Source organism: Balaenoptera borealis, assembly GCF_965194805.1.
Source record: "Balaenoptera borealis genome assembly, chromosome: 12".
NCBI lineage: Eukaryota > Metazoa > Chordata > Mammalia > Artiodactyla > Balaenopteridae > Balaenoptera > Balaenoptera borealis.
Genome location: NC_138869.1, coordinates 40,543,342 through 40,648,364, shown reverse-complemented (window position 1 = coordinate 40,648,364; position 105,023 = coordinate 40,543,342). Strand labels below are relative to the sequence as shown.

General features: G+C 49.8%; 5 protein-coding genes and 2 long non-coding RNA genes across 17 annotated transcripts in view; 3 read left to right on the top strand and 4 right to left on the bottom strand.

The window, feature by feature from the left end:
- The first annotated feature begins 17,084 nt into the window (after nt 1-17,084).
- ALAS1 (5'-aminolevulinate synthase 1) lies at nt 17,085-31,289 on the top strand. Of its 2 annotated transcripts, none has more exons than XM_082348200.1 (11): nt 17,085-17,236; nt 18,206-18,424; nt 21,594-21,821; nt 22,599-22,748; nt 23,148-23,370; nt 24,782-24,966; nt 25,800-25,979; nt 26,312-26,476; nt 28,596-28,864; nt 29,584-29,746; nt 30,975-31,289. In XM_082348200.1, the coding sequence occupies exons 2-11, from the start codon at nt 18,226-18,228 to the stop codon at nt 31,133-31,135; spliced, it is 1,923 nt and encodes a 640-aa protein (XP_082204326.1). In that variant the 5' UTR covers nt 17,085-17,236; nt 18,206-18,225; the 3' UTR covers nt 31,136-31,289. The 2 variants fall into 2 exon arrangements, with proteins under 2 accessions (XP_082204326.1, XP_082204327.1); XM_082348201.1 differs by lacking the exon at nt 30,975-31,289 and adding an exon at nt 30,167-30,394.
- Nucleotides 31,290-36,743: 5,454 nt separating this feature from the next.
- On the bottom strand, nt 36,744-41,754 carry TLR9 (toll like receptor 9; the record flags this gene model as incomplete). Its single annotated transcript, XM_082345818.1, is given in 4 exon segments — nt 36,744-39,952; nt 40,876-40,890; nt 40,892-41,014; nt 41,722-41,754. Coding segments are annotated over 4 exon segments (3,219 nt in total). The 3' UTR covers nt 36,744-36,904.
- Nucleotides 41,755-44,448: 2,694 nt separating this feature from the next.
- On the bottom strand, nt 44,449-53,901 carry TWF2 (twinfilin actin binding protein 2). Of its 2 annotated transcripts, XM_082348229.1 has the most exons (9): nt 53,724-53,901; nt 49,931-50,008; nt 47,687-47,865; nt 47,179-47,274; nt 46,840-46,944; nt 46,566-46,691; nt 45,724-45,874; nt 45,486-45,607; nt 44,449-45,048 (listed from the first exon to the last, which is right to left on the bottom strand). In XM_082348229.1, exons 1-9 carry the CDS (start codon nt 53,746-53,748, stop codon nt 44,881-44,883), a joined length of 1,050 nt encoding a protein of 349 aa, XP_082204355.1. In that variant the 5' UTR covers nt 53,749-53,901; the 3' UTR covers nt 44,449-44,880. The 2 variants fall into 2 exon arrangements, with proteins under 2 accessions (XP_082204355.1, XP_082204354.1); XM_082348228.1 differs by lacking the exons at nt 46,566-46,691; nt 53,724-53,901 and having other exon boundaries at nt 49,931-50,119.
- A 96-nt stretch (nt 53,902-53,997) lies between these two features.
- Nucleotides 53,998-56,437, top strand: LOC309608394. Its single transcript, XR_014232865.1, has 2 exons — nt 53,998-54,146; nt 55,946-56,437. It is a non-coding gene; the product is annotated as an uncharacterized lncRNA (long non-coding RNA).
- Nucleotides 56,438-58,114: 1,677 nt separating this feature from the next.
- WDR82 (WD repeat domain 82) lies at nt 58,115-88,806 on the bottom strand. Of its 3 annotated transcripts, XM_082348246.1 has the most exons (9): nt 88,331-88,802; nt 84,130-84,227; nt 81,303-81,369; nt 75,163-75,262; nt 74,637-74,753; nt 74,237-74,392; nt 73,355-73,424; nt 72,661-72,803; nt 69,043-71,675 (listed from the first exon to the last, which is right to left on the bottom strand). In XM_082348246.1, the coding sequence occupies exons 1-9, from the start codon at nt 88,489-88,491 to the stop codon at nt 71,646-71,648; spliced, it is 942 nt and encodes a 313-aa protein (XP_082204372.1). In that variant the 5' UTR covers nt 88,492-88,802; the 3' UTR covers nt 69,043-71,645. The 3 variants fall into 3 exon arrangements, with proteins under 3 accessions (XP_082204374.1, XP_082204372.1, XP_082204373.1); XM_082348248.1 differs by lacking the exons at nt 69,043-71,675; nt 72,661-72,803 and adding an exon at nt 58,115-58,626 and having other exon boundaries at nt 88,331-88,806; XM_082348247.1 differs by lacking the exon at nt 74,637-74,753 and having other exon boundaries at nt 88,331-88,804.
- On the top strand, nt 59,062-66,830 carry PPM1M (protein phosphatase, Mg2+/Mn2+ dependent 1M). 5 transcript variants are annotated; one of them, XM_082348227.1, is made up of 10 exons: nt 59,062-62,313; nt 63,016-63,125; nt 63,279-63,533; nt 63,989-64,101; nt 64,469-64,553; nt 64,643-64,761; nt 64,926-64,989; nt 65,217-65,324; nt 65,437-65,585; nt 65,934-66,830. In XM_082348227.1, the coding sequence occupies exons 1-10, from the start codon at nt 61,914-61,916 to the stop codon at nt 66,076-66,078; spliced, it is 1,548 nt and encodes a 515-aa protein (XP_082204353.1). In that variant the 5' UTR covers nt 59,062-61,913; the 3' UTR covers nt 66,079-66,830. The 5 variants fall into 5 exon arrangements, with proteins under 5 accessions (XP_082204353.1, XP_082204350.1, XP_082204351.1 ...); XM_082348224.1 differs by having other exon boundaries at nt 61,984-62,313; nt 63,002-63,125; nt 66,386-66,830; XM_082348223.1 differs by having other exon boundaries at nt 61,987-62,313; nt 63,002-63,125.
- Nucleotides 88,807-94,101: 5,295 nt separating the features above from the next.
- Nucleotides 94,102-105,023, bottom strand: part of LOC309608392 — a 12,599-nt gene continuing 1,677 nt past the window's right edge. Inside the window, exon 3 of one of the 3 annotated variants that reach the window (XR_014232860.1) lies at nt 94,102-96,509. This is a non-coding gene — a long non-coding RNA (uncharacterized lncRNA). Of the gene's footprint in view, nt 96,510-96,554; nt 99,861-101,099; nt 101,692-105,023 lie in introns of those variants that run through there. The other 2 variants (XR_014232861.1, XR_014232862.1) reach the window with 2 other exon arrangements.

Here is a 105,023-nt window from a genome sequence, read left to right as displayed (position 1 = left end):
ACCCTGCTGATCACAGGGGGGTCCTGGGCACTCATCCCTGGCTTGGCACAGGAAAAAAACCAAACTTGTGTGACAATTCAATATCTGGAACCACCACTGGGCCTGGGGAACACCAGGAAATCCTTCCCAAGGTCCCCAGTGATGCTGGGACTCAGGGAGGGGCTTGCTATGGGGTCAGGAGCAGACAATTCTATTCCACAATCGTCTGTGGAATGCCAGCTGCATGCCCCACCCTGTTCTGGGGTCCCCAGGCATTATGGAGGGTCATGGGGGAGGCAGGTGATGAACCAGAGCCTCTGCTCCAAGGGAACCAGAGAGGGAAAGGGCCACCTATCAGGCTGAGCCCTCTGTGTGTCCTTCCAGGTGTTCCGGCTCAGCACTGATGGTGTCCCTCTGTTGGCAGGATTGGGGGGCTTCCAGGAGAAGGCGCGTGTGGGGATTTGAAGTACAAGCAGGACAGGGTTTTCTTCTGAGGATCCAAGTGCTTTCAGAGGGAGGGTCCTGTCAGTTCATTCTGGTCCCCTCTCGAGAGCATATGGAATGGATGAAGGTGTGTGACTATGTGTCTGTGTGTGCCCACGTGTGCCTCTGAGTGCTTGTACGTGATTGTGTGTCTGTTGCACATGTGCGCATGCCTATGGGAGATACTTGACGTGTGTACCTGTGCCTGTGTATCTTGGTTCGGGTTCCTCCGGAAGCTGAGAAAGGATTCAAGGTTAATTCATTTATTTGGGAGGTGACTCTAGAAAACACCAGTAGGGAGTGGGAGCGTGAGACAAAAGATGGAGAGCAGCCAGTGAAGGGCATTATTAAGCAAGTTACCACCTCAGGTGACCAGAGCCCAGGGTCGCTGGAGAGCCTGTGACCCAATACAGAACGTGCCTCAGGGTCATCTCACCTGAGGTGAGGGAATTGAGGGTTTATCCAGCCACACTCGACAGCCTGGCATTTCCAGCCAGTCCTACACCAGGCCTAGGGTCTTCTGGGGCAAAGAAAGCCCTCAGCACAGGGTCTCTGGTACTGGCAGTAAGAAGTCAGGCTTGTGTGCCCCAAAACGGTAAGTGGGAAGGAGCAGGGAGAGCGCCAACACCAGCTGCTACACCACATGTCTATGCTCCTGTGTATGAGCCGCTGCCCGGTTACATCACATGGATGCATGGACTCCAATGACCTTTCCTTGTGCAAACCCCCACTGGGCCAGGGGAAGGCTATCACAACATCAAATGAGCTATGTATGGCCTTGCTCTCCTTCCCTTTCCTGAACAGGCTGGCTCAGGATTTGTCAAACCATGCCAGGCCTCCGCCAAATTTGGCTGAGCAAACCTGGACCTGCTTTGGGCAGTGGCAGCTTCTGCCCTTGCGCCAGGGTGGAGGTGGCGGAGCGGGGAGTCAAATGGGCTGGGGGCAGGGAGATGGGGGAGACCTTCTCTACTGCAGAGAAGGCAACCGGGGCCTCCTCTGTCTGAACCTTGCTGCCCACAGGGGCCTGGACAGTGGACTCAAATGCCACTCGGGGGCAGTGGGGCCTGCTGGTAGCTTGTGGTGCCAGGGAGGCGGTGCAGTCAGCGCTCCCCTTTAGAGGGTCCATCCTGAACAGGGCTGGAGCGGGAGAGGTCTGGGGACAGAGGCCTGGCCGTGGAGACCTGGGAGCAGCAGGAAGAAGGGGTGTGGCCATGAGGAGATCATGACTGCACAGAGATGCACAGGAGGATCAGGGGTCCGGGATGTGGGGAACCAGAACTCCCACATGGACAGCTGAGAGCAGCACCAAGGACTGAGGCTACGTGGGGTCCGGGGGGACAGTGAGGGGCACCCCTGAAGTCTGCTGGGGAAGGGAAGACTGGAGCTTGGGGAAGCCAGGACATGGAGGAGTTTTAGGATCTACTGAAGAAGACCAGTGGTCCCCAGCTGGGAGGGAATGGGGTCTCCCCTGAGGCTGCAGGGGGTGGGGTGCTGTAGTGGGTCAGGGAATGGAGCCAAGGGGGGTCCGTAGGGGAGAGGCTGAGCCCACAGGCTTGGAGTTGTGCAGATCTGGCTTCCAATTCCATGTGCAACACTGACTTGTTTTGTACCTGTGGGGAAGAGCTTAACCTCTCTGAGCTTTATTTCCTCGTGTAAAATGGATATCCTAACAGAAACTAGGTGTATTAGTTTCCCAGGGCTGCTGTAACAAGACACCACAAACTGGGTGGCTAAAAACAGCAGAAATTTATCCTCTCCTACTTCTGGAGGCTAGAAGTCACAAACCAAGGTGTTGGTAGGGTCCTTCCAAAGCCTCTAGCGGAGGACCCTTCCTTGCTTCTGGTAGACCCACGGGTTCGGCTTGTGGAGCGTAGCTCCAATCTCTGTCTCCTTCTTCACATGGCCTTCCTCTCTATGTGCCTCTGGGTCCAAATTTCTGTCTTCTTGTAAAGACACAGTTATGGGATTAGGGCCCACCCTCATCCAGTATGGCCTCATTTTAACTTCATTACGTTTTTAACGACCCTATTTCCTAGTAAAGTCACATTCACAGGTACTGGGGAGTTAGGACTTCAACATATCTTTTGGGGGAACACAACCCTACAGCATAGGGTTGCAGTAGGATTAAACCACAGGCCTGGCACCTAGTTAGCTCTCAATAAATGGTAGGAACTTCCCTGGTGGCGCAGTGATTAAGAATCCTCCGGCCAATGCAGGGGACACGGGTTCAAGCCCTGGTCCAGGAAGATCTCACATGCTGCGGAGGAACTAAGCCCGTGCGCCACAATTACTGAGCCTGCGCTCTAGAGCCCGCGTGCCACAACTACAGAAGCCCACCTGCCTAGAGCCTGTGCTCCGCAGCAAGAGAAGCCACCACAATAAGAAGCCTGCACACCAACACGAAGAGTAGCCCCCGCTCACCACAACTAGAGAAAGCCCGCCCGCAGCAACGAAGACCCAACGCAGCCAAAAATAAATAAATAAATAAATTTTTAAAAATAAATAACTTGTAGCTGAAAAAAGAAAATTTCCAGTTATAAAGTGAATAATTCGTGGGGATGAAATGTACAGCATGGTGACTATAGGTAATGATACTGTATTGCGTATTTGAACATAGATAGGAGAGTGGATATTGAAAGTTCTCATCACAAGAAAAATAATTTTTTTGGAACTGTGTATGGTGATGGATGTTAACTGACTTATCATGGTGATCATTTTGCAATACGTACAAATATCGACTCATTACATTGTATACCTGAAACTAATATAATGTTTTGTCAATTAAAAAAAATAAAGGGCAGGCAGGGGTGGAGGTGCAGGAGCGCAGACTGCAGACTTTTCCTGCACCTGCACACGTGTGTGGGCAGATATGGGCACATGGGAAGCAGGACACTGCTCATGGAGTTGCACCCAGGAGGGCCGGGATGAGTGACCTAGAGACCTCAGCCTGCAGTCCACTGGCCAGGCAGAGCCATTCAGAGCAAGGCTCAGAGTCTGATGCCAGCTCCCTGGGCAGGAGGACCCTAAAGTCAAAGCCTTGCTTGTCAGGGACTTCCCTGGAGGTCCAGTGGTTAAGACTCCACGCTTCCACTGCAGGGGGCACGGGTTTGATCCCTGGTCAGGGAACTAAGACTCCACATGCCACGCAGCACGGCCAAAAAAAATAATAATAAATATTTAAGAATAATTAAATAAATAAATTTAAAAGCCTTGTTTGTCAGAAGATTCCTTGGGAGTCCTGAGCAAGGCCACCATTGACATCATGGGCAAATTCACGGACTATCCCAACACCCAAGGCCGCTTAAACCCACAGCCTTGACGTGACAGGGGAGGACCGTGGGTGTGCAGCCAGCACAGCCACTTTCGGAGGGAGGCAGAACACAGACTCAGACAGGCCCCAGGGACGCCAGTGCAGACTCTGGGCAGCCACCCCGCAGACCTCACAGAGGACTGGGTCAGAGGGGAGTCTGCCATTCCCCCACCCCCTCCCCATCACTCCTATGCACCCGGCAGCCAGACAGGCCTGGGCTAACCCTCCTTCTCCCAGCTGCCCACTAGGGCCACCTCTAGGCCAGGCCAGAGCCAATAGAGGGTGTGATGGGGAAAACAAGCCTGGCCCCTGTTCCTCAGAACCTTCTGGTTTCTGCCACAGGACACCCTCTCACCTCGCCTGGGTCACTGTGAGGTGCCAGTGAGCCAAGTTCATCCACGCTTCCATGACCTCTGGAGAGACGTGTCAGGACACCAAGTGCTCCAAGGAGAGGACACAGGTCAGCACTGATAAGGAGCATGAAGCCAGTGACAGAGCTTGGTTGCCCACAGGGCCACTCCCCACTACCCCAGCCTGGGTACTTCTCCCCTCCTCGCCACCCCCTCCCAGGGCACCAGACCTGCCATCGGACCAGAGAGTGCCACTTAGGGTCGTCCTGTGTGAGGGCTCCAGTTGCTCAGGCTGGCTGGCCGGGGAGGCCCGAGCTTCAGCCCTGCTGGCCCCTGGGCTGCTCCAGCTCTGTTCATCTAACAGCACCCAACCCCTCCCCCTGCCCCCCAGCGCCGTGCTCGGCGCTGGGAATGGAGCCGAGAACAAGACAGCATGGCCTTGGCCTCATGGAGTGGACTCGGAGGGCTGCAGAAGCTATAGTGGTCACGGCAGGCCTCTTGGAAGAGTAGGGGTACAAGCACGGGGTTGGAGGGGTGAGAAGGAAAGGATAGGGCAGGAGGGGTTGTCGCCACCAAGATCTGGGGAAGGAGCATTTCAGGGCAGAAGGGGCAGCAACACAAAGACCCGAGGTGGGGATTTGCTGGGTGGGTTTAAGGGACAGAGAAACAGACTTGGGGGGGGCAGTCACCTAGGTGGGTGGGCCTTGCAGACTCCCATGAGGACTTGGCTTCCACTGAGTGAGACGGCTTTGAGCAGAGGAGGAACCCCAGGCAATTTTTGCTTTGAAAAGATCCCTCTGGCTGCTCTAAGGTCTGCTGTTTTCCAGGTGTGGTCCCAGAAGCACCACCTGAGAAATTGTAGAAATGCAGATTCTCGGGTGCGCTGCTGAATCTGGAGCCCTGGGGTGGGCACAGAGTGAGTGGTCCAGGGATTGCTGGTGCTACCCAAGCAGCCTTGCCCCAGTGCTCCCAGCCCACCAGAGGCTCTGAGAAGAAAGCGTCAGTGGGAAATGGGACCCACACTATCACCCCCCCAACACTGCCCTGAACGCTCTGGCAGCACACGGCCCTGCCAAAACCCACAAACAAGAAACCGGTTCACCTTTGTTCAGCCCAGCTGAATTATATAATATGCTTTCCTGACTTACTTAACCACAGAACATTTTTTTCAGAGAACACCTGTTAAACAGCCTGAACGCAGACCAGAGCCACCTCAGGTGCACTTCGATGTATCTTCTCTGGTCTCCTGCCTGTGCCTAACATGCAACTGCCCTTTAGAAAGTGCACGAATGTCCCAAGGTGACCCTGACTGGACTCGGGTGATTTACAAACCACTAACGTTTCCCAAGCTCCCAAGGGGGACATACTGACCTCATAGCCCTGACCTCATCAGGGATGCAGGTGGGGGAAGGGACAGCAATGACACAACCCAGGGAGCTAGTGAGCACTCGTGGTGGGGGGGGGGCAGTAAGGGTGAGAGGTGAAGGACCATGCACAACCCTATGACCCTACACTGCCCAGCCCACGTGTGTGTGACACCGCGTATCACCATGGTGCATGGTGGCGGTCCTTGTATGTCTGCCGGCAACAAGTGTGACTTTTGCACCTACATGTGGCTGTTTGTTTTTTTTTAATTTATTTTATTTATTTATTTTTGGCTGTGTTGGCTCTTTGTTGTTGCGCACGGGCTTTCCCTAGTGGTGGTGAGCGGGGGCTACTCTTCCTTGTGGTGGGTGGGCTTCTCATTGTGGTGGCTTCTCTTGTTGCGGAGCACAGGCTCTAGGCACGTGGGCTTCAGTAGTTGTGTCACACAGGCTCAGTAGTTGTGGTGCACAGGCTTAGTTGCTCCACGGCATGTGGGATCTTCCCGGACCAGGGCTCAAACCTGTGTCCTCTGCATTAGCAGGCGGATTTTTAACCACTGCGCCACCAGGGAAGCCCCATGTGGCTGTTTTTAAGTGTGTTGCTGTCCCTATGACTAGAGTGGCTGGGCATGTGGCTGTGCACGAGGGGGTGTTAGTGACTCTGGCACCTGTGGGCCTGGGACCACATGTGAATTTGAGAGATATCCAGCGTGTGCACCTGTGAATGTGACCAGCAGGCTGCTCTGGCCCTCAGAACTCCCAAACCTGAACTGTCACTTCAGAGCTGCCAGCAATTTTCTGTCTACTAAGACATGGGCAGGCTGTGGAAAACTATTTTCTAAATGTAGTTACCCAGATATAAAGTGGGAGTGCTGCCACGCAGAGCCATGGTCATCTGATGTGCTGGCCACAGAGGCAACAGGAGAAGGACCAGGAGAGAGGCTTAGGGTCTGCGATGGGGAAGACTTGCCACCTGCCCTCCATCTGTCCCGCAGCCCTCACCCCAGCCCAGCCCCACGGGGCCTCAGTTGGGTCCTGACCACACATGCAGTCCACAGACCAGGACCAGGATCAAAGACGACCAGCTCCAGGGTGAACACAGAGGACGGCGTGGAGGAAGATGGCATGGACCCCGGGGAGGGCCCTGTGAGTCTGTGCATGGACGAGATGGGGTGCAGTGGTAGGGTGCTCGCAGATCTCGCCAGGGGCAGACTCATGCAAGTGCCCAAGCAACCGAGTGCCTGGTAACGACCTTGCTCAGATTCTCCTGCCCATCTCTGCACTATCTGCTGACCAGCCATCGGCTTCCCACTTACCACACTTACCTCTTTGCTGACACAACTTGCCCACAAGCTGCCCCCAGCTCTGGGGCCTGAGAAACCACCACACACATGCATTCACACACAGTCCAAGGAGAATCCTCGTCTATTTAACCACTCCATTCATTCATGCATGTGTGCATGCATTCATTCATTCACCAAATGCTCATGGAGCACCTCCTCTGAACCACCAGCTCTGCTGACCCCTCTAGCCCCTCAGGCCCCCCAAGTCAAAGCAATGAAGGCAAAGTCCCAACGGACCTCCATGTGGGTAGCTCAGAAAAGAGGAACCTAGGGGCTGGGTGGGACGGTGGCCGTTAGCTGGAGGGAAGCTCTGAGCTGGTGTCACAACCAGGTCTTTGTATCAAGCCGGATGGGCTCTGGAGGTTGGGTAAATGCCATAACTGCCCTCCCCTGACCCCAGGCTCCCCTGACTGGACCTGGCACTTCACTCTGCCTGAAGCCCAGGGTCTGTCTCACCTCGGATTGACTCCAAGGCTTCAGAGCTGTCCCCCAATCCCAGACCCCACAGAACAAGGTCCACCTCTCTGTTAGCTCTCGGGGGTCCCCTCAGTTGGGCGCAGACTGCCTTTGCTGCCCCTCATGCTCCTTCCCACCAGCTACACCAGCCTCTGTGACCTCAACGAGGGCTTGGAGGCCTTCCAGCTCCTCCCCACTCTCCCTCCTCAGGGTCCTCAAAGGCCTAGAGAGCCCGAGTCCATCTTCCAAGTACTGCCCACTTCCCCCAACTTCTCATCCATGCGTCCTCGTTTGCATTTTGCTCATAATGATAGCAATATAATGAGACATACCCAACACCTCCTTGGTGCCTGGCACGATGGGTGATATTTCCAACTGCCTATATCATGAAGTGTAGTGACCGGAGCTGGAAGCAACCAAGGTCATGGATCCCCAGCCCGACCTCCTCCTCCCCAACATCACCTGGTTGGCTCTTCTCATTCTTCAGGACTCATCTGGAATGTCCCATCCTCAGGAGTCCTCTCCAAGCCCCCAAATAAAGCAGTCCCTGTTCTGGCCACTCAAACCACCTGTGTGAGCTCTCACTCTCATGTGATCACGTGTTTGGATGGGCTTGTGTTTACATCTGTCTCCCCCACTAGACTGTCTACTCCATGACAGCAGGACTGCATCTGTCTTGTTCACAGCCGCCACCCTGGGACCTAGTTCAATGCCCGGTAAACAGTAGGTACACAATAAGTATTTGCTGAATGAGTAAACCTATTTATCTATTTCTTGAAAACTACCTCACTCCAGCAAGAATCTGAGGTTGTTTATAAGAATGCATACAATTCTATACGAGAGAAAAAACAAAGTTGGAATCAAAGATTTTGACCTTCTCTACAAACAATAAATGCAGGAGAGGGTGTGGAGAAAAGGGAACCCTCCTACACTGTTGGGGGAAATGTAAATTGGCACAGCTACTATGGAGAACAGTATGGAGTTTCCTTAAAAAACAAAAAATAGAGCTACCATTTGACCCAGCAATCCCACTCCTGGGCATATATCCGGAGAAAACCATAATTCGAAATGATACATGCACCCCAATGTTCACTGCAGCACTATTTACAATAGCCAAGACATGGAAGCAACCTAAATGTCCATCAACAGAGGAATGGATAAAGAAGATGCGGTACATATATACAATGGAATACTACTCAGCCATAAAAACGAATGAAATAATGCCATTTGCAGCAGCATGGACGGACCTAGAGATGATCATATGAAGTGAAGTAAGTCAGACAGAAAAGGGCAAATATCATATGATATCACTTATATGTGGAAACTAAAAAAATGATACAAATGAACTTATTTACAAAACAGAAACAGATGTATAGACTTAGAAAACAAATTTATGGTTACCAAAGGGAAAATGTGGGTTGGGAGGAGGGATAAATTAGGAGGTTGGGATTAACATATACACACTACTATATATTGGGTTGGCCAAAAAGTTTGTTTGGGTTTTTCGTAAGATGTTACAGAAAAATCCGTACGAACTTTTTGGCTAACCAGTATAAACTAGATAATCAACAGGGACCTACTGTAGAGCACAGGGAACTATATTCAATACTCTGTAATAACCTATACGGGAAAAGACTCTGAAAAAGAATATATATATGACTATGTATAACTCAATCACCTTGCTGTACACCTGAAACTAATACAACATTGTAAATCAACTATACTCCAATATAAAATTAAAAAATTAAAAAAACCAAAAAATGAAGATTCTGACCTTCGATTTCACCTTTGACCTAGTGATTTCATTTCTAAATATCCCATAGAGGTCCTCACCCCATATGAGGAGGCATGTTCAAGGATGTTTGTAGGCACAACCTCCTGAAAACCACCAAATAATCAGTAAGGGGCTAAGCACGTGAACCATGAGCAACAGTGCAGTGGAGTATTATGCAGCCGTGAAAAAGGATGGGCACTCCCTGTTCACTTACAGGGCCCTCTCCAAGCTATAGTATTAAGTACAAAGAGCGAAGAGGAATATATTTCATAAGTGCAGCATTGGACATGTAGTAGACAATCAACTGATAAATGTTGAATAAATGAGAGGGATCTTTCTGGAAGGATCCGTGAGAACTTAGGAGCAGTGGTAGTGTCTGGGGAAAGACCTGGACGAGGGGAATTTCTCTGTTTACCCTGTCATACTATTTGCATTGTTAGCATATACAAATATTATCTATTCAAATAAATAAGTTTTTGCTATTAAAAAACAATAAGAATTTAGAGTGCTCACATAAAAATCTGGATGTGAGGCTTTTCTCAAAAAATGGGAGGAAGGCCTGGCCAAAATGGAAGGCCTGGTCACACTGGGCTGTGTTCCTTGAGATGACAATGGCCGGAGCTGAGATGGGGCCTCCCCTCAGGCCAGGGGGTGCAGGGCATGAACTGCCTCACCCCATCTGGCCTCTGTGGGCCTCTGTGCTGCTGACCCCAGGTCTATGCTGCAAAGAGATTAGCTTGCAAGGTCTGCAGAGTACACAGTGGGGCTGAGAAGGCTTCCCTAAGGTGAAGGGAAGCCATCTCTCCTGGTTGATTTTACTCACAATGACTCTAAAAGCCACAGCACGGTCACCACAGTTTTAGGGCTGGTGAATGTTGACACGTCACAAGCCGGCCAGTCTTGCACAAGAATCAGTTAACAGTACCCGCCAGGCCGCAACAGTGCCTCTGGTCTCACCCCTGACCAGGGCTTGAGGGCTTTAATTAAACCCAAAGGGAACCCCTGGAGCGAGGGAGCCACCAGCAGCCCCTTGGGCAATGAGGTGGGTGACAGGGCAAGGACACATTGAGAGAGGCAGGAAGGCAGGCCTGGCTCGAATCTTGACTCCAGCTCTGAAACTTTGCACAAGTCACTTCTCCAAGCCTCCGTTCCCTCATCTGTAGCCAACAGCAAATACTAACTGCATACCGTTTCCAGGGGCTGGTCCCTCCCCCAAGCATGGAGGCAGGGTCTCAGGGAGTCCTCGTGTCAACCTTGTCCATAGAAAGTATCCCAGTCAGGAGCCTCCAAAGAGACAGAACCAATAAGATATATATTTAGCATATATGGAGAGAGAGAGATTTATTTCATTTTAAGGAACTGGCTCATATGATTGTGAAGGCTGGCAAATCTGAAATTTGTACGGCAGGCCAGGAGGCTGGAAACTCAGGCAGAATTTCTATATTACAGCTTGGAGCATAAGTCCTTCTCCAGGAAACCTCAGGTTTTGCTCTTAAGGCCTTCAGCTGACTGTATGAGGCCCACCCACATTATCAAGGATAACCTCCTTTACTTAAATTACAGATGTTAATCACATGTACAAAATACCTTCACAGCCACATCCAGACCAGTGTTTATTACTCAGCCATAAAAAGAAATGAAATGGAGGTATTTGTAATGAGGTGGATGGAGTTAGAGTCTGTCATACAGAGTGAAGTAAGTCAGAAAGAGAAAAACAAATACAGTATGCTAACACATATATACGGAATCTAAGGGAAAAAAAAAAGGTCATGAAGAACCTAGTGGCAAGATGGGAATAAAGACACAGACCTACTAGAGAATGGACTTGAGGATATGGGGAGGGGGAGGGGTGAGATGTGACAGGGTGAGAGAGTGGCATGGACATATATACACTACCAAATGTAAAATAGATAGCTAGTGGGAAGCAGCCGCACAGCACAGGGAGATCAGCTCGGGGCTTTGTGACCACCTAGAGGGGTGGGATAGGGAGGGTGGGAGGGAGGGAGATGCAAGAGGGAAGAGATATGGGAACATATGTATATGTATAACTGATTCACTTTGTTATAAAGCAGAAACTAACACACCATTGTAAAGCAATTATACTTCAATAAAGATGTTTCAACAAACAATAGGCAACATCGCCTAGCCAAGTTGATACATAACATTTAACCACCACAGAACGCATTATTTCCTTTTGCGCATGAGGAAATTGAAGCTCAAAGAGGCTGTGCCACACGCTTAAGGCTAAGGAGCACACAGAGGGATGGAGCTGGGAGGTGAACTCGAGCCCGAGTCGGCTCCACTCTGAGGACAGGGCTGCGGGTGGCTACTCCACACGGGGCGGGGCGTGTGAGGATCAGATAGGAAAATGCACAGAAGTGCCTGGGACCATGTCTATGGTAGGGACAGAAGTCAATAGGGCAGTGGGTGGTATTAGGGAATTACTGTTAGTACTGAGAAAGGACAGAACGGCGTGGGAACAGGGAAATGAGGCAGAGGAGTGTTGCTCCACCCCATGAGGGAGGGGTTCTAGAGTGCAGGGCAGAGAACCTACAGCCCCCGGGCCCCCCAAGGAGCGGGGGGGGGGGCAGAAGGTGGACTCCAGCAGGCTGTGCTCTCCCGCGCCAGGCAACGAAGCCCAGAGCCTCTGACCCACGTGCAGGGGACAGAGAGGGAGCACAGTGTCGCCAGCGTGTGGGGTCAGAAAGAAGTCTCACCTCCTGAGGCTGTGGCTGGTTGCCCGGAGGTTCCTGGAAGTGGGTGATTTCCCCTAAGGGTCCGGCTGGCTGGCTCCTTGGCTGGTCATTGCCATGTGCCCACCCTAACTGGACCAACACCCAGAGGTAGAGAAAAGCTTCCACTGAGACCTGAAACCCTTCGACACAGTCCCAGCCTCATTCCTCCCAGCTTCCTTAATCTCCCCGGGGTGGAGCGCTAGATCAGAGGCAGAAGGCCAGCAGGTCAGCCATGTTCTCCACCTGCTGGCTGTGTGACCTTGGGCAAGTTACTTAACCACTTTGAACTTCTGTCCAACGTATGTGGCTAATCATTGCACAGACCTAGAGGGCTGCTTCGCCGGAACCAGGCCAAACATCTGCATAGAGCTGTTGCCAAACATCTGAATAGAGCTGTTACTTGTTGCCGTACTTGTTCATCATAGTATCATCCTCCCCGGCCTTCTTTTTGCCCCTGTCCACCGAGCACCACTTCGCTGAGCCTCGCTCGCTCTCTCCCCCATCCTCCCTTCATTTTTCCAGCTTCCACCTCTTCTGGTCAGAATGTGTGCTGGGTAGGCTTTTAAATGCCTCCAGGGCCAGAGAGAAGTGAAGGCCCTTGCCTTGGTTGATAATCACAGTGTTGATAACAGTGGGATTCTGGCAATGGTTGGTTGGGACTCTGACCCCCGCCCTCCCCTCTGCCACATACCTCCTCCTTCTCCCTCTTGCCTCCAGCCTCCCTGGCCCCCTTAGTCCCCCCTCCACACCAGGCTCCTCTAGCTTCCCCTGAGGGCCCCTCAGCCTGGCTGCTCCATCAGAGGCGGTATCTCCTTGATACCAGGTCCCAGTTCCAAGGTGGGTCCCCCCTCCCCACCACTGTCCATCCCAGGCCCCTTGCCCACACTGGTCACAGCCTGTAATGGCTCCTTTCCTTGGGTGCCTGTCTAGCAGCCCAGGGCAGGGAGCGAGGCTCCTTCACACTGTGCATCCAGCACCAGCTGGAGGAGGCAGGCTTAGCCTGCTCCCTTCACCCCTCGTCGCCACTCCATCACCTCAGGGGGCCTGCTCTGGCCTGACCTGCAGGCAGGGGCTGGGGGTGAGGACAAGCACTGCGGAACCCACTTCTGGGCCAGCCTGATTCTTCCCCTCGCCCCCCAACCCTCCTCCAGAGGCTGAGGTCAAAAGAGCCCAGTGTGTGGGCTAGAAAGCAGGACACCTGGATCCCTTCGCAGCACAAACCTCACTTGCAGTGTGGCCTTGAGCAAGTCCTCTCCCCTCTCTGGGTCTTAGTCATCCCGGCTCTAAAATGGGTTAGGGCTACAGACACACACTCAGATGTCTGCAAGGCCAGACAGTTGTCACTGCTTGGACATCACATGTCCACAGGGTTGGGGACCCACTGAAGGGAGTGCTGGTGGAGAAGTGGAGAGAGCACGTCCTGCCTGGGCCAGCCCAGGGGCTCCAGGTCTGCTGAGTCCTCAAGAGAAGCTGGAAATCTGAGTTTCAATTTAACAATCTCCTGACTGCAAAATCTTGACAACTAATTCACATATTTAAAAGCACTGTGTGGGGACTTCCCTGGTGGCGCAATGGATAAGACTCCATGCTCCCAATGCAGGGGTCCCGGGTTCGATCCCTGGTCAGGGAACTAGATCCCACATGCATGCCGCAACTAAGAGTTCACATGCCACAACTAAGGAGCCTGCCTGCCGCAACTAAGACCTGGTGCAACCAAATAATTAATTAAAAAAAAAAAAAGCACCGTGTGGGTCAAACAGAACATGTCTGAGCCACAGTCTGTGGGTGGTAGACTAGAAGGCTAGGTTCCAGGACCCTCTGGGGCTCTCTGGAAGGATAGTGTTTGCTTTGGGGGCATTTCTTGCTCTCATTTGGCAAGAGGGTGGGGTGCTGTTCCTTGTGTACCACCCCAGACCTGCTTCCTGGAGCATTTGATGGCTTTGCTCCACTCTGGCCTCTTTCCTGACTAGTCAATCGGAGCCCTCCCCTTGACCTGCAGATGGCTTCACAAACACAGGCCCAGGCCTGCCCCAGGTAGGCCAGAGCCTGAGAGGGTTCCAAAGGCAGGGCCAGCATAAGGCAGGTGTTGGGGGCCTCAGAACCCTCTTGCCCTGCCCAATCCCCAAATTCCTATCATAACTCCCGGGCCCTATCACTGTAAACCCTGGAGCTCATGTTTCCAACCCTCCAGGGCAGACCTGAGCTGTTTCTAGAAAATCTAGCCACTCTGCAAAGCTGGCCCCTCACCCACCACTATTCAGACAGGGACTGACACCCCAAGGAGCACTGCTGGGCCAAGGCCAAGGCCACACTGACCATCAGCAGCACAGGCTGGAGGTTTTGTCTGTCTCTAAAACTGTCTCATGTCCAGTCGGGTCTCCTCGAGGTGAAGGCTGGCAAGATTTCTCAGCTGGCTGGCAGATGTGGAAAATGAGGCCCAGAGGAAGGCAGTAAGCTTGCTCAAGGTCCCTGGGCTGCATGATCCTTATAGAGGGGCACTGCTAAAAATAGTTCCTGGAACCCAGAGTGGAAAAGGATGAATCCTGGGGCTAGGGTCAACGTTTTTCTTTTGCCTTGGTCCCTGGGCAGGTGCTGTGTGCAGCAGCCCCTGACGGTGAAGATGACGCAGACGGGGTGGAGGGTGGGGAGGAAGGAGAAAGTCAGGGAGGCCAGATCCCAGCGTCATCCCCAGAACGGAGCCTGACCTTGCCTGAACTCCGGAGGCTTGGGCTCCCCTGCCCAGGGCCAGGGTGATGAGTTTATATTGCAGCTCTGAGGAGGGAGGCAAGACAGGATTGAGGGAGAGAAAAGAGAGGGAAGGAAAAATCACGGGGGAGGGAGAGGGGAGTAAGAATGCTAAACCCAGGAGAGGGACCACAACTTTGCCAGAATGGGGCCCACCCAGACTCATCACTGAGGCAGGAGGGGCACTCCCACTTCACAGATGCAAAATCTGAGGCTTAGGGCATGGGGTAATTTGCCCAAGATCCCAGAATCAGAAAGTAGCACAGTCAAGATTAGAATTCATGGCTTTAGCCTTTGCCCTTCAAGCAATGTCTCAAACTGGAAACCACTCAGGCAGCATTTCCCAAAATGTGGCCCCAGTATACCCTACCCCTGCATTACCAGGAGGGAGGCCTGGTTAAAATGCAGATTCCTAGGTCAGAATCAAAGGGGCATGGCCCAGGAATATGCATTTTGACCAGTGCCCTGCTGGTGGTTCTTTGAGACCTAACACTGGGAAGCTTTGTGGCTCTCTTTTGGCTTTTCTGGTCTGACTTCCTAGCCCTACATCCTAGCTGCACCCCTGGAGCCCAGCTATTCAAACTGAGTCACACTGCCCTCCAGGACAAAACTGGGCCTTTCCCATTCAATGCCTCGCCCATCAGTCTCCCAGTCCCATACAGACCCACCCTTCCAGCCAGTACCTCTCTTCTGGAAGCCTTCCTTGTGGTTGGGATTCCCCTCTCCTTCAGCTTGTGTTGAAGTAATATTGGGTTGGCCCAAAAGTTCATTTGGGTTTCCCATAACATCTTACGGAAAAACCCGAACAAACTTTTGGGCCAACCCAATAGCCTCCTCCTCCCTCTGGAATTATTTACAACATCCTATTTTACTTTCCGTGTGGATCTGCTTTGTTTCCCAACCTTTCCCTCTATTAAACAGGAAACTCCCAGAGGACTAGAAACTTACTGGTTTAAACAATAAACCTCTGAAATCCATGACTTCACTTGACCCTCTGCCAACCACAAGTGGCAAGGCTGGGAGAGATTTACAATGAGGAAATGGTGCCTTAGAGAGATTGTAGCCTACTTAAGACCAAGTAAGATTGAACCGGGGTTAGAACCCATGTCCAGCTCCGATGTCCAGTTCTTTCTGCTTCTGCTTTGCCTCTGATCACTCAAACAGCCCTGCGACGCGGGCAGAACAGGGATTATGATCCCATTGCTCAGATAAGGAAAAGTGAGGCCCAGAGATGGACAAAGCACTCAATACCATCTTTACCCTGTTTTGGCTGTACTTGGGTCTGACCTTTTCTCTTACCCTCTCTCCGGCTGTTGGGCACTGCCCAGGGGCCCTCAGCAGGATGGGTTAGAGCTGAACTTTGGATTCCCAGGCAAAGCCCTCATCCTGGACCCCTGGAATGGTCCCAGTGCCACTCCGGACCCAGGTGCCTCCTCTTCAGGTGGAGACTCGCCTCACCTGCCTTGCAGCTGGCTGGAGATTCAAAGAGAGGGAATTGGGAAATACCTGGACACACCTTGGTCACCATCACTCTAGACTTTGTCCCTCTTATTAATGCCCAGCTGAGGAGGAAGCAACCTGGGTGGCCCTTTCCTCAAGAGTGGAGGAGGGCAACTCTGAGCCTGGCACGGGCCCAGACCAACCAAGCCCAAGTTAAGCTGGGAAGGGTGTGGAGCAAGGAGGCCAGGCTGGCGTTCCTGAGAGGGGTTTGCCAAGCTGTACTCCACAGGTGTGGCCTGGGGGAGACTCAAAGGAAGTGAGGGCAACTCTGAACTTTGGGAGAGAGTACTGAGTCACCCAGCTGGTGCCCGGCCAGGGTGGCCAGCAGGGACTCTGGACAGCACACAATGGAAAATAAAAATAATAATTAATATATGTCAAACCCCAACTATGTGTCAGGCCCCATGCCTCCACCCTCACCCCCCACCCAGTGAGTAGTGTGTGGGTTCCATCCAGCCCTGTTCCTTGTGCTCCTTCTCTGCATCAGGTTAAGTCCCTTTATCTCGGACCAGAAAGTGCCACGGCTGGGTCTCCGTCTGCTTCTCCTCGTCCTCCTCACTACGGATCCCTCCCTCCAGCTCCGTGGGCATCACCCCCAGGACCACTCCATCCTTGGTCAATCCAGCCCCACCTCCTCCGGGAAGCCCTCCGCCATGCAAAAAGTCCCGGGTGGGTCAGATCCTGCTTAAGACCCTGGTCCGGAACCCCTCGTTTCCCCTCCCTCCTCTATATCCAAGGCACCCGTTTTTGCAGCCCTATAACCCCCTGGTTGCCCTAGAGGCGCTTCCCCTCCGACTCTGCCCTTTTATGCTCCACAAAGGATTCTAAAGCATAGGGTAGTTAGGGGAAGCGGCAAGGTGGTGCAGCATGAAGTCATCCGTCCCCAGTCTTGTTCTCCGTCCTCCCAGCAGGCAATCCCGGTAAGCCCAGGTCCCACCAGCACATACCGAGCCTAAGTAGGAGGGCCTTTACGCCCCGCCCCGCCCTTCCAACTTCTGGAGCGCGCCGCGGCACGCCTGCGCGGAGGACGCCCCCGCCCATGGCGCATGCGCAGCTGTCTATCTGTGTATATTAGGACGACGGGGTTCGCGGCCTGAGGATTCTCGCGGATAAGGGCAACGGTTTGTTTCTACCCTTGTTTGGGTACACGCCGCCACCGCCGCCGCCTCCTCCGCCTCCGCCGAGTCTCCCGCGCAGGTGAGGGACCGCGCTCTAGATGCGGCGCGGCCGGGGACAACCCCCGCGTGTCCTGCTTGCCTGCGCCCCGCTACTCCGGCCGTTGGGACCCCATCCCCCACCGCTCCAATCACCCGCCGCCTCGGGGTCAACTTTCATATGCCCGATCTTCTACCTGATCGGCCCCCTCCCGCCGTTCCCCCGTTTAACTGACCGCTTTCGAATTCCCTTCTTAGACACCTCCCGTTATTCTCGAGCTCTCGACGCCCCGGGTAACCACAGACCTCCCCTGCCCAGGACCACCACTTTCCGCCAGACCCACTGCCCTCATTTTTTAGCCCTTGTCTCTTCCCAGTTAGCTCCAGCGGCGCTTCCCCTCGTAACCCTGGCCTTCTTTATTCCCCCTCCTTTCTCAGTTATGCCCAGTTCACGGAGATGTAGGGGCATAACCTTGGGGAAATCCTGGCCTCAGGAACCCAGGGCCGGACTGGATGCCTTCTTGGGGTCTGGGAGTGTAGGGACCAGGAGAAGATCAGGATCCCTAAGAGTCTTCTCTGCCTTGATGGATGACAGTGGCTTCTTCCCTGGCCTCACTTCTTCACCTGGGTGGGTGCCAAGGTGTGTTATCTGCACTTCTGCACTGTGTATCTTCCTCAAGGAGCCTCTGACCTCCCAAACCTGTTCCTGACTTGTCCCTCCTGTCCCACCCCCTTGGTTATTGATCATCAGTATTTACCATATTTGGTAAAGTAGTTTTGCAGGTGCCTTTGTATGGAGCTGGGGAATGAAGGTGATCTGGGTAGAGTGTGGTCACCACTTCTTAGTTGAGTCCCTCATCAGTGCTGTCCTTAGACGTTTTTGAGTGAGACTTGTTAGTATCCCACAGTACCCTTGCTATAAACTTCAGGTGACACGTTAACCCAGTGACCTTGGAGTGGGTATTTGCGTGATTATTAACAAGTGTTGGTGTCACTCCTCATCTTTGTACAGGATCAGTGCACCTCCGGGACATGGAGACTGTTGTTCGCCGCTGCCCATTCTTATCCCGAGTGCCTCAGGCCTTTCTGCAGAAGGCAGGCAAATCTCTATTGTTCTATGCCCAAAACTGCCCTAAGATGATGGAAGTTGGGACCAAGCCAGCCCCTCGGGCCCTGTCCACTTCAGCAGTACTCTGCCAGCAGGTCAAAGAAACCCCTCCGGCCAACGAGAGTAAGTGTCCTTAGCAATGAAGTAGAGAGTGGTGATGTTTGCATTCATTACAAGACCCTGGAAGCAATTCTCATGCACAGTGCTGATGAGGGTCACGCTATCTGAGGAGGTTACTCGGTGCCAGGGTCAGTTCTCTGCATAGATTATCTCATGGAATTGTCATCCTAACCCCACAAAGTAGGCAGTTTTAGTTTTCACATCTTTAAAGGTGAAACAGTGGCCAGCATTCCACCTTGTGGATTGCATGTCAGTGTCTGTTGGAGTTTGTGAGTTGTCAGTGCCTCATTCATGTAAATGTAAAGTTGGAATCTTTATGTAAAGTTGGAACATAGAAGCTTGTAGCTTTTAAAGTTGTGATTTTTTTCTTCTTTTTTTTTTTTCCTTGCCTTTGCTATGTTGCCTGACCTGTGCCTTTTGCCCTCAATTCCTTTCTGTGCTATGCCTTCCCAAATTCCTGCTAGTTTCTTATGCAGTCACTTATCTTATACCTTATCTCTTTGTCTGGCTCCAGACCATATAGGCTATTCCAGGCTAACCCATCTTCAAAGTCAACTCTACCTGTGAGTTTTTCAGTTAGGTTAGGCTACACTGAGGTATCAAGCAACCCCCAAATCTCAGGGCTTAACACATAAAGATTTCTATCTTGTTCACGCAAGGTCCACTTTGGGTCATCAGGGCAATTCTGTTCTAAGCAGTGACCTGGGGTTCCACACTCTGGTGTCCTACAGCTTTAACTCTGAAATAGGTGGCTTTTGGGTCACTATTGCATAAGGGGAAAGTGAGAGGGTCTCAAACCAGCTCATCTTTTTAAAACTTTTCATAACAGTAAATTTCAATTATGAACAACAATATCAATCCAGGGCCAATTTTGCTTCACTTGTGTCCCCATTCACCCCGTCTGCGCCCACTGTATTAACTTGAAACTGATTCCAGAAATTTCCTCTGTAAATATCAGTATGCACCTTTAAAAGATATGAGTTCTTTCTTTTTTTTTACGGGCGGGGGCACACCACGTGGCATGCGGGATCCTAGTTCCCTAACCAGGGATCGAACCAATGGAAGCGCGGATTCTTAACCACTGGACCGTCAGGGAAGTCCCTATGAGTTCTTTCTAAAAGCACCCTCACAATACCATTATCACACCTAAAGAATGATGCAATTTCCTAATATCGTCAAATACTCAGCCCCACCAGCTCTTGGATATTTTAGTCAGGAAGCAACACACAACATCCATTGGCCAGAACTAGTCACATGGCTCCAACTAAATGCACGGATGCTGGGGTTTTTTCTCTTTTTTAAATTTTTTTTTTTTACTGTGGCAAAATGCATATAACATAAAACTTACCATCTCAACCATTTTTAAGTGTACAGTGGTATTAAGTACATTCATATTGTTCTGCAGCCATCACCACCGTCCAGTGTCCAGAACTCTTTTCATTGTCCCAAACTGAAACTCTGTGCCAACTAAATACTAACTCCCCATCCTCCTCCCCCAGATCCTAGCAAACATTATTCTACTTTCTCTCTTTGAATTTGACTACTCTAGAAACCTCACATAAGTGGAATCATACAAAATTTGTTAAAGTAGTGATTTTTTTGACACATGTATTTTTTTTTTTTTTTGGCACGGCTTGCAGGATCTTAGTTCCCCGACCAGGGATCAAACCCAAGCCCCCTGCAGTAGAAGTGCTGAGTCCTAACTACTGGACCACCGGGGAATTCCCTTAACACATGTATCTTTATTTTGTATATGAATTTTTAAATTTTGCTTTTAATAAAGAGATCAGAGATTTAGTTTTGGTCTGTCTTTGCCAGGAAAGAATGAAGCTTTTCAGATACCACTTAATTCTAGGGAATAATTGACCTTACAGGCTCTGTTAGGTGTGTTCTCTGGATGTGGACTTGTAAGAAAAGAATGTTGTTTTCTTTTACTAGAAAGGATTTAATCCTTTCTAGGATTTCTTTTCCTCTTTCCCATTGTTTAGGAGTTAGTTATGGTTTTTACCAGTCTGCCCCTAGCAGTAGGTTCCTCCTCTCTTCCTGGTGGAGGAAAATGTGACTTGTCCACCTCGTAGACTGCCATGCACCCATCACAAATGATATTCACAAACTATCTACTAGCTTATATAGATCTTTATAATGAAAAGGGCAGAATAAACAAGCATATACAGAATAAGTACAACTTTTTCTAAACCTACACATAAGGGGTAAAGAAAGATAATATGCCAAGTTGTCTGCAATGGTTACGTTTTGAATAGTAGAACTCTATTTTTCTAGACTTCCTACAATGAATATGTATTTACTGACTTTTATAGTGAGTGAAATGAACTTGAAAGCAGTTTTTTTTTTTAATTTTATTTTTTCACCACACGGCATGCGGGATCTTAGTTCCCACACCAGGTATTGAACCCGTGCCCCCTGCAGTGGAAGGATGGAGTTCTAACAATTGAACTGCTGGGGAATTCCCCAAAGCAATTTTTTTGCTTTCCTTTATAGATTTTAATACAAACTGTATTGAGACACTGCCCAAGTTGTAGGAGAGCCTAGCCTATGACTCACAGGAGGATTCCAGAATGATGAAGAAAGACTTCTCTGGAAGGAAGATGAATGCATTTGCTCAAGGGGAGAGGGAAGTCTAGAAGCTTAATTACCAGCCAACTGCATAAGTCATGAACTTCTCTGAGGCATTTAGAGAAAACTGGTAGTTTATCTGTTAAGCAACGGCAAGCTTTTTTTGTCAAGAATCTGTTTAGAAAATATTACCAGAGAAAAAAACTGTGACCACTTCCAGTTACCGTCAAGAGTGTGTCCTCGCAGGAAATATGCTGAGTGTACTTGGGGTAGATTTACTGGAAATAATTCAACTCAAGAATGCTGGGCTGTCTAGAACTAGAAAATACTACTCTGGGGATTTATAAGTGAGAAATACTATGGGCTTGAGAGGTAGGTGAACTGTGCCGGTTAACTCTTCACAGGAACGTTGTATCCAGTGAGGCAGATGAGAAAACAGTTGATTTAGCAGAACCTAATAAGAATAAACTTGTCTTTGGATCATGGGATAGAGTAAGTATAAGGTTTGTCTTTGAGGCAACAAGAGAAAGAAACAAGTGGGCTTTTGTGTACCGTGCAACCAGATCTGATGCTTCAGTTTTAACATTTCCCCCCTCAGAGGACAAAACTGCCAAAGCCAAGGTGCAGCAGGCTCCTGATGGATCCCAGCAGACTCCAGATGGCACGCAGCTTCCGTCTGGACACGCCTCCCTTGCCGCGAGCCAGGGCACTGCGAGCAAATGCCCTTTCCTGGCAGCCCAGATGAGCCAGGGCGGCAGCAGCGTCTTCTGCAAAGCCAGCCTAGAGCTTCAGGAGGATGTGCAGGAAATGCATGCCGTGAGGGAAGGTAAACAGATGACATGAGCCATCAGAAGAGCAAAGAGATTCTTTGGCTCTTTCAGACCCTCAGATTTATGTGTGAACTATTATTAGGGTAGTATTTGTGTCAGCACCTTCCTGTTTTAGGGCCGAGGAGAAAGGTCATCAAGATAGAGGACTATATGGCAAAATGTGGGAGTTTTTTTTCTGTGTGTGTGTGTGTAGGATGTAACCAGCTTTTACAGTAATTCTTTAATTTCTGAAAATACCCCTCAGGCATAAACTATTACCAGTTGCCCTTTGTTTCTTTCCCACCATTTGGTTGGATAAAAGGTAAAAAACAGTGTTACTGCAGTGAGTGCTAGTTTTAGGACTCCCAAGCTGTGTGTCTTAGTGGTGGTCATTGAGTGGCAACCTTAATTCCACTTGTGGCTGTACCCATGGAACACATAAGGTCCCCAGAAATTCTCCCCAGCAGAAATGATACAAGTGGCTGAAATTGTTTTCTGTGAAGAAAATTGTCTCAATTAGGGTAGGGGGGTTGCAATGGGGAAGGCAAACCAGCCAGAAAAAAAAAGCTTTGGACTTTAATGTTCCTCAAAGCTGGCTGGTAGCTCTGAAAACAAAACCAAACAGTAACTAAAGAAGAAGAGAAGCTTCATACACTCAGTTACATCTCACTTTCGTTATGATGGGCTATTTTTGTGAACTAGGCAGTAAGCCATTTTTGACAGTATGTCTGGAAGGTATTGTAGACTCAGAATAGAACATTGGTCCCCTTTGCCTCTTGTTACTTTTGTTACAGAGGTTGCCCAAACCTCAGTGAATCCCAGTGTGATTAGTGTGAAGACCGATGGAGGGGAGCTGAGTGGTTTGCTGAAGAACTTTCAGGATATCATGCGAAAGCAACGACCAGAAGGAGTGTCCCACCTTCTTCAAGATAACTTGCCAAAATGTGAGTCTTCTCGTTATTTGCCTGATGCAGGAGAGTTTATAACTTAAACATACATCAGATTAAATGTATAATTGCATGGTGAGTTGTGGATTAAAAGCCATGTCTCTTGCTTGATGCAAGTAGATGCTCTTGGCTATAGTGAATGCCAATCCTATTGATAGCCTGCCTTGTCTCTCTTAACACCTACTGTCTGCTCACGGGGTCAGACAGTGTCATTTGAGACATACACAGACTCAAGATAAGGATGTCAAGGAACTTGCCCAGATGAGTACTTCGTTAGTTTGTCCAGAATCTCCTTGCTCCCGAATGGCCAAGCTGGGATTGGAACCTAGGTCTTACACCAAAGCCTAGATGTGCTTTTTAACTGTCAAACTGTACCATCTTTTGTTCGGTTTTTAGCTGTTTCCACTTTTCAGTATGATCATTTCTTTGAGAAGAAAATTGATGAGAAAAAAAATGACCATACCTATCGAGTTTTCAAAACTGTGAACCGGAGGGCGCAGTTCTTCCCCATGGCAGATGACTACTCAGACTGTCTCATCACCAAAAAGCAGGTGTCCGTCTGGTGTAGCAATGACTACCTAGGAATGAGTTGCCACCCACGGGTGTGTGGAGCCGTCATGTAAGTAGCCTTCAGTTTTCAGATATCACTGGCATGACTTAGCAAGACATGGATGATTTATAGGAATTGGATCTTTTATGGGGGGGATATTCAGCAGCTGAAAGTGTGCCATAGCAAAATGCTCTTCTTAGCCTTTAAAAATATGTACAGGTTACTTTTAGAGAAACTCTAATGTGTAAGTAGTTGGTGGAGCCCCTTTGTGAGAGTTTAAGTTTCTGGGCTCATTGACTACACATGTCCACTCACTTACTACCCCTCCACAGGCAAGTCTTGAACAGAGGCTTCCTGGCTTGTGGCTGTGGGTGGAGAAATACAAATCGAGCAGCACTGGATGGTAGAGGGACTGCCCTGGTGGTACAGTGGTTAGGACTCCACGCTCCCAATGCAGGGGGCCCGGGTTCAGTCCTTGGTCAGGGAACTGGATCCCACATGCATGCCGCAACTAAGAGTTCACACGCGACAACTAAGGAGCCTGCCTGCTGCAACTAAGACCCAGTGCAACCAAATAAATAAATATTTTAAAAAAAGGGCTTCCCTGGTGGCACAGTGGTTAAGAATCCACCTGCTAATGCAGGGGACATGGGTTCGAGGCCTGGTCCGGGAAGATCCCACATGCCGCGGAGCAACTAAGCCCATGCGCCACAACTACTGAGCCTGCGCTCTAGAGCCCATGTACCACAACTACTGAGCCCGCGTGCCACAACTACTGAAGCCCACGCGCCTAGAGCCCATGCTCCACAATAAGAGAAGCCACTGCAATGAGAAGCCCGCACACTGCAACAAAGAGTAGTCCCCGCTCCACGCAACTAAAGAAAGCCCGCGTGCAGCAACAAAGGCCCAAAATAAATAAATAAATAAATTTATTAAAAAAATAAAATATTAAAAATAAAAATAAAAGTGCTGGTAGAGCCTGTCATTCATGTCCTTCAGGAGGTTTGCCATGGCTAGGAACACTTGAGAGAGTTGCTGGTCAAACTCTCCAAGGAGGCTTGCTAGAGAGAGCCCAGTCTGAGGTTTAGTAATAGAGATAGCCTAACATTAGGGGACTGGTTCACAAAGGGTTTAGGTAACCACCATTCAAGATGTCCCTCTAGAGCCTGAGGTCGTGTTATTGGAGAAAAAGATGTTTGTCAGAGAAAAGAAATCTCAGTAAGTTAACTAAAACTTAACTAAGATTGTTGACACTTGCTCTTGATGCTCCCTAGACGCATCATCACCCTGGTGTGGAGACCTTCTCCCGCCCAGTCTAGAGATGAAGTGGGTTGAAACTTCTGTGAACTTCTGGTTCACAGGGAGAGAGGTGCTACAGCAACATCAGTTTCAGTCTCCTGGATCCTGGAGGGAGGAATGTTCACATCGTATTCAGAACCATGAGATTTATTTTCTGTCTGCTCTTTTTTTTTTTTTAAAGGGACACTTTGAAACAGCATGGTACTGGAGCAGGGGGTACTAGAAATATTTCTGGAACTAGTAAATTCCACGTGGACCTGGAGCAGGAGCTGGCTGACCTCCACGGGAAAGATGCAGCACTCTTGTTTTCCTCGTGCTTTGTGGCCAACGACTCGACCCTCTTCACTCTGGCTAAGATGATGCCAGGTAGGAAGCCTGTCATGGGTGCCTTAGAGTTTTCTGGCTTTCTTAGTAGTAACAGGAATATTGACAACAAAGAAAGCTTACCAGAACCACTCAAGAGTTATGATAGTAACTGGGAGCATTTGTTCTTGAATTGAGCATAAAGTGTTAACTGTACATTATAAATGCCAGTAGAACATGATAACAATGAAAAATCAGATTTGCAGGGCTTGTCTTTAAGCTAATTGCTTCCAGTGTGCTTTGTACTCTAAGAAAATCCTTTGGAGAATTCTCTTAATCATGTGTAGTTATCTTTTTTTTTTTTTTTTAATTTATTTATTTATTTATTTTTGGCTGCATTGGGTCTTCGTTGCTGCGCGCGGGCTTCTCATTGTGGTGGCTTCTCTTATGGTGGAGCGTGGGCTCTAGGCACGCGGGCTTCAGTAGTCGTGGCACGCGGGCTTCAGTAGTCGTGGCACGCGGGCTCTAGAGCACAGGCTCAGTAGTTGTGGCACACGGGCTTAGTTGCTCTGCAGTGTGTAGGACCTTCCCGAACCAGGGATCGAACCCGTGCCCCTGCATTGGCAAGCCCTGTAGTTATCTTTCGATTGAGTTTGGAGTGAGGCAGCCAGATTTAAAAGCAGATTAGTTGCATGCCACTGGGTTATTTTACACCTATGGGCCTTCTCAGAGGAGAAGCACTAGTTAGTTATTTTTCCAGGAAGAAACTGGCACGCAGGGTCTTTTTCCTACTGGGCAAAGCAGCATTTTCAGGTCAAAATCTGTTGTCCTTGACTGTCGAGGAAATAATTTGTCTTTGGTGCAGATGGCAATAAATAGCATTTTTGTCTTGTTAGGCTGTGAGATTTACTCTGATTCTGGGAACCATGCCTCCATGATCCAAGGGATTTGGAACAGCCGAGTGCCAAAGTACATCTACCGCCACAATGATGTCAGCCACCTCCGAGAACTGCTGCAGAGGTCTGACCCTGCCGTCCCCAAGATTGTCGCATTTGAAACTGTCCACTCAATGGACGGTAAGTCTAGGTAGAGGCCAATCTGAAATCTTAAATGAAAACAAGGCCTGAACTTCTTAAAAGTGTGATATTTATTTCATTTTTGTAGTTTCTTTTCACTTTGGCAGGATTTTGTAGTTGCGGGACACTGTATAGATTGGGATGAATGTAGATATTCTACTCTGGCTTTTACTAGGCTCCAAACCCCAAGGTAATCCAGAAACTGGGGGAAGTTAATTGGTTTCCCCAATATTAAAAATATCTTAGAATGTACATTGTTGTGTTCTAACTCTTACCAAAACAGTAATTCATGAAATAGCAAGCACTTCAGTGTGGTCTGTGGTCTCTCCTAGGGGCAGTGTGCCCACTGGAAGAGCTGTGTGACGTGGCCCACGAGTTTGGAGCAATCACCTTTGTGGATGAGGTCCATGCGGTTGGGCTGTACGGGGCTCAAGGAGGAGGGATTGGTGATCGGGATGGAGTTATGCCAAAAATGGACATCATTTCTGGAACACTTGGTACGTACACTCTGCACAGTCTGTAATCTGCACTAAAATTACATTCTCCTAACAAGGCCAAGGACTACTGGTCTAACAGGTCAGGTGAGGAGATGGTCTGATAGCATCTAAAGCCTGGGTCACTTTTTTGAGTGAGTTTTTCTTTCCTCAGTGAGTGGTGGCACAGCTTATCAGAATCCCTTGAGTCATGGCATGGCCCCCAGAATCAAAGTAAATCTCACAGCCTAACATGATAGAAGTACCATTTGTTGCCATCTGAGCTCATTCCAAACATAGTTGTGGCTTTAGGTATACGCCGTGGCAACAGCCTTTACTCTCTGTGCGTCAGATTGTTCCCTTATATTAAAAAAAAATAAAAAAGAAGAATTTTAGTGCTTTTCTCCTAGAGCTGCAGGTCAGGCATTGTGTTGTGTAGCGCTGAGCTCTGTGCCTACCGGGTGGGAACATTCCAGTTCACCTGGCTACTTTGTATTTCCTCCGCTCCTCCCAATAGAGAGGCCGTGTCTCTCGGAGCAACTCCAGACTCTTCCAGACTCCATAGCCATGCTGCCTGCTGGGTGTAAATCTTGCATGCTTAATAACTCACTAGCTGTGTGACCTTGGGTTTGTGGTTAACTTCTCTGTGCCTCAGTTTCCTCATCAATATGATGGAGGTAACAAAAGAACCCACCTCAGCTTGGAGAAGATAAATGAACTGTATACAAACAATTACTGTAGACATTCTCTTTGTCTATGAGGTGAAAATGTAAACTGTACAAATTTTTTTTTTTTTTTTTTTTGGCTGCATTGGGTCTTTGTTGCTGCACACAGGCTTTCTCTAGTTGTGGCGAGCGGGGGCTACTCTTCATTGCAGTGGGCATGCTTCGCTTTGCAGTGGCTTCTCTTGTTGCAGAGCACGGGCTCTAGGCACACAGGCTTCAGTAGTTGTGGCACGAGGGCTCAGTAGTTGTGGCGCACGGGCTCAGTAGTTGTGGCGCACGGGCTCAGTAGTTGTGGCGCACGGGCTTAGTTTCTCCGCAGCATGTGGGATCTTCCCAGACCAGGGCTCGAACCCATGTCCCCTGCATTGGCAAGCGGATTCTTAACCACTGCACCACCAGGCAAGTCCAACTGTACAAATCTGAGGATTTCAAAAGTTAGTAAGGCAGTTGGAGACCACGTAGTGGTTAGCTAAAGTGCCACTTTACAGTCTGCAGTTGGTAAAGGAAGGGCAGGCAAAAAAGAGCGTCCTTCAGCACCGTGAAGGGGCGTGAGAACGTCATGCAGACCAGTAGAGCCTGGGGCCTCGCAGGGCAGAGCCTTGCCAAGAGGAAAGCTCTTGTTCATGTGTCCTAATTCCAGCAGCCCTTTTCTTGTAAAGAGCTCTTATGACATGGACTCTTTGAAGGTATGGTCACTGTGAGATGAAAAGGGCTGGAGAGAGAAATTTTCCACTGTCAGAGATTATACCAACCCAGCAGTGTGTGGGGCTCAAGCAAGACTGTTAATTACAGAACATAATGTTAAGATCGAGGAGGACTCTTCTGGAGTCATTAATCCTGAAACCCGAGATACCGATTATACAAGGGGACTTAACAAGAATTGAAAAATGAGGCCGGCCCTAAATCAACCCTAACAGGGTCTGAGTTTTCATATTTATCCAGCAAACACTCCTTGTCAGAATTTGGGGTTACTTAAGTAGAAATTAATACCAGCCCTGCCAAAACAGTTAATGTCTCAGCTGGGTGACATTCTGGCCTCAAGGGTGATTCTCACAGTGAGCCCCCCGCTCAGACCCTGTCCTGGAGCAGGCGCAGTGCAGAGCGAGGGGGGATGCAGCCAGCCTGGGTGGGAAGGGAGGTGGCACGTGGGGTTCAGGCACACTGTGATCAGTTGCCAGTGCCAGGCCTGGTCTGGAGACCTGCGCTTTGATCCTGGTCAGACACCAGCTTGGCCTTGTGACTTCGGTCAAGACCCTTTCATAACGTTCTCAGCCTTTTCCCTTTCGGAGATGGGCTTGATTTGAGTCTTAGGGCACTTAAAGATGAGGAAGAGAAGAGTGAGTGCTCTGAGGCTCTGCAGCGCCTGGCTGTGCACACTTAGGGCAGTTGCTGTAATAAATGAGCCTCTCTCCTCCCAGGCAAAGCCTTTGGCTGTGTTGGAGGGTACATCGCCAGCACGAGTTCCCTGATTGACACCATCCGGTCCTATGCGGCGGGCTTCATCTTCACCACCTCCCTGCCGCCCATGCTGCTGGCTGGAGCGCTGGAGTCTGTGCGGATCTTGAAGAGCACCGAGGGCCGGGTGCTTCGCCGCCAGCACCAGCGCAACGTCAAGCTCATGAGGCAGATGCTGATGGACGCCAGCCTCCCAGTCGTCCACTGCCCCAGTCACATCATCCCCGTCCGGGTAATGAGCGGCCTGTGATTGGACTCGCTGGGGGCCGGGCCTCCGCACTTGACGGGAGATGTCCTGGTTCACACCTTCCTGAAGTTGGGCTGCGGCAGGGTGACTGCCAGGGCGAGGGACTGTAGCCAGTGGCCCTCTGCCGTGTTTCCGCCTTTGGTTGACTTCACAGTGAGAATGAAGCCTTTGAACCCGGCAGGCTGGAGCAGAGGTTCCTTCTCCAGAGCACTAGCCTTGACAGGGTAAACACAGAGCTTGTACCTGGAAAGCTCCGGAAGTCTGAGCTTGGCTAGCTTTGAAGTATGGCTTTCTATTCATTTAATTTTGAAATGGGTCTTGCTCTGCCCGCTACAAAGGGTAGCCCTGTTGGTGTCACAGTTGAATGCATCTAAGTAGTGGAGCTGGTATAAAAGCTGCCTTATCCCCGGGATGCACACGTCCAACTACCGTCATACTGGGGTCACAGAAGCTCCCGTTTCCCCCATTCAGAGTCTGGGTGGGAGATCAGTGTGAAATTTACTTCTAATATGGTTTCAGTTCTCTGGTCTGTAGTGAACAAAACTGGACCCTTTAAATCGCAGGTGTCTGGGCAGCGCTTTACCTCTGTGCCAGGCTTGCATACGCGGCTCCAGCCTGAGCCACGTGGGCACACCTGTCACTAGTCTCTGCTAAGAGGTAGTCCATCCGGTTCTGGCCTTACCTTCTGTTATCATCAAACTTAGGTTGCAGATGCTGCTAAAAACACGGAGGTCTGTAATGAGCTAATGAGCAGACATAACATCTACGTCCAAGCGATCAATTACCCCACGGTGCCCCGGGGGGAGGAGCTGCTGCGCATCGCCCCCACGCCCCACCACACGCCACAGATGATGAACTACTTCGTGGGTGAGTAGCCGGGGAGCCGCCAGCACCTCATGGGAGAGTGGCATGAAGCTGTCTTTTCAGTGTCTATAACTGAAGGCATTCAGAGTCATTCAGATTTGTCTCTTCTTTTTCCAAGTAATTCAGAATGTTCTCAGATGGTATAAAACTGTAAAAGACACTTAGTCGTTTGCGTTCACTTCAGGAGGGTGCAGTCATTTGGGAAGCGCTGAGGGAGCCTGCTAATCCACTCACTGTTCCCATGCCCCTGTCTGTGCAACTCGAGGATGCCCAGTCACGGCTGTCGCAGGAGAGATGCCTCTGAAGGCCTAAGTCTGCCTGGGCCTCCAGAGCTCGGCTCTGCACTTCTCTCTGTTCTCTGAACCAACTCCACACAAACCCCTTTTGATGACAGTCATTGTTCAGCATTTTATATTCTCATAGTTCTGTAGAAGCCAGTCCTTCACCCCCCGCGTCCACCTAAAGGCAGAGACCGAACGGGCTGCTCCTGGTTGCCTCTGCCTCAGAGGTGCGTTCTCCTCCTGAGCCGCCACCCCCGTCCGAGGTGTCTCCCCTGCCTGGAGCCTTTAGGGCTGCTCTGCTAGGAGTGCTCAGCCCGACACAGTGGAGCCATGTGGGAGCAACTTCTTTCCTGAAGGCATGTAAAGGAAAGCCAGAGTTGGGTTTTGTTTCTCTTTTTTTTTTTTTAATAACAGCCTATTAAGATGGAATTCACATACCGCAAATTCCACCCTTTCAAAGTATGAAATTCAGTGGTTTTTAGGTAATGTGGTGCAACTGTCACCACTCTCTGATTCCAGAACATTTTCGCCACCTCAAAGAGAAACCGCACACCCCTTAGCAGCCACTCCCCATCCCCAGCCCCCGTCAGCCATCAGCCCTGATCCACTTTCTGCCTGTACATTACATTTTATGTAAGTGGAATCGTACAATATATGGCCCTTTATGCCTGGCTTCTTTCACAGCACAGTGTTTTCAAGGTTCAGCCATGTTGTAGCATGAATCAGCACTTCATGTCTTTTTATTACCAAATAATCTTCCTTGGTACAGATATACCACATTCTGTTTATCCATCAAATGACGGATGTTTGGGTTATTTCCACTTTTTGACTATTAATGAAAATAATGCTGCTGTGAACATTTGTGTGCAAGTTTTTGTTGGGGGGCGTGTGTTTCCATTTGTCTTGGGTATGTACTGCCTTTAATTTTTAAAAACTGTTCCTCCTCACAGAGAATCTGCTGGCCACGTGGAAGCGAGTTGGGCTGGAACTCAAGCCACATTCCTCAGCCGAGTGCAACTTTTGCAGGAGGCCGCTGCATTTTGAAGTGATGAGCGAAAGAGAGAAATCCTACTTCTTTGGTATGAGCAAGTTGGTGTCTGCTCAGGCCTAAGTGTGTCGCGCCCTCAATTACTCCACCTAACCCCAGGCCACATTGTATCCGGGTAGTCAGTTCTCCAGAGTTGTCTTTGTATGTGAATTAAATTATATTAAATTTTAATCTGTAGTAAACGTGTAGTCCTGCAAATAAATTCTTGTCCAAATCACGGGTCCTCTTTTCATTGGCTCCTGAATCAAAAAATCATTCATCCCTTTAAACTTGGTCTGTATTGTTGAGATGTATGAAGTATATAAAAACATCCTGGTCCTCCGGTAGTGGCTCCAGACCCTGCTGGGATGGCAGGACCTCCCAGTCCGCAGGAAGCCGGCATGTCTTTAATGCGAGCCAGGTGGTGGCCCAGCTGCACCCCAGCCTGAGCAGTTCTGAGAGCAGTCACCACAGGGCACCACACGGCGGCTGTTTCACTCCGAGCCTCTCCCCACACCTTACGCGCAGTCCGCGCTGCAGCGGCTTCTCCCTTCCCGCTTTCCCTTCCCAGCCACTTCCTCCCCCTCACACTTCCCTGTGAAAGTTGGGCAGTCGGGCTTGTCTGTCACCAGCAGGTCCTCCAGCACCAGCTGCACCTGTGATCGCGCCCCTGCCCTGAAAGTGGAGGCGTTTGTGCTCCTTCCCCCGGACTCCTGCCCCTCATGTTCTGGGTCCCCTCGCTTCTCATGCATTCCTGCAACCATCTCTTGCCTTCTCCCCATTGGCCTGCAGCAGGCTCTCACCCATCCTAAAAATAAAACAGGCTCTCCCTCAGTCTTGACCCCCATCTAGCTGCTGCCTCTGTTCTGCCCCTTTTCTGTTTAGCCCTCCCCACTTGGTCCTTCAGCCTGTTCCTTGTGGAGGCCGCTCTTTCCTTGCCACGTCTTGCTTCTTCTTGCCAAATCCAGTGGCCTCCTGTTTTCCTTTCATTGGATCTCCCAGTGGTATTTGAGGTGGTTGTCCTTGGCCTTTTTACAGCTTTCTCTAAGCTTCCATGCCACTGACCTCTCCTGATTTTCCTCCTCCTTCCTGAACTGGTCCTTCTCTGAACATTGAGCGCCCACTGGGTTCATCTCTAACTGCATGTAACCCCTCCCCTCCCTGCACAGGATCTCCCCCAGCCCCGGGTTTCCAGTTCCAGCTGTACGTCACTGAGGGCCAGCAAACAAGCACCTGAACCACGCAGCTCCTGAGGGCGCCCTGGGTCTGCCCACTCCTCCCCTTCCTGCCCTTCTCCTCATCGTCCCACATCTACCCAGTTACTCCTGCCTCTCATGTGGAAAACAACTCTGTCTTGCCCACGCGTGACACTGTTAGCAAGTCATGTACGTTTTACCTCGAAGATACACCTCAGGCCAGGCCACTTCCTGTCACCTCCCACTGCTACCATCCTGCTCACGCCACCATCATCCTGGCACCCGCCCCAGCCTCTACCCCACACAGCAGCCTGAGAGAGCTTTTTAAAAAAACGGAGTTCCGTGGCGGTCCAGTGGTTAGGACTCGGCGCTTACACTGACGGAGCCCGGGTTTGATCCCTGGTTGGGGAACTAGGATCTCATGCAGTGCAGCCTAAAAAACAAATATATATATCACATCCTGTCCCTCCCCTGTAGAAAATTTTTCTGGGTCTTCGAATTGCACTCATTAAATTCTAGATTGTCACACAGACTGATGACATTCTCTGGGATCAGGATCCCATCCAGCTCTGCAACCTCATCTCCCATCCCACCCCAATCTGTTCGCTCTGCCTCACGTGTGGAAACATACTCCTGGGCCTCAAACACCCACGGACGTTCTCACCAGCTTCCAGACCTTGGTGTTGTTAGCCATTGTTTCTCTCCTGGATTTCGCTTTCCTGGATCGTGGTGTGGGTGCCTCTCTTCACACAGGACAAGGGTCCGCGAGGAGACCTTCCCTGAGGCCCCAGACTAAGGCAGCCCCTCCTGTGTTCTCACCATCACTTGGCCTCCCCCCGGGCTTCCCTTCAAAGCCTTGGTCACCACCCCTGTTGACCGTTCCCCTGTCGTTCTCCTTGCTTCTCTCTCCCCAATGCCATACACAGTACCTGACACCCACAGTGGACATTGAGCAAATGTGCTGAGTGAACGAAAGGGGACTGTCTCAGCTGTAACGAAACACCACAGACTGCGGGGCTTAAACAACAAACATTTGTTTCTCACCGTTCTGGAGACTGGAAGTCGCGGGTCAAGGTGCCAGCAGATTCAGTTCCTGGTGCCAGCCCTCTCCCTGGCCTGCACGCAGCTGCTTTCTCACTATAAATGCACGTGACCTTTCCCTCTTCCTCTTCTTATAAGACCACTAATCCCACCACAAGGGGCCCACCTCCTGCCCTAATCTAAATCTAATTACCTTCCAAAGGCCCCACCTCCAAACGCCATCACCTGGGGGTTATTGCTTCAACCGATGGGAGGACAAACATTCAGCCCATAATAGGGACCAGTGAGAACACCCAAGGCTACTTTAGCAGAAAGAATAGGTGAGCCGAAGCTCAAACAAGCAGCCGGAGGACACAGAGCCTCCCGGCCTCACTGGCCTCTCTCAGCTCCAGGGGCGGCTGGGGGTGGCCCCACGCCCCTAATCAGCCCAGGCACTGAGAGAGCTCGCTGAGTCCTGGTCCCATCAGATAAAGCCACACACCTGGGCAGGCCACTGGGCGTGATGGAAGTCACGTCCCCTTGGAAAAACCACGCGGTTCCTTTCTGCTCAGGAAACATGCCTCACTCAGCCTTCCCAGCTCTGTTACTTCACGAGAGTCTTCAGGGCCTTTCCATTGTCCGCCACGTTCCCACGCCTAGAACTCCCTCCACCTCCTTTCCGCCCAGTGTGGTTTCCCCTCTACCTTGGGTCGTGTTTCTCCCTGAACGCTTAACGAGACCCACCTTCCTTCTCATTAAGACTCAGAGCCAGCTGGGTCAACAAGGTCATGAGCTCAACTCCTCCTTGCTGCTGGTGGTTATGAGAACAAAGGATGATGGAATGTTCTGGAGGGAGCGGATGGATTTATCAACTGCTTACACAGGAGAAGCTTGGCTTCTAATAAGAATCCAAGTGTGAAAATGTATGATGTCACGGAAGTTTCCCAAGAATATTTAGAAGCCTAGGGTATTAAATAAAATGTCTTAGAGAGGAAAGGGAGAGCTGTAGCTTAGAATCTTAGCAGGTAGCATTTCCTTACATTTACATTTCTTCCCGTCAAGTTGTCCTAAGTCTCATGCCCTCTACTTGTCTAGCACACACTGCTCCCCAACAGCAAAGAAGCACAAGGAGGAAACACCAGGGTCCGCAGGCACCTCGGTCCTCCTCCCAGCTTCACGAGCCTCCGATTCAACCACATTTGCCTCCAAACCCCGTTCAGTGCTCTGGGCAGGGGCCCTGATTCAGGAGGATCCATCTCTGGGTGGAGAGAGAAAATCTCGAAGCCACATCAGCTAGTTGTCCTCAGCATAAGTCCCTTACCTAATAATGACCACCAAGGACCCGCTAGGTTTCCCAGACTTTACATACATTACCACAAACCCTTGTAACAGCCTGCAGAGTAACTCTGGCCATCCCCATTTTCAGATGAGCGAACAGGCTCTGCAAGGGAGGTCACCTGCACAGGATAACCCGAATGGCAGAGCTGGTGATCGCCCCAGGTAACCTGACCTGAGGCCCATCTCTTCCACAGCCTTGCAGAGCTGCGTTGTGGGCAGTGGCGAGGATGGATGTCCAGCAGTGTGGAGGAGAGGGCTGGGAGCCAGCCATGAGCACCCTTCCCGACCACCCTATCTCCTGCCCAGCTCCTAGCGCCCCCTGTGGGGCCTGGGTTAGTGGCTCTGTCCCCGACGCCATAGACAGCAGCAGAGCCTTTCGCTGCAGATTGATCCAAGCACCATGGACCCGTAGACTCACTTAAGCGGAGCCCAACAGTGCTCCTACCATAGCCCCCATGCTTCATCTCCAAAATGCTCTTCTTCTGAATCCTCAGCCCCAAAGGAACCAGGTCTGGGAGCGTGAGTGAGTGACCGTGTATGTGGAGGCTCTAGCTGGGAGCTACCCGAGGGCAGACTCTGTTGGTCTGAGACAGGCAAATTGTGCTTCCCACATGCAAAATGTGGTGCCCTGGACAGGGCCCTGCCTCCTGCTCCTGCTCCAGATGTTGCCAGAGAGGTCTCAGAGCCACTCAGCAGGGGCCTCCCCCAAGACTCCAGCCTGGGGGAAGGATGGTTCCTGTTTTCTTTTCTCCCCAGGCATGGGCCACGGAAGCTCATGGGGCCATGCTATAACCTCAGCCTGCCCTTCCAGAAGCCGGATTGGGTCAGGGCCCTTGTGGGGCTTCTGATAGGTGGGTCAGAGATCCTCCTCTGTCTTTCTTTCAGGCAGGCAGATAATAGGGGATGCCAGCCCCCTGCAGGAGCCCCTATACCCAGGTCAGAAAGGAGAAGGAAACCTATACTTCTCTCCCAGCCGTGGCCTGGAGGGAGGGCAAAAGCAGCCTCCCAGCTCCACCAGGGCTGCAAGATTAGCCAAGTCTACATGAGCTCCAACCTTCCAGCCCAGAGGCCCTGAGCCCCTGAGCTGCCCCAAACTGGCCTGGGCCAGCTCAGCCGGTTCCACTCTCCCACCGCCCCAGGCCCCAGCTCTGACTGAGAGGCTGCAGGTGTCTCCTCTGCTCCTCAAAGGGCAGATTTACTTGTGGGGATGGTGAGGCAGCTGGCCTGGGCAAAGCACCACAAGAACTCTGGGCCTGACAGGACCCACAACTCCCCAAACACTTGTGGAGACCGTGAACAGGCTGCCTCCAAACACTGGGCATGTGGGCATCAAGGCTCCTGGCAGTATCCCAAAATCTACACTGAAATCTAGTATCAAAACTAGAAACACATACTCCATCCTGGCTGCAACTCTCACCTAAGTGCAATCAGCTGTGAGAGGTGGCGGCTCATCTAGGTGTCCATTTGATGTCAGAACAGAGAGACTGAGCATGTGCTCTAGGTGGAAACAGAAAGGGATGGATTGTGAGCTCACCCTAGAATCTTCCCTGACTCTCAGCTCGCTGCTGCCAGGATTCACACGCAGGCCTTCCTCTCCCCAGCCTGGACCAGCCTCCTGGGTGCAGCACAGACATGGCCACTAGAGGGCACAATCACCCCTCTGAACTTGCCTCAAATCTTCCCCATCTCCTTAGGAATGAACATTCCCCAGGGCCGCCGCCTCCAAGGAATCTGGCGCCAGTCAGAAATGAAGGGGGCCTGCAGGTTCTCTGCCCTTGAGGCAGCTTCAGTTCCAGCTGGTGAAGGAGGCAGATCCTGAGACCAGTTCCAGAGGAATGCTGAGCTCGGTAGGACTGGGCATCTGGGGAGGGTTTGGCAGGGGCAGAAGACCCAGCCTGCTCTCTGGGAAAGACCAAGGCCACACTCGGTGGTCTTCCTCAGACTCCCCTGAAAAGATGCCAGTGAACACAATTGCCTTTAGCATCTTCCCTCCCCTGCGGACCCATGCCCCGTGGGCCCTCTCTTTTTCTCCATGGCAGTTACCCCCAAATCACCTCTTGCTCCCCTTCATTTTAGGAAGGCCTGGAGAATTCTCCCCTTTTCCTCCCACTCACACCTCCAGTGAGCTCAGGGTTAGCTGTTGGCCCTCCGGTAGCATTTATTAAGTACCTGCTATATGCCAGGGGCTGGGGGCAGGGGGAGGCAGAGCAGCGGTCTCGCAGAGCAAGGCAGGTTGGGGCATCCCAGGCAGAGAGGCAAGAAGAGGGGGGGACGAGGCATGCTGGGCTGCTGCTCTGTGCTATTCGGCTGTCGTGGGGCCCCGGCAGAAGTTCCGGTTGTAGAAATGGCGGTTGTCCCTGGTCAGGGCTATGCCCAGCTGGGCCCAGAAGCTGCCCTGGCCACTGGGCTGGTGGGGCCAGAGGAGGACGCTCTGGCGGCACAGGCGCTGGCGCAGCCGCACGTAGCGGGAGCGGTAGGCGTCGGGGCGCAGGATCACCAGCACCACGACGTCCTTGCGGTCCTCCAGCAGGCGCTGCTGGGCCAGCAGGAAGCTGGCACGCAAGAGGCCGCTGACCCGGTCCGTGTGGGCCAGCACAAACAGGGTCTTGCGGCTGCTGTAGACCGAGGCCCACAGGTTCTCAAAGAGCGTCTTGCCAGGTAGCCAGTCACGCTCCTCCAGGCACAGGCGGAGTGCCCGGCGCCCACGGCGCTCCTCCAGCTGCACCCGCAGCTCGTTGTACACCCAGTCGGCCACTGCGCTCTGCGCCTTGTCGAAGACCACGAAGGCATCGTAGAACAGGGCGTCTGCGCCCCGCCGCTGCCCCCGCCGGGGCAGCCAGGCCAGGCACAGGTGGAAGCAGTACCAGAGGTCCCAGCCGCAGAGGTGGTGCAGCATGGGCACAGCCAGGCCCAGGGCCACCACCATCAGGGAGAGGCCAAAACAGTCCCAGGAGAGGGCCTCGTCCAGGCAGAGGCGCAGGTCCTGTGCGAAGATGCTGCGGCCCTGGAGCTGGCCCGGACTGCCACACTTGACTCGGCTGGGCAGCCCGGGCACGGCAGCCTGCACCTCCAGCAGGAAATCCACGAAGGCCGCCCCACAGGCACAGTGCAACGGGTTGGTGCTCACGTCTAGGATTTTCAGGGTGCCCGCTAGGGAGCCAAACCAGGAGGGGTCCACCGTCTTGAGGGCGTTGGCACTGAGGTTGAGCTCTTCCAGCCGCTTGGCGAGAACAAAGAAGCCGGGGGTCACGAAGCCGATGCTGTTGCCGCTGAGGTCCAGCTTCCGGAGCCGGGTACCAGACGGCAGGCTACCATTGCTCAGGGCCTTCAGCTGGTTTCTCGCCAGGTCCAGTGTTTCCAGCTGGGGCAGGAGGGCCAGGCTGCTCCAGTTGAAGAAGGCCAGGTTATTGTCACGGAGACGCAGCAGCTTCAGGCTCTTGGGGAGGTTGTCCAGGGTGCGTGGCAGGAGGGTATGCAGGCGGTTCTGGGACAGGTCCAGCAGGACCAGGCTTCTCAGGCCTTGGAAGAAGCGGAGATAGAGGTCTCCCTCAGCCCACATCTGGCTCAGGGCATTGCCACTGAAGTCCAGGGCCTGCAGCGAGGCGCTGCAGAGCTGCTGGGACACACGGCTATGGATGTCATTGTGCGCCAGGCTGAGGTAGCGCAGGGAGTGCAGCTGGGCCACGAAGCTGAGATTGTGGCCCACGCCCTGCATGCTGAAAGGCTGGCTGTTGTAGCTGAGGTCTAGCGCCTCCAGTAGCGGCAGCTCCGTGAATGAGCTCCCGTGGTACAGGTCCAGCTTGTTGTGGGACAGGTCCAGCACCCGCAGGCTGGTCAGCGGCACGAACTGCGAGCCGTTGACCGCCTGTGAGATGCTGTTGTGGCTCAGGTGCAGGCATTGGAGGCGCGAGAGGCGGGCAAACATCTCCGGCTGGATCGTCACCAGGTTGTTCCGTGACAGGTCCAAGGTGAAGCTGAAGTTCTTGCAGCTTAGCATGAAGTCCTCCAAGCTGAGGGTGTCCAGTGGGCCTGGAGCGAGGTCCCTGGACGGCAGCCAGACCTTCGGCCCACCATCCGCCTCCCCCAAGGTGGCTGCCGGCCTCACAGCTCCACTGATGCGGTTGTCTGACAGGTCCACGTAGAGCAGGCCCGGGAAGGCCCCGAAGATGCTGAGCTGGGCCTGGTTGATGAAGTTCATCTGCAGACGCAGAATCTGGAGCATGGGCAGGTGGGTCAGCGGCTGGAGCGTGGTCTCGCTGAGTGAGCGGAAGAAGATGCCGTGCATGTCCAGCTCCTTCAGGGAGACCAGGCCCCCGAAGGAGGGCGCCAGGTGCAGGTGGGCGAAGGACACCTTCTTGTGGTAATTGAAGGACAGATTGAGCCTGCGCAGCCGGACCAGGCCCCGGAAGGCCGTGGTCTTGGTGATGCAGTCATAGAGGAAGTTCTCACTCAGGTCTAGCACTTGGAGCCTGCCCAGGCCACGGAACCATCTGTTGTCCAGTCTGTAGAGAGAACTGTCCTTCAACACCAGGCCTTCGAGGCGGCTCAGGTGGCTGAAGGTGTCGGGGTGCAGCTTGGGGAAGTGCTTCGGACACTCCATGCAGGGGTTGCGGGCATGGTCACAGCGGCGGCAGTTCCCACCCACGTCAAGCACGCGCAGGGCGGTCAGATTGGCCAGGTCCTCGGGCGCCAGGGTGACAATGTGGTTATAGGACAACAGCAGGGTCTCCAGGCTGGGGGGCAGGAGGCGGGGCACCTCCGTGAGGTTGTTGTACTTGAGCGACAGGTGCGTGAGGTTGCCCAGGCCAAGGAGGGCGCCCGGGGCCACCTCCAGTGCCCGGTGGCAGGGGTTCTTGTAGTAGCAGTTGCCGTCCATGTACAGAAAGCGCAGGGCGTGTAGGCCGGCGAAGTGGGTGGGGTCTAGCACCAGGATGTTAGTGTGGCTCAGCGACAGGGACACGAGGGACCTGGGCAGGGCGGGCACGGTCGTGATGCCATTGTAGCTCAGGTGCAGCTCCTCGAGGGTGGGCACAGCCAGGAAGGTGTTGGGCTCGATGGTCATGTGGCAGGGGAAGTGCATAGGGCTGAGGCCGGCCGGCGGGCAGTTCCACTTGAGGTTGAGGACCCGCAGGCTGGACAGGTGGGCGAAGTCGGAGTCATGCAGGTGGTGGATGCGGTTGGAGAGCAAGGAGAGGCTGGTGACGTTGGCCCGGGGCGCTGCGGCCGAGAAGTGTGGCACAGACTTCAGGAACAACCAGTTGCAGTTCACCAGGCCGTGAGGCTGGAGTTCACAGGGCAGGAAGGCAGGCAGGGTGCCCTGGGCCAGGGCTGCAGCCAGTGCTGCCGCCTGCACCAGGAGAGAAAGGGGGTGCCGGGCACGGCAGGGGCCCTGCGGGGTGGGCACCGTGTGAGGGCACGGCCCCAGCTCCACCTCTCCTGCGCCCCCCCGGGGTCTCCCGCAGGGCTCCCAGCCCTCCAGGGAGGTTCCTGTTTCTCTGCCCAGTGCCCATCCCACCTCCAAGGCCCACAGGGAACTTGGACTCAGGTCTGAGGCCCAGCCTTTGACTCAGAACAGGGAGTCAGAACTAGTTCTGGACCTGAAATCCAGACTCATGATCTAGAGCTTTCATTCAACCAAACCCCAACTGGACAGGAGAGCCAGGTAGGTGGTCAACAGGCCCCCCAGGCTCTCCCCGACTCTCTCCTTCCGTTCCTCAGAGGTCATTTCTCTTTCCTCCTGAGCAAGGAGGCATCTTCCCTTCCCTCCAGCCCCCTGAAAATCTCCCTCTGCTTTCTACCAGGCTTCCCCCAGCCCTCCCTCTGCATTTGGCCAAGAGGTGGGAATGAGGGTCTCCTGCTGGGGTTCAGGCTGGCTACCACCCAGGGCCCTGGCCAGGGTGGGCACTGCCCAGCTCTTTCCCCCTCTGCTCACCTCACCCAGCCCAAGCACTCAACCTGCTGTGGGTCAGAATGGATTGGAGGGGAGGCTGGGCAGCAAAGGGCAGACAGCGCCCAGCCTGGGGGTCCCCTTGCTCGCAGCCCAGCACCACCACTGAGCACAGCCCTAGGCCCCAGCCTCCTCACCCAAGCAGTGGGTTTGTGTCTCATGGCTCAGAGAAGGTCTTCTGCTCTGATGTCTTCAGGGTTCAGTGAGTTTCCCCAGGGTCACCTGGGTGACTGTCCCTTTCACCATTGCAGCCACCAAACCCACCTTTCTCCCTACCACTTCCCACTGTCCCCTTCCCTGGGGACTGAGGGCCGCTGTCCTACCATGACAGGGAAGGGGGGCTTCTCCAGAGGGTCTGGCTGGCAGACTAGGCAGCAGCTGCAGGGAAGGATGCTTCGCACTCACAGCCCCTTCCCGTGGTGACGGCTCGGGGAACAGAGGAAGTGAGAATTTCACAATAACCTAGCCCCCTTCCTTCCCCCACCCCATGCCCAGGGCAGGGGTGTCGGGGGGATGCAATGAGTCAGAGGCCATTTGCATAGTCAGGTGGCAGCCGGCCCCTTCACCTCTTCCTCTTTCCACTCTCCCCCCGCCCTCTTCTCCACAGCCTGTCCTAAGAATCCGCCACAACCCACATGGTCCTCACACCGGTCCTCTGGGAAGTCTGGGGAGAAACAACCACCCAGAGCCCAGTCTAAGGTCAGTGAGAGAGTGGAATTAGGGGCTGTGCCAGACCTGGGTGGGCTGCTGACACCCATGCCAGGGCCTGCTCAGCCCCTGCCCCCAGGCAGCACTCTCAGGCCAGCAGCTCCCACACTGCCCTTTCCTGCCCTGCGGCCCCATCCCCAGGGCTCTGTGTGCCATGCCGGGCCTGGCGTACGGGGTCGGGGGGCAGCACTGGCCTTGCCCAGGCTCACCTGCCCCACTGCAGCTGCCGCTTTCTCTAGAAGCAGGGCCTCCTCTGCATTCCCAACGCACCGTCAGAGCACAAACCCCATGGCTGGACCAGCTGGGACCTCCTGGCTCATCCTCCCCTGAGGCTCTTTTCACACGATCCTTCTGACCCAGGTAATCATAACAGATCACTCAGGCCCAAAGCCTCAAGGTGACCTGGGACCCTCAGCAAGTCCTGCTGGCTCCATGTTCAGAATCTGCCCGTTGCCCCCCACCTTCACGTCCACCAGCCTGGTCTGAGCCGCCATCACCTCTTGCCTAGACCAGTGCAGTCGTCGCCTCCTCAGGGCTGTCCTGATTCTGCTCTCAAGCCCCACAGCTTATTCTCATTAGACCCCTAGGTCACATTAGGTCCCTCCTCTGCTCAGATGCCTCCATGGCTCTTTCTGGGGTCAAAGCCAGTCTACATCATAGCCAGCAAGGTCCTATGGTATCTGCCCTCCCACTGCCTCCCTGACCAGTCTCCAGCCACTGGCCTTCTAGCTGTGGCTTGAACACACCCATGTACTCTCCTGCCCCAGGGTCTTTGAATGTGCTGTTCGTTCATTCATTCATTCATTTGGCTGCTCTGGGTCTTAGTTGCGGCACACAGGATCTTCGTTGTGGCGTGTGGGATCTTTTAGTTGCGGCATGAGGGATCTAGTTCCCTGACCAGGGATCAATCCTGGACCCCCTGCATTGGGAGCATGGAGTCTTAACCGCTGGTCCACCAGGGAGTCCCCGTTCCCTCTGTCTTGAAGCTTTTTCCAGATACTCACATGGTCCCCTCCCTCACCACCTTTACATCTCTGCTCACACATCACCCTCTCAATGAGGTCTTCTCTGACATTCTTATAAACCCCCTACCCCAGATTGGGTATTCCTGAGCTCTTATATGTAATTTGTCCTTAACAGTTTTTACCTGCTAACACACCGTAATACTGATTTTTCATGGTTTCTTGTATATTCTCTTATTCCTCTGCTGGAATGTCAGCTACTGGAGGGCAAGGATCTTTTTGTCTGTGTCCCCAGAGCCCAGCACAGTACCCAGCACATAGTAGGTGCTCAATATTTGCTGAATCCATGGGTCTCCAGCACTCAGCCCTGGGCAGGCACAGAGAGTGTTTCTGAGTGATGGTTAAATGAATGAGTGAATGAATGAACAAACAAATAGGGCTTCTGCTGGGAGGGGGAAGCTTCTCTGTGCTTCTCTGTGCCCACCTCTGGATGGGTGTCATGGCAGGCAGGTGCCAAGCTGCCAGGCGTCCAGCTGGTGCACAGGCCCAGGTGGTTTAGCAGTCTGAGGGTGATGGCATTGTCTTCCTGCTCACCTGAGAACCAGTGTTTGGGGTGGGAAAGGACAGCCTCCTTCTCTGGGTTCTGGCTAGGGTTCCAGCTCTCCTCCCTACAATTCTAAGGGCTTTAGGATTTCCCTGGTGGCGCAGTGGTTAAGAATCCGCCTGCCAATGCAGGGGACATGGGTTCGAGCCCTGGTCCAGGAAGATCCCACATGCCTTGGAGCAACTAAGCCCATGCGCCACAACTACTAAGCCTGCGCTCTAGAGCCCATGAGCCACAACTACTGAGCCTGTGTGTTGCAACTACTGAAGCCCACGAGCCTAAAGCCCGTGAGCCTAGAGCCCATGCTCCGCAACAAGAGAAGCCACTGCAGTGAGAAGCCCGTGCACCGCAACGAAGAGTAGCCCCTGCCCGCCGCAACCAGAGAAAGCCCGCGCGCAGCAACGAAGACCCAACGCAGCCAAAAATTAATTAATTAATTAATTTTAAAAATAAATAAATAAGGGCTTTAGTAGGGGCTGAGAGAGGCCCCAGGGATAGAATACTGCCCTGAGTCCCAGCCCAAGGTGCACTCTCAAGAAAAAGGACGGTGCCCATCCTGCAGCTGAATCCATCATTGGCCCCACATGTCCCCACCCCTGCACACCTCCCACCCAGGATGGGAGGAGTCTTCCACCCACTTCTCAGAGGCAGAGAATGAAGTTCTGGTTCCTGCTGAATCCCAAGCCTGAGGGAGATTCTCCCAGACTCCCTGGGACCAGAAACCCAGGCCCTTCGGGGCAGAACGCAGGTACCTAAGAGAGGGCCAATGAGCTGACAGTGAAGTCTGCACATGCACACACGGGCTGGAGACACCAAGATCCAGAGGTCCACGGAAACAGCCACCATGCCTCAGCCCCACGGCAGCCGGGAAACCTAGTGGGCAGAGCTTACTCAGTGTGGCAGGCCCCCAAGGAGGTCCATGTCCTAATCCCCGGCACCTGTGAATATGTTCCCTTATGTGATACAGACTTTGCGGGTGGGATTAAGTTAAGGATCTTGAGGTGGGCAGAGTATTCTGGATTATCTGAATACAATCACAATGTCCTTATAAGACAGAGGCAGAGGGAATTTGACTACTGATGGCCACGTGGCAACGGAAGCAGAGGGAAGCAGAATCAGAGAGAAGATGCTATGCCCCTGGCTTTGAAGATGGAGAGGCCACAAGCCAAGGAATGCAACCGGCCTCTAGAAGGTGGAAAAGGTGAGGAAATGGATTCCCCCGAGGCCTCCAGAAGGAAACAGCCCTGCTAAAACTGTGACGTTAGCCCTTGTAAGACTCATTTCAGACTTAAGAACTGTGAGAGAATAAATGTGTAGTTTTAAGCCAGTAAGTTTGTGGTACTTTGTTACAGCAGCCACAGAAAACGAATCCACCCAGATCCCCCATATCACAGCAGAGGTGTGCCTGCCTCTTGGATGGAGCTCCCATCGACAAGCCGGCCTCTCCACGCCGTGCCCTCGTACACAGGAACACAGGTTCTCCCACACATCTGCAGCCGGGAGGGCTGGGGCTCCACCTAGCAGGCCAACAGGCCCCTTCTGCATTGGGAGGGGACAGTTCTATGCTCAGGGCTTCCCCATTCCCGGTGCCAGAGATGGTCCCTCAGGGCCAGACTCAACTGTTGATTTAAAAATATTTTATTCTTTAAAAAATACAGCATTCAACCATCTCGTCCTGCAATGACCCCCTGCCCCAGCCCCAAATGACCGCACCCCTTGTGGGCAAAGGATTCTGGGCCATGCTGGGACCCTAGTCTCAGTTCCCCTGGGGGCCAGGTTCATGCCAGGTCCCCCACCCAGCCCCTTGAACCAGCTGGGCAGGGTCCCCAGATGCCCTGGGCACATGGATGAGAGGCAGGAACAGCAAAGGGGGAGGGTCGCAAAATGCCAGCCCAGTGGTCCTCGGAAGCTGCAAGACTGTTCACTCACCAGCCCTCCTGCCCACAGGAGGCCACCCCAGAGCCCAGGCTGGGAGGTGGCTGCGGGGATGGGGTGGGGGTGGGGTAGGGGCAGCCCCACAGTTCCACATGCCAGCAGGGCTCGGGTCCCGCCACCTAGCTGTCGTCCCCATTCTCGCCGGGGCCACGGATGAGGCGCTTGTGGCCCCGCTTGCCCCCGGGGCCCTTGGGCTTGGCGAAGGCCTGCTTGAAGGCGTGCTGCTTGGGGTGCACCTCGTCATAGAGGAAGCTGGCCGTCAGCTCCGCCCCGTCGCCAATCTCAATCTGTGCAGGGCAAAGCAGTGGTCGGTCACTCCAAGGGTGGAGGGCCCTAACACACACCACCCTTGGTCACCACTCCTGGGGCACACCCCTGATCTCTCTCACTCTAGCCCTGGGGTGTCCTCTCAGAGCCCCACCTGAAACGCACCTCCAGGAGCACAGAGCCTGGGGCCTGCTGCCCTGCAGGCCTTGTCATCCCCTACCTGCCTTCCAGACCCAGGAAAAGGAGAGATATGGGTGTCACAGCTGGGGCTTGTCCAAGACATCAGTTACCTGGGCAGCCTGGGCTATGCACACTACTCCCTGGGCCTCAGTCTCCCCATCCAACCAACAGGGCAACAATGCCCCTGTTCTGCCATTCTCACGGGACCCTGATGCCCCACGTGGAGGGTGGGGTGACAGGGCCCTGGGAGGCGAGGCCCTAGGGAATGGGCGCCCACCTTCTTGGCGATCTCCAGCTGGAAGTCCTGCTCCACGGAATCGAGGAGGCGGCTCTTGCAGCTGGAGTAGAGCATGCGCTCCTTGATGCTGCACTTGTAGCCGGGCATCGAGTAGATGAACACTGCAGAGAACAGGGAGGTGAGCCGCAGTGGGCCTGGGACTCCTGCTGCCGTACGGCCCCTGCAGGCGGCCCACCCAGCTGTGGGCCAGTGCGGGGGCCCTGCTGTGGCCACTCACCCACAGACTCCAGGGGGTCACCCTCATGGGTGTGCTTGTAGAGGAAGAAGTGGTAGCGGGCGGCATCTCGGGGCACCCGTGATGGCAGCTGGGCCACGTCCGTTGGCTCTGTGTGTACCAGCTCGATGGTCTCCCGCTCCAGGTCCAGCTTCTGCCGAGGGGCAGGGGGAGATGTGAGGGCACCGCGCGGGGGAGGGCCCAGGCCCACCCTCGCCAACAAGAATTCCCTGAGGTGGGAACCTGCTGTCATCTCCCTCTCCCGGGGCTCCCCTCCCCCATCCTGCCATGTGGGTCCCTCTGAAGAGGCCACTCCTGGGCGCAGCCCCAACTCTGCCCCTTTGAACACTCTGCTAGAAGAGCAAGTCCCAGCAAGGACAATGGACAGGACAGTGGGGAGGGCCTTCACCTCAAGGAGGCATCACCCTTGGGCCAGCCTATCCTCAGAGCTGGGGACCCGTTCTGCTTGAAAGGGGGCAGGCTGGACCACTGGGGCAGAGGGACCCTGGCTGGGGAAAGGGGTTGGTCAGGGGGCTGCAGAGGGAGTCTGGGACAGGAAGGGGCTCAGAGCTGAGGGGTGAACCCAGGGGTGATGTGTGTACGCAGCGTGGAGGGCGGATTGAGGGACAGTGTCTCACAGGAGTCCCTGTGGGTGAGCCGGGGCCGGGCAGGGCAGGGGAACAGAGTGCAGCCACCACACGTGGTGACTGTAGGGTAGGGATGGAGGGCGGCGTGTTCCCACCAGTACATGGGTGAGCTGACGTGAGCTCATGCGTGTGCGCAGGAGCAGGGTGGAGGTGCAGCACGCCCTGAGTGTGTGCCTAGGGCAGGAAACGCACACCCACCAGCTGGATGTAGTTGACCATCTTCTGTCTGAGCTGCTGAAGTGCCCGCTGGGCCTGAGGCTGCAGAGGGAAGGCCAGGCCCTGCAGGGTCTGGTGTTTGCTCTCCACACTGATTTCTGTCTTCACCTGGGGACAGGTGAACATTGAGCGAGGCCCTCACCTGCCCAAATCAGGGTGTAGCCCACCTGGGGAGCACAGGCTTGGCCAGCAGGGCCTGACGTGACCTCGAGGGCCTCGGGCCAGGACTTCTGCCCACCCTGTCCAGCGCACCCACCTCGTTAATACGGATCTGCTGAAGTTCTCTCTCGGCCGAGGTCAGCGGGGCAGGCGCCGCACAGGATGACAGGTGCTTCTGGTACCCAGCAAAGGAGAGGTCATCCTGGCCGGTGGATGCAGAGGAGTAAACAAGCACTTTGGGGTGGGCTGGCAGAAGCCCACTAAGCACCCCAGCTTGCAGACCTTGGACCCTCGCAGCCCTCCCTACTCATCCCCAAGCCTGGCACCCACTTACTCTGTGAGCCTGTATAACACCTCACCCTCTGTGGGTCCATGACCGCAACCTAGTGGTCCTGGCCTTGAAGGGGGCGAGGGGTGCCCAGGGGAGGGGGCCTACCTTCACAGTCCCGAAGAGCTCATCCTTGATGTGGCCGCCCCCAAACTCCTTCTTCACTGTGGCCCGTGTGGCTGCATACAGCATCTTCAGCCGCACCTGAAGGGTGGGGGCCAAGCCATGAGACCCCTCCAGGCAGGGCTGCCCGTCCAGGAGCAGGCAAGAGCCTCTGGGTGGGGACCTGGTCACCTCATTGGGCCCACACACCCAGCAGAGGGCGCAGCAGAGCACCCAGCAGAGGGGGCGAGGCTGCAGTAGGGTGGCTCAGGCAGCAGGGGGAGCCGTTGTCCAGCCCAACCTCCGCTTCCCAGAGTCAGGCTGACCTGGCTGGACGCTCTCAGAGACCCCAGGCTCCAAGCGCAGGACCTCATCCCTTTCTCTCGTACTCTCTAGTGCAGGACCTGATGTCTCCCCCGTTCAGACTCCCTGGGGCAGGGCCGTGTTATCTCAATCAGACCCAGCTTCCCCCCTCCTCCAATCTGGGGGCTGGGCAGGGGTCCCTAGGACTCACAGGGGAACTATCAGGTGACCAGGCGAGGAAGAGCCACTCGAAGCCCTGGGCGTTCTGCGTGTCCAAGCGGTAGAGCAGGTAGCAAGGCTGCTGGGCATCCAGCAGCGGCAGCACGGCCCCATCATAGTCCTGGTCCCAGCAGCCCACCAGCTCCCTCGAGGCACCCAGCACGAGCTGCTCTGGGGGCAGAGGCCAGGTGAGCCAAGGAGTAGCCAAGACACACAGCCACATGCCCACAGCCATCGACAACGCGACCCCTCACAGACACCCACACACTCAGACCCACCGCACAGCTCCTCAGCACACAGCCCCACTGGGCCACCTCCTGCCCCCTCCTCCCTCAGCCTGGGGCTCCAGCAGACCCCCCAGCACACCCTTCTCAGAACGAATGTGCTATGGGAAGTGGGATCACAGCCTCAGGCCACAGGGATCTGCAGGCGCAAAGGCACATGGGCAAGAGGGAGACAGGGGCTCTTACCAGACACTGTATAAACAGCTACCCTGCTGCCCCCCACCAGCTGCAGCTTCCCCGGAAGTAACAAATCAAAAGCAGCCAACCTCTTAATGCCTGGGGCCGACCAGGCCTGCTACCTCCCTGGCTGGTGCAGAGTGGCTGAATGGGGTATCGAGGCTGGACATACACTTGACCTATCAGCCCACAGGGCCTTAGTGTGGCACCAAACACCAGCCCAGATGTGCACAGGCCCAGGCTAGAGGAAGAACTGGGGCAAGGGGACAATCACCGCCTGGCCGGGAGGTACCGGCACCTGACCACCAGGCCCTCCTGATGGGGGCAAGGGGCCTGGCTGTCCAGGAGTCCCAACAAGCCAGGCATACCAGCCCAGCCGCCTCCCTCTGGCCTTGGCCTCCTCACCTATCCTCCCAGAGCTCAGATGGGATCAAGGCTGAAAACCAGCAGTCACGGGCCGACTGGACCCCAACAGCACTGCCCAAGTTGTTTAATTTGTTGCCAACATTTTTCAAACTGGGAAGTTTCACATAAGAAGTGGAATTCATGGCTTCTCTAGAAAAATCAGATCAAGCCACACTCAGTGGGAGCTGGGCAATGGCTGCCTGTCAGGAGGCCTGGACCCTCCTGGGCACTCCCAGGTGCCCCCACAGCTGTAATGCTGAATGCAGGTAAGGGCTCACCTAGAGACTCCTCCTGCTAAACGTCTACAGGGACAACCTGTCTGGGAGGCGACAGGGAAGGCTGAGGACTGGGGTCCCTTCTTTGGAGGGGTCCAGGGGGCTGACCTACCCCAGTGACCCTGACCCAGCCTCTGAGGGCATCTGAATTTGGGGACCCTGGACAAAGCCCAGCACAACTCTGGCCCTAAAGCCTGGGGTGAATTCTGGGTCTGGGCAGACCCTGCTTTGACCCAATTCAATGTGTGAAAAGTCAGCTGGGCACCAACCCCATTCGGGGAGCCCCCAGAAGGGCCCACTACTGCATGGCTACCAAGAAGGGCTGGAAGGATTTGTGGCGGCCCGGCCCACCCCCAGTCCTGGAGTCTGTACGCTTTACTTCCAGGGCCAGCCCCTCAGCTGTCCTCTACCCCAGGACTCTTCTACCCCAAGTCCCCCCAAGCCTCAGTCTAATCCTCTACCTCCTCAAAGCCCCTCCCCACTTCAGGCCTCAGCTCAAGCTCACCTGCCCCCCCAACCCCTACATCCCCAGCACCTCCCCTTGCGGAAGCCCCAGGTATCCCGGGTCCAGGTCAAGGCCTAGCCAAGCCCAGAATCCCCTAGTCCTGCTCTCAAAGAGGCTGACACGAGTCCCTTCTCCCCATTGTGAGGGCACTTCCCAAAGGCAGGGCCCTGGCTTCTCCTTAGGAATCTCCCCCAGCCAGTGGCCAAGCGAGGCCAGGCTTGCCGACCACACAGGGAGGTGAGTGGCACTAGCCACACAGGGCAGTGCCTGGCCTTACTCATCCCCTGCCACCCTACCTAACCCAGCCCAGCCCCCTGACTAGGCCAACGGCCAACTACAGAGCCTCTGGGGAGGCTGGGCGGGACCCCCCGGGGAGGGCTCTCCTTGCTATCCCCCCAGCTTCAGCTTCCTACTCAGTGTAACAGGCAGAATGACCATGCCCACCTCCAACGCTCTCCTACAAGACACCTCCCATTTTCAGATGGGAAACTGAGGTCCTGAGGGGGCTGGAAGCCAATGTCCCCCCACCTCCCAGAGAAGCAACGGGGTCCAGCCACCAGCCTGTACCCTCGCCTGTAGGAAGCACTCACCGTCCTCAATGACGACTTTGATGAGCCGCACAGAACCAGCCCGCGCCTTGGCAAAGAACTCCTTCAGCTCCTCGGTAGCTACCAGAACAAGAAACATGGTGGAGGATGAGCAGACAGAGGGAGCACGGTGGGCAGGAACACACTCAGGGCCCGCTCTGTCCTGGGGGTCTGGTGGCGGAGCTGGGAGCCGGGTTAAATACGGCCCCCCATGTGACTGGGAACCTGAGACAGCCGCTGAACACAAGCTCCCAAATTTAGCCAGCAGAGGTGGCAGGCAGGCGGCCTGCTGGCTGGGATGGCTCTGTTGACAGGGCACACGGGGATGGGACAGCCCACCCGAGAATGGGGCGGGCTCTGGGACAGGCCAAACCAGCCAGAGTGAATGGCCCCCTCCTGTCCCCTGCCCCCCAAGAAGGCCCAGCACAGAGCTGGCCTGGGACACTCCCAGCACCATCATGTCCACAGACAGAAATACAAGAACAAATGCTCCCAATGCGCACTGCCCACTATGTCTACTCACACATGTACACGCATACACGCACGCATGCATTGCATGTTGCACGTGCCAATGGGTACATACTCAGTCCAGCATGTGTGAACGAAACACATAAACACTATGGGACAGAGAGAGGAACAGAAATGCAAACGCCCTCATATATGAACACACCACTCAGCTGGTCTAACATAAATGGACACACACATTTAAACGTGCAAACACACAGACACACACACACAGATACAGTCCCCAGGGTGCTAATAAATTCACACACAGGCAAATGCAGAGCGTGGCTAACATGTGTGTACAGGCAAGTGGCTGTACAAAGTGTACACAGAAATACAGAGGTACACACTGACACACATGCATGCACACCCAGCCCCAGCCCACCAGCCACGCTGCCTAACCCTGAGAGGCCCTGGGGAGCCAGGCCAGCCCTGGCACAGCCCTGCCAGGGGGCGATAAGCCTCCACCACCAGGTAGCTGGAAAGATGAGTGACTCTCAGGGTCTCCTCAGAACAGACCCTGTCTTGGTCCCTGAGCCACAGAGCTGAAAGGTGACAGCCAGTGACCAAGGACCCAAGTGCACAAGTGAGGATCATGGTCAGAGCTAGGGAACCATGGAAGTCACAGATCCACTGGTGGTTCAGAGAGGGAAACCAAGGTCCAAGTTGGGAAGGACCTACTTGGGTCTCTGGGTGCACAGGGCCAGGCCAGCATGACCTTGGGGCTGCCCAGGGGTCAGGAGAATTCTGCAGGAACACAGCTGGACGGCTGAGGTCAGAGAATATTTATAGGACCCAGCCCCGGCAGCTCGAGGGCGGGGTGGGGGGGGCCTTTAGGAAAACAAACTCTGGTCATGTCCTCAGGTGCCCATCATGCAGGGTGACCCTGAGCCTGAGACCTCACGCTGTATACCACACTCCAAGGCCACTGGGTGGGCAGGGTCCCAGCTAAGCCCGGCAGGCCCTTGGGGCTGAGAGCAGCATGGCATGGAGACACAGCCCCACTGGGCCAGGACAGAGCTGCCCCTCAGAGGACCCCAAGCAGGTCCCTGGTGAAGAGCCTGACCTCAGGGGCTCCACCTTTCCCATAGCTATCTGTGACCTCTGACCTCATTGAACCTCAAACTCATCTATAACATGGAGCTAATACCCCTCACATGGTTAGAGCCTCTCCTAGTAACAATTACTAATATTTTTTAAAGATTTTTTTCTGATGTGGACCATTTTTCTAAAGTGTTAATTGAATTTGTTACAATATTGTTTCTGTTTTATGTTTTGGTTTTTTGGCCCTGAGGCATGTGGGATCTTAGCTCCCCGACCAGGGAATGAACCTGCACCCTCTGCAGCAGAAGGCGAAGTCTTAACCACTGGACTGTCAGGGAAGTCCGAGCAATTATTAATTTTTTATTACTGTAATGACGGCGGGACCGTGCTGAGCTGTCACTTCCACCTGCTCAGACCTCTCCCAAGGGAGAGGCTGACACGCCCCTTCTAGTGTTACCAGAACAAAATGACACCCCAGTAGTGGAAGAGACATCCCCCTCCATGCCTCCTCAGTCACCATCAATAATCCAGAGGCCAGGCCTGGGACACCTGAGCCTCTATCATCAAAGATTCATGTCCCCCACCCCCACCCCCCACTGCCTTACCTCCCACCCCCCTCCCAGTAAGCCTCAGGTTACAGGTCCCTCCCCTGCCCAGCTCTGAGGCAGCAGATCCACACCTATGGCCAGGTCAGGGCTGGCACCTGGGCATCCAGGGTGATCTCTCCTGCCACCTCCTCAGGACAGAAATGGGAAGAAGTGGGCTGCTCCCAGGCAGAAGGAGGGCTGGGAGGGGGGCTCAGCCCTCAGACTCCCCTAGGCAGGCCCATCGCAGCATATGGGAAATGAGGGAGTGAGGAAGGGCCCAGGCCACAGGACCGGTCAGCTTAGAGTGGGGAGGAGGAGCCCTAACTTCTGATCCCCTCTCAGTTGGAGGCAGCAGCAATGATCAGACAAAGGGGAAGGAAGGGGCAGGTCCGGTGAGGGGCTGTTCCCTTCTGTGGGGCTGAGTCATGAAGCCGCCCCTCCAGCTCTTCTTGGAGAATGGCTGGCCCAGACCCAGGCCCTTGCCTTTTCTGGTCCTGTGGGGTGTGGCCAGGGAAACCCACTCAGGGCCAGCCACCAAGCGGCCACAACCACAAGCAGAGATCCAGGCGGTCAGGCTGCTTGATGGTGATGGCCCAGGGCAGGGAATCCTGATGTGGTGGGAGGAGTGGCTGACAGCCAAACCACTGGGCTATCTGGGCCTTCCCCACAGGCCAGGCAGCCCTCCCAGGCCAGTGACACAGGAGGACACTGAGGCCCAGGTAGGGTCAGGACACCTGGCTCCTGGCCACTGCTTCTTCCCCATCCTGTATAAGGAGGAAACCGGCCCCTTGGGGGAGGAGGGTGATGCTCTGGGCTGGAGAAGCTTGGGGTCGGGAGAGCTGGCCTGGAATCTCTAGGGTCAGGACCCACTTCCCTGCCTCCAGCTTGGAGCAGGAGCCTTCCAGCACTGGCTGGGGCAGACTCAGGAGATCAGAGTGGAAAATGGCAGAGAGATCAGAGGTCAAGGTCAGATTGGCGACTCTCCACATCCCACTTTTTAAAAAACCTGTCCCAGGTTTTTCCCAGCCTAGTTCGTGAGGGTCCCAGGAAGAGCCCAAGGTCAGGGCACCCTCCTCACACAGACACAAACCAATACGAGCCATACACGCATCCATGGTAACAAATGAACACTGAAATGCACCCAACTTGTGCACACGCACACAGACACCCACAGACATGTGCACACAGTCACGAAACACTGATGTCTAAAGATGATTCCATGCGACAGTGTCCAATCAGCCATTAGTGCATGTGCACTAGATGTACACAAGCAGTCAGATCCAGATGTGCACACACAGGACTGTACACACAAGACAAGTGCACATGCGTGCACACTCCCTCAGATGTGCACATCCGGGTACACCCACCCCCAGAAAGGAACAAAAATACAAAGATGGGCACACACAGGCAAAAATACATAGATGGGAACACCGATACTTCCACCCCAGCTGTGTGCGTACATGTACGCCCACCCTCAACTATGCACAGTAAGTCCGCATCCCACCAAGATGTGCCCACCCCAGGCGACCCGCGGCTGCAAAAGAGAACAGGAAGCTTCCCCAGGCTGGTGCCGGGGAAGAAACAGGGGCCGAGAGCCAGCAAGGGGGCGCAGCCGTGAGCACTGACCCTCGGCCCCCTGCCCGTCCGCCATCCGCCCTCACCGTGGATGCCGGTCTGGTGCGCCATGACTCTGTGCCCCGCTCCGCCCGCGCCCTCGGAGCCCTAGGCTTTGCCCCGGCCCGGCTCGGCTCGCTTGGATTCGGAGGAGGAAAAGAAGTAGGAGGATGTGGTGGCGGCCGCCCAGCCTCGCGCAGCTTCCCGGGCGGTGCCGCAGACCCGCCCCCAGAGCGCCCCGCCCCTGACGGGCGAGACCCGGAGGGGGCGGGGACTCGGGGCCGCGCGTGCGCGTAGTGGGCGCCTGGTTTCGGGTGGGCCCGTGACTGAGTTGATCGCCTTGTCCGCGCGCTTGCGCGTGCCGTGTTTGTGGCAGAGAACAGGGCCTGCGTGTGGCCGAGCGTGTGTGGGCGCACGCGTGTTTGAGCCTGTGCACCGTGATCCGAGTGGTCTGTGGCTGGGGTGTGTCCGTGAGTTCCGGCCCGGTGGGTTTGTAGGTGGGTGGGATCCACGCGTACCCCAACTTGTGGCCTTAAAGCGGGCGGGGGGCGGGTGTGGTCTGTGTGTGGATGGGCGCGCGTGCGTTTGAGTGGCATCCCTTTCCTCGGAGACGTTTCTTGAGCGCCTCCTGTGGGGCCTGGGCTCCTCGAGGCGTCCCGGCCCGCAGGCCCTGCCCTAGCAGTGGGAGCCCAGACCGACATTCTACTAGGCAGTCAGCAAATGAGCTGTGTCTGTGGCAGCGAGCGCCCTGTGCAGAGTAAGAGACCACTAGGAGGAGGTGATATTTGAGTGGAGACCTGGAGGAAAGCCTGGTAGAGCGAGGGAAAAGTTTTCTGAGAAGAGGGAATTGCGTGTGCAAAGGCCCGGAGGTTGAAGGAGGGTCAGAGCTTGGTGAGTCTGAGAAACTTCCCAACTCCTAATCAACTCCTGGCTCCATACACAGCAGACTTGCCTTCTCTGGCATCAGCCCCTGCCTGCTGTTACCAACATAATGTATCTTCTAGGCCACTGTGACTGAGTCAGGATGAGCACTTGACCCCAGTCTGTCCAGTCAGAGCCTGTCCTGGGACTTTGGATGGGAAGATTAGAAAGGAGGCGGGCTTTGTGGGCTGGGGTTGCTGAGAGTTGATGATGGATGATGTGGCCTGCCTGGTATCTAGCCCCAGCATGAGCTCCCTGCTCCCTGTCCCTCTACCCCACCCTAACTAGGCAGAATTGAGCCCTCCTCTGTGTGCCCCAGACCCTGGGTTTCTGGTCTCCTGAGAGTCCAACTCACACAAAATTGAAAGATTTTCTTGTTCATCTTCCTGTGCACGCCCTGAGGACTGGGCCTGTGTAGTGGGCCTCCACAAGAACACTTCGCAATTCCACAGAACCATAAGAACCTTGACCTCTTGGAAACAGGACTTAACCAAGAAAACAGATTGATGAAAAATAGTAAGGTTATGTTCCCTATTAAAATGTCCATCACTGGGTGAACTACATGGCATCCTTAACATCAAGGTCTCCCCTGATACCTGGTTGGCCCCACCCTACATCATTCTCTTTGTTTTTATCACTACCTGATTCATATATTTACTTGCTTATTTGTTTATTGTCTTCCCCCCACCAGTCGTTAAATTTTTGCCCCTGCTCTATCCCCAACACCTAGAACAGTGCCCAGGATTAGTAGGTGCTCAATAATATTTGCCAAATAAAAAAAGTGTCTGAATGAACTATGAGTGTTTGTGTTGCACACTAACTATGACTGGGCACATTTACTTAATCCTCATGACAGCCCTACAGGGTAGGTGTTATTGTCTCCTTACAGATGAAGAATCTGAGGTTTGGAGAGATAAAGTGATTTGATCAGATTCACAAGGTAGTGAGTGTCCCCAAGAACCTTAGTTTCCTTTACTCAAATTGGAACAAAGGATGAGAAATCCTGCTGGGCAGTGGCCCTCATCGCCTCCATCACCGTCTCACACCTGAGTGATGAGGGTTTAACCAGAGAAAGGAACTTCCTGGGAGACTGGGATTGGGGCTCAGTCCTGCGCAGTTTCAGAGCCTAGGATGCAAGCGAGGAGCCTAAGGACCAGTGGAATATCCGAACAGACTCCATCTCTGGCTGAGATCTGGTTTCAGGCAGAAAGATGAGAAAGCTGCACACAGCTCCTCAGATGAGTCTAGGGATGATCAGAGTGTCCAGGAGCAGGTTGGTTGCTCCTTTCTTGCTGATGTTTCTCAACGAGTCAGCCATTGAAATTATTAGAACATATTTTTTTTTCAGGTGGATCAAAGATTTAAATTTTTTTTTTAAAAGTGAACTATAAAAATACTGAAGAAACAAAGGGAGAAGATTGTAAAATCTTCGAGTAGAGAAGTCCTTCTGAGTATGTCACCAAACCCAGAAACCATAAGAGAAAAAAACATTTATTTACATTAAAAATAAAAAGTCTATGTGGAAAAACCCACCATCAAAACCAAAACACAGGGCTTCCCTGGTGGCGCAGTGGTTGAGAATCCGCCTGCCAATGCAGGGGACACGGGTTCGAGCCCTGGTCTGGGAAGATCCCACATGCCGCGGAGCAACTGGGCCCGTGAGCCACAACTACTGAGCCTGCGTGTCTGGAGCCTGTGCTCTGCAACAAGAGAGGCTGCGACAGTGAGAGGCCCACGCACTGCAATGAAGAGTGGCCCCCGCTTGCCACAACTAGAGAAAGCCCTCGCACAGAAACGAAGACCCAACACGGCCAAAAAATAATAATAATAAATAAATAAATTTTATTAAAAAAAAAAACCAAAACACAAACATAAAACTGTAACTGGCTACAAACAATGTACTTGCAAGTCATTTCAAAATAAAGAGCTGATTTCCCTTATATATAAACAGCTCTCATAAATCAATAAGAAAAAGACCAATGGCCCAGTAGAAAACTGGGCACAAGATACAAAAAGACCATCTACAGAAAAGGAACTACAAATAATGTCTCTCAAACCTGTGAAAAGTTGGTATCCTCTCCTATTAAGATAAATGGAAATCAGGGACTTCCATGGTGGCACAGTGGTTAAGAATCCACCTGACAATGCAGGGGACATGGGTTCGAGCCCTGGTCCCGGAAGATCCCACATGCCGCAGAGCAACTAAGCCCATGCGCCACACCTGCTGAGCCTGCGCTCTAGAGCCCACGAGCCACGGCTGCTGGGCCCACATGCCACAGCTGCTGAGGCCCACCCACCTAGAGCCTGTGCTCCTCAACAGGAGAGGCTACTGCAATGAGAAGCCTGCGTGTGGCAACGAAGAGTAGCCCCCGCTCGCCTCAACTAGAGAAAGCCCACGCACAGCAACAAAGACCCAACGCAGCCAAAAATAAATAAATTAAATTAATTAATTAAAAAAAGATAAATGGAAATCAAACTAGACTTGCATATTTTTTACTTATAGGTAAAGATTAAAAATTTTAATAAAAAATTGCAATGGTCAAAGGATGGGGAAATAGACTGATTGGTGCAACCTTCATGTAGGACAATATCTACAAAATTATTACTGTGTATTCCCTCCCCCCCTTTTAAATTGAGGTGAAATTCACATAGCATAAAATTAACCATTTTAAGGTGAACAATTCAGTACATTCACTATGTTGTACAACCACCACCTCTGTCTACTTCCAAAACATTCTTTTTTTTTAATAAATTTATTTATTTAGTTTTGGCTGAATTGGGTCTTTGTTGCTGCATGTGGGCTTTCTCTAGTTGAGGCGAGCGGGGGCTGCTCTTCTTTTTCTATGGATTTACTTATTTTGGATATTTAATATGAATGGAAGCATAAAATATGCAACCTTTTGTGTATGGCTTCTTTTTTAAAATATTTATTTATTTGGCTGCACCAGGTCTTAGTTGCAGCATGCAAACTCTCAGTTGCAGCATCTGGGATCTAGTTCCAGTCTGGCCAGGGATCGAACCTGGGCCCCCTGCATTTGCAGCATGGAGTCTTAGCCACTGGACCACCAGGGGAGTCCTGTATATGGCTTCTTAATATAACGTTTTGGAGGTTCATCTACCTTGTAGCATGTATCAGCATTTCATTCCTTTTTATGGCTGAATAGTATTCCATTGTGTGCATATGCTACAATTTGTTTATCCATTCATCCAGCTGATGGATATTTGGGTTGTTTCTATCTTTTGACTATTATGAATAGTGTTGCTATGAACAATGAATGCCTTTGACACAACAGTTCCATTACTAGGCTGATCCTACCAATATGCCCACACAAAAAATTATAAAGCAAAAAAATGAAAACAATCTAACTGTTCATCATTGGCGGGCTAGCTACATAAAGTCTGCATATTTGCAGGTATCTTATGTGAAAACTTCAGGTGCAGGATACAGTGTAGAGTATGCTATCATTTGGGTAAAGAAAAGGAGGGGAAGAGGAAAGATTTAACATATATATCTATATAATTTTTATTTATCCATGTATTTAAAGTGAGATATAATTGACATATAACATTGTATTAGTCCAAGGTGTACAACATGATTTGATATATGTATATATTGTGAAATTATTACCACAATAAGTTTAGTTAATAACCATCACCACAGAGTTACAAGTTTTTTTCTTTGTGATGAGAACTTTTAAGATCTATTCTCTTAGCAGCTTTCAAATATACAATGCAGTTTTTTTTTGTTTTGGCTGCATTGGGTCTTTGTTGCTGCACGCGGGCTTTTCTCTGGTTGTGGCGAGCAGGGGTACTCTTTGTTGCAGTGCGCAGGCTTCTCATTGTAGTGGCTTCTCTTGTGGAGCATGGGCTCAGTAGTTGTGGCTCGTGGGCTCTAGAGCGCAGGCTCAGTAGTTGTGGTGCACGGGCTTAGTTGCTCCGCAGCATGTGGGATCTTCCCGGACCAGGGTTCGAACCCATGTCCCCTGCGTTGGCAGGTGGATTCCTAACCACTGCGCCACCAGGGAAGCCCTACAATACAGTATTGTTAACTATAGTCATCATGCTGTATACAGTACATCTCCAGGACTTATGTATCTTATAACTGGAAGTGTGTACCTTTTGACCCCCTTCATTCATTTTGCCTCCACCTCCCACCACCTCCTGCCCCGCCACCTCTGGCAACCACCAATCTAGTCTCTGTATCTATGAGTTTGGGTTTTGTTTTTTGTTTCGTAGATTCCACGTATAAGAGAGATCAAGCAGTATTTGTCTTTCTCTGTCTGACTTATTTCACTTGGCATAATGCCCTCAAGGTCCATCCACATTGTTGCAAATGGCAGAATTTCTTTTTTTATGGCTGAAAATATAAAATATATAGAATATATATAATAAATTAAATATGTATTCTATATAGTGTATAGAATATATAATATATTCTATATAATATATAGATTCTATATTATATATATATATATATATATATAAAAACTTTCTTTACCCATTTATTCATTGATGGACACACAGTTTGTTTCCATGTCTTGGCTATTGTAAATAATGCTGCAGTGAACATGGTGGAGGCAGATATCTTTCTGAGGTAGTGATTTTGTTTTCTTCAGATATATATCAAGAAGTGGAATTGCTGGATCATATAGTAGTTCTATTTTTAATTTTTTGAGGAACCTCCATACTGTTTTCCATAGTGGCTACACCAATTTACATTCCCAGCAACAATACACAACAGTTCCCTTTTCTCCACATTCTTTTGCCAGCACTTGTTGTTTCTGGTCTTACATGTTTTTGTTTTTTTGCTTGAACTTGCACAGAATACCCCTGACATCTCTGGAAGGATCCACAAGAAACTAGTAATATTGGTTGTCTTCGGAGAGGGGAACTGTTTGAGCCATAGTGAAATGTATTAAATTTTTTGAATTAAATCTAAAATAAATCTTGTTAAGAACAGATATGGGACTCAACAAAAGCTATTTTCATGGTGAATGAAAAAAACATAGCATAAAAGTCTTTTTCCTTTTTCTAAGCTTGCTCCTTCCCCCGCCTCCATCCCTCACATGCTGACTGAGTTAGCTGAGGCAAGGTCTCCGGCCAGGAGGGGGTAGGCTTGGGTTCATTCGAGCAGTTGGGAGAAGGGTGTCAGGATAAGGGTATAACTGGAGAGTGAGGAGTTGCATGACCTCCAGGGAGGACTCTACCCAGAAATGAAGACAGACCCACCCCAAGGAACCTCACCTACAACTTCAGACACTGGAAACAGAAGAGCCTGGAGGCTTCTGGAGAGAAAAGGCAAACAGAAGCCAATCCAAAGGCCTAGGAATGACAGGGGCACTGGATTTCAGCAGCAGCAACAGCCAAAAAACAATGAACAGAGCAGTCAGAAAGAATTCTGAGCCAAAATATCAATCAAAAGCAAAGGCAGAATACAAGCCCTTTCAGAATTGCAAGGACCCAGAAAATTACCAGGACCCAGTCATCCTTTCTTGGAAAGTTGTTAGAGGATGTGCTTCAGCAAAATGACAGAGTAAACCAAGAGAGTCAGGCTTGGCATCCAGGCAAGAGCAGAGGCTCCCAGGAGCCTAGGGAGCCAGAGGAGCCTTGATAGCACTGGAGGAACACTTAGGTCAGCTTGGAACAGGGAGGATGGGATTGCCATAGGGCTCCACATGGCTCTGAAAACTTAAAATAGTTAAGCTGGGCAACAGACCACCTGTGACACCTGGCTGCCAGGAGCTTCTCTGAATACACCTAGAGGACAGGATCTTCATCCACCCAGGGGAGTCCAAGATGGTGAGTTTGGGGAATAGACTGTGTTTGCATTGTTTCCTCTAGTTTTAGACTTTAACAGCTTCTTAGCCATTGGCTGGTGGGATGAGGAGTTTACCCCACTGATAGAATTGGGTTTGCCCCACTCTGGGTCCCTGGTCCATTTCTGTCCTGATGACAGGTTGTAGCTCAGGTGTCCTTTGGAAAGCTTTCTCTGACTTCTCCCCCTCCCCCTTGCCAGCTGGATCAAGCACCATCCACCAGGACTTCCACCATCACTGCAGGGGAGCTCACTTCCATAAGTACTGTACTCCTGTGCCCAGTGCTTGGGGCCTGACACACATGGTGGGGTCAGTAAATTAGCTCCCAGGCTACCCTGAAACTGAGTCATTTGAGGGAGGGGCTGTTGGGCACAGCTCCCTGCCCCAGGAACCTTCTTCCTTGGGTGGAGGGAACTCCCAATGGGGCAAGGCTGGCCTCCTGGAGGAAGTAAGGCCTAGTGAGCATATGCTGGGCTTGGGTGTGGAGGCGAAGGTAGGGACTCCTCCTGCAGCCCTCCCTGGGCCCTGGGCTGTGGGGCCTCAGGGGCTTTGAGTTGTCAAGCCTGCCTTCCTGGAGGAGGGAAGGGGAAGAGAAATCCCCTCTGGGGGGTTCTGAGTCAGCTGCACTGTCATAATGGAAACAGCACAGCCCTGGGTGTCAGGACACTTCCCCTCTGTGGGCCTCAGAGTCCCCCTCGTTATGAGATGGAAATAACAGTCCTGCATAGGGAGTTGGGCTTCAGTGACAGAGGGTGACAAAGCACTCTGTTAACATGCTGCTGACCCCACTGACCCAGTGGTGGTAGGTAACCAGGAGTTAAGAGGCTGCAACATCTTGCCTCCAACCCAGATGAAAGTCTTTCACTTCCCTTAGGCGCAAGTCTGAACTCTGACCAGTTGGAGTCTTTTGGGGACCATGGATTCCTTTTGTCCATCAGTCACTTGCACTCTAGTGAGGCCCCTGCTGTCTGTCTAGAGAGGACATCTTGATTGGAGGGACAGCTGTTTAGGAGACCTGGCCTTGAGGGTGGGAGCTGCTTCTCAGGATAAGGAAGGCCAGGGTGACCACCAAGCCCCATCTGGGAGTGGAGGGTGCCAGGCCGAGTGGGTGAGGCATGGAGGTCTCCTGAGGGAACACTGTGCTCTGAGACTCTTACTCAGTGTGTCAGTCTGACACCTCCAAGGACATCTTGTTCCCATCTTGCCCTTGCCCTTGCGTAAGGTCCGGGCCCAGCAAGAAGAGGCCTGAGGCTCTGCCATGGACACTGATCCAGCCCGGAGGCCCACGTGTGCCCTCATCGACCCCTACAGCCTCCCTGGGTGGGGAGGAGGGACTTTTCCCTCGCAAAGACTCGTGCCCCTTACGTGTGGGTGAACGTCAGCCTGCTCAGGTTCCTGTGTAAGCCGGGCCGGCGTCTTTGTCTATCTAGGCCTCAGTGTTCTTGCCTGTAAAGTGGGGTTGATAACAGCGTTGGCTGATTAGGAGGCTTGAGGAGCCGGATGGCACCCAGGCCGCCCACAGAGTCCGGGAGGGCGGGAGGTTGGGGTTTGGGGGCGTCACCGCCCAGCCGGCCCCGCCCCGCCCCGGCCCGCTTCCTCCTCCCGGGTCGGGCGGGCGGTGCCGTCGGCCCAGCCTCCTGCCCGGCGCCCCGCGGGCAGCCCCCGGCCGCTGCGCCATGTCAGCCGACTGGTTCCGGCGCCGCTTCCTGCCGGGGGGTCCGCTCCCCGCGCCGCGGCCACCCCGGCCCCGCGCCAGCCCCGTGCCCTACCGGCGGCCCCGCTTCCTGCGCGGCTCGGGCTCCAGCCCCGGCACCGCCGACGCCTCGTGCCGCCCGAACGCCCGGCCAGTGCGCAGCCCGGTGCGGGGCCGCGCGCTGCCCTGGAACGCAGGCTATGCCGAGTGAGTGCCCGGCCCCGAGCGGCCCCCCTGCCCTCGACACTCCCCGCTCCCTGCGACTCTCAATCCTGAGGCCCCGACCCCTACCCTGTGATCCTGCCTGGGGTCCCGTGCTGACCGAGAAAACAGGCCAAGCTGAGTGAGGGATCCCGCCTCCCCAACCTTATGGATAACTCTCTCTTGTCGGCACTTCCGCACTCTTGACAACCTCCCCTATTCCACCTCAGGTCGGGAAAGACCTGCCCTCCCTGGGGCTTTCAAAAGAGGTAGGGACACTGGGTAGAATTCCAGCGTTCTGGGCTTTGGAGACTCCCCCCATCCCTCACACACAAACACACACACATCTCACCCTGGGTTATGGCCTGTGCAGCATTGGACAGGGATTCTGGCTGAGATGGGACAGGGGATAGGCAAGGAAGCCCCACACCTCCGCAGGCTGACTTGCTCTTACCTCCCGGCCCAGGTCAGCAGGTAAGCTCCAGATGGGCTGGGCCCCGAGTTTTGCTTTAGCTGTGAGGTTACTGAACAGTTAGCAAATTTCCAGCATTTGTTTGTCCAGGTGTGTGTCAGGGACAGCATGGGGGCTGTTACTCCAGAGGGAGGGCTCCTCTTTGTGTTCCAAATCTGTTCTTTGTGCCCATGGGAGCATAGCTGTGTCCCTAAAGGGTCACTGATCACTTCCTGGCCTCAGGATCATCAATGCAGAGAAATCTGAATTCAATGAGGATCAGGCAGCCTGTGGGAAGCTGTGCATCCGGAGATTTGAGTTTGGGGTTGAAGAGGACCAGGAATGGCTGACCTTGTGCCCAGAGGAGGTGAGTGCAACTGGGCCTGAGCCCCTTTTACAGGCTGGGGCCAAGATTGGGGCCAGGACTGTAGACTGAGGTTCTTGCCCTAGTGCCCTACATTCAGCCAGGGGACAACTGGGGAGGCCAGGCAGAGCCTGACGCCAAGCCCTTCCTGTGCAGTTCCTGACAGGTCATTACTGGGCACTGTTTGATGGTCACGGTGGTCCAGCTGCAGCTATCCTGGCTGCCAACACCCTGCACTCCTGCCTACGCCGGCAGCTGGAGGCCGTGGTAGAGGGCATGGTGGCCACTCAGCCCCCCATGCACCTCAGCGGCCACTGCATCCGCCCTAGTGACCCCCAGTTTGTGGAGGAAAAGGGCATTAGGGCAGAAGACTTGGTTGTCGGGGCTCTGGAGAGTGCCTTCCAGGAGTGTGTGAGTGTGACCTTTGGCTGGGAAAGGAGGGAAGGTTTTACCCTTAGGGACCTGAGGGACTCTGGGTTGTGGGGTGTCCCTGCACATGATGGTGATCACCCTGGATCTTTGGATTGGGAGGACAAGATTGGGTTGGTTGGTTTGTTACTAAACAGTTATCATAACCCCACCCATTTGTCCAGCGCCTACTATATGCTAGGTGCTTTTACCTGTATCATCTTCTTGCACACCCTGTTGGTCCTTGGTTTCCCTTCCTCACTGTTTTGAATAGGACTTCCCTACCTCCAAAGGGATATGTCTAGATCTCCTGACCATAGGAATCCTGGAGTCATAGCTAGACTTTGCGCTGGGACTGCCATGCTTGCTGGTGGGGAAGTAAACTGTAGGGTGAGGGTTGGGGACAGTGGTATGCTGGCAGTACAAGCAGCAGCTAAAGTAGCCTTGGTTTGCTCCAGGATGAGGTGATCGGGCGAGAGCTGGAGGCCTCAGGACAGGTGGGTGGCTGCACAGCCCTGGTGGCTGTGACCCTGCAAGGAAAGCTGTATGTGGCCAATGCTGGGGATAGCAGGTGAGTGAGCCCGGAGGGTGGGCAGGGTGGGGTGGGCAGACAGGCAGCAGAGGCAGTGGGGACAGTGAAAGGGGGCTGGAAGTCGAGAGACAGAATTGGGGAAGATTGGCTGAATTGTGCACTTGGCATGTGTCGAGTGTGAAGGCAGACAGCAGATGCCAGGGAGGGCAAGGACCTCAGGGGCCAGGCCAGATGGCTGAGGCTTTACCCTGCAGGCCTTAAGCAGTCATGGGGGCCTCTGAGCAAGGGATTGGCATGGGCAGAACTGGCCCCTGGTGGTTGGAGAAGGGGCCGGCAGGAGGGAGGCTATGGGTAAGGATGGAGGCTGCCCCCCAGACTTCTCCTTCTCCTCTAAAACCTCATCCAGGGCCATCTTGGTGCGGAGGGATGAGGTACGGCCCCTGAGCTCTGAGTTCACCCCGGAGACTGAGAGGCAGCGGATCCAGCAGCTGGTAGGTGCCCTTGGCAGAGGGAGGCTGTGGAGCCCCAACTCCTGGGCCACCAGAGGGAGCCTGATCTGAGCATGGCCTCCCTATTCCAGGCCTTTCTCTACCCTGAGCTTCTGGCTGGTGAGTTCACCAGACTGGAGTTCCCTCGGCGACTGAAGGGGGATGACTTGGGGCAGAAGGTTTTGTTCAGGGATCACCACATGAGCGGCTGGTGAGCGAGGTGGGGTTGGGGGACACAGTGGGGAGAGCCCTGGTGTCCAGGTTCAGCTGTGTGGCCTGGAGCAGTCCCCTTCTACCTGGGCAGGGTGGGCCCTGTGTTGGGGGTGGTGAGGTGGTAAGTAGGGCCTGGGTTGATGCTGGGTTTGCTCCTGGTAGGAGCTACAAGTGCGTGGAGCAGTCGGATCTCAAGTACCCACTGATTCATGGACAGGGTAGGCAGGTCAGTGAATGGCGCCTCCAAGAATCTCTCTTAAATTGCCCCCTGTAGAGGTGGGAGCTTCTTTGTCCCTTGTGGGGAGCTTTGGCTGGGGTCCTAGGGACTGCTCCGAGGTCAGAGGATGTTTCTCCCTCAGCCCAGGTGCCCAGGGCCACAGTCCACCTCTGTGTGCTTTACTTGTACATTTGCTGGGGCTGTTTGCTGTCACCTCACACCTCCCTTGTCTCCAGGCTCGGTTACTGGGAACACTGGCCGTCTCCCGGGGCCTAGGAGACCATCAGCTCAAAGTCCTGGACACAAATATTCAGCTCAAGCCCTTCTTGCTCTCTGTCCCACAGGTGAGGGGGCAATAGCCTACACCAGCTTCTATCTGCCCAGAAAGGCAGACTATGCAAGGTTGGCAGGAGCTGGGAAGGGAGCCAGTGAGGAAACCTTAGGCTTAACTTGCAGGTGACTGTGCTGGATATGGACCAGCTGGAGCCGCAGGAAGAGGATATAGTTGTCATGGCGACTGATGGGCTCTGGGATGTCCTGTCCAATGAGCAGGTGGCACGGCTGGTGCGGAGCTTCCTCCCTGGCAACCGAGAGGACCCACACAGGTACTATAGCTGCTGGGGATCTGCCTGGGCCTGAGTTGGTGCCAGCAGAAACACCAAGAAGTAGTTATGGTTGAGAAGACAACACTGCAGATGAGTCCGGCTAAGAACAGTTGGCCAGGACTAGAGCTATCTCAAGCTTCCTGGGGGTGACTGTGGGTCCCAAAAATTTCTGGGTCCAGACACCCATGGTCCAACCTGTGGCCTTCCCAGGCTTGTGGCTTGCTTGGCCCCACAGTCAGACTGCATTGCTTGGGTCCTCAGTGTCCAGCACTGTGCAAGTTCTCCCTGAGGGCTGGCCTTGCCTCTTTGCTCTGGCCCCGAAGTACATCTGCAGGATGGTCCCCACAGGTTCTCGGAGCTGGCCCAAATGCTGATACACAGCACACAGGGGAAGGACGACAGTCCCACACAGGAAGGGCAGGTGTCCTACGACGACGTCTCTGTGTTCGTGATTCCCTTGCACAACCAGGGCCAAGGGCGCAGTAGCCACTGAGGATTCAAACATCGCATCCCAGAACCACTTACGGGGCAGGTGCAGTGTGAGCGTCCACCATGGTCAACAGCAGGTCTGCCTGCCCCACCCCCAGACCCAACCCGGACCCCAACCCATTTCAAGGGGAGCATTTCTACAAGGCAGTCAGAACTGGAAGAACACAGGGAGTCCAGCTCCCCAGGTCCCCCTTTGGCAGGCAGGGAAAGAGTGCTAATGTCAATAATGTCTGGCAGAGTCACTTCACAACTTAGAATCTATGTAAGCCTCCTCAGATAGGATCCTTAACAGCCCACTATATTATTCCCAGATGGGGACAGCTGGACTAAGGGCATTGGCCAAGGATGCCAGGAAGGGCAGACAGCCTGTGTTTGGATCCAGGTCTCTAATGCATGAATGTCAGATTATCTACTCAACAACCCCCAAAGCCCATGCAGAGTGCCTTATGGGAAGCCTCATACCTGCTAAACAGCCATCTTGAAGCAGCCCTTGGAGAGAGACCAGTTCAGGTCCTACCCTGCTCCCCTCCGTGCTGGAGGAGAGGCACAGGTCCAGGGGCTAAAGTTGGGGGAGAACTAAGGGACAAGAAGGAGCCCCCGAGTTGGCTTAGTGAATGCCCAGATTATTGCTGCTGCCTCTAGCCCAGTCTCCTGATTGCTCCTCTCTGGCTCCAGCCCTGCCCTAGGCTGATGCCTCAACAACGCCGTTTTGTTGTTCCCCATCACCTTCCTATTAAATGTTTGTATGCAGAAGAACCCTTGCGAATCGTGAATTGCTGTATAGCTTGATATTACAGTATACCTTTTGCTTTTTCTTGTTCCCTTCTAAAAAAATCACTCTTAGCCTTAGCTCCACCTTACAAGTTTGCCTATAGTCAGCATTGTGTTTTCTCTGTGGCCTCCCCAGTTCGCAGCTTGGGGTGAGCCCCAGTGAGAGAACTGCTGCCCAGGGAACAGAAAGGGGGTCTCCACCACCATCTGTGGGCTCTGGGCTTGAGGTATCAGAAGGGATGCCTTGTTTTTTACGGCAAATTGTAGTGATTTTAGTATAAAGTTTATAGTAAATTTATAATAAAGCTAGATTTACCGACTGGAGACAACAAGTCAATTGGGGCTCCAGAGCTTGCTGTTTGATGAGTAGCTTAGTTCTTCATGTTCCTCACAAGACTGTTTTTATCATGCAGCACTTGCCAAGGCTCAAATGCTCAGTAAGTGTTTGTTGAATTATTTGTTGAATTTCATGACCTCAGCCTTTCCTAACTCTTCCCTGATCTACTCCAACTTTAGTCTACAATTGAGATTAATTCTTACCAGGCAACTCACAGCCCTAAACTGCAGCCAGAAAGGACAAGGGCCAGTAGGCCACAAAACTGATGGTTAAACTTGTTTAACACAATGGGCAGGCTCTCAGACCTCCTTTCCTGCCCATTAACTCATTTTAGACTCTACTTCCTGCATGTTCTCTAGGGAAGAGATAGGAAAAACTACGAAACTACTCATTTTTTACCTAGTCATATTCCATAGCCCAGCACTTCTGGGCCTACATCTGTCTGCAGCTGGGTCCTGAGAAAATGTGGTTGGCCCCAGAAGCTCTGGGCAGCCTCTCCAGGACTCTAATTAGGCAGCTGGCAAGAACAAGAGTGTGCCCTACCAGCCTGCAGTTTTACTTCCTCTTTCCTCAGCAGTCCCCACCCCCACCACTTACCTTCTTTCCCCCCGCCCAGCAAAGCGTAGGCAGTATCCTGTGCCTGCCAACCAATCACCCACATCAACTACTGAGCCTGCTTGCCCCAAGTCTGCTTTGCTTTGCTTCTGACCCGGCCCACTGCCTGGTCTTGCTCCTCACACCACTAGGCTGAAGCCCAGGGAGTGGGCAACAGTGGGTCTCTCAACTGCGAACAAGCCGAACTGACAGGAGTGACCGCTGCAGGGGCCGCCACTGACTTACATGTTCATGTCTCTCAGCAGAGCCAAACGCTGCAGTAGCCCTCCCACCAGGCCGTGAGGGGGGACTCTTCCTGCTTGAGCAGTCATGTTGAGAGCCTATGCAGGGCCTACCACTCACAAGCCAGGACACTCCCTCTGCTGCCCTCCAGAGTCCTTGGCCAACCTCTAATGACCATGCACAAAGTGGCAGGCCCAAGGTGTTGCAGCTGAGGATGCTGAGCTACTAGTGAGTTACCAACTCACCAGCCAGGCAATGGGTTTACAAGCCAAGTGGCCAGGCCTTCTGCCAGAACTGGTGCAGGAGCCTCAGAGACACCCCACTATCCTTGCCCCCCACAAACCAGGGCCTAGGAGGATGAACCTTATTCCAGCTAGAGGCTGCCAATCTGATCAAGGGTTGAGGTAACAGTGGGGGATGAAAGGCAGCCTGAGGTACATGCCAGATGCAGTCTTTGAGGATCTCAAGGTTGGCTCAGGCCGGCCTTTTCCTGGTCACTCATTTCTGGCCCTATGGCTGCTTATTAGAACCTGGAGTTGAGGATACCCAGGCTGCTATGCATTGAGAGCTGGATCTAGGGGTTCCTTCCACCAGCGCACAGGCCTTAGTCACCAGGGGCAGTCCCAGGGAGCCCAACAACCCTTCCACACAGCATTACAGTGAGTCCCAGTGTGAGCCAGGAGGACTAACAGGAGACAACCCACCCCCTCCCTCCAACTCTAGGAACCAGGCAAACAATGCTATGAAAACTCAATGGAAGAGGCTGCAGCCATAAAATTCTGTTTAAGACAGATAACATGGAAAAAACGTTTATATGTTAAGTACAAAAAGGACATAAAATTGTATATACAGTAGAATAACAACTATGTAAACACACCAAAAATCTATGCACAGAAATGTCTAGAGGAACACTAAACACCAAAAGATTAGCAGTGGTAACATTTGGGTGGCAAACTGATTCTTTTTAAAATTCCCAGATTTTTCTTAATAAGCATTAATTATGATTGCAACGGTTTTCTTAAAAAAAAAAAAAAATACCCCACTGGCTGGTGGTTGAGCAGTGCAATGTCACTGTCACATATAAATCAGAGGCTTTGGCCCTGACTCCTGAGAGCGTGGTGCACCCCCCACCCCCAGGAGAGCTTAAGCACCTCTGGCTCCTACTGAGGGTGTCCTTGCAGCCCTGGTGCTCCTCAGCCTCTCTGACCCACAGACTCTTTTCTCCCTTAATTCTGCCTTTTCCCACTACCACATCATATTCGGTCACTTCCAGCTGCATCTTTCCCTCTCCTTCCCAACTCAGGAGCCAGCTCTGCAGCCACAGGTCCCCATAAATAGAAGCAGTGCAGTGCATATTTTCAAAGGACATGGTGCCTCAGCTTTGGACACACAGGAACTCAATACAAATCATTTTCCTGCTGATAGACAAGTCATGCGTGGTGGCTCCTCTGGGTACAGATATGTTAATTATGCAGGCTTTCTTATTAACCTATAGTTCCAAGTACTTTCTCTGAACAGTTATTCCTACCATGAATTTTCTACCCTGGAAAGCCAGGGGTGGGCAGTAACAGCTCAGATCACTTGGTTTCTAAAAGTCCCTCCACTCTGAGAATGCAGAGCTATACGGTGTGTGGTACCTCAGAAGCTGCAGATTCCAGCCTATGTCTGGGAAAGACGTATGCCCCTTGCTTTTAAGGTTAAGGAACGAGCCAAAAAGTAATTGCTAAAAAAGCAAAACAAAACAGTAATTGCTAGCAATTCACAGCCTATTCCTGCTGCTGAACAGAGGCAGTAATGGCTTGCTTTCCCCACTAGCAGCTAGGTACTCTTGGGCAAGTCAAACATAACCTTGTTGAGCCTGTTTCTGGATCTGCAGGGAATGTGTTACTTGCTTAGATGTTTGGGAACTTAGTGAAATAATATGCCACTTGTCCTGCTCTAAGAAGGCCATGCAGGGGAAAAGGCAATGAGCTACATGCAGCTCACCTCAACCCCGATGAGGAATCCTCCCTCTCCCAGGAGAAGGCAAGGAAAAGAAGTTAAGAAAGCAGGCATACCAGGTAAACAGGAGTGACCTATAATTGGCAAAGAAGCCTCAGACAAGCTGAAAATGCTCTGGTTCCAGCATCCTGTCCCCAAATGCTGGGAGCCAGACACAAAAGGCATGCAAAAGTGACTGTCACACACATACAGGCGCAGACAGAGCATCACTGGGCAAAAAGGGGGCTAATACTGCAGAGAAAGCCCCAAAGTGCGGCTTGAGGAACAAAAGGGAGTCATTCCAAGACCCTCACTTAGCTGCCATGGGGACAGCAAACACTCAAAAGCTTTGCTTTTGTTCAGTCTCCCAAAGGGAAAAAGGTAATAGGGAAGACTAACACTTGTGGCAAACACTATTAGCAAGAATGCAGTCTTTCTCCTGGGGCAGAGGACTCTATCTCCTTCAGATACTTTTAAAATACATATATATATATATATATGTACACATATATATATATATATATATATACACACACATACATATATATATGCATACATACATATATGTATATATGTATGCAAACATACGATATATTTAAATGAAGGTGTACACACACTGTGCTAAAATACAAACAACAGAAATCTCAAGTCATATATAAAAAGGCTAAATATAACATATAACACAAGCCTAGAGCCAGCTCCTGGTTGGGAGCTGGGGAAGGGGTGGTATCATCTGGAGACTATGTACACAACTTGTGGTGGGCAGGGAAGGCATCAGTGTAAACAACTCAGACTCACTCCACAATACTGGCCCACAGAAAAGCGTGATGTATCTCATGTACAAAAATAGACGCCCACCTTGCTTCTGTATACAACCAAACTTGGCAGGCACCCAGAAGGACTGTGTGTTTGTTTTGATGACAGGGCACCACACCAAGCTGCTGCTAAACCTCCCAGCCCTAGGAACTCATCTGCTACCCCTCCTCCCTCACCCAGAGCCTGAGGCACACCCAGATCATCCACCCTCACATGACTAACTTGCAAGGCTTCCTGGCAAGCAAGGTCCTTCTGTATCTGTCCCTTTCTGACCCTAAGATATATGGAGACTTATTTCTGTAAATATTTGGCACCTAAGTAACGTGATGGTTGTGGATAATGCCACAATGACACAGGGAGAACCAGTAACAAGACATGCAGGGTGAGGGCAAGGGGCACTGAGCTGCCCTAGCATCTCAAAACCAGAACTGTGGCTTCCCACACATTTATGGGGGTGGGCGAAGGGATGTGCAGAATTAACAACTTCACCGACTCCTCAGCAGCAAATACATTCAAAACTGAAGGTGTCTTGAGGGCCCCACTATACCCTAGTCACGAGTCTGGTCACTCCTCTGGAGGAGCTCGGTGCAGTGACAGCTGGAAAATCTGAGTCCCGATTGAATCTGCCGCACCAAGAGTCCTTTTGAAGAAGCTTGGCAAAGTAATTTTTTTCTTTTGAGCAAATGTACAGCACATCCTTGGGAAGGCCAAGTGGAAGGATGCTCTCCAGCCCAGTCAAATGATCCAATCTCACTATTATCTTAGTTCCCTCTGAGTTTTTTCCTACTGGCCACCCTCGCTGTACAGAAAACAGCCAAGCACTATGCAGGTCAGTCATCAATGGTGGGCAACCAGAAGGCCTGGATGGAAGGAGAACATAAGTCAACTTTAAAAAGCCAAGCCCGTCTCCTCATTTCTGAGGGTTTTTCTTACCCCTCCCCCACCATCAAGGCACCCAACCCCAAAGTTGGAGGAGTTATGGCTGGTGGCCTTCCCTCCTGACCAATTGACTCTGGCAATCTGTGGACAAACACTCCCCTATCTATGTGAAAGTAAACATTGTCTAACTTCCAACATAGTGGTCCAGTGGTAAAGAAAAGAAGAAGTGCTGTCTGGGAGGTGGGTGTTTGGCCTCACAGCTAATCTACCAGGTGACCTCAGACAGACCCTCTCATTCATGAGCTGTAAAAACTGTGAGGGACTGGATTGGATGGTTTTGCTGCATTTTTTTCTGACAGTTTTCTTTGTTTAAAAAAAAAAAGAAATGGAGCAATGTGTTCTGGCTAGTAATGAAATGCCTCATGCCCGAATACCCAGGTAGGTTTAGGAGATGCCAAGAGGAAACTGGAGGCTGAGACTCACTGATGCTTTGTTCTGCTAGTGTTGTCTAGGAAGAGACAGGGGCCTGGAGAAAACTCTAAGTGGTGAGTTGTGATCAACTGTAAGAATTTCTGATGAACTCAGCATAACCTGAGAGGAATGGAAAACTGAAAGGTTACAGCCACAAAAGGCTGGTTCAAAGTATTTTAAGAAGCCAAAAACCTGTGAGGCATAGCCCCAGGTAGTTTGGGCATAAAACCAGGAGCCAGAGCAAAAACTGGCCTAAGATCTCCTGGGAGCTCAGAGGCGATCCTAGATCATGGAAAGAAGAGCAAAAGTGAAAGACCAGCCCAACCAAAGATCAGATAATAGAGGTGAAACAGGGAAGCCACCAGCTGAGAAACATGAACTTGGGTGCTTGTAATTGTACCTATTTAGAACACAGCTCACTGTGCTCATTGAAGGACCCACCACCCCAACTGGAAAGGGCCCCTAGACGGAGGACATCTCCCGTTGTTCACATACCATGTTGGAACAAGCACTGGCAAAGGTCATGAACTTGGGGTTGAACTGCAAACAGGTAATGGGGCCTGTGTGTTTGCCATCCAACACAGCTACTTTTATACCACTCTCTCCATTCCAGACATGGATCTTGCCATCCTCTGAACCTGAAGAGAATGATCAAGGGATATAACAACAGCTCAAGGCACAATACAAAGACAAGTGGCAAAGAGACATGGATTGACATCTGGAGAGAGGCCAAGCTTCAGGACCCAGCCACCAGCAGAAATGGAGAGGGAGTAATGGCAGTGAAGAAAAGACACTTTGGGAACTGATCTAGACCCTAGTTATTTGCTCCTAGGCAAGTCACTTCCCCTCTAACTTCAGTTTTCTCATTTAAAAAAGGGGGCTGAATACGATCACCCTACGAACATCTACACTAAGGTGACTGAATGAAGGGTTACACCAGTGCTTGTAGAGTTTAACTCTATGATGGTCCAGGGAAGACCAACATTAACGCCCATTCCCAGAAAAGAAAGCAAAGTCAGGACAGTTTAAAGACACTATACCTTTGACATAACATGCTACACAGAAATCTGAGAAACTCTATCTCAAAAGGATAATAAATAATATCTTAAATTAGTTAAAACTAACAGAAATAACATAATGCACAGTACCAGATAAGTAACACCCAAGGTGGGGGATAAAGGAAGCTTACCAATCATAATAAACTGCGAGTCTGGCGTAAACGAGGCCTCCAGTGTGACGGCTTTGCTGTTGGCATAACCCTAAAACAAGCAGAACAATTCTCATTACAGTGCCATTAACAAAAAATAATGGCCTACAAACACTGACCCCAGCACATACATCTTCTTCTTTTCTTTTGATGTAAAAAAAATTTTTACTGTAAAATATAGATAGCAATTTACTATTTTAAGTATCTTTAAGTGTACAGTTCAGTGGCACTAAGTATACTTAAAATGCTATGCAACCATGACCATCATCTGCCTCCAAAACCTCTTCATCATTCCAAACAGAAACTTCATAATCTTTAATAGTAACTCCCCATTTCCCTCTTCCCCTGCTCCCTGGCAATCTCTGTTCTACTATCTATCTCTATTCTAGGAAACTAATTTAAGTGGAATCATACAACAGTTGTCCTTTTGTGTCTGGCTTATTTCACTTAGCATAATGTTTTCAAGGTTCATCCATGTTGTAGTACATACATCACCTTCCCTTCTGTGAAACCCTTTCTTCCTCATGCACAGTGCTACCAAGGTTTCAAACTCGGCTACCACCCCTTACAAATCACCCCCTTATCCCCAACTCCATATTCAAGGGGGCAAGAAAATGTTTATGGTCAGGAATTTATTATATTATCTGAACACCAAACGTGAGTCATTGGGTGAGAAGTGAATGTCTCAGAATCCAAAAGAAATAATGCCACGTGCAGGAAGAAAATGCAAGTCCATGCCTCGACGAGTGAGCCAAGGACAACTGCCGGTCTCCACCAACTAGCTGACACAATTCTCAGAAGGGATGAGCATGGAAAAAAGGTAGAGTATGGAAAAAAAAACATGGTTCAAAGTTGTCAGCTCACCCCAAACGTATGCATCACCACTCCCTTGAATGCATCGATCAGACGGATGAAGCTGCCATTGGTGGAGATGAGGATGAGTTTGCCATCATTGCTGAATTTAAGTCCTGTCCACTCACAAGTCCGATCATACTGCATCTTAAATGTCGCAAATGGCCCCTGCAAAAGACAGATAGCAGCCGTAGGCCCAAGGCAAATCAATAATTCCTTCTGCCAGAGCCAAATCTCATTCTATCCCTTTAGATTCCTTTTTGACTAGGGAAAGCAGAAGATGAAGTACTGCTCTGACACTCTCTAATATCTACCACATACCTCCTCTACTGTAGAAAAAGGCTCTTAAATGTCCACCTCACCCTTCAAAACTTCCATAATATCAAGACGGTTCAAAGATTCAAAGATTTACCTTATCAAAAGAGCGAAGATCATAAAGTTTGACCATTTCAGAATTGACACCTGCAGCAAAAATTAATCCTTCTGGATCAAAAGAACAAACTGGCTTGCCCTGTAAATGCATGAGACCCTGAGAAAAAAGAAATTTTAAAAAAGTTAATGAACCCAGGATCCTACCAAAAGCAAACACAAGACTAACTAAAATGAAGTTAAAAAAACCCAGGTCTCCATGCAATTGATTTCAGATCAACCCTAACTGTATAATTTTATAGACACTGAATTCAAATAAAAACAAATCCCTGGAGTCTAAAATCTATAGCTCAAAGGCTCCAGGAAAACTGCTTTTAAAGCACTAAGCCACAGATCATCATAAGTATGCACTGGATTAAGGTATTAGCTTAATTACCAGCTTCCTACCAGTAAAAGATCTTCTCCAAAATTTAAAGACTCTGGGATCCCAGAAAAGAATCACTGCTTTCCCCCCTTCCTTGAGAGGGAGAGTTGAAAACGCTTAAAGTGTAACTGTGAGGTAACATTACCTGGCAGTTAGGAGACCGGAGATCCCAGAGCCGAATGGTCTTATCAAGAGACCCAGAAATGAAAGTGTCATCCACAGGTGACATGGACAAGGCCACCACCCTGCAATGCATCAAGATAAATAGGAGTTGAAGCGAAATATTAACAAAAATTGGATATGAACTCTAAACCACTTTACCTGCCTACCTATATATATGTGTTCTCCTAAAAACTCCATTTTTAGAAACACACATACGCAAGCAATCTGGAACAATCAAAGGCAATTAGTATAATCAAAAAAGCAACTTAAAGCTACAGCATAAAAATATATGATTCCAATGCAAATCAAATCATAATGAGATACCACTTCATACCCACTAGCAAAGCTATAATCAAAAAGAGAGATAACAAGAGTTGGTGAGGATGTGGAGAAACTGGAACCCTCATACACTGCTGGTAGGAATGTAAAATGGTACAGTTGCTTTGAAAAAGTTTTACACTTCCTCAAAAAGTTAGAGTTACTATATGATCCAAACATTCCACTCTTAGGTATATACCCAAGAAAAATGAAAACATATGTCAAAAAAATCCCCCGTACATGTATGTTCACAACAGCATTATTCATAATTGCTAAAAACTGGAAACAACCCAAATGTCCATCACCTAATGAATGGATAAACAAAACGTGTTATTGTCATACAAGAATATTATTTGGCAATAAAAAGAAATGAAGTACTGGGGCTTCCCTGGTGGCGCAGTGGTTAAGAATCCGCCTGCCAATGCAGGGGACACGGGTTCGAGCCCTGCTCTGGGAAGATCCCACATGCCGCAGAGCAACTAAGCCCGTGCGCCACAACTACTGAGCCTGCACTCTAGAGCCCGCGAGCCACAACTACTGAGCCTGCGAGCCTAGAGCCCGTGCTCCGCAACGAGAAGCCACCGCAATGCGAAACCTGCGCACCACAACGAAGAGTTGCCCCCACTCACCACAACTAGAGAAAGCCCGCGCGCAGCAACGAAGACCCAACGCAGCCAAAAATAAATAAATAAAAAAGAAAGAAATGAAGTACTGATTCATATTACAACATTTATGAAGTGAAAGAAGTCAGACACAAAACGCCACATATGATCTGGTTCCATTTATAAAAAATATCCAGAATAGACAAAGTTATAGAGACAGAAAGTAGATTAGTGGTTGCCAGGGGCTGGGAAGAGGGGAAATGGGGAGTGTTAATGGGTACAGGGTTTCTATTTGGGGTGATGAATATGTTCTGGAATTAGATAGTGGTGATGGTTGCCCAACTCTGTGAATATACTAAAAACCACTGAATTGTACACTTTAAAAGGGTGAATTTATGGTACTGAACTATATCTCAATTAAAAGAAAAAAAAAGCATGATTCCTTAACTAGAGGTTTGTGGACTATACTGATGTTCTCAAACCTGAGTGGTACCAGCATCACCTGGAGGGTGGGTTAAAACAGATTGCTGGGATCCACTGCCAGAATTTCTAATCCAGTAGGTCTGGGGTGAGGTCTGAGAATCTGTGTTTCTAACAAGCTCCTCAGTGATGTTGAGACTGGTGGTTTGGGCTCCACACTTAGAGAGCCACAGCCCTATGCTAATAGCCTATGCTATATTTCTGATATGGGTCCCCTCTTATGGTTACACCAGTCACTCACTGAAAAATACTTCTTCCAAGGCCTCATCCTGAGCTCTCTTGTCCCCTCTGCTCATGTTCTTGCTCTGCCATGCTCTGCGTTGAAGATACCCATCATCTCCCCGGCATTTGGGCCCAGCCTGTGGAGAAGGATGGCACGTGACTCCACTTTACTTGCCTCTTGGAGCATGCCACGGCCCTAACCAGAGGGATCCTTGAGGTCCATGGGCTATGGCCTGTACAGTGCCTATGAGTCTGTAGTACCACCTATAGAGGAAGCCCTTGTGAAAATGGACACTCAGATGGCTCTTCCTTCTGGGTGTTATGGAAGAGTAGTTCCACATTCTGCCTTGGCTAAAAAACGCTTCACAGACATAGGAGCTGGTGTCACAGGTGAAGATTACAGAGGAAATGTTGGTGTTGTACTGTTTCATTTTGACAAAAAAAAACTGGAGTACAAAAAGCAGATCAAATTGCACAGCTCATTTGTGAATGGGTTTTTTAAATGTAGAAATAGAGGAAGTTCAAATTTTGGATGACTCTGAAAGGGGTTCAGGAAGTTTTGGTTCCACTAGAAAGAATTACAAATGTATGCCATGAGTAAAAAATGGACAAATGTACTTTTTTTCCTTAAAAATAAAGTTTTTGACCAAAAAAAAAAAATTCTTCCAATATAACTAAATTGACATTTGCACTAGATCATCAACTTAAAAATTTTAATGATACTATAAGCCAAAATCTCCTGGGAATGCTGAGGTGGTAATAAAACGGAGTGAGCAGAATGCATATGAACATGTAATTTTACGTCAGTATTCAGGTCAAAAGCTCAGAGGAAGTCTATCTTGGCACAAGGCTCTACGATGAGAGGTAGAGGGAATACAAGGAGGAACACGACTTCAACTCTAAGGAAGCTTAACTGTCTAGTCCAGACAACTCCAAGAGAGGGTCAGAGAAGGATTTCAGGAAGAAGCAGCACCTGTGGTGAACAGGGTTTCAATGGGAGTGGCCTTTCTGGAAGTTGCCAGATAGGAAGGCATGAGGCAGTTCAGGAAGCAGCCCAGAATTCACTTCAACTGGAGTGGTGGGAGATAACACTGGGAAAATGGGTCAGGCAGAGGGAAAAGAATCTGACTCCAAGGTTTCTCGAGGGAGGCTGTGGTCAGAACTGTAAAAACAGGGTGCAGAAGCAGGATGCTGAGGGATGGGGAGATTAGGAGTTGACAATAATTTACCTGAGCTAGGACAGAAGTAAAGGCGTATGGAGCAGAATGACACACGAGGTTAAACCTAAGTAGAATCAACGGGATTTAACAACTCACTGGATGTGAAGGCAGGGAAAAAGTAGTGAACAGGTAACAGAGCCTTTGAGTTGGGAGAATTGGAAGGGACAGGGGTGAAGAAACATGAGGCAGACAGAAGAGCTAGCCCAAGGAATTTAACGATGGATGGAGTATTGGACCTGTAGGTAGAAGTTGAGTCTGGAAATCATGGGCTGAAAATACTGATTTGGGAAGCTATCTGAGGTGAATGAAATCAGTGATGGCCCAAATACCAAGAGGAGGAGAAAAAAGCTAGGGTAGAACCTTGTTTAGAGTCAAAAAGAGAAAGAGAGGCAAAAAATAGCAAAAACAGAACCAAGATGAGAAGCCAAAGGAAAAAAAAAGTTTTACTGAGAGGTTAAGCACCAAAAAAAGCCCCAGGCAGTGGATTTTACCTGGAGGCAGCAGGGAAAGGGGAGTAAACAGCTTGGCTTGGATGAGTGAGTTAAACAGTGAGTGAGTATGAGGAGGTGGAGAAGGGAATATGCAGATTATTCTTTTATGTTTGACGGTGAAAAGAAGTGGGTGAGGGCTTCCCTGGTGGCGCAGTGGTTGAGAATCTGCCTGCCAATGCAGGGGACACGGGTTCGAGCCCTGGTCTGGGAAGATCCCACATGCCGCGGAGCAACTAGGCCCGTGAGCCACAACTACTGAGCCTGCGCGTCTGGAGCCTGTGCTCCGCAACGGGAGAGGCCGCGATGGTGAGAGGCCCGCGCATCATGATGAAGAGTGGCCCCCGCTTGCCGCAACTAGAGAAGGCCCTCGCACAGAAACGAAGATCCAACACAGCCATAAATAAATAAAGCACACCTAGTATAGTGTAATTAAAAAAAAAAAAAAAAAAAAAGAAATTTAAGATAAGGAAGATAAAGAGGACCGAGGACCGAGTAGGGCTCCCCTGGTGAGTAGAGCTTCCCTGGTGGCACAGTGGTTAAGAATTCGCCTGCAGGGTTCAAGCCCCGGCCCGGGGAAGATCCCACATGCCACGGAGCAACTAAGCCCGTGCGCCACCAACTACTGAGCCTGTGCTCTAGAGCCCGTGAGCCACAACTACTGAGCCCGAGTGCCACAACTACTGAAGCCCGCGTGCCTAGAGCCCGTGCTCCACAAGAGAAGCCATCGCAATAAGAAGCCTGCGCACCACAGTGAAGAGTAGCTCCCGCTCACCACAACTAGAGAAACCCCACGTGCAGCAACGAAGATGCAACGCAGCCAAAAATAAAATAAATAAAAATAAATAAATTTAGAAGACCGACTAAGTTTGTGGGCAGCAAAGTCCAGTAAGGAGACGGAAGTAAAAACAGAGGGGGTGGTTTTCTCAAAGAAGAAAAGGCTACTTCTTTCTCAGGGAAAGTGTTCTAAGGAAGAGAGAAGTTTAGGTGAAAGAGATAGGAGTTGAAAAGAACTCATTTTGGATGGCCTTGATTTTCTCAAAAAGGGAGGGACAAAGTCATCTATTAAGAATCCGGAGGTCAGGAGGTCAAGAAATTGGGCAACTGGGAAGACTGGAAAGAATTTCAAACAACTGCAATCAAGTCTTAATTACAGACAGTATATTTGTGAACATTAATTTGACTATAAACAAGCAAAAACATCTATTTGTCACAAGCCATTCTTTGAACTACACAGTAACCAACAGCTGCCACCTCTTATCTTCAGCAACACAGAAATGCCCTTGCCCAATCAGAAGTGCAGCTGAAAACGGTGCTCTCGGTCTACCTCCTGTCAGGGCTCTGAACCACTCCAAGCTATATAGGGTTACTGTACATTTGCACAGGGAAGCACCAATGATTAATATATCATCCAAGGGAAAATGTGTTTAACATTCAGCCCAAACTTGAAAAACTGGAGGAAAAATACCAGGGGAATTGAGATAAGAGACAGAGAGAAGTAACCTGCATTACAGAACGGAGTAAGGGGGACTTCCCTGGTGGCTCAGTGGTTAAGAATCTGCCTGCCAATGCAGGGGGCACGGGTTCGATCCCTGCTCTGAGAAGATGCCACATACCACGGAGCAATTAAGCCCACGCACCACAACTACTGAGCCTGCACTCTAGAGCCCGCAAGCCACAACTACTGAGCTCGCACGCCACAAATACTGAAGCCCTCATGCCCTAGAGCCCACGCACCGCAACTACTGAAGCCCATGCACCTAGACCCCGTGCTCCGCAACAAGAGAAGCCACCGCAATGAGAAACCTGCGCGCCGCAAGGAAGAGTAGCCCCCGAGGGCCGCCAACTAGAGAAAGCCCGCACGCAGCAACAAAGACCCAACGCAGCCAAAAAAAATAAAAATAAAATAAATAAATATATACCTTAAAAAAAAAATAAGGAAACAAGTTTCTTGACTTTCAAAAAGTATGAAAGGACAATTATTATTTTTTAATAAATTTATTTATTTATTTATTTTTGGCTGTGTTGGGTCTTTGTTGCTGCACGCGGGCTTTCTTTAGCTGTGGTGAGCGGGAACTACTCTTTGTTGCGGTGTGCAGACTTCTCACTGCAGTGGCTTCTGTTTTGCGGAGCATGGGCTCTAGGCACGTGGGCTTCAGTAGTTGTGGCACGCAGGCTTAGTTGTGACTCGCAGGCTATAGAGTGCAGGATCAGTGGTTGTGGCGCACAGGCTTAGCTGCTCCACGGCATGTGGGATCTTCCTGGACCAAGGCTCGAACCCATGTCCCCTGAATCGGCAGGAGGATTCTTAACCACTGCGCCACCAGGGAAGCCAAGACTTTTATTAATTTTTTTTTACATCCTCATTAAGCTCTTCATGTGGAACACATTTATGTAGAGCAGGGGCATGCTGAAATGGGGGCCACCTATACTGGAAGGCCTCAAACATGTAAATGTACTTTCATTAAGGGATGTCTGATATTTGGGATCCCTAAATGCCAAATGTTATTTTTACTACATAGGTTTCCACTGAATATCTTTAATCCACATTCTTCCTATTAATGTTTTAACTGAGGTTTCAGTTTATCTATGAAGTCCTACCCCTGGCCTCTACAACCTCGATTAATCATGAGTTGACTGTTTAGGGAAGGTTAACAAGAGAAGATTAAGAGGTATGCCAAACAGCAGTGAGAAACTAGCTTCAGTTCACTAATAAAATCTCTCCACTCTTTCATTCTCTGGATAACCTCAGGGATAAAAGAACTATCTACTTCTGTAACACTTGCGTCTTACCTTTTGCTATGTCCAGGAAAGTATCTGATGTATTTGTTGTCATGCAAGGACAGGTAACGGATAGTATCTGTAAGAAGATAAATAAGGCATGATGATATCCTACTATTTTTAAAGAAATTTACTTTGCATTTTCATCTTGAAAAGACAAGGTCAAAGAATTCATTGTTTTCCATAACCCAAGCAAGGTATGAATAAATAATAGTGAATAACTCCTTTTCACGGGACTAGAGATTTCACGTAATTCAAAAGCAGAGTTCTCAAGTTGACAGCGTTATAAAGCAATGTTTAAAATCACTATTGCTGCCAACCTTTGGCTTCTGCATAGTTACAATGAAACTTGTCCTGCAAATATGCGCCCCCCGTCCCCCAAAAAAAACCACAACAGTTTTAATGCCCACAGAATGGCAAACCTTAAAGAAAAACATATGGCTACTGAGGAAACAGACTCAAAGAATTAAACAGCCATGCTGAGCTGAGGATCAGGCTGGACTCTGGCATAAGATACTTTTGTCCAGCGTTCTCCAACAGCATGTCAACCCAACCCTCACCTCATCTGAATGTAAACTGGATGCACAATTTACATTAAAACTAAATAAAATGGAAAGAGAAGTAATGTTCTACTACTTCTTTTCTAATTAACCAACTATCCAATGGTCCCTTATGCAGAAAAGTGAATTATAAAGTGGCCAAAAGAAGAAATGAGAAAATTTAGGTTAAAAAGATCGCAAGACATTTAAAAATCAAAATCATGAACTATACCACGTCATAGCAGTGAGAATTTGACAATTTCCAAGAAAGAAATAATCACAGAGATTTGTGCTTGGGGAAAACAAGACAAATACTCTTAAAAACCAAATGATTCCTTCTGAAAAAGTAAAACAAAAAATGATGGTGGTGGGAAGGGAATGAAGTGCCATAAAGAACAGAACTGGAAAGTACTATGCCCCTGAAAAGACTAGGAATAAGAAACAATTGTTGAGAAAAAGGTAATAGGAAATGGGGCCAAAATACAGAAAGGAAAGCATAGAAAGAACATTCTGGAGGCAAACACAACACAGGAACAAAGAGGCTGAAAGCACCAAGTCATCCCAGTGGTTCACAGGGGTACTAATAAAAGGGCATTTAACCTGGGAGAGGGAAAAAGGCATTCTTTGTATGTTCCAAAACTAAACATGGTTTTCCTTGAAAACATCTTCAAAGTTCTCGAATGACAACTATAAAGTATTCCTGGTTGTTCTACTGCTAGGAACTACTCACCTGCCCTAAGCAGAAAAAGACTTCCTCCCCATTACCTGGTTTTCCCAGAGATGAGCAGGGCGTCGCCATCCTCTCCGCCCCACTCGGTAGCTGGCGCACTGTTCCTGGCAAGGCAGTGGCCTGTACAGTTATCTCCTGTACCGGGTGGTATCATAGACCCTCAAACTGTACAAACTACTACCTCAGCCTGGAATCAGGCAAAATGATACGGAGCGTTGGAGGAACTCTTCAGGACGGATGCACTCGAGACAGGAAAAGCAACATCCTCACAGCAGAGGCCTGGCAGCAAAGCTGCAAGTGCCACACATTTGCCTCATCTTGCACCATATTTGGAGAATCCTCATTTAATCACCCAGAAAAACACCCCAACAGAAGAAATATACCCCAATAGAAGAAATATACCATTCATTCAGATGATCACAGAGATATATTTCCTCAAGATCCTGTTTTATATTCTTGTCCAAAAGCATCAATTGCACTGCTTACTTAGAAAACCACTTCTGAAATAGAGGCATGAAAAGTATAAACGATATACTTACTAAAAATCAAGTACAGGCAGAAAAGTCTCATTAAAAAAAAAAAAAAAGACTTCTACCCATCTGCTCTGAGATAGGCATAACCAAAATAGCGGTCTAAGCAATCTTTGTTGAATGACATTAGAAAAATCGTACTGCTAAAAATGAAACAATCAATAAATCAGTGAGATAAGTTAAAAAAAAAAAAAAAGAGTCCTAACATGAAAGTTATAGCTCAATTCCAAGACAATCTGTCAACTGAGAATGACTTATCCCAGGGGAAAAGCAGGTAAAGGCAGAGATCCTTTATTAGAGAAAGAAATTCACAAGTTTAATTTCTAAAAATAAGCCTTTATTCTTCAAAGACATTAACTTTATTTAAAAGGAAAAAGGGAGAGACTTCCCTGGTGGCCCAGTGGCTACGACTCCACGCTGCCAATGCAGGGGCCAAGGGTTTGATCCCTGGTTGGGGAACTAAGATCTCACATGTGTGCAGTGCGGCCAAAAAAAATAAGATAAATAAATGAAAGGAAAAAGGGATAAAATTCAAATCAAAAAGTGTCCCTGGAATCAAAGATAACTAAGGTCAGTATACTGTCCTTTGTGACACAGACCATAAATGGTTGGGCACACACCAAAAACTCTTCTAATGTCTGCTAAACCACCATAACTCAAGCATCTGTAAAACTTTTCTCAAATCTATATATTTTGAACGGGAAGGTAGCATTGTTTACCACTTGCTGTCAAGTATTCTTTCCTTTTATTTCTTCTAAAAGTATTCAAGTTTCAAGAAGTTCAAACCGTAAATACAATTCGTGGCTTCCTATTTCCACTCTCCACTCTAAACTGGAGACCTTGAATACTCAGTTTCAAGTCCTTCAAAAGTACTAATGGCTTGCTTGCTTCCAGCATCCCTTCAGTCATAACAATGTTAGCACAGCTAACATCATAGGAGAATTTAAAGTAACTATAACCAAACAGAAGTACAAAGATTCCGTGAATGATTTAACAAAGGAAACCATGACCATAACTTCCTAAAAAGAAGGCTTGCTTACCGTCTATTTTGTTAGAGCTGTAAACGACTGTGTTTGCTGCATGAGTGTATCTGATGAGGTCCACGCCATATTTCTTACTGTACAGGGTTCTCTTTGGTCTGACGAGGAAATGGACAGAGAAAGAAAACCATCAAAATCCTCCATCACCAAAATCTAGGATCTTCATATAAAGAGAAGCACTTCAATGATGTGGGAAGGGTGAAGATTCTTGGTAAGCTCTAACACTGAAAAGAAACAGAATTTCTTCCAAAAGGGTGGAAACAAACAGAATCAATCAAGTGCAACAGCCTTTCACCTCTGAATACCAAATGCCAAAGTTAGGAAGTGGAAGTAAATCTGAGGGCTCAAATCAGCCTTTACTACAATGTTCAAAAGTAAGCTTTGAGAGGAAGTACATCTATTTGGGAAGAAAGACACACAAAACAAGTCATAACTTACAAGAAAGAGGAAAATGGGAATAGGCCAGACCAATGAGGCCAGAACTTAAGCCATTCACTTGGAAAGAAGCTCTTTCTTTAAGAAGAAATGATTTATCAAAACTGAAACCAGATGCAAAACTGCCTTTCCTAATATAACCTAATATTTCCATCCTCTCTATCTTACAGGTCCAAAGCACTTACTGAGCCTTTTACAAGACAAACCTCACTCTCCCTAACAAAACTAGTCATTGATTCTTTTCTCTTTACTTAAATGTAATATCACATATTTCTAAGTTAAAAGTTATCAGTCCATTTGTTGAAGTTCCTTACATGTTATCTTCTTCTATAGCACCTTGAAGATCAAGCTGAAACTGATCTCAGCAAAATATTTAACCAAAAACTTCATAATATCCTACATTTAGGTATAGGAGAATTTCATAAATCCTATATTAATGTTTGTCAAGAATTTAATTTATGAAAAAGAAGTTCACCCTCTCAATGTAAAAACCTCTTGAAACCTAGATGCTAAACAATCAGATGACTCAGGGAACTTTAATCATTTGCACTTTCAATTTCTGTGACGTCAAGGGTTTCCTTATATTAAACCTATTTACAAACAAGACTTCTCACTCCAAATGCACTGAATTTTCCACATTTTTACCTTTACTGAAAGATCAGATAAACAAAAAGAGCAGCTCAAATGCTACCTTGTCAAGTCCACCACCCTGGGTTCTGCCATGTAGTTACTGTGTGGTAACCAGTGAGTGAGTGAACGTGTGTGTGAATGTGTGCTTGCTCTCAAAAGATAGTTGACTTTGCTCCTACCAGTGGAAACAGAAGCTTACTTATCTCAGTATTTACCCTACAATAATGAAGACAGAGCCTGAAGAACCAATGTTAAAGGAAAATTTTCAGTTTCACTTATATACGGCCTATTTGTCTCAAATATATCCATATCCAAATATATCCATAATATTAACCTGAGATTTTGTTCTTAATAACACAAATCTTTTACCTCATATCATTTCCTAGTTTGAAAGCAAGATCCTAATGCATCCATTTCAGAGGATCTTACAGAGCTTATGCATAACATTCTTTCACGAATATTGTGGTAAGCTTCTCTGCACAAACTATGATTCTGGTGATCAGGTACGAATAAATAATATTAAATCCTTCTCTCTGAATAATTCACATCACCTACCACAGATAATATCCTTTGTATACTTTCAAATTAAAAAAAAAAAACAAAAACACTCGGGACTTCCCTGGAGGCCCAGTGGTTAAGACTCTGTGCTTCCAATGCAGGGATCGCAGGTTCGATCCCTGGTTGGGGAACTAAGATCCTACATGCTATGTAGTGCAGCCAAAAAATTAAAATTAAAAAAATTTTTAAAAATCACTCAATGGATGAACTCTATTATTAAGTGAACAGTACACATGGAAAATATTAAGCATAAAGAATCTTGTTTTAGCCATTTTCAAACTCCCAACATTAGTACCATGTAATAAAGATATTGTGCCTTCCAAGAAAATGTTACTTTTCTTCCAATGTTGGTTTGACCTACACTAGTGGCAAATTTTTTCTTCACATTACCACTTAGGATCACGGACTCCTAGAGGCCAGAGAAGTGATCTGACCAATGTCACATACCTGGTCACAAGGCCAAACTAGAACCCAGGTCTCCTATCAGGTCACTCTCTGACCACAGATCACAATGAAACAAGGTCACAATTAATCCTTATGAATATTTTAAAGAGCGTGCTGTATACTATTGTATCAATGTTAAATTCCCTTATTTGGATAACTGTACTCTGGTTACCTAAGAAAACGTCCTTGTGCTTAGGAAATCCATGCTGAAGTGTTTAGGATAAAGGGGCTTCATACCTCCAAATTACTCTCTAATGGTTCAGGGAAAGAAAAAAAAAAATATATGTATATATATGTGTGTGTGTGTGTACATATATATATATATATGTGTGTGTGTGTGTGTGTGTATCTACAGAGAATGACAAAGCAAACAGAGCAAAATGTAACCAATTATTGGATCCTGGGAGTTCTTTGAAACAATGCTGTAACTTTTCTGCAAGTTTGTAATTATGTAAAAATGCTACATGAATGAATAAACTGCATTATGTTATAAAATTAACATTTTACTTTTAACAAGACAGCCTTCAAGTCAATGGCATTCCTACCAACCGCGGAAATTATGCAGTATTTGGAGACAAACTGTGAAGAAATGCTGCTACAACCTTCATTTTCTTTGAATGAGGATATACATCTCCATCCTCAAATTCATCCAGGGAGAGGTTCTAATCTGTGCACAAGCACTAAACATTTCAAGCAAGTCAGCTTCAATTTACTTCTAGCTCCAGGACCCCACAACCCCAATCTCCACCCTAGCTTTATACGTTACTCTCTATTCCAGGCTAATGCAAGTGGCCGGACCTGGACGAAAACCCATCTATGAAATGAATAACATTGACTCACATCTCTCAGCATCAGTCCAGCTAACAATTCTCTCTTCCCTCAGGACCACCACTATAGGCCACTCTTCCACATACTGCAAGCAGATCCAGAGTCAGTTACATAATACTTTTTCCACAGCCCAAATGGCAAAAAATTGGGCAGAACAGTATAGCTCAGACCAATACAGCATTACTTTAGATAACCAAATTTACAAATGAAAAGACAAGTTCCAAAAGAAAGCTTATAGAAGACATTGGTTTACACAAAACAGACAAAAGAAAGCTGGAGAAGGTAAAGAAAAACCCAAGGATTCAAAAAGGAGATCACAATTTAGCAAGGATTTAGAGAAAGCAAGTCTGGGGCGGGGGTGAGGGGAAAGCTGACAGGTCCCCAGGGAAAAAGGCAAAAAGCTGTGCTTTTAAGATTTTGCAGAGATACAGGTGTGGTGGGTCTCCAGAGGACTTGGGACAACCTAGAAATGTCATGATCAGACTCGGAATTATGATAAGTCCAAGCGGACCATAAAGTGTAATTTTAAAAAAAAGTATAAGAAGAAACACGAAATTGTTAGACGATGCTTTCTTTGTTCTACTACGAGGTTCACATTCAGGTTGGGAGCGACAGCCAGGTGTGTCTGGCAAAAAGGAAAAGTTTCGGATGCAGGTAAAAAGTTAACTATAAACGTGGGCATCGGGACTGAGGGAGCAAAAGAATGATTTGGACCAGAAAGGAAAAGTCAGGGGCCCAAAGAGGCAACAAATAAATCCTGACAGCTAACAACTGCAACCCACGCGGCCTTCCGGCAGAAAGGCGGCGGGAAGCTGAGGGGCAGGGGACGGGTGAAGTGCCAGGGCTGAATCGAGGTCACCGAGCAGAGCGCAGAGAGAGCGAGCTGCCGCTGTTGAACGAAGCAGCAGAGCAGCCTCTGCGGTTCTGCGCGGGGGCCACAGCCGACTGGCACCTTCGACGGAGTCAGAGTATCGGAAAAGCTACCAGCTGGGGCAGCGGTGGGCGGACCTTGCGTTTAAAGGTCAAGGTCAAGGTGTGGTTTGGCCAGCGATGCTAAGGCTCTCTGTGAGGAGACCGAAGACAGACAAAACAAAAATACGATTACTATTATTGCTATCGTTATTTTAAAAGAAAAAAAAAAGGTCTCCCGGACGGCTTCGGAGGGGACGCAGCCCTGGCAGGAGCGTGTGCAATACAGGCCGCGGACCAGACCGGGTTAGAGGGCGGGCCGCGGGGGGAGCGCAGGGCCACGACGGGGAGGGCGGGAGGGACTCAGACCCGGGCCCAAGGCCACCGGTGCACTCACTTGCCCTCCTGGCAGTCATAGAGCACGATGGAGTCGTCGTCGCTGCTCGAGATGACCGTCTCGCCGTTGGGGCTGAAGTCGAAGCAGTTAATCTTGTCCGAGTTCTCGCGGAACACCTTAGCGACGCGGAAGCTCCGCAGCACGCTGTCGGTCAGCTTCATGGCGGCGGCTGCTGGAGGCGGCGGCGGCGCAGAGCCGGGGCGGAGCCCGGCGAACGGGCGGGCTGCCGAGGGGCCGACCCGGGCGGGGCGGGCGCGGCGCCGCGCCGGCGGCGGGCTGGAGAGCGGCCGACAGTCGGGCCGCCTCCTCCTCTTCCTCCTCCTGCCTGTGCAACACTCTTCTGCCGGGACTATGGGGTCTCGCAGACCGGTCCTCCTCACGGTCGCCTCAGGGCCAACCGGCGCGGCACCGGTTCATTGTGTCCGCCATCTTGGGGCGACAGGCAGAAGCTGAGGGCGAGGAGCCTCACCGCGGCGCCAGCCGGGAAAGGGGGCGGGGCGGGAACGGCGGAGCGAGGCGGGGAGGCGGGGCGGTGACGTCAGCGCGGCCGGCGGGGAGTGGTGTGGCTGGGTGGCCAGAGGCGGCGATTCCCCGACTCGCTGGGGGGCGGGAGGGGCGGGGACTCCCACGTCCTTCCCCACCTTGGGCCCCAAGGCCCCGGGTTCTCGGGAGCCGCGGGTCTTTGTGCGGGGTCGCAACTCCCCCGAGAGACTCGGGCGCCCCCTGCAGGCGTCCCGGCCGCAGGCAGAGCGAGAGCAGGTACTGCGGGGGTGGGCTGCGCTCCAGGAGGCCTGTTCTGGGTATGAGTCATCGCCGTCGGGCTTTGACCGCGTGTCCACCACATCGCCAGAAGACTTAAATTTATGTATTTTTTAAATTAAGGTGTACTATACGGTAGACTGTATAAATTTTAAGTGGATGAATTTTTTTTCATTTGGGTGAATTTTTTTTTTCATTTGGATGTACACTCTTGTGACCATCACCGCAACTTTTCTTTAAGCCTTCTTTAAAAACTTTGTAATTGATATATAAAGTGCGTAAAACGAACTAATTTTAAGTGTTCAGCTCCGCACATTTTATAAACACTCATCTTTAAGTTTTAAAACGTATTTATAGCTCAAAAAACTCATAGCATCAATTACAAGTAAATTTTTGAAAGGGAAAATTATCTCATTCAACAAAGCACAGTTTTAAATTCTGATATCCTCCTCCTTATTCATATATGAACATAAGCTGTAGATGCTGTCATTTTCCCCCCACTTTAGCATTGTATCTTACACATTTTTGCATGTTACTTAAATCAGATTGTTGTTGGTGTTCTCCATTGAGGTATAATTTATGTACAGTAAAAATTGGCCTTTTTCAGAGATAGTTTTATGAGTTTTAAAATCCCCATACAGTTGTGGAACCACCACATTCAAGATATAGAACAGTTGCATTATTCTCTTTGTAGTCATCGGGATTGTTGTGATGGTTCGCATAAGGGATTCTTTGCCTTAAAAGGAAGGAAAGTTGATCTCTAACAAAGGAAAACAATATCTGATCACAAAATAGGTACCATGCGCCTTGGCTTTAACTTCCTATGAGGGTTCATAGATCTCTAACTTGTGTGCAGCCCCTCAAAAGTTTAATTGCCTGGGTCTCCAACAGTGGAGACAGAGGCCTATTTATTTTGCTTCACTAAACTACAGTGGCTAAAGAGAAGGAAAAGGGAAGAGGAAAGACTGAAACATTTCAATCACTGATACTGGGAAGAAGTGATATCCAGAGATCAGATATAACCTGTACAATGGTGAAAGCAAAACAGAAATCTCAGGCTTCCCTGGTGGTGCAGTGGTTAAGAATCCTCCTGCCAATGCAGGGGACATGGTTTCGAGCCCTGGTCCAGGAAGATGCCACATGCCTCGGAGCAACTAAGCCCATGTGCCACAACTACTGAGCCCGTGCGCCACAACTACTGAGCCCGCGCACCACAACTACTGAAGCCCATGTGCCTAGAGCCTGTGCTCTGCAATAAGAGAAGCTACTGCAATGAGAAGCCCGCGCACCACAACGAAGAGTAGCTCCCCCGCTCGCCGCAACTAGAGAAAGCCCACACGCAGCAACGAAGACCAAATGCAGCCAAAAATAAATAAATAAAATAAATTTATTAAAAAACAAAACAAAACAAAACAGAAACCTCAGGACAGTTGGGGGCTTTCTGGAAAGAACCAGGGGCTATGTCCCATCCCCAGGTAAAAGAAGAACCAGGATCCCTACACATAAAGTGAATTTGTTCTCTGAGAGTAGAGGGCAAGATCCTGGCTAAGTCTGGGCTGCAATTGCCTCCTGACAAAGAGCAGAGCTTCTGGCTACAATTTGTTCTGGGGTCTGGAAAAAGCTTCTTTGAGTGGAACCCGAATGGATGGCAACTTTCCAAAGTGCAAAGCAGTGGAAGAAAAGTCCTCTGTGCCCCCAAGAGCACAAACTTCCCTGCAATTCCTGCTTTTTTTATTTCACAGGCTAGAAAGGCTAATGTAGAGTCTGCTTTGAATGGTTCGATGGCAACAAAGACAGATCTGGTGCCATGTCTTAGAATGGTTGGGAAGATGAATGTACCCAGTGAGATACTATTTTTTGGGCCCTCAATCTATAAAAATAATCACAGAAACAGCCATAGTCTGCTGAATGTTGTAAGGCAAAATAAATCTTTGCAATATATCTTTCAAGTTGTGTACTTCCTGTACCTTTCCCAGATTTCACTGTTAGACTGAAGCTTCCTCCCCAGACTTGACTTCCTGAATTATTTTTGGAATGGAAAAAGTCGTTTTTTCATATTTTAAGAGCACCCTGAAATGGCTCAGCCTGTTTCACATTCTCACTGTTTCACATTCCTAGCCTGGCTCCCTGCCTGTTGCAGTGGGGCTCTCCTGGCTTCCAATCCAACAGTGCCTTAACAGGCTGGACTTTAAAAAGTGACCCAGAGGGACTTCCCTGGTGGTCCAGTGGTTAAGAATCTGCCTTCCAATGCAGGGGACGCGGGTTTGATCCCTGGTCAGTGAACTAAGATCCCACATGCCGCGGGGCTACTGAGCCTGCACGCTGTGGATTCCGCACACCACAACTAGAGAGAAGCACGCGTGCCACAACGAAAGATCCTACATGCCGCAACGAAGATCCTGCGTGCCACAACTAAGACCCGACGCAGCCAAATACATAAATAAATAGTGACCCAGAGAGGCTGGCTCCAGTGGGGGGGTGGACAGAGGGGACAGCTGCAGTCAGAAGTGAATCAGATTGCCTTAAAGAGCATCAGCCTTAATTTTTTGTATTTCCTTTCCTTTTTTTAAAAAAATTTATTTATTTAATTTATTTATTTTTGGCTGTATCGTGTCTTTGTTGCTGCGCGTGGGCGCCAGCGAGGGCTACTCTTCAGTGCAGTGCGCAGGCTTCTCATTGCGGTGGCGTCTGTTGTTGCAGAGCACGGCATCTAGGCGCACGGGCTTCAGTAGTTGTGGCTCGCGGGCCCTAGAGTGCAGGCTCAGTAGTTGTGGCACGCGGACCCTAGAGCACAGGCTCAGTAGTTGTGGTGCACGGGCTTAGTTGCTCCGCAGCATGTGGGATCTTCCCGGACCAGGGCTCGAACCCGTGTTCCCTGCATTGGCAGGCAGATTCTTAACCAATGTGCCACGAGGGAAGCCCTATTTCCTTTCCTTTTAATCATTATTTCATTTACTTACATACATAGTTTCCCACATAAGCAAATACATATCCATTGCAGAAAACTAAAAAATACAAATAATTAAAAAAACATAGTGTCCAGGAGTAGCTACTGTTACATTTGTTTTGATGTAGAACTTTTCAGACTTTTTCCCTTGAAATATATTTTTATTGGGTTCATAATATAATATTATTTATAACCTACTCTTGTCATAGAATACAATGAACATCTTCCAGATCAATAAATACAGAACTACACAATCAGTTTGAATGGCTATCTACTATTCCATTATATGTTCAGAAAGTAATTTTACTTCCCATTTTATCCAGAGCCCAGCCAAGGTCTGACTCAATATATATTGTTAATTGAACAAATGAATTTAGCCAAAGGATTCAAGGTATTTAATTGGCCCATTTATTTTTTTTCCATTTTCTCTCTCTCTCTTTTTTAAAAAGACAGTGTTTTTAGAGCACTTGTAGGTTCACAGTGAAATGAAAAGGAAGGTACAGAGATTTCTGTATACCCACTGCCCCCACACATGCACAGCCTCATCTATTAACAACATTCCTCACCAGAGTGGTACATTTGTTACAATGGCTGAACCTACATTGACGCATCATAATCACCTTAAATCCAGTTTGCATTATGGCTCACTATTGGTTTTATACATTCTATGGGTTTGGATAAATGTATAATGACATGTATCCATTATCATGGTAAACAGAGTAGTTTCACATCCCTAAAGAACCTCTGTGCTTTGCCTATTCATCCCTCCCCCACTCCCAAACCCTGGCAAACACTGATCTTTTTACTGTCTCCATAGTTTTGCCTTTTCCAGAATGTCATCTAGTTGGAATCATGCAGTATAAATATATCTTAAAAATTGTACTCATCCGAATACTTGGGAATCAATCGCTACCTGGCAACATTATGTGTGGAGAAAGTAAAGGATGTCTAGCTGTAATAACAATTATCTTACATACATATACATTTTTATTTATACACATGATCTCACTTGAGCCTCATAACGACTCTATGAGAGGCAAAAATGGAGACCAAGAGAGGTATTCCAGCAGCAAGTGGCAGAACCTGGACTTGTCTATAGATAATTATGTGTATATGTGAAGCTGTTACCAAACTCAGGTTTGGCTGCTCACTGCTTAAAAGCCAGTACTCGAGAGACTAGAGATGGTTGGAAAGGGAAATGTTGCTTTATTCAGGAGGTTGGCAACCTGGGGAGAAGGTGGACCTGTGTCCCAGAACCAACTCCAAAGATTCTGCTAGGCCATGAAGGTTTTAATTTTTTTTATAAAGGTTTTCTTTTTTTAAAAATTTATTATTTATTAATTTATTTGGCTGCATTGGGTCCTCATTGCTGCACGCGGGCTTTCTCTAGTTGTGGCGAGCGGGGTCTACTCTTGGTTGCAGTGCGTGGGCTTCTCATTGTGGTGGCTTCTCTTGTTGCGGAGCACGGGCTCTAGGCACGCGGGCTTCAGTAGTTGTGGCACACGGACTCAGTAGCTGCGGCTCGCGGGCTCTAGAGCGTAGGCTCAGTAGTTGCGGCGCACGGGCTTAGTTGCTCCAAGGCATGTGGGATCTTCCTGGACCAGGGCTCGAACCCATGTCCCCTGCATTGGCAGGCAGAGTCTTAACCACTGCGCCACCAGGGAAGTTCCTAGGCCATCAAAGTTTTTAAAGAGAAAAGGGGAAATAATCTCAGTTCATCATTAAGGTAGGGGGTCAGATTCTTTGTCACTTTCTGCTGTGTGCAGACTCCCCATGATCTTCCTTTAGATGCTATCTTTTTTTTTTTTTTTTGGCCATGCCATGTGGATGCGGGATCTTAGTTTCCTGACCAGAGATCTTAAATCCCGGACCAGGGATCAAACCCGTGCCCCCTGCAGTGGAAGCGTGGAGTCTTAACCACTGGACTGCCAGGGAAGTCCCCTTTTAGATGCTATCTTGTTCATGTAGTTTGCTTGCAGGATTACTGAAGGGAAGGCTGGGGAAAAGATCTAGTCATCTGTTCATTATTCTTCATTTTTACTTCTTTAATCTAAGAAAAGAGTCAATAGATTAGGCAAGGCATTGTGTGATCAAAAGATTTAAAAGGTGTGTTTGGGCTGGAGGCTAGTTAAGCATGGGGGGCATCTGGTGTAAAGGTTAGTTAAAATATAGCTTTGCTAAAGTGACAAGACAAAAAGCCTCCTGCAAAGAGCTGCTTCCTGCACAGAGTTGCTTCCTGCAGACAGTTGCTTACAAAGCTAGACAGTAAATGTGCCGAGATAGAGAGGAGGAGGTGGGAATTGATTGGGTAAGTAGACATATCTGAACATATGTGGAGACATGTGTGGACCAGCAAATAGATGAGGATATGCAAACATTTGTCCCATAATCATGACCTCTTGTCTGTCTGTAACTTAGGTCTCAGGATGTGGCTGTGTTTGAACTTGAGCTCAGAACTGGGTTCTGTCTCAGTAAACTTATTTTACTGTTCAGCAATAAATCAAAACCCCATTGCCCCCTCTTATCAGTCACCTAGTTACCTGGATTCCAGGAAAACCAACCCCAATGCTAGGAATTAGCTCTAGCACTTGGCATCAATGGCAGATAATGATTTATAAATAACTTCATATTTTGTATAATTGTTCTCATGTGCTGTCTACAAAATAAAATTGCTCTTGCTAAGATCAATAAAGATCTTCTGGTTGTCCAATCCAGTGGTCACTTTTCAGTGCTTTCCTTCCTGACCCTATCTATGTCATTAACAGTCTTGATCATTCTCTCCCTGAATCTTTTCTCCATGCTTCCCTTGACATCATTCCATTCTGACTTTCTTCCCGCCTGTCTGGACACACTCCTACTCTCTTTCTGCCTGTTCTTTGGCCACTGTATGGCAGACACTACTGGTTGCCTAACCAACAGTTTTCTCCTCTTATTTCTTTCTGATGAATCCTGATTTTGTCCAAGACATCCTCCCTTCTTTGAGTGGCAATGCTTTTCCCAAGAGTTAAGCCCAGACCTCTGAGATAAAACCTGATTAGTCTAAACCACTGGTTCTCAAAAAGTGTGGTCCCAGGACCAGCAGCATCAGTCTCACCTGAAGAGTTCCAATCATCAAAAATTCAAATTCTCAATATTCAATATCCTGTGATAAACCATAATGGAAAAGAATATTAAAAAGTTTATACACACACACACACACATCTGAATCACTTTGCTGTACAACAGAAATTAACACAACATTGTAAATCAACTATAACTCAATAAAATTTTTTAAAAATTCAGATTCTCAGACCTCACGCTAGACCTACTGACCCAGAAGCTCTGGGGATAGGGCCCAGCAATGTGTTATAAGAAGCTCTCCAGGTGATGCTGATACAGGTTCAAATCTGAGAACTGCTGGTCCAAGTCAATCACAATGAGTGGTCTTGTTCCTCTTCCCAGTGATGGTATCAGGCATGCACATATGATGACATTTTTGCCAATGAGACATGAGAGCAAGTCTGCTGGGGGAGGGGTCTTGGAAAGACTTCTTTGCTTCTAAAAGAGGTAAAAGGAAAAGATGCTCCCTCTTCATCTGAAAGACACTGTTGCGCTGGATGTGATGCCTGGGAGTGCTATAGCCAGGCTGGACCATGAAGAGAGCAGCCTAAAGGTAGCAGCAGGTTGAGAATGGCAGAGCAGAAAGATGGACAGGGAATGTTATGAGTTGAATTGTGTCCCCCCTAAAAGATATATTGAAGTCCTTACCCCCAGTATCCCAGAATGTGACCATATTTGAAAATAGGGTTGTTGCAGATACAATCAGTTAAGGTCATACTGGAATAGTGTGGTTCCTAAACCAGTATGACTGGTGTCCTTGTAGGATGAGAGACACAAAGAAGATGGCCATGTAGCAATGGAAGCAGGGATTGGAGTCTGTCCTACAGGTTTCAGAGGGAGCACGGCCCTGCTGACAACTTGATTTTGGACTACTAGCCTCCAGAACTGTGAGACAATAAAATTCCATTGTTTTAAGCCACCCAGTTTGGGTGACTTTGTTATGACAGCCCTAGGAAACTAACACAGGGTCCTTGTGATCTATACAGCTAACCCTACAGCCATTCTACCTTGAGATCACTTGTTACGTGAAATAACAATTTTTCCTTATTGTTTAAGCTAGTTGGATAGGGTTTTTGTTTTCTTTTTTTTCCAGCTTTATTGAGATAATTGACGTAACATTGTGTCAGGTTTAAGGTGTACAACAGGATGATTTTTTAAAAAACAAATAATTAATTTATTTATTTTTGGTTCTGTTGGGTCTTCGTTTCTGTGCGAGGGCTTTCTCCAGTTGCGGCGAGCGGGGGCCTCTCACTGTCGCGGCCTCTCGTTGCGGAGCATGGCTCCAGACGCGCAGGCTCAGTAGTTGTGGCTCATAGGCCCAGTTGCTCCGCAGCATGTGGGATCTTCCCGGACCAGGGCTCGAACCCGTGTTCCCTGCATCGGCAGGCAGACTCTCAACCACTGCACCACCAGGGAAGCCCCAACAGGATGATTTGATACACTTATACAAAAATGTGAAATGATTACCATAATAGGATCGAGATTGGCCCATTTGTTAAATTTCTACATTTCATGCTGCAGTTTAAAGTGACCTAAACAATATATCTTCTTTCCAAAACTGAGGACTCCTTACGAATTCCAATTCTTTGAGATAAATTTCTGAGTTAGAATGCCCAGTGGGGCTTCCCTGGAGCTTGAATAAGTTTGTCTGGGAGGAAAAATTTTCCCTTCCTCCCTTCTAGGTTCATCCGCTGGTCTAATAATTACATTGACATAAGACAGAGTAAGTAAGTATCAAATTTAATTACATAAGTATGTACAGCAGCCCCACAAAGACAGACTCAAAGGCAGTCAGGTAATTGAGGCTTATATACCATCCTGAGCTAAGGAGAAGGGGGAAGTGGTCTGGGGCTTCAAAGGGGAGGAAGACAATTCACAGGAAGATGAGAAGAGCAAATGTCTGGTAAACAAAACTTGTCATGCCACACAGGTAAGTCTTTCTGATATAAAAAATTATCTCTCTCTTTCTGGTACAGGTTCCCTATCTAAATTCTCTTAGACAGTTAAGGGAGAGGTAAAAAGCTTTTCTTGAATCTGCTGGGTCTTAATTGCCTTCAACAGCAAAACAATCCACATGTGAAAGTAGCACATTTTGGGGTGGTTTTCTGCTACCCCCTCAACTTTCTACACAAGCCCTCACAGTAACCAGAGTCAGGTGACTCTCTTCTTTGGGAAAGCTGTGTGTGTGTGAGCTTAACTGCCTAAGTGGGAAAACAGAATGTTGGAACACAATCCCAACCCTTGGTAATTTTGTATAACATGTTTCAATTGCGGGTTCACATGTAACCTCTTCTTACCTGACAAATTGTTTGACTTGCTAAATGAATGCTTCATTTCACTTACCACCAAGAGGAAATAAACCCTGGCCATGAGCAGAGGTAACATTTTACATCAAACAGAAATTACAAAAACCTCTTCTGTGGAGTTATAGGCATCCTCAGCAACGGTTTTATTTATTGAAACATATTTTCTATTTTTTGTTGGTTTCTTGGCTTTTTTGGTTTGTTTTTTTCCTTCTGATGATGGAATTAATATATGCTTAAAAGGATTAAAATTTTTTAAAAGTTTTTTTTAAAATTAAAATAATTAATTAATTAATTAATTAATTTTTGGCTGTGTTAGATCTTCATTGCTGCGCACGGGCTTTCTCTAGTTGTGGCGAGCTGGGGGCTACTCTTCGTTGTGGTGCGCGGGCTTCTCATTGTGGTGGCTTCTCTTGTGGAGCACAGGCTCTGGGTGCGCGGGCTTCAGTAGTTGTGGCTCAGGGGCTCTAGAACGCAGGCTCAGTAGTTGTGGCACACGGGCTTAGTTGCTCTGAGGCCTGTGGGATTTTCCCAGACAAGGGCTCGAACCCGTGTCCCCTGCATTTGGCAGATGGATTCTTAACCCCCGTGCCACCAGGGAAGTCCCAGAAGGATTTTAAAAGATTAGAACATTTGATTTTTTTTAATTAAAAAAAATTATTTTTTTTTTGCAAGGAACCCGTGGCTGATTTCATCTAATTCACGCAGCCTGTACCACTCCTGAATTACATACTGTGCTCACTTTCCCCAAGGAGTCAGCCTGTGTAGGACTCAAAGTGTGGCCTTCAGGTACTGAGTTAGCCAGCCAAGCCTAGGGTTTTGACGCCCCTTGATAAAGAGCTCTTCTGGGCCAAGCAACCAGGACATGCCTGTCATAGAAGGGGCCTCAAACTTTCTCATTATAGCCTCAGTCGTGCCCGGGACTCAGTGCCACCTCTGCCTCTCCCAGGGTGTAGCACGGCTCTCCTAGTGTCTGGAATTTCAGAGAGGTCCTGAAACTCCAGGACCAGGAGGCCTGGTTGAAAGGACAGCATCTTTCCCTGGTAGCAGGACCGACTACATAATTTGCAGACCCAGTACAAAATAAAGCAAATTGTTAAGAATTTACAAATTCCTCCTCAACAAATTGTTAAGAATTGCAAGACAGCAACAGCAGAATATTCAGCACTTAGTGCAGGACCTTTCTGACCTTGGTTCTCTGACTGCGCAGTTCACACACCTGTGAAGCTGGCCCAGCCACAACTGTGAGCCTTTCTACGTGTACTTTATTATTATTTTTTTTATTTTTGGCCACACCGCACAGCTTGTGGGAATCTTAGTTCCCCGACCAGGAATCGAACCCTGGTCCCCTTCAGTGGAAGCGTGGAGTCTTATCCACTGGACCGCCAGGGAAGTCCCTTTATGTGTGCTTTAAACACATCATTTATTTAATGTTCTTAACCCCATTTTAAAGATGAAGACTGAGAGGTTAAGTAACTTTCCCAAGGTCATGCAGTTAGTAAGCGATTTGAGTCTGGATTCACACTCTGCTTCTGAACTGGAAAGCTCCAGCTCTGTTTCCAGGGCAAAGGGTAGATAATCTTCACATTTAACAGAGTTCATTGTTGGTAAACAATGCCTTCTTGTTCTGGAAGGACGGGATGGAATCTTCCCTGATAAGCCTAGACTGCCCACAGCCAGGAAGAACTGCCTAAAGCCACTGCCTCTAATACTATAAAACTGTTTCAAAAGGCTTAAAAACCCTTTCTGCCGCTCCGACCTCCCTTGCTTTCGCAGCCCTCATCAGTCACAGCTGAGCGGCTTCCTGGTGCTTGTTTGTATTCTCCCCCACCCCTCCTCCCAAGAAAAATAGCTCTAGGGTGTTTTAAAGCCTTTACTTAGTACAGCTCCACTCCACCGCGCCTCCAGACTGCCTGACCTTCTCCCTCCCGCTGAGCAACCCTCCACCGACATCTTCCTTCACTAGAGCTCTGGGTCCCCCGGAGCACCCCACCTTGGGCCTGCCCTGTAAAAGCATCCAGTTTTACAGAGGCAAAGGTGGGGTGGGGGAGTAGGGAGGTGGGAGAGGGGGCTCCTAAAAGCTCACTTCAGAGATGACTCTGGCAGCCCCCCAAGGGAGTTCTTCCACTCCTCTGTGAGGCATCAGGGGCTGAATGGTAGGGAAGAGGGGACTGAGTCCCCAGGTACAGGATGTCAAGGACAAGGGGAGGGAGGCCACGGAGACCAGTAGCAACCCCCCTGGGAAGGCTGCTGTCTCCAGTTTGGAGTTGATGACAGACACCCTCTGACTTATCTCAGGTTTTGCATTTAAAAAAAAATCAGAGACTTGCCTGGTGGTCCAGTGGTTAAGACTCTGCACATCCACTGCAGGGTGCATGGGTTCGATCCCTGGATGGGGAACTAAGATTCCCGCATGCCATAACTAAATTAAAAAAAACATTTAAAAAAATCACTTTTTAATTTTCACAGTGGATTTTAAGGTGGCAGAACTTTTTACAGGTTCTGTTATGAAGGCACTATAATAACTCACAATGCTTTTCAGATTAAAGTAACCAAACTGAGTTCACCTTATTGAAGAAAAGTCTGAACACATTCATATTCACTATTTTTATTTTTGGTTTTATATCAATATTACATCCCCTGCTGGTCCTGAATTCTTACTATCATTTGTCTCTGTCCAGTCATAATTAAAATTCAGTAAAGGAGGGGGACCCCAGCCAGAAGCCACCTGAACTGATGGAATAAAAATCTGCCCCGCCACAGAAACCCAAGACTGATGCTGTTGCAGCAAAAATAGAAATGAAGTTTTCCCTCTCCTGAGAACAAAGAAAATAAAGGGAACAGTGAACAGGCTAGAGAAGAAACATAACCTGGCCTGAAAGAGTTAATCACTCCTAGTTTTATTTTAACTGTTACTAATCTGTAGTGTCTGTAACTAGATTTGTACTTCACAAAGCTAACCTATCACTCTTCAACATTGTGTGAATTACATCCTGCACTCCCTTGTAGCAAATCACCCCTTGTAGCTGTTTGCATTTCGGAAAGGTCACAGGTTGATAACCCAGAGACTAATGGACCAAATTACCGGGTTGCCTGACACAGCAGTGACTGTTTTGAAATAATGCAAGAAGAAGAATGCAAGACCTTCACCATTTTGATCCTTATCACTCACTTCAGACTAAGAACTCCCCCTATAAGAATCCCTGTAACTCCCCAGGGAAGGGAGGCACAGTTCTTGAGGCACTAGCCTACTGCGTCTTTCTTTTGCCTGGCAAAGAAAATAAAAAAGCCTCTCTATTTCGTTGTCTTTTTTTTTTTTTTTTTTTCTAGGAGCTAGGGGTCTGACAGACAGACAGACATTTATTTATTTATTTATTTATTTATTTATTTATTTTTGGCTGTGTTGGGTCTTCGTTGCTGTGCGAGGGCTTTCTCCAGTTGCGGCAAGTGGGGACCACTCTTCATCGCGGTGCGCGGGCCTCTCACTATCGCGGCCTCTCTTGTTGCGGAGCACAGGCTCCAGACGCGCAGGCTCAGTAGCTGTGGCTCACGGGCCTAGTTGCTCCGCGGCATGTGGGATCTTCCCAGACCAGGGCTCGAACCCGTGTCCCCTGCATTGGCAGGCGGATTCTCAACCACTGTGCCACCAGGGAAGCCCTCGTTGTCTTTTTAAATAAATTTATTTATTTATTTATTTTTTAATTAAGAAATTTATTTATTTATTTTTGGCTGTGCGGGCTTTCTCTAGTTGCATCGAACGGGGGCTACTCTTCATTGCGGAGCACGGGCTTCTCATTATGGTGGCTTCTCTTGTTGCAGAGCACGGGCTCTAGGTGTGCTGGCTTCAGTAGTTGTGGCACGTGGGCTCAGTAGTTGTGGCTCACGGGCTCTAGAGCACAGCCTCAGTAGTTGTGGCACACGGGCTTAGTTGCTCTGTGGCATGTGGGATCTTCCCAGAAAAGGGCTTGAACCCATTTCCCCTACATTGGCGGGTGGATTCTTAACCACTGAGCCACCAGGAAAGTCCCCTCTCTACTTCTTATCTTACAAATCTCTGTCTCTGTATTTTTATTCGGCATCGGTGCACAGGGGACCAAGATTTTTGCAACAATGCAAAGAATTTCTTGTGGAAGCTACTTTCTGCTTCATGCTCCTGCTTCACGGTATTGATTAGTGCACAACACTCTCCTGAGTTTGTGAATACACACAGCAAAATGTTCTTCACCTCTTCAATGTTGTTATATACCTGTCAACTGAAAAAAAATGCACAACCTAAAAGTCGAGAGTTGTTTTATTTGGTGGACATACTGAGAACTTAAACGTGGGAGACAGGCTCTCAGACAGCTCTCAGGGACTGTTCCCAAGAGGTAAGGGAGGAGCCAGGATTTATAGGAGTTTTTGCAACAAAGACCAGTTAGTGGGAACATCAAAAGATTGCTGTTAATTAAAGAAAACCAGACATCTCAAGTTAAGGAATTTAGTGCTTTTCTATGTATGGGAAGATGCAAAGTCTGGCTCATTGAAATCATTCCTTTGATATGCACCTCAGCTATTTGGGGCCAGTATCCTATGTCTTCTCATCCTGAGTCTCCTCAGGTTGCACTATCGGGGGTGGGGGGGTGGGGGGGGGTGGCTGTAATGTGGTGGTTTGATGGCTGCAACATCCTTTGTTTACTGATATGGTAGTGGCATTCTTAGTTCACACTATTAGCCACCACTGGAGGACAACAGGACAAATGTCGATAGAGAAGTGGGTGCTTTTGGGGTATGACTGCTGGCTCTGCTGTGCTGATGACATGGACTAACACCTCAAACCTCCTCAGGCATCTGAAACCTCAAACGGCAGCACATCATCTGTGATCATCTTCCTTAATGAGCAGGATTTATTTATGGCAAAGTTCCAGGTCAGAAAGCCCAAGATTTAGCACCATTCTCCCAAATTTGCACCGTTCACTACCCCTGGTGACCCCCTTGAGCTTGTGTGTGGGGTAGGGGGATATTTCAGACTTACGGGGACCTAGTACTTTATCCACGATGAATTCCTGAGATTCATCACTGTTAGTGGGGATGGGTGCCATTATTGCCACCGTAGACTAACAAAAAATGCACAATCTAAAAGTTGAAGTTGAGTGTTATGTTTTATTCGGTGGACTAAACTGAGGACTTAAGCCTAGGACACAGCATCTCAGATAACTCTGAGAGACTGCTCCGAAAAGGCAAGGCGGGAGCCAGGATATAAGAGTTTTTGCAACAAAGACCAGGTAGTTGGAACATTAAAAGAGTGCTGTTAATTAAAGAAACCCAGATATCTCAAGTTAAGGAATTTAGCATTTTTCTATGTATGGGAAGATGCAAGAGTCTGGGGTCACTGAAATCATTCCTTTGATATGCACCTCAGCTATCTGGGGCCAGTGTCCTGTGTCTTCTCATCCTGAATTTCCTCAGGGTGCACCATGGGGTGGGGTGGGGGGCCTGCAGTGTCTGATGATTTGATGGTGGGCATTATTTTTCTATCCTGAGTTCCCTCAGGGCTCACGGCTGGGGCGCCTGTAATGTGATGGCTTGATGGCTGCAACATCCTTTGTTTACTAATATGACAGGCAATATTTTTCATTCACACCACCTTTTCCTGGTCACTGACTATCCAACATCACCCAGAAATGACCTCTTCCTTTTTTCTAAAAGGGAACCTTTAAATTAAAGCTTACCCTGAATGAATCAATTCAGTAAACCTTCCCCTAATAGGGTACGAGTAATGTACCCCAATCCATAGCCTTCTTTCCTTTGGCTTGCCTGAATAATGAGGAAGGCTTAAATTCTACTTAAATGGCCTTTTCAACAGTCTTTTTAGTCATAAAATAGTCATGCTACAAAAAGTAGCATGTACTTAGCCTTAATAATATTAGAATTTATATTATTTTTAATGTCTGTTTAGAAGTACTATAACTTATTTGTATAAATTCTCTTATCAATGGATGTTCAGATTGTTTATACTCATAAAATCTCTGGGCTGAATATCTCTTCATGTCCATTGAAGGGGATCAGAGTATGCCACCCCCAAATATGCCACTTTGGCATAAGAATTATTTTGAGTTGAAAAAATATGAGAAACAGCAGATGCAGGAAGGGCTCTGTGCCCTCCTCCTTTTAACCTAAAAGCAGGACAAATTTCCTGTGAGTGTTACGGAGCAAGGACTCCTGTGTCCACGGCGCAGAAAGCCAAACTCTGATAGAGGGTGTTTGCAGCAAAGTAAGGGGTTATTGCAGGGCGCCAAGCAAGGGAGTGGGAGACAAGTCTCAGATCCAGTCCATCTTGGTCTTTGAGTTGGGGGTGTTTTTAAAGGGAAAGAACAAAGAAACTGGGATTAATTATCGTCTGGGATTAATTATCGTCTTGGGACATTTCTATGACATTTTGTAATCATATTTTGGGGAGACATGATATCTCTGGGTTACAATTCTCTGGCCAGGTGGTTCATGGCTTGGGGGCCTATTAGCTCATCTTGCCCTGGAGAAACAACCTGAGTTTGTATGTTAATGATGATATTTACAACAGCAATTTTTGTACATCAACTATGTTATCTACAACAGCAGTTTTAGTCATCTGACTCTGGTTGATTAGTGTTCAGTTAGCAAAAGATTGCGGTCAAAGGGGACAAAAAAGGGATAGAGGTCAGAAGGGACAAGAAAGGGAATAAAGTTTTGGATAAAGAGATTAATCATAAACTTGGTAAGGGAACCCACTTTTGGGGGGCTCAGTTTCATGAGAAAGGCACCCTCCCCATACTAGGAGGTGGGGAGCCAACACTGAGGTGAATATTCACAGACAAATATTACTTCAGCAATCCTTATCTTCCATTAGTTTACCTCATATATTTACCTTCACACAATTTACTGCCCTGAGAAGCTCAAACCCCTTTTGTCTCATCACATCTCCAAAAAATATCACTCTTTGTTAAAAATAGTACATAAGCTCTCAGGCCTAATGGCTTCTTTGGAGTTTTCATGTCATTTCTGTGAGGCCCCTCCTATCCGTATGAAATAAACCTCATTCTGTTGTTAATCTGTCATGTGTCAGTTTAATTTGTAGGGCCTCAGTCAATAAACCTAAGAGATTAGAGGAAAAAGTTTTTTTCTCCCTTATACCATCTTTGTCCACATAACCAATTATTTCCTTGGACTGAAAATGCCTGTCATGTTTGACACTGATACTTATTGCCAAGTGTACAAAGACTGTAGACATATTCATGCCTACTATCAAGGTATGTTTAAGCATTCTAATGTGCCTAATTGTTTTCTTAGACCCAAATCCCACTGCCTCATGAAGTCTTCTACTCCCACGCACCAGCATCTCTTTCCCTTTTGTGCAATCCTTTCCACCTAGGGTCTGCAGCACTTTGTAGCTGAGCATTTCACTGTTTTCTTGAAAAAAAATTCTTTTTTGTTTTTGGCCGAACCACTCGGCTTGCAGGATCCCAGTTCCCCAACCAGGGATCAAACCTGGGCCCCGGCAGTGAAAGCGCCCAGTCCTAACCACTAGGCTGCCAGGGAATTCCCACCGTTAATTCATTAAAAAAAAAAAAAA

Coding starts and splice junctions, on each gene's coding strand:
- ALAS1 (XM_082348200.1), top strand. CDS start 18,226: ATGGAGACTGTTGTTCGCCGCTGCCCATTCTTATCCCGAGTGCCTCAG. Junction 23,371..24,781: donor CGGGTGTGTGGAGCCGTCAT/GTAAGTAGCCTT, acceptor TTTTTTTTAAAG/GGACACTTTGAAACAGCATG. Junction 24,967..25,799: donor TCTGGCTAAGATGATGCCAG/GTAGGAAGCCTG, acceptor TTGTCTTGTTAG/GCTGTGAGATTTACTCTGAT.
- TWF2 (XM_082348229.1), bottom strand. CDS start 53,748: ATGGCGCACCAGACCGGCATCCACG. Junction 47,866..49,930: donor CAAAGTCGTCATTGAGGACG/GTGAGTGCTTCC, acceptor CTCTGCCCCCAG/AGCAGCTCGTGCTGGGTGCC. Junction 46,692..46,839: donor AGCAGATCCGTATTAACGAG/GTGGGTGCGCTG, acceptor ACCTGTCCCCAG/GTGAAGACAGAAATCAGTGT.
- PPM1M (XM_082348227.1), top strand. CDS start 61,914: ATGGCACCCAGGCCGCCCACAGAGTCCGGGAGGGCGGGAGGTTGGGGT. Junction 63,126..63,278: donor TGACCTTGTGCCCAGAGGAG/GTGAGTGCAACT, acceptor CTTCCTGTGCAG/TTCCTGACAGGTCATTACTG. Junction 64,762..64,925: donor GATCACCACATGAGCGGCTG/GTGAGCGAGGTG, acceptor TGCTCCTGGTAG/GAGCTACAAGTGCGTGGAGC.
- WDR82 (XM_082348246.1), bottom strand. CDS start 88,491: ATGAAGCTGACCGACAGCGTGCTGCGGAGCTTCCGCGTCGCTAAGGTG. Junction 73,425..74,236: donor TGGTGATGCATACGTTTGGG/GTGAGCTGACAA, acceptor TGCTTGTTTTAG/GGTTATGCCAACAGCAAAGC. Junction 72,804..73,354: donor CTCGCAGTTTATTATGATTG/GTAAGCTTCCTT, acceptor CATTCTCTTCAG/GTTCAGAGGATGGCAAGATC.